The 135656-nt window shown below is 33.9% G+C and overlaps 1 protein-coding gene across 2 annotated transcripts; it reads left to right on the top strand.

Moving 5' to 3' along the window:
• The first annotated feature begins 44433 nt into the window (after nucleotides 1–44433).
• On the top strand, nucleotides 44434–135192 carry Agpat2 (1-Acylglycerol-3-phosphate O-acyltransferase 2). 2 transcript variants are annotated; one of them, XM_073968101.1, is made up of 4 exons: nucleotides 44434–45174; nucleotides 133821–134012; nucleotides 134083–134216; nucleotides 134284–135192. In XM_073968101.1, exons 2-4 carry the CDS (start codon nucleotides 133837–133839, stop codon nucleotides 134787–134789), a joined length of 816 nt encoding a protein of 271 aa, XP_073824202.1. In that variant the 5' UTR covers nucleotides 44434–45174; nucleotides 133821–133836; the 3' UTR covers nucleotides 134790–135192. The 2 variants fall into 2 exon arrangements, with proteins under 2 accessions (XP_073824202.1, XP_073824203.1); XM_073968102.1 differs by lacking the exon at nucleotides 44434–45174 and adding an exon at nucleotides 101150–101321.
• Nucleotides 135193–135656: the final 464 nt, after the last annotated feature.

Below are 135656 nucleotides of genomic sequence, written 5' to 3'. Positions count from 1 at the left end.
TTGTACCAATTGTTGCTGGAAGCCGTCTGTTAACACAAAAAAACCAGCAAAAGAGAGCGATTCGAGAGAAACATTTTGACAGTTCTTTCACTGAGAGCTTGCAAATTCTTGCTGGACAAATTTCTTCTAGCAAGCACTTGCAAGCTCTTCTTCTTCCTAAAAACAATCAATCAGCTGTTTTTAGTTTTTTGTTGATTTATGTTTGTGAACATTAAAAACAATTTTATCGTGGAAAAAACACAGTCTAATTGTATTGTTTTATGGAGAACAAATTTGTGAAGTGGAAAAAAACTTTTTGTTTCATTTTCTTTTCTATTTTTAATAAAATACAACGTGTTTGCTTCCTTTGTTGGCGGACAAATTGTTCTGTTTTGGCAAGTCAGCTGATTGCTTGCTGGTTTCTGCTGGGAAGGTGTCTGTTTACTTTTTAAAATTTTCTAGCAAAAGAGAATAAAAACCCCTTACTCTCTGAGAAAGTTCTTGCTGGACAATTCTTGCTGGGAAAGTAACCAGACAGGCTTAATGTTGACAATAACCACTAAAATAATCTATAATCTTACCATATACCACTGCCGCATCTTTTAAAATCGCTGGGATTTTCGGAATTCTCCATGACTTCACTACATATATGTATTTAAAGAATAGCTTAAATTATTTTTAAAGTTCCTTAATATAATTTTTCTCACTTACCGCTCTTTGGTTAAAGCACACTCTTTAGTATTGACGTGATTTCAGAATTTTATGGTTTTTTATTATTTTACAATTATTCCAAAATGAAAATTGTATATTTCAATCAATATGTGAACAATCATTTCATAGCACTCTTTTTTGAATATTTTTGAGTTTGTTGCCACGACAATTTGCAAGACATGGTCATGCATCGCGTCGTGCAAGTAATGATAGTATTATCATTACGAATATAATAATTATATTTATTTAATTAATAATTTCTTTTAATAATTTTAATAACAAAATATCATTCCTTCTTCCCACTTCACTTCATTTACCCCATATCTGTTTATAATATCCCAACACATATTTTTATTATAATTGATAAATTTATAGATTTTGTCCTACTCATTATGATTATACTAATACTTTGTACAATCCTCCTGTCGACATATTTGAATTTACTGTTATTTGTATTTTTCATTTCCTGTAAAACATATTTTCATATTTTGTCACTCTGAAATTGTCTTTTAAATAAATAAGTTAATTATTCTGAAAATATATTTTAAAAATATTCAATTCACATAAATTATCAAAAAACTATTTATAAATCCATTTTAATCTGGATAAATAAGCGGTTTACATTACTGGCGCAGTCGATATAGGATGAACCTTCATTTCAAGAAGCTTAAGCTGTCGTGAAAGAAACAAGAAAATATCAAATATTTCAATTTTAAGTTTTTGGAGGGAGAACGAACGAAGCAATTAAAACGGACCTTTATTCAAGAAGCTGAAGCTTTCAAGATAAAAGGAACGTATCTTTAATTAAAAAATCTAAGCTTTTGATTTATAAATCAATCTATTTTCAGTTTTCAATCATTCAATTTTTGGAGGGAAAATTAATATACATTTCAAGAAACGAATCCATTTTAAATATTTTGGAGGGAAAACGAATTTTGATAACAAAGAACGAATCAATTTAAAATTTTTCAATTCAAAACAATACATTTCGCAAATTACGATAAATTTTCAAATATTTGCAATTATCAATTTCTGAAGAAAAAATAAATTGCATACAATATATCAAGCAAAATGAAATCATCAAACAATCAAAATAGCAATAATACTCAATTATCTCTAGTTCTCTCAATAAATGATGTCCTCAAGGATGCAAATCGAATTAACGAATTTAGAGGAGATAACAGTTATGCACTCACATCTTTTATAAGAGAAGTTGACACCATTCTTGCAGTAGTTGAATCTAATGCTGACGCAAAAGATTATATATTCAAGAGAATTATTATCAACAAACTACAAGGAGATGCGCTTCACATTTTAAGAACATTGGGACCTAATCCGAATTGGAATGACATAAAAGGGGCGTTAATTACGAATTTCGGAGTAAAGGAATCCTACCATCAACTTTACCAAGAAGCATTTGGTGCTAGGAATTATGGTATTGTTAATTATTACAACCATTTATTAAATATTTTATGTAAGATAAACGAAAAATTCGAATACGATTCAGAGAAGCCTATATAATTTAGCCCAGCAAATGCAGAAAAAATAATTTTGAGAACATTTATTAACAACATTGATGTAAATTTGGCTTCCGTTATAGTTAATAGAAACATCACTAAAATAAGAGATGCTTATAATTTATTAGAACAATATGGTCTAATTAGGAATAACAGTCAGAACACATATAATAGCGATACTTATAATACATCAGAATCATATTCCAACACAAAATTCTTACGACAAATTAATACTCAAAATCGTAATAATAATTTTACAAATTCGAATTCGGGATTTAGATCCAATAACCAAAATAGAGATATGCGAAGATATTCTCAAGAATTTTCAAGCATGAATATTCACAAGAATAGAAATCATAGCCACAATTTTATTAACCAGTACCAAAATAGACCAGCAAATCCAATTTATTCGAGTAGGAATTATAGAAATTACAATAATCATGATCAACACCACAACATACAAAATCACCCCTTTCAGCCAAACTTACAAAATTGTCCAAATAATTATAATAACAATTTTAGTAGCCAAATAACAAATTTTAACAATCAAAATAGTTCTCAATACCATAATAGAAATAGTGGTCGATTTATGCAGACAGTTCCCAATGCAATGGAGATTGACCACTTGGATGCAGTAGTTCATTGTCATGAGGATGGAGAAGATCATGTGCATTTTCATTTAATGCCACAGATAAATCATCTCGATTATGTCATCAGTTCGTTGTATACAAATAATGATTATTCGCCTGAAGGGAAAGGACCTGAATTTATCGACAGCATTTCTTTATCTGAAGATAAAGTATCTGAAGTTCTTGGCAATGTTCCTTTCTCGGAAGACAAAGAATTTGAAGTTACTGACGATGTTTCTCTCTCTGAAGATGAAGAAACTGAACCTTCTTCCATTGAAGACAAAGGAAGTGAAACAGTTGACGATATTTTTATATTCTCAGAAAGCAAAAACATATATATAGAAAGTATTGATAAGAAAAATATTTCAATATATAAAGAATTTAAAAAAACTTTAACTAATGATGAAAACGACACAGCAAAACAACTTGTTGAAAACATTGTTAAATGTCCCGCCATTAAATCGATTACTTGCCAAGAAATTAAAGAAGTAAACGATATGAAACAAAACGAAAAAGAACAAGAAACTAATAATACCGAGACACATGAAGATATAGAAAGATTAAGTAATGAAGAAATAGAAATATTGCATGACACACTTTCAGAAAAAAATAAAATATTATATAAAAAAGAAAAATCAGTAGGAATTAAATGTAACAAGATTAAGGCAATCGAGTATTATAAAAATAGCTTTCCCTCAGTTACCGAAGAGAAGCCGTCTATAATAGAATTTAGAAAGTGCAACAAAACAGATATTTTTAACAAACTTCTAAAATATAAGAAACAGCATGTTGAGAAGAAAAAATTGCATAGGGAAATTTATAACGATAAAAGAGAAATAGGATTTATAAAAAATTATAAATCAGTTAGAAAAAAGGAGGACTTAAATTCAGATTTAGTAATTTAACGTGAAGCCAAATATAAAAAAAAGTAAACACCTCTCAACATGTTGAAATTTAATTTATGAAAAATAATATCAATAATTATATTATATATATTTATTTAAAAATTATATTATTGTAAATAGCTTTCTTCCTGTTGTCATATATTTTAAAAAAGCTTAACTGGATACTGCACTTAGAAAAACTACAACATTATATTATTGTTTAATGGGGGAGAAGTAATGATAGTATTATCATTACGAATATAATAATTATATTTATTTAATTAATAATTTCTTTTAATAATTTTAATAACAAAATATCATTCCTTCTTCCCACTTCACTTCATTTACCCCATATCTGTTTATAATATCCCAACACATATTTTTATTATAATTGATAAATTTATAGATTTTGTCCTACTCATTATGATTATACTAATACTTTGTACAATCCTCCTGTCGACATATTTGAATTTACTGTTATTTGTATTTTTCATTTCCTGTAAAACATATTTTCATATTTTGTCACTCTGAAATTGTCTTTTAAATAAATAAGTTAATTATTCTGAAAATATATTTTAAAAATATTCAATTCACATAAATTATCAAAAAACTATTTATAAATCCATTTTAATCTGGATAAATAAGCGGTTTACATTACTTGCATGACAATTTCGGTAATTTCGTCAACGAATCGTCGACGAAAATGTCGTCGATGACTTGATTTTCTATTGGGATGGTATGGATTTTAGTTTTGTCCATGTGAATATTTAAACCCGATAATTGTTGGAAATATGCATTTTTGTGCTTATTTTACTAAAATTAATAACTGTTATTATCTTCTAATATATAAAAGACAATGTGTGTATGTTACTATGTTTGTATGTTCCGAATAGACTCAAAAACGGCTGAACAGATTTTTTTGAAAATTTCAGATAATGTACAGGGAACACCGGTGGTGAAAATAGGCTATATATTTTCTTGAATGGTCGTCGCGGAAGTGAAATATCGCGGTCATTCCAAATTATTCAAAAACGAAAAGACTCGAAAACGGCTGAATAAATTTTTTTCGAAAATTTCCGATAATGTACTGGGAACACCGGTGGTGAAAATAGGCTATATATTTTCTTAAATGGTCGTCGCGGAAGTGAAATATCGCGGTCATCCTAAATTATTCAAAAATGTACTATTTCAGATAGTATAGCAAATTTTAGTAAGCGTGACTATAAAACCGCTATAACGCTGGATTCTATGTGTGGGATAACGCGGTCAACGCCATATTTTGGAATACAGTAGAATCCCGATAACTTGAGATGTCACGATAAAGCAATTCCGAAAAATCGATTGGGAAATCTTATAAAATTTTGTATGTGAAGTTTTTAGGTCTGAGAATAGGTCGTAATCTATTTATTTAACCCGCTAAGTGTAGTGACCGGTGGTCCTCCCCACAATTTTTTAAGAAAACCGCGAAATTCAAGATACTTTTTAATATATTGTTTACAAATTGTTTGCAATGCTATGGTAAATACTGTCTTGACCCTGAATGGTCGTCGCGGAAGTGAAATATCGCGGTCATCCCAAAATTTTCAAAAATGTATTATTTCAATTAATTAGAACGTTCGTAAGCTGTTTTTATACGACTGAGAGTAGTGACCGGTGGTCCTCCCCTACAATGTTTTTAATAAAATCTGAAATCGCGGTCATCACAAAGTTTTCAAAAATGTATTATTTCAATTAATATACATAATTTTAGTAAGCGTGACACAAAAATGATATAAACACTAGCTTGAACATGTGGTAGTGGCCGGAGGTAGTGACCGGAGGTTCTCCTTCAAAATTTCAAAAAAAAAAACTGAAGTCCATGATATTTTTGAACGTATTGTTTACAGATTGTTTGCAATACTATTGTAATACTGTCTTGACCCTGAATGGTCTTCGCGGAAGTGAAATATCATGGTAATCACAAAATGTTCAAACATTTATTATTTCAGATAATATACATAAATTTGTAAGTGTGCATAAAAAACGCTACAAACCCTGAACACTTAACAATAAGTGGGATAGCTCGATCAACTCCACATTCGGTCACTAGACCGAAATTCCAGAAAAATGATTGGACATCAGACGAAGTTATTGATATACAATACAATATCATCATTAGAATCAGAATACCGCGATAGTGTCCGATTTTTGAAAATATTACAATTACGGATAAAATCTCAAAATGTGGGAATTGAAACTTCATGAGCATTGATTTCAGTTTATAGTAGTAATTTTTTATGAATTATATAAATGGTGCCATACATATACCGAAGGAACATACATTTCGCTGAGAGGTATTTTACCATGCAATAGTGGTAAAATAGAGCGCGTAGAAAAAAGGCGTTACGTTCGATCGGGCTGAATGAGGTTAAATCCACCAAAAATAGAAAAAATTAGTCGTCACCGTTTTATGGGACCTATGTATATCAAAACGAGGACGTATACTGAAAATTTTCTGCAAGACTGTTTACGACCCCCAACAGTGGCTATATCTCCGAACTATCGAAAATCGGGAGGTACTGTTTTTTGGGAGATATATCAAAACGTGAACCTATAGCTGTTGCATACCGAGCGCAAAGAAAAAGGCGTGTCTTTCGGTCGATCCGAATATTTATGCTCTCATCTTTAAATTATATTAAAACCAGGTTACAGCCATTTTGGTGTGATAATGATGCTAAATCCTAAAAAATTAGTGAAAATCAGCCGGTACCGTTCTATAGGAGCTATGTATATCAAAACGTGGACCTATACTGTCAATTCTCTGCAGTAATATTTATGACCCCAACCGAGACCAACAAACCAATATATAGCAATGTTAATTGACCTGCACCGACCATTATATGTGGGTCACAAAGCGCTTTAAACTGTCCATTTATGGTGAAGGGTATAATAAAAGAGATTTTATATCTTAAATTTGGGAGATATCATTACATGGAATTTATGTCAAAACATTGACATCAATACTGGACAGATAACTAAAGTTTACACAGAGAACCCAAACAACGGGCCAGCAACGCGGACCGGGTCAGCTAGTGCTTATATATTTTCATATTTAAATTAATTTATCATTCTAAAATAAATTTTTACAGTTGCTTTGGATATAATAAACGTGGATTTACTTTTTATTAATTTTCTCGTTTATAGTTAGCTTGATGATCGGAAATTATTTGCAAGTGAAAAAGGAAAGCAAAGGACTCGAACTCACATAGTCACCAAATTACGTTACCTGGTTTCACTGGTGGTGAAGCAGATCTAGTGGCTTCTCTGTCCCAGAACTTTTCGTTTTTCAAATGCAAATGCGTTTTATACATTTACGCCGATATTTGGTCGCTGAAATGTATTTTCTTCACGACAAACGCTTTTTTGCTCTGCCTTTGAAGTTATGAGTTTTGGATTTGAACGCTAACACGCCGTGACAACATTATTTTTGATATGTTTTCAAGGACGTGGGTTAAAATCCCAGCCGGGGTCAGCCTGTTTTTTATTTTTGAATTTTTGCCTTTTTAGGGCGAAGATAATTTTTAATGATTTTTTATTAATTTTCTCGTTTAGATTTACTTTTGTTTAGAAGTAAATAGTGATCATTTGGTATTTACAGGTACCCAAGTCTGTAGTACTTAGTACATCTATTTTGTGTACCAAATTTTAAAATTAGTGGAGTGGAAAAATTATATAAAAGTGTATGTCGATATTATTTGCTGTTTGAGTTGTGAAAAGTGAGTACTTCAAATGTATAAAAGTGCCAGCTGCAGAGGCTTGCAGATGAACATGCTATTTCTCAATTTCAGTGACCATCTCATTATGGAGTTACTCCCTTTTTATATAAACGTTTTGAGCTGTCCACTAAAGCTCGTAAACAAATGGACCGATCATCATATATTTTTGTGGGCATATTAAGTACCAGCGGGAATCTGTGCTAAAGCCCCCCCGACAGAGACATGTGGATCGGGGGAGCTCTAGCACAGATTCCCGCTGGAAGCTGTGGGTTTACGGATGGGGCTGTGCTAGGGGGAGAACCGGACTGGGTCTTTATATAATGGAACCGGAAACGGAAATCTCCCTCCGTCTGCCGGATCATAACACGATCCTGCAGGCGGAATTCCGGGCGATAACAGAGTGTCTGTTTTGGTTTGATACTCACACAAGGCCTACCACTGTAAATATCCTTACGGATAGCAAAGCAGCCATTAGAATATTATATCAACCAAGACAGCGAAATCTAGAACTGTCTTGGAATGTATTAAATCAATAAATAATTACTCCCAACATGGTAAGGTAAACATTATATGGGTACCAGGGCATACCGGGATTAGGGGTAATGAAATGGCAAACTCCTTGGCAAAACAAGCCAAGGAGCAACCCACGGTAAGTCTAGAAAACGCTAAGCCGTTTAAAGCTACGCGACTAGAACTAAAGACATGCGCAAAAAATGCACATGTATCCCTCTGGAGTAGTGAAGAGAAGGGAAAAAACACAAAAATCCTATGGGGAAACCCAGACGAGGACAAAACAAAAGAATTACTTTTACTAACAAAAAAAGATATTAGTAGACTGACAGGAATCCTTACAGGTCACCTAGGTCTAAAAGCGCATCTGCACAAAATAGGTTGTGCAGAAAACAGTGAATGCACAGCATGCGGAGAGGACGACGAAACGTTGGAACATTACCTCTGCCATTGTCAAGCCTTCACAAATCTGAGAACCCAGTTACTAGGGAATGACATTATACCAGGACTCGACCAAATTAGGACAATCGAGTTCAAAAAGATCAGAGACTATGTAAATAGGACAGAGATCCTAGACTAAGTCAAAAAAAGATAATCCTCCATAACCCAAACAAGTAAGGACGGCGTTAAGTTCGGCCGGGCCGAACTTGTTATACCCTCCACCACAAGTTGTATTAAAATTAAATGGAATAATTAGTTTCCTTTCGTGTATGAAGAAGACTTAATACTACATTTCAGCTATTTCGGTAAAACAATGTGAGGCACCATTCTATGGGGGCTATTTCAAAACGTCGATCTATACCGACAAATTTCTGACGGAAAGTTTTTAGGTTCAAAGAAGACTAAATACCATATTTCCTATATTTCGGTAAGAGAATGTGGGTTAAACTTAAAAAATACCGAAAATCAAGACGTACGCTTCTATGGGGATATAGGAAGACGTGGGCCTATACTGATAAAACTCTTCTGGAATATTTTATAACTCTTGGAAGACGAAATAACGAATTTCAGCCATTTCGGTTGGATATTGGACAATCTTCAGTATTACGAAAATCGGAAGGTACCGTTCTATGGGGGCTATATCGAAACGTGGACCTATACCGACGAATTTTAGTCAGAAATGGGGCAATATGAAAGTGTGGACCTGTTCAGACATATTTCTGGCGAACAGTTTTATATCACATTGAAGACTAAATATCAAATTTCAGCCATTTCGGTGGAATATTGAGGCCACAACGTTCAAAATACCGAAAATCGGGAGGTACCGTTCTATGGGGGCTATATGAAGGCATGGACCGATACCGACAAAGTTCTGGGGGAAAGTTTTATACCACCAACGTAGACTAAGTACCAAATTTCAGCCATTTCAGTGTGATAATGAATCTAAAACCTTCAAAATACCGAAAATCGGGAGTTACCGTTCTATGGGGGCTATATGAAGGTGTGGACCGATACCGACAAAATTCTGGAGGAAAGTTTTATACCCCTAAAGAAGACTACTTGCCAAATTTCAGCCATTTGGGTGGGATAATGAAGCTAAAACCCTAAAAATACCGAAAATCGGGAGGTACCGTTCTATGGGGGCTATATGAAGGTGTGGACCGATACCGGCAAAATTCTGGGGGAAAGTTTTATACACCTAAAGAAGACTACGTACCAAATTTCAGCCATTTTGGTAGGATAATGATGCTAAAACCTTAAAAATACCGAAAATCGGGAGGTACCGTTCTATGGGGGCTATATCAAAACGTGGACCGATATATCCCATTTTCAATACCAACCATCCTGCAAGTAATAAAAACTTCTGTACCAAATTTTGACTCTCTATCTTTAAAATTGCGAGCTGTATCTTGATTTCAACAGACAGACGGACGGACTGACGGACGGACGGACGGACAGACGGACATGGTCAAATCGACATAGAATTTTATGCTGATCAATAATATATATACTTTATAGACAAATTTAAATGTACCCTCCATATGGTGGAGGGTATAACTAGTTTTTGGCTTCAAAATGTCAGCATCCTTTTGACGTGGTTACAGTGAAAAATCGAAAAACTGATATATTGCAAACTTAATGTATGAAGTGTATGCTTTAGCTTTCTCTTTGAGCATTAAGCTGTGCATTGCATTCTAAAGCTAATAATTGGACAATAACAAACAAAAACGTTTTTGCTTCAACACATTTTTCCCTATTTTTTAACCTAAAAGTGGCCAAAGTTTCCGTGCAAATGATTTTTTTAAAAATTCCTCTTTGAATCGTGCTAAAAATGTTCTTTTTATCAAAATGTATTTAAAGTTAGTGTTGAAAAACAACAGTTCCGGCGTTATTGTACTCCAAGCATGCGCTTCAACGTATATTAAATTCCTACGTAATTGCCCATATGTATGCAATGAATATACTCGTACATACATACATACAGCGACTGTCACTGAAAATGATAAAACATGAAATAAAAAATTTAATCGTTGATTACTTCGAAACGACTACAGATTTTTTAACAAAACATAATTTTGTAGGCTGAAAAGTCAATGCAAAATGGTATATCAGCCATGCACAGGCCTATATACTCTCTCCGTGTAATTCTCTGATCTAGATCTACATAGCCGACCCTATATAATTTGTCCATAAATCCTTTATTAAAAGAACAATGTTTTGCTCTCAGCTTCATGGTTGAAGAAGGTACAACAACTTTGCTATCTCTCAGGACATATTTATAGCTCATATATGACTAAACCAAGCAAAATAAACAAAAAACAGAGTTGAGGTCTGCCATCAAACCACTTTTGAACTCATCATACCTCTAAATTACTGTTCCGTGACATAATGCCGAAACTGAAATTTGACCTTTTGGTCATAAGTACATTTACAAATGTTGAGTAGAACTCTTAAGTCTGGGAGCTAACAATAGCTTTAGAACCAAATTCCAATTAATTGGATTAAGGTATTTATTCGCTACCTAAAATGTTTCGGGAGCAGATTAATACTTTGGAGATAATTAAAGGTGAAAATATATGTAAATACTTGAGACGGGATGGGTTTATATCATAACAATCCTAACCAATTCTAATCTCATTAGGTGACCCCAAAAATGTGAAGGGCCTACCCCCATTTTTTCGATACAATCAAAAACCTTATATATGAAATTTTATGGCGATCGGTTAACGTTAACCATGCCACCTGAGCGATCTTTGTTCTCACAGTAATTTGTACGATACCAAAGGTGAATTTTCACGAAAATGCTAAATAGGCCGCATCTATGGTCCAATCGATGAAAACATTTTACCAGTTCGTTGTTGTGGCTAAAAATCCTATACTACAAAAATTTATGAAAATCGGCTAGGATTTTAATATTAGCTACAGTGGATCCAAGCGAAAGTCGTACACCTAATGAAATTTATTTAATTGATTAATATCTCCGACACAAAAAGGGATATGAAGAAAGTATTTACGCAGCTTTTGAGTCCATTCGGTCGACAATTTAAAACACACAAACTAAGAAAATAATCAACCCCGTTTACATTGTTAAAAAATCAATTAGCCAAAATACTAAGAATTTTAGCACCAACCGAAAGTCGTGCAGCAATTATAAAGACAAAGTATTTGTTAATATGATTAATCATTGTGCATATTCCAGGCTTCACTTAAATAATGCAATCGATTTATAATATTTTTAGCCGGTTCTGTACAACTGTAACATAAAATATGTCGCCGCTCTCCTATAAAGATGTTTAGAAAAACAGATCAGCTGGAGAAGTTTTACAATCACTATAGATCATTTATTGTTTATGATTGGACTACGTTCTAGCGAACCAATGTTATTGAAAAAACAATGCTTACCTTGACCAATGCATCATTCGCCAGGTAGTAACAGCTCCATTAAACTGTAAAATTGCATAGTTCGATTCGCAATGACCTCAAAAAAACCAAAATACAAAGATTCATATCTGAAAGATAAGCCCCTCACCCTCACTGATACTCTGATGCGTTATGTTTTATTATTCGTGTATTAGACAAGAAGCGATTTGTGGGGCTTTTTCGCTATATAAGGTCTGGATCCGCACACAACTAGTTGCATCTATAAAATTGCGATCTTTTAATAAATTCATGCCTTCGTTGGTTTGGTTATTTTCTTATTTCGTGTTTTCAAATTGTCTACTAATTGGACTCAAAAGCTGCGTAAATACTTTCTTCATATCCCTTTTTGTGTCGGAGATATAGTCAACTAAATAAATTTCACTCGGTGTACGACTTTCGCTTTGGATCCACTGTATATTATAGTGCCCTAATGGGCCAAAATAGCATATTTTCATCGATTCGACAAAAAATGTGGCCTGTAGTCGATTTCATGAAAACTCACCATCGCGGCCTATCAGAGGCAACGGGTTTAGTTTAAGCGATCATCATACATTTTTGTAGGATTCGCTTTTTAGCCACATAAATGCAGCCTTTAGAGTATTTTTCGTAAATGTTCACCTTTGGTCTCATACAAATTACTATGTAAACAAAGATCGCTCAGTCACACATTCCAAATGCAAAAAAATATATAAAACCTAAATTCGTCATATTTTCCAAATTTCATCAAAATTGGACAGACATAGCATGTTTGAATCGATTTAAACATATTTTTGTTATCTCATGTTTCTAAATTTCATCAATATTAGGCAAACATAGAGTGTGTGATGCATTAAATGCATAAATATATATGAGACATATATCCAAATCTGAACTGATTTCAATATAATTTTGTTGAATTATATTTAGACCAAATTCTGTCACACATGCCAAATTTCACAGAAATTGCGTTTTTGGTGGATAAAATGCTTGAAATCAGGCGAATATATATGGGATCTAAATCCACATTTGAAGCGAAATGGTCCGAATTCTGCAACACATTTTACATTTCATGATAATTTCTCAGACATTGCGTGCGTGGTGTATCAAATACCTTAAATCGGCCGAAAATATATAATGTGTCTATATCCAAATCTGAACCGATTTCAATATAATTTAACAAACATATTTCCAGACAAAATTCTATTGGCGCATGAAAGACTTATAATCGGGCAAAAATATATATTGGAACTATATCGAAATTTGAACCGAAGAGACTTCACCAAAAATTATGGACATACGTTCACGTTTTGCTATGGCCCCCACATAACAGCTATATTGGAGTCCCATGGCCGGTTTTTTAGACGCGGTAGCCCTTTCTTAAGAAAAGAAGATCGCACAAGAACATTTTATATAGAGTTAACTCAAGAAGTTTTGAATGACTAAATGAAATGTAAAAATTTGAAAAAATTTTCCATTTTTGGAAATCTCTTTTCTTTTATCTTTACAATGATGCACAGTTTTCCCAATTTTAATGGAAAATTTCCACACTAATTATACCCTACACCACTATGTGGGGAGGGTATTATAAGTTGGTTTTGGCCAAAAAGTTTGTAACGCATCGAAATAATGGTCGTAGACCCATACTTATATATATCAAAATGAATGTCTCGACGAGCTGAGTCGATCTGGCTATGTGTGTCCGTCCGTCCGTCCGTCTGTCCGTCTGTCCATCTAAACCTTGTAATCACGCTACAGGCCGCAATTTTGATCGGATCGTCACGAAATTTTGGATGTTGATGGGGGTCCCGGAGGAGAAGAAGCCTATTGATTTTGGTGATGGTCGGACAATATTTAGGGGTCGGAAAGGGCAAAAAACTTAGGTGGATAAAAAGACAACGTTTTTTTCCAAAGCGAATATCTCAGCTTCTATATGGGGTATACCAAAAGCAAAACCTGACAATGAAACCAGAAAATATCACCTTTCTAATGATGTAAAGTAGGTGCTCGTAGGTGATCGAACAACGAAGATATCGCAATAGTAGCAAATAAAACCCCAATTTTCATTTTTGCGATTTTAATTATATTGACGAATATCACAGCTTTGGTTGAAAATTTTCCTAAAGCAAAGCCTGACTATGAAAGTAGAAGATCCTGTCTTTACACTGATGTAAACTAGTTCGGCGTAGGTAACTAAATAACGGAGATATCGCAATAGTCGGTAATACATTCCATTTTTCTATTTTTTTGGAAATCACGCTACAGGTCGGATCGGATCGTCACGAAAATTTCAGGGTTAATGGGGGTCTCACAGATGAAGAAGCATATTGATTTTGGTGATGGTCGGATAATATTTAGGGGTCGGAATGGGCAAACACTTATTTGGAGAAAAGTCAACATTTTATTTCAAAGCCAATATCTCTGTTTCTTTAAGAGGTATATCAAGCAAAACCTGGAAAGGAAAGTAGAAAATATCACCTTTACAACGGTGTAAAACATGTTGTCGTAGGTGGTCAAATAGCAAAGATATGGCAATAGCCGATAATGCATCCCATTTTCCGATTTTTTTGTAATCACGCTACAGGTCGCAATTTTGATCGGATGGTCACGAAATTTTGGGGGTTAATGGGGGTCCCAAAAAGAAAGAAGCCTATTGATTTTGATGATGGTCGGATAATATTCAGGGGTCGGAGTGGGCAAACACTTATTTGGAGAAAGGTCAACGTTTTATTTCAAAGCCAATATCTTTGTTTTTTTAAGAGGTATATCAAAAGCAGAAACTGGCAAGGAAAGTAGAAAATATCACCTTTACAACGATGTAAAATAGGTTGTCGTAGCTGCTCAAACAACAGAGATATCGCAATAGTCGGTAATGCATCCCATTTTCCGATTTGTTTGTAATCACGCTACAGGTCGCAATTTTAATCGGATCGTCACGATTTTTTTTGGAGTTGATGCGGGTCCCACATAGGAAGAAGCCTTTTGATTTTGGTGATAGCCGGATAATATTTAGGGGTCGGAATGGGGAAAAACTCATTTGAAGACAAATTCAAAGTTTTATTCTTTGTGAATATATTGGCTTCTAGTAGGGGTATTCCAACGACAAAGCCTGTCAATGGAAGAAGAAAATATTACCTTTACATTGGTGTAAAGCAGGTTGGCGAAGGTGATCAAACAAGGGAGGTATCACAATAGTCGGCTATGCATCCAATTCTTCCATTTTTTTGCAATCAAGCTACAGGTTGTAATTTTGATGGGATGGTCACGAAATTTTGGTTGCTTATGGGGGTCCCAGGTACAAAGAGGCATAATATTTTTGGTGGTAGTCGGTTTATATTCCCTAAAAGAAATGTTTACCAGTGAAAAGCTTATGCACAGGGGTAGTGGTGTAGGGTATCACATGGTCGGCCCCGTCCCGACTATAGCCTTTGCTCACTTGTTTGAAAAATATGTTGCCAAACGTTGCATTGCGTTTACAGTGATGGTCAATCTCAAGTGATCATATTTTCAAAACCTGACGGAATAACAAAATGTTAATGAAAGCCTTTGAAAAAGGAAGTCTTCTGAAATTACCAATCTTTAAATGGATCATTGGATTGGATTCGGATCTTTGAATCCACTGTTGTTATACTCTTAACCATAATAGGAAGGATATAATTAAATTTATCATTCCGTTTGTAATACCTGGAACTATTCGCTGGAGACCCTATAAAGTATATATGGGAATTTCTGAGTGAAATCGGACACTTTTTCAAAATAAGGTTTTTGATTTCCTTTGTTTTTTATTTCAACATTTTTTCTGATTTTTTTGGCTAACGGCTCCAGAAATCGCTCCTTGAAAAAGTCGAATTCTGTAAAAACTATATGCAAAGAAATACTCAAACTTCTTTAATATTGGTCCAATTTGAAAAAATCTTTTTTTGTACGTTTTGTTGTTTTATCGGCTATTTAAGAAAAAAAATAAAAAAAAAAAAATTCACAGTGGGCTTGGATGCAATTTTCGCGATTTAATATTTAAAATCAATTTTTAACAATGATTTACCCCTACGATTTTCTAGATTTTTTTGTATTAAACTGCGATCGATAACAAAAATTTTAAATCCTATTTGGTAGTGGGATTCGAATGATTACTATTCTTTCCTAATTTTTTAAAATTTGTCAATACAATTTTTCCTTTATAACAGTATGCTTGTTCCAGAACCTGCAAGAATATACAAATTTTTACTACTACTATAACAATTTGTCCTTTATGTTATCGAACAAAATAGTAAAAATTAGTAGATTTTTGCAGTACTGGAACAGACCAAGTGTGAAACATTTGGTACTTTACCAAAAAAAAAAAAATACTTTTATTTACTTTTATTTGGGAATTTTCTTAAACATCTTAGAAACTTCGTCATTTTTCGATGGTTTAGCTGTTATTGTACCGGCCGGACAATAAACTAACTAAATTGCCAATCAAAAAACTACAGCTTGGGAAATATACATATGAATGGGCATATGTATACCATACCAGAAGGTGACTATTTAAATACGTAAGAGGATTTGAATTTGTGGTATAAAATGGCCAATGTTATCGCGCGCACAAAAAACTTCAATAATTAAGACGTTTTTAAAATGTTTAAGATAAATTCCTAAATAAAACATAAATACAAATGTTTATAAATGAATCTATTTATTTTTTTAGTAAAATAACAAATGTTTTACACTGTTATAAAAGAAAAATTATATTGACAAATTTTAAAAAATTCTTGCGGGTTATGGAACAGACATATTGTATTTAAAAAAAGTAAATATTTTTATCTTACCATGTATTTCAAAATTCGAATATATAATCCAATATGACCAATAGCAATCAGATAGCATCTTCACATAAGTTGTAACAAATATTGCCAAGAGAGACACAGGCATTAACTTAGCCACTAAATTTGACATTTCATAAATGTTTTCATATCGTTTCATCCAAAGCGTTAAATCGATATAAACGAATTTCTCCATAAATTCCAATTGAACTTTTTCTGTAGCCTTAGCAAATTCTAATATCTCACTATTCAACTGCAGAAGTTCCACTCTAATAAGCTCCAAATACATAACAAATTGTAGAAGGCGGGAACGGCAGACGAACACACTTGGCGTATAAGAAGAAAAAAACACAAACCAATCACGTTTTTTTCGAATCTCGATAAAATAGTTGAGGTCAATCGATACAATAAAGGCGATAGAAAATCCCAAATAAAAAAATAATTTCCAATATGTTTTGAATTCTTTCTTCCATTGATAATATGCAGACCACCGAATATGAAGTTTACGGTAGACAAGGAAAAATGTATAAACATGCTCTCCGGTTATTAAAGTTTCAAAAAATGTCATCAGATGAGCATTAATCAAAAATAGTAATTTAAGTTGATCGTTAAATCGACCAAAGTTATCGTGATACAATGGATTATATTTATATCGTACGAGTGATGTTATTATAAGCGATATAATTATAAAATGAGTTAAATACAATAAATACAATTTTATAGGTTTAAACTTTAGACATTTCCATGAAATTTTATAAGAAGTAAATGTTGAAAGTCCCATAAAATAGAAAAATCGCAGAACTATCCATAGAGGAATTTTTATTTCTATCGAATTTCGGAAAATATGATTGTTCATTGGAAAATCAACAGGCCTGTAATAAATGTACACACGACTACTTTTGAAAGTAAACTACAGTGTAATTATAGAATGACCCTCAATACATCGCACGTTGTAATACAATTTTGAATTTGCTCAATAGTGAAACTATTAATCAAAATTTCCTCCTAGCTAAAATATCAAACATAAATAACACAAATAATAATTTATTATACGAAGTACGTACATACAGAATACAATGAATATACATATATACATATGTACAGTCAACCAAAAAAGTCTACATACACCCTATAAATCTCGGGTTTTAAGTGTAAGGAAGCATTTTTATGAAAATCAAAGTACATAGTTCTATTTCATATCCTTAATAAACAATATTAGATACAACAAAAATATATTCCATAATACGAATAACGGTAAATTCTATAAGAATTAAAAAATTAATAGGGAAAAAGTGTACATACACCCAATGAAATATGGATATTACCGTAAAATTTATGGAATAAACAATACAAATTTCACATTTTCTTGCTTTAGCGAATGCCTCTGGTTGTTCATGATATCTTTTAGGCAAAATAGGAACATATCTGTGGATTAAGGTCAGACTTCGCGTATAGCTCGTAAAAGCGGACCCTTGCAGATTTCTTTGAGTTTTTCAGTCTGGTAGTTTATGAAACCCCAGAAAATACAGTGGGACTAATAATTTTGAGATCTTAAAGCGCTTTAAAGTTGTTCTTGTGGATAATATATGCTCCTGAGCTTCGCTAAATATACGAATTCCTGAGATTTCTCATAAATTTTATAGTTTTCACAGCATTCCAAGGGAAAATTAAATGCAGAAGCCTTGGAATTACCTTGTAATAAGGTCTGATATAATTTTTGGACTTTAACTCAATCAGAAATGTACAATATTTCATATTTCATTGGGTGTATGTACACTTTTTCCCTATAAATTTTTTAGTTTTTATAGAATTTACCGTTACTCGTATTATGGAATATATTTTTGTTGTATCTAATATTATTTATTAAGGATATGAAATAGAACTCTGTATTTTGATTTTCATAAAAATGCTTCCTTACCCTTAAAACCCGAGATTTATAGGGTGTATGTAGACTTTTTTGGTTGACTGTATATACAGCTGCGAAAAAATAATAGCACCATCTCTACAAATATGTCTTGAAAACAGGCCGTTTTATGCGGTTATATATCTAAATAGGCGACTCTATAGAATTTAAAATGAAACCAAAATCATAATTATATTTGTTGTTGTAAACCAGTAATCAAAGGATCGTAGTCGGGCGGCGCCGAACAGTGTTGTCGCAGTGGACAATAATCGAAAAATGTGATGTTAAGTTTTATATAAAGTTAGACAACAAATGTATTGCAAAGGCCAACATTAATTCTGTCTGGTTACTTTCCCAGCAAAAATTTTCCAGCAAGAACTTTCTCAGAGAGTAAGGGGTTTTTATTCTCTTTTGCTAGAAAATTGTAAAAAGTAAACAGACACCTTCCCAGCAAAAACCAGAAAGCAATCAGCTGGCTTGCCAAAACAGACTATTTGTCCGCCAATAAAGGAAGCAAACACGTTGTATTTTATTAAAAATAAAAAAGAAAATGAAGCAAAAAAGTATTTTTCCACTTTACAAATTTGTTTTTCCATAAAACAATACAATTAGACTATGTTATTTCCACAATAAAATGGTTTTGAATTTTCACAAACATAGATCAACAACAAATTAAAAACAGATGATTGATTGTTTTCAGGAAGAAGAAGAGCTTGCAAGTGCTTGCTAGAAGAAATTTGTCCAGCAAGAATTTGCAAGCTCTCAGTGAAAGAACTGTCAAAATGTCTCTCTCGAATCGCTCTCTTTTGCTGGTTTTTTGTGTTAACAGACGACTTCCAGCAACAATTGGTACAAATTGTTACAAATTTTAGGGTAACCAGACACAGCTATTGTAAATAATTTCATATTAATTGTTCGTTTATGGCAACAAATTACACTTAAATGGAACTCAAAGTCTGGGGGGTGGAAAATTTCTTTTGGATATGAAAGCCCATGATGAGTATACTAAGAACCCAAACGGAAATTTTCGCCATAGATCAAGTTTCTGAGATATCGCACGATGAAGTTTTTGATTTTTTTCCTATAATACTTGGTAAAAGAGAGAGAAGTCTCCCCTGTCCCGCCTGGGATGTTTGTAGAGCAATTATTATATTATTATACTTGGTAAAATAGCTCCATATCGATTGGCGAATCTTTTTGTAGAACATTTCATTCTTCTAACTCAATGCCTTTCATGTCCTTTTCGTCCTTTATTTCTTGAACCGTAGTGAAAGTACCACAAGATGAGATTTTTCAGCATCCAAATATTCTACAAAAATGTTACTCAGAAGATTTTAGGTACGGTTCTTTTTGACAACTAATCGATTTTGTCCCGTTTTCATTGTCCTTTTTGACATTTAATCGGTTTTGGTTCAGAACATGGCACAATTACCCAGGTAGTGGCATCGTGAAATTTTGAATATGTTATGTCAAAACTTTCTTTATGTTGTTGGGTAAATTACAACAAAAATATTTTTTATAAAGGGATTTGACTTTTCATATTCGATCAGCTGGTGTGATACCACTACCTGGTAGTTCTGCCATGGTTCAGAAATAAACTATGTTTTGTTTTTCTGTATATTCGTCATTGGTTATTTATTGGTATGTAGACAAAACAATTGGTTATTGCTTATGTAGACATCTGGGGTGCTTCTGAAATATTTACCACAAATAGCTCTTGTAATGATGAACACGTTAATAACAAATTTTCTTGGAGGATAGATCCGGTTATCTCAATTTTTGAACCGGATATTCCGACATTAAAACGGATTTTTGGACCGGTTTTAAGTAACCGTTTAAACTTATATGTATACCGTTATAAGCTTATGAAAACTTTGCTAGTTGCAGTTCTAGAACAAAAAACCGTTTTAAGGAAAAATATCAGTACGCTCAAATATGGAGATCACAGGCTGGGGGGTGAAAAATTCTTTTTGGCGCTGAATGTCGATGAAGATAATATGATGAACCCGAAAGGACAGTTTTGCGATATGTCAAACTTCTGAGTTATAGCGAAATGAATTCTTTCTTGACAAACTATACATACCTACATGACACCTAACCTAACGAAATTTGATCTCGCCATAACTCAGAAGTTTGACCTATGGCAAAACTGTCCTTTAGGGTTCATCATACTATCTTCATCGACACTCATCGCCAAAAAGAATTTTTCGCCCCCAGCCTTTGATCTCCATATATGCGCGTACTGATATTTTTCCTTAAGAAAACGGTTTTTTTGTTCTTGGACTACAACTAGCAAAGTTTTCATAATCGAATTAATTTAATTTGATTGACAACTCTATAAGCTTTTTAATGGTATACATATAAGTATTATCGGTTACTTAAAACCGGTTCAAAAATCGGTCTTAATGTCAGAATATCCGGTTCAAAAACTGAGATAACCGGATCTATCCTCCAAGAAAATTTTTTATTAACGTGTTCATCATTACAAATGCTATTTGTGGTAAATATTTCAGAAACACCTCAGATGTCTACATAAGCAATAACCAATTGTTATGTCTACATACCTATACACAACCAATAGGGTTTTGGGTTTTCCCGGTTTTTATCATTCCCGGGAAACGGGAATCATAAAATCGTCATTCCCGGGAATCCGGGATTTCCCGGGAAATTTGAAATACGAGAGTGGATCAACATTTCCGTGATTTTTTTTATCTTCCCATGGTAGCTTATATGAAATACAATATTTTCAGAGAGTTGCGGGCTCAAAAATGGATTACACGTTTTCGCTCTATCGATTAAAAATGAAAAAAATGGAAAAATGCAACATGTTGACCATTTCCATTATTCAAAGCTAAGGAGATCGCTAGATGGGAAGTGATTTAGCTCAAACAATGAAGTTATGATCAGAAATTCCAATTTTAGGGGCTTTTTGAGTTTTTGAACCAACCGCACACAAAACATGTTGCCAAACATTTAAAAGTGGGAAGTTATCTTACGTACTACCCAATGTAGTTGAGATTTTGGGCCTTTACCTCGGGAAGAGTGGACTTACCCTTCCAAAAAAAGTTGCGCCCTCGTAGCAGTGCCTTCAAGTAGAACTTTTTGGAAAGAATTTCAAAACGATTCGAGATGAGCTGCACGTTTCCTAAATTTTGTGTTGGAAGGGTTGGACCGATATAGTCCATATTCCAATCTGATACATGACTAGATGATGATGGAACAGAATAAAAATCCGTCGTTTTAGATCATGTTTTTGGTACTGCTCTTATAACTTTTCCCTGAAAACACTTTTATAGATTAAAGTTATTGCCAAATCTTTTGTAATGTGTTCTTCTATTCTGTAAAGTCTAATCGAATTCTGATTCTATGGTATAAAAGTGACGGGTATAGTTTATTCATTCATTCAATCTTAGTTGTGATAAAGGTAAAAATATATTTCCCGATTTCCCGGGAAATATGATTTTGTTTCCCGGGAAAATCTCGTAACCAAAAAACCGAGAATTCCCGGGAATTCCCGGAGCGGGATTTCCCTACCCAAAACCCTAACAACCAATAACGAATATACAGAAAAACAAAACATAGTTTAATTCTGAACCAAGTCGAATTAATGTCAAAAATGACAATGAAAACGTGACAAAATCGATTAGTTGTCAAAGAGAACCGTACCTAAAATCTTCTGGGCAACATTTTTGTAGAATATTTGGATGCTGAAAAATCACATCTTGTGGTACTTTCACTACGGTTCAAGAAATAAAGGACGAAAAGGACATGAAAGGCATTGAGTTAGAAGAATCAAATGTTCTACAAATAAATTCGCCAATCGATTTGACTGAAAACATGTCACCTCAAAATGAAGCTACAACAACGCCAAACAGAGATATTATAGGGAAAAAAATCAAAAACTTCATCGCGCGATATCTCAGAAACTTGACCTATGGCGAAAATGTCCTTTCGGGTTCTTAGTATACTCACCAAGGGTTTTCATCTCCAAAACAAAATTTCCACCCCCAAAGATGCTGCTGCACAGTGTTATGTAAAACCTATACGTCTTTTTTTTTGTGCAAATCTCTTGCTATTTGTCCCCAAAACAATATTTCGTCAAAATATGCAAAGTTTATTTGCGATTTATAAAAATACGGTCAAAAATAAGAATTAACTATTAGTTGGAGGTGACAATAAATGTATTGCAAAAATTACCAAATCTACGGTTTTTTGGAGAATTACCATAGTTATGTTACTTAATGAGTTGTATATCCATTTTGGACATTCATTGGAGCAGTAATGAGCGTAGTTAAATCAAAATTTAAGGACCGGCATGTTACTCTCTAAGTTACTACTTCCCCAATTTTTATTAAATCTTGCTCTTTCGTTGGAGGACTTTTTTCGAGTTTTTTTTCTCAATCTGGACCCAAAAAAATTATAAGGGTTGATATCAGGAGTTTGTCCCGAGGTATTTATCAATTTAGTTTTGTTATATTACATCAGCAACTTACACAAATAATATCAATATATCATGATCTGGCCTTTGGAATGGTGGTATTTGAACATGTTTGAGCTTTTTGGACCCGTTTTACCGACTTTCAGGATAATGACTATTAAATATTTCCTAATGATGTCAGTGGGGATGTCTTCCCAATCATTATTATGTCCGTGAACCTGATTTTGCATACTTTTTTGCTTCGTAATATAGTACCCAAAAATTCGGTATTCCAGCTTTTCTAAAAGTTGTATAATTTCCATATTTGATCGGTTTTATTAGATTTGACGCACTTTTTGGGATTTATTATGAAAGCAGAGTTTAATATATATCCATTTAGTAAAAATGAAGTCATTCCAATACTATTGAAAGAGAAAATAGAGCTCTGTTGTACGTCGTTCCAAATACAACAATGAGGGTCTAGTTTCCCCTATAGTTTCTAGAAGTATTTTGATGTTGACAAAGGGAAATATATACATACGTATTGAGTCGAATATTCATTCTTTGCCTAGCAAAATGTTCGATGACAAATCATGTGTTGGATCATGGGTGCAAGTGATTTGGCATGCCATCTTTTTGTCATTTTCACTCATGAATTTTATATGAGCCTGACCCCCAAAATATGACGTTCTTTTTTGGATCCTAAGCATATCATTTTAACCAATGCGTTAACATGTCATATTAACCAATCCGTTAACATGTCATTTTAACCAATGCATTGACATGTCATTTTCAGCAATGCTTTGGCATGAAAATTTCAAGTCTTGTTTGGAAAATGAAAAATGCTGTATTTAAATATGATTTTCATGACAAACAAAACTCTTTATTAATTCAAACGAATACATGAAATAATTACAACTAATGTATCAGCAAAAAACTTATATAAAAATTACAATTTATCACCGTCACTATACCCAACACCAGTTCAGATTTCGACATGGACTCCATCTGCACTCCTTCACGAATTTCTTGTTCGTGAATTACTTTCAATTTTATAACAAAAGTTTGGAAATGTATACTCTTTCATTTCGGGAAGAAATGATATCGCTACGTATGGATCTACAAATCGATTTGCTTTTTAGGGATCTCTAGAGAATCATATGTAACAAAATGAGAGGAGGGAATTTTTCAGAAAAATATCATTTATGCGTTAAGGTCTGAGTACAGGTGCTGCCTCGCCTGCTTGCCTTGTTTGCTTCTGATAAAAGAATAAAAAAGAATAGGGCAACCTTGTTCGAAATTGGTTCGGCCTTCTTTATTCTTCTATTTTTGTTATGTCACAAATGAAGCAGGCAACAAGGCAAGCAGTCGAGGCAGCGTATGTACCCATGCCTTTATTAATTGATTTTTAAGTTAAAACATTTTCTTTCCAAAAGTCGTTACTTCTTTCTTTTCAGATGCTTGTTCCTTTTCTTTTTGGACTTTTTGTTCAAATTTTGAGAAGCGAGATTTGATTGATTTCATTCTATGCCAGATTTAGAACAGATAAGGGAATTTTTATAATACCAAAGTGTGCAGCCCGATTCTATTGTTATTGCAGTGTCTGAACGACGTTTCGAGCTAGGTACAACACCAATTGTTTAGAAGTCGTACTTGTATGATAAACATGAATTGTAAGACAACATCAAGACGAGAATTTTAACAACTTTGGTCGTGATTTCGAGTCTCCGACAACATCAAGTCCATTGTAAATAATAAACCTTATATAGCTTAAAACATATTTAGATAAAAAAAAAGAAAATATAATAGTGTGTAAATAAAAAAACACAAACATTATCTTTATTGGATCGAAGGAATGGGTTCAAATGCTGATGAAAAGATCGGATCTTTCACGACTTCGTTTAACCAATGCAAAATATGACATGAAATCACGTCATCGCATAGAACCCCCACCTTCAAATTTTGCTGGGTACATACTTGTCTGCGGCCGATTCTTCATTGTTTATTGTAAATATGGTCTCATACTTTTTCACCTGTCTGAAGACCCTCCACGACGGTTTTTATTATCACTGAACTTTATCACATTCAATACTGTTAGTCCATTATTAGCCTCAAAAGTCATAAAAATGCATAATGACTACAAACATTTTTTAGTCCGTTTTATTTTAGTCCGTACTTGTTATAAATTACAAATAAACTTTGTATATTTCGACGGAATATTGTTTAGAGGACAAGCAACAAGAGTTGTGAACAAAAAACCGTATAGTTTTTACATAATTTGCTGTCATAAGCGAACAATTAATATAATTTTTTTTATAATTTTGGCCTTAGCAATACATTTGTTGTCAAACGGTACATATGTTTACGCTTCTTTCTTACAGTAAACACATCAGATACCTCGAATCTGAAAGAATTTTGTCGATATGTGCATCCATAATTAAGTTATAGGGTCTTTCAATTTGAAAAATATCTCCTAAGGTAATCTAAAGCGATTGTCATATGAAAATGAGACGACCTTTAAAATAACTAATTCTGAAAATTTTGTTGATAATATTAAAATATAATATTTGATGGGGAGGGATATGATGGGTGGGATATAAATATACAATTTTAGTACAATAAGTTGATATCGACTGGACATAGGCAAAGTACCGTTATCAAGAATTAAAAATTTAAATTTGATCAAAAATATGAATTCTTAAAGTTTCGTAGAGTAGATCTTTTGATTACCGCCTTGGCTCTTGGCCAATTTGATATTAATGAAAACTATACCTTTTCTTTTACTTTACAGGAATGAAAAATTAAATTTTTTGTTCATATCAATTCAGATTTGGATATAACCTCCATATATTTATTTCACCAATGTTGCTATAACTCGGAAAACTGACCAGGGGGGCTAAGAAAATATCACATATTAAATTTGAAGGCTATCCAATTAAAATTTACCGAGTTATACCAAAATCGAGGAAAGGAGGTTTGGCGTTTTTTTGTTTGGGTGACGACTTCTATTTTGTTTTTCAAAATAGTCAGGCTTAATCCCATAGTCGTTGTTTAAATATTTTATTAAAACAACTTTAATTTATTAGTGGGAAAAATTGGCGATGTTTACCAAGGGGTAAGGCAGGAAATACTATAGTTTCAGATCTCGCCACAGATCTTCATCAGTTCCCTTGTTTCTTGTTTTTCAACAAGAAACTTTTTATACCCAAATGTCAATTGCTAGCTCAAATAGATACGTGCGCAAAGAAACACTCTGATCGAGAATTTCTTTGGCACTACCTAAACTCTAGCAACTTCACTTGCAAACAAAACCAAATCTTTCCCACTGCTATGCGTTCGTCGATTCTCAATGAAAAAACACATAACTAATTTGTTGGTATTGCATACTACAGCAATAAACAACATTTCGACGGTGCCCGGTCTCACAATTAGGAGGGTTGGCGTTTTTTTGTTTGGGATGACAACTTCTATTTTGTTTTTCAAAATAGTCAGGCTTAATCCCATAGTCGTTGTTTTAATATTTTATTAAAACAACTTTAATTTATTAGTGGGAAAGATATATATGGGGGCTATAAACATCATACATAAGTACTTGTGCAAAAATTTATCAACCTAGATCAACTCCTTCTATTTTTGTCCACTTTTGTATGGAAGCGGCAACACATTGCAACGCACAGTGGTTCAGAATCGTTTTTTTTTTCTGGTCAAAATGCTGCAACTTTTGAACAGATAGATTTATTTTCATCTTTTTCCAGTGAACCAAAAACGGTCAAATTTGGCGTAGTAGTTGTAGAGGAATTTAGGGTCAAAGTTAAACTTTCGAGTTTTTTATATTTTTCAACAAAATATGAGTGTTTTTTATATCTTTCTATATATTAGAAACGTTCAAACCCCAAAAAATAAACTATAGAAGTGCAAAATACTAAAAAAACTCGTATCACAACTCGTTTGTTTCAAAAAATATTCATTAGTGCAAAAAGCTATTGAGTACAGTCTCCATAGTCCTGGCACTCGTTTATCCGGGGTAAAATATGTACACTGTAGACTCTATTATCCGGACACCCATAATTTTTTTTAACTCAATAATCCGGGCACTCATATATTTTTACCTCTAAAATGTGCACTTTGCTCCATTTGACCATTCTAATACGAATTATGTGCAACAACTTCATACCCTCATACCAAGTTAAATATCTAACACAGTCTTTGGAAAAAACATAAGAAATTTGTTTTATATATAACCAGCTACTAATAATTATAAATTTTGAGATATTTTATAACATGATTTTTTTCAATTGAAATGCTTGATGACGGACAAAGCACTTAAAAGTCCATTGTTAAAGAAAACACTTTCAATATTCATTAGAAGTCCTAAGAGGAATATACATACAGCTATTTACACAAAGAGTGGCGTAACTTTTTTTATAAATTAGATTTAATCTTGTTTCAAATTTTCATTTTGATATTTCTAGCACTCAATGAGTTACAGCATAGACTAATGAAAATAGACTGAGAAATTGTAATGTGCTTGTTTTTTCTATGGGTCGCTCCGATTTTCACAAATTTTTTAGGTTTCGTTTTTTAGACACTAAAATGAACTGGTAAAGTTCTTTCATCGATTGGACCACAATTGCGGTCTTTAGAGAATTTTCGTGAAATGCTATATACGCCATATCGGCGAAATATACATATTGAAGCAATATCAAAATCCGATCCGATTTTCACGAATTTTTATAGGTTTCATTTTTTTAGCGACTAAAATGAAGTGGTAAGGTTCTTTTATCGATTGGACCACAATTGTGAATTTTAGAGAATTTTCGTGAAATGCACCTTTGGTCTCAAAGAAATTACTATGGAAACAAAGACCGCTAGTTTGGAATGGGTTAACGTTAACCGATCGCCATAAAGGTTCATATATAAGGTATTGGGATCAAATGGAAAACAAATAGAGGACAGGAGCTCCAAAAAATATTTTGGGTGACCATCATGTAAATGTTGGTTTGTTAGTAGTTTCTACCAAAAATACTGTATAAACCCATAACTCCATTATAGGATAATGTGCAAAAATTATTACAAAATCTACAATTTTAATATATAATGTGTAATCTTACCATCAATTTCAAATTTTGCATAAATCACCCAATATGACCAATAACAATCTGATAGGATCTTTATATAGGCTGCAACAAATACTGCCAGCGTAGAAATGGGCATTGATTTTGTGATCAAACTGCTCAGTTCGTAAATGTCTTCAAATCGTTTCATCCACTGTGTCAAATCTTTGTAAATAATTTTTTCGTAAAATTCCAGCTGCACCTTCTCCGTAGCTTTTCCGGACTGTGAAAGTTCACTATTCAATTTTTGCAATTCCACCGTGATAAGTTCCAAATACATTATAAATTGCAAAAAGCGACAACGACAAATGAATAAACTTGGTGTATAGGAAGAAAAATACACCAACCAATGATGCTTATCGAGAACCTGTATTAAGTATGTGATTTCCACTGTTAAAATTAAGACAATGGAAAATCCTACATAGGAAAATAATTTCCAAAATATTCTCACTTGAGTTAACCATTTATGTGGTGTAAATGTTTTTGAATGGATCTTCAAGTACAATTTGAAGAATTTATTAACATGTCGACGTGTTATTAAGGTTTCACATAATATCACCAGATGGGTTAATAGTACTACACCCAATTTAAGTTTATCATTAAATTTTCCAAAATTATCACCATACGGTGGATTGTGTTTATGTACAGAAATTGCTATTATTACAACAATTAGTATGGTTATATTAAAGATGCAAACTCTTTTTCTTTTCCAATTTGTTAATATACAATGATGTTTACGTCCATCAAATATCGAAAGTCCCATGAAGAAAAACATTTGCAATGGAATTCGTAGGGGCAATTTTACTGTCACGTTTTTTGAAAACTCTGGTTTATTAATGCTCATTATTTATTTATAAATCTAAATACAAACTATTTCAACCTTACAACTACTCAGAAAGTACTAAATTAAATTAACAAAAACAAAAAGCAACTATGGATGTTAAAATACAGTCTTACAAGACTTCCTTAATTAATTGATTCGCATTTATTTTTACTGAAGAACCATGAGATTTAACTGATTGCAAAATAAGGGACGTACAAAACAGGCGTGAGACTTAATATTGAAAGTGCCCTTGTATGCTTGGAAATTTACTTTTACCGCTTGTAATTGAATTACATATGTACATTAGGGTTATAACTTTTCTGGATTTTTTGCAAATATCAAAAATACCACCACGTATTGAGCTTGGAAAAATATTAAGAAATGCATTATCACTTTTCTCCTATCGTCAAAAAAGTTTCCACACCGATTGTATACAAGTTTTACATTGCAGTTTTTATACCCTACACCACTATGTGGAAAGGGTATTATAAGTTTGTTTTGGGAAAAATTCATGTAACACCGTGAAATATTCGTCGGAGACCCCCAATGTGGTATACCAATCGAGATAAAGCGATTTTGAGATGTGTGTCCGTCCGTCCGTGTGTCCGTCTGTCCATTATAAATTGTAATCAAGGCCGCAATTATGGACCGATCGTCATGAAATTTTGTATGGAGGTCGGTTTCACATCAGAATAGATCGTTATTTTAATTGGTGATGATCGTGAAATATTTAGTGGGTGAAATGAACCAAAAACATAATTTTTATCCGATTTTGTAGCTGCTCTGTAGGTCGCAATAATAGTCCGATCGCCTCGAAATTTTAAATAAGGTAAGAGTATACGGCAAAGAAGAAGTTTGCAATTTGAGATGGCGATCAGATAATATTTAGAGGGTTAAATGGACCACAACTTTTGTGTGAAAATTGTGAAAATTTTTAATAAACAGCTTATATCTTTGTTCCTGAAAGACACATTCCCCACTCGTGAGTTATATTTGGAAGACGATCTCTTGACCTTTCAATTGATGTCAATTATGTTGATGTACGTGATCAGATAACAGAGTTACAGCCTAATATATCCAGTTTTTTGTTGTTAGTGTAATCATAAACCCGCTAGAGGTCGCAATTTATTTATTTAGTCTATGGAATTCATACATTTCCTTTCAGACAATAATTAACTTATAACTAAAAATAAATTAAATCTAAACTACTAATAAATTTGTGTATTGGGTCACAAAAATCTAAGCCATGGACACATATGTTATTAAATTCATTTAAAGATCGTGACAGAGGTTCATTGCATGCGTAATTAGTTCTGTGGACAGGTGTGCGAAAAATGTCATTGTGGCGCAGACATCTTGCGGGAACATTAAAATTAACTTTCTCAAGTAAACTACTGCAGTCAATGAGGCCATTAACCAGTTTATATAAAAATACTTGGCTTGGAAATTATAGCTCAATAGTCACGAAATTTTGCACGAGGTAAGAGTTTAGGTTGAAGAAAATGCCTATAATTTTGCATGATGATCTGATATTATTTAGCGGTTGATAAAAAATATACAAATTGTATTTCTGGTCCATATTTTCATTCCTGGAGGGCATATACCGGTAATATGGAATAATAACTACTGATCTTTCCCCTGATGCAAATTGCAATGATGTGTCTGCTAGATAACGTACCTACTGCCTGATATATAATGTGTTTTGTGTAGAGGACCACAATTTCCTCCCATGCTACAAATTGTCTCTATCATGACAAAGAAATTTTCAGTTCAGTTGCCTCACCACATATTTTATACCTCAGGATTTAGGGTAAAGGGGATACAAACAAAATACGACCAAAGATGTGTCTCATCGAAATATTGGTTTTAGACCCCAAGTATATTTGGACGAAATTCGTTTCAGACAATTTGGAGTCTATTTAGCGCTGTCCGTTCATCTGTCTCTCTTAATGTCTAACGGGTGGTGCGCACAAAAACTCTCGAACGGATCTACCGATTAGAACCAAATTTTATAAAACGTAATATTTTGCCCAAACTTTGTTTCAGTTCGAATGTAGGCTATGTCGGTCCACACCTCCCCCAAAAAAGTTTAAAATTGTTTTCGAAAAATTGTGTGAACGATAACTGCCTCCAAACTTTCCATATATTATCCCAGCAAAATTTATTTGAAGTTGTTCTATGTGAAGTAGTAATTGAATAGCTTTTTTAGAAGCAGTCAACGCAGAGTCATGAAAAATGCATTCCGTTCTTCACATTTTGACAATGTCCGATTTGAATCCATTTCACAAAATTTTCACATATTAGCAATGTTTACATTTATAATAACTTTTTGCAAATAAAATGCTCAAGAACACAAGAAACAATTTATTTTATGGTATTTTAATTACTCAGCAAAATGTTTGTATCCAAAAAGATAGTCATAGGTGCAAGAAATGTCAGACTGCACATTTGTTTGTAGCCAAAAAAGTAGTTGAATCATGATTGCAAGTGACTATTGGAGTTATTATGAACGGCAATTCCCCGTGAATTTTTTCAATTTCTCCCTTAAGCAGGGTACACACGATCAGTTTTGACTGTCAGTTTTGCCCAAATAATCGGTTGCTTGCCAGTGTGGCCGCTCACTTTTGTCAGTCATCAGGCAACTACAAAATATTTTGTGGTTGCTGGACTGTTTGACAGTAATCGATAATTTCGAAAAATCGACAGTCAAAACTGATCGTGTGTACCCCCTTTTAAGTTGCAACGGCGGAAGGACGAAATTCACGGGGAAATTTCATTCATGATAACCCCCCATGTCTTTTTTACGTGAAAGAAGTCAGCAATCAATTTTAGATATTTATCACCTATACCTATTGGCATGACTCTATGCAAGAAGCGTTTTAAGATGTTTTTGGGTATTTTTGAGTAATAAAAGCTAACTTTCTAGAATAAAAGTATTTGATTTGATTCGCTTTTTAAAATGATTTATTTGAGATATTCCATTGTTTTATATTCATTATATTTCAATTTCATTAAGACTATCGAACTATTATCAAGCTACTGTTTTTTCAAACAATGTTCTACAAAAACATGAGTTTGGTAGTAATTTCAACGAAACTAGAAAAAGAGGCCATAAATATTTATTAGAAGTTCCCACAACTCTTTTAAATACCTTTTCCAAATGGCCCTGAGGTCTCAAATCAGTGAAAATCCTCGCTTAATAGATGTTAACTTCTCCCATATCCTCAAATTGCATGCTTGCGAATCAATTTTTAAATGAATCGAAAAATTAATTCTAAATACTTTCCATGGAATGTATATTTATTCACTACAAAGAACTAATGCAAAAAGTGTGCTTAAGAAGCAAATTAGACAGTATCCTCACTGCACCATGCCCTAGTAAAAATCATGACTTCTTTCACGTAAAAAGATGTAGTCCGAAATCACTTGCACTCATGATTCAACTACTTCTTTGGCTACAAACATTTTGCTGGGATTATTCCTTCCAGATATAGATCGGATAAGACTATATCGGTCCTTAGGGTACCTCCCACACAAAATTCGGAAAAGGGAAATTTAAGAGTCCTCTCGAATCGTTTTGCATTTTTTTCAGCAGATTGATTGGTCGAAACTTTACATATCGTATTATTTCATCCAGTCATGTGTCAGGTGGGAATATGGACTATATCGGTCCGTCCTTCGAGTACGTCCCACACAAAATTTGAGAAAAGTGCAGTTTGAGGACCCGTATCGGATCCATTTGATTGTTATTTTATTTTTTTAAGAAGGTCCTTTTTCTGTCCCTATTCTGGTTCCTTTCCCGGAGTAAGTCATTCTTCCTGAGATAATAGTCCAGAAGTTCCAAAACCCCCTGCCGGCTCCAACTAAAATTACAAATCTGATAAAATAATTCTCAAATATTTCCAAAACTCAGAATTTACCGCCTGTTCATGTATGTCGCACGGAAACATGTACGAAAGGAAAGCAGTCACTCGCTTCCGTCTAAAAATGCGTTCATGTATTTCGCAAACTATCGTGCGACTGCCGTTACGTATCCTATGCGAAATACTACTAATTTGAATGTACATTTGTACAACTATGTTCCATAAATGAGAGCCAAATGAGAAATGAAAACAAAATCCACATACAAATATTGGAATATGTGTGATTTGTTTTGTTTGAAAAATAAAATGTGTCGGTATTTTGAATTGTTTTATTTAATTGATTTCTTCAAAATAATGAATGAAAGCGCCATTGAAACGTATCTGTAAAATTTTTATTTTGTTTCAAGAATGTGTTGCATAAATTTGTTTTAAGATTTTCGGTGTTATTCGCGAGTTTACATTCTGCTCGGCAGCTACAAACCAAGTGAGTGATTTTGACATTCTCTTTCTATAAGCACTGATGGGCAAATTGCGAGAGACTCATGTATTTTTTACACTTTTGTGTGTGAGGCAGAGCATTTCTGCCCATCAGTGCTATAAGAGACAGTCCTTTCGAAATACATAAACCCAAATTTAATAGAAAAGTGTACGTTTACGTGTTATTTCGTAGGGCTTGTCGTGCGCATAGATTTTCGTTTCGAAGGCGTTTACATGAACAGAAAATGATTTTTTTTACTTCCAAAGCGCAAGAAACCTTTCGGTCGACATACATGAACAGGCTGTTAGTATTTTGAAGCAAACTCCTGTTGCAAAAAAATATATTTTTAGAGGCTGAAGGTATATCACCGTTAGCGCAGCTGACTTATACTATCTTCTTTGCTGTATAATTGAATATGAATAATTTTGGGATTTATAAATTTGTTTGCGTGCAAAATTTTTGAATTTCTATTCATAGTTAGTTATTTCTACCGGTATAAAATATATTTTTGATGTCACAATATATGCCCACAATGAACTATTTTCGAAGCATATGTGAGGTACAAGTGCAAAATTTGTGTACGATAGATCTTCAATAATCTCGCAATTTTCCCAAATATCAAATATACAAAATTGCATGGTATATATATTTATTTAGTATTCCAAAAAGGAACCTGATATTCAAAGACAATTTGAAGATGTAGCAGGAGGGGCTAATCATTGTGAAATTTCCAATTTTCGAATATTTTTTAGAAATGTATAATTTATATATTTTTCCACAAACATCCCAGTAAAGACAAGGGAGGCTTCTCTTATATCAATGGATTCTTATTATGTTATTGATATGTGACCTAGTTTTTATCGCCGAGTCCGAACGGCGTGTCCTAAGTTGGAAATATCGCCAACATTACTAAGGGGTATTTTGCCACCGTAGACAATTTGATGGGAATCGAACCCGGACATTCAGCGTGCAAGGCGGTTTCACATAGCTAATTCCTACAGGTTGTGGTGTAGGGTATCACGTGGTCGGCCCCGTCCGACTATAGCCTTTGCTTACTTGTTTTCTTATACTTTTCCATTATAATAGTATATCGCTATAAGCTGTTTATTATTAAAATTGAATATAATCTTCAAATCGCGATATTTTAAGCCTTTATTTTTCAATTTCAATTCAGTTCTTTTTTATGTGTAATATGAATATGACTTAGAATATAATAATATAGGTATATAGACAAGAGGTTAGGAAATTATAAAGCGTTTATTTTAACACAAATAACACTTACATATGTATACAAAAGAAATGGGCGATAAAAAAAAACTAAGATCAAAATTTTTCTTTATAAAAATGCTTAAATGTACATGAATGCTCCCAACCAAAAGATTAGTAACAACATCTATATCTGAAAATGAAATATCACTCAAATCAGGCATAGAGTGTCATGAAGAATATGATTCCTTACACAACTGTGAATAAGTAAAATATATGTGAGAGCTATATCTAAATATCGATCGAATTCGATATACTCGTAACTTAAGACATTTAATTCTAGATCAAATTGCGTCACATATTGGACAGATACAGAGTTTCTGGCATGTCTGGTGTATGACTGAAAATATATATATGGGAGCTATATTCACATCAGAACCGATTTCGATATAATTTGGCACATTTATTTCTAGACCGTCACACATATCAAATTTCATTGAAATTGGACATACATAGCGTGACTGGTGCACTAAATACCCAAAAATCGGGCGAAAATATATTTGGGAGATATATCCAAATCTGAACCGATTTCAATATAATTTTGTTCAACATTTTTTCTAGACCTAATTCCGTTACACGCTTCAAATTTCATCAAAATTGGACATATATAGCGTGATTGGTGCACCAAATACCAAAAATCGGACGAAAAAAATATATGGGAGCTATCAAAATCTGAGGGTGCCACCGTGGTGCTATGGTATGCACACCCGCTTGCACACTGAAGTTCGTGTGTTCGATTCTTCGGCCAGGCACGGCGATAAACTGTAGGTCCTATATCATTGGGCCAATATGAATCGGGGTACACTCATAGATATGAGAGAAGTCTGGGATGTCTGTGAAACAATTATATATCCAAATCTGAACCGATTTTTACCAAAATAGCTTTCGTCCATTGGCCAAAAAAAAATTATCTTGTCCAATTTGTACAAATCGGACAATAAATGTGACCTGTACTTTGATTACACTGTGCAACATTTTCAAGGTGATCTTATGCAAACAATTTGGACTGAGGATTTCTTGAAAGTATAGACACAAACGACAAAAAACCCTTGTTTGGTTTTGGTGTATCAGATACAGCTTTTATAGCCCCATCTAAACATGGTTTAATATTCACTTTTTAAAGCAATTCGGTGCTACATCTCTGAAACCAATGCGAATCTTCTTCTGACCTCTGAAGCAAATTTGTAGATAAAAGTAAGAATAACATATTTGGAGAAATAATAAACTCGGAAAACTTCTTGTATTACTTCAAATTTTATAACTAGACATCGGATTTTGCATATTTGCATATTTTTTATTAATAAAGATACGAAAATTCTGATTGGACCGAAATTCGTTTTGAAGAAAACTGAATGCAACGACAGGCTCATATTTTTTTATTCTTTTGCATATTTGCATATTTTGCATATGCACAAAATATGCAAAAATATGCAAAATATGTAAAAAATATGCAAGTTATTTTTTTTACGAAAATCATCAAATTAATTTTGAAAATCATCAAACAGTGTTCTAAATAAAGTTTATTGCCGTTAAACGTCGATTTCTTAGCAGATTATTATGTTATTAATTATTATTCCGCCATAGCAATAAATGTGGACTAAAAAACTTAGATAATTTCCTATAACCCAGCCTTCTTATTACAACATAAGTTGCTTTCTAATACAAATTTGTTCAAAAACTCATCAAATGTCAAAATGAAAGTATCCAAATATGTTGATAGTCCCAATTTACATTGGGCGAGTTTACTTGCGGCAATTGTCATTTTGTAGAAGAGAGAGGTGAGGCATATGGTAACCAGGGATGCCAACTGTTCCGAGGTAAAAATCGCTACAGCCACATACGCACCATAGGTCTGTAGCGATTTTTACCTTAAAACAGTTGAAATTCATGCTTAAACAGTGGTTTTTGTACGTCAAAAATCACCACAAGTAGCGGGAAAACCACCAAGTTGGCACCCCTGATGGTAACCCTTTGCCTCTCAGCACCCTCTCTCACCTACAAACTGACAATTGCCGCAAGTAAACTCGCCTAATGTAAATTGGGACATAATTCCTGCTCGGCTAAAATTGTCTGACAGAATAACAAATGAGCTAGAAAATAAGACTATGAAAATAGTGAATCTATATATATAAAAATGGTGTAAAAAATGTATAGTAATTCATAAAATGAGAACGGCTAGGCCGATTTCTGTAAAATTTTTTGTCAGTTATTCGTATTTTCGAGGAGAAGGTCTTTACGGAAGAAAATTTTGGAAAATCTCTCTGGAAAAGTAGGAAAATTGGAAAAATCGAAAATTGAGTTTTGGTATGAAATTTTATTCCTTAATAGCGAGACGAAGTTCGCCGGGTCCGCTAGTATTACATAAAATCTTTCATATTTTGCTAAAAACATATAACATATAAATAACATATACAGGGCAATCATGAATATTTCCCTCTGAATTTTCCGCACGGAAAATAATAATAAAAAAGTGAAATTCTTTTAAAATCAATATTTGTTAGAAGTTGAAAACTACTACATTCGCTTAATTACACTGTGACACAAAATGGAACTCAAAGTCTGGGGGGTGGAAAATTTCTTTTGAATATGAAAGCCCTTGATGAGTATACTAAGAACCCAAAAGGAAATTTTCGCCATAGGTCAAGTTTCTGAGATATCGCGCGATGAAGTTTTTGATTTTTTCCCTATATTACTTGGGAAAATAGCTCCATATCTCTGTTTGGCGTTGTTGAAGCTTCGTTTTGAGGTGACATGTCTTCAGTCAAATCGATTGGCGAATCTTTTTGTAGAACATTTCATTCTTCTAACTCAATGCCTTTCATGTCCTTTATTTCTTGAACCGTATTGAAAGTACCACAAAATGAGATTTTTCAGCATCCAAATATTCTACAAAAATGTTGCTCAGAAGATTTTAGGTACGTTTCTCTTTGACAACTAATCGATTTTGTCCCATTTTCATTGTCTTTTTTTGACATTTAATCGGTTTTGGTTCAGAAATAAACTATGTTTTGTTTTTCTGTATATTCGTCATTGGTTATTTATTGGTATGTAGACATAACCATTGGTTATTGCTTATGTAGACATCTGGGGTGCTTCTGAAATATTTACCACAAATAGCTACTGTAATGATGAACACGTTAAAAACAAATTTTCTTGGAGGATAGATCCGGTTATCTCAATTTTGGAACCGGATATTCCGACATTAAAACCGATTTTTGAACCGGTTTTAAGTAACCGATTAAACTTATATGTATACCAATAAAAAGCTTATAGAGTTGTCAATCAAATTAAATTATTTCGCCTCTGAAAACTTTGTTAGTTGCAGTTCTAGAATAAAAAAAAACCGTTTTCTTTAACCGTTTTTAAAGAAAAATATCAATACGCGCAAATATGGAGATCAAAGGCTGGGGGGCGAACAATTCTTTTTGGCGATGAAAGTCGATGAAGATAATATTACGAACCCGGAAGGACAGTTATGCCGTTGGTCAAACTTCTGTGTTATAGCGAAATGAATTCTTTCTTGACAAACTATACATACCTACATGACAAAAAACCTAACGAAATTTGATCGCGCCACAACTCAGAAGTTTGACCTACGGCATAACTGTCCTTCCGGGTTCGTAATACTATCTTCATCGACTTTCATCGCCAACAAGAATTGTTCGCCCCCCAGCCTTTGATCTCCATATTTGTGCGTATTGATATTTTTCTTTAAAAACGGTTAAAGAAAACGGTTTTTTTATTCTAGATCTGCAACTAACAAAGTTTTCAGAAGCGAAATAATTTAATTTGATTGACAACTCTATAAGCTTTTTATTGGTATACATATAAGTTTAATCGGTTACTTAAAACCGGTTCAAAAATCGGTTTTAATGTCGGAATATCCGGTTCCAAAATTGAGATAACCGGATCTATCCTCCAAGAAAATTTGTTATTAACGTGTTCATCACTACAGTAGCTATTTCTGGTAAATATTTCAGAAGCACCCCAGATGTCTACATAAGCAATAACCAATGGTTATGTCTACATACCAATAAATAACCAATGACGAATATACAGAAAAACAAAACATAGTTTATTTCTGAACCAAAACCGATTAAATGTCAAAAAAGACAATGAAAATGGGACAAAATCGATTAGTTGTCAAAGAGAACCGTACCTAAAATCTTCTGAGCAACATTTTTGTAGAATATTTGGATGCTGAAAAATCTCATTTTGTGGTACTTTCAATACGGTTCAAGAAATAAAGGACGAAAAGGACATGAAAGGCATTGAGTTAGAAGAATGAAATGTTCTACAAAAAGATTCGCCAATCGATTTGACTGAAGACATGTCACCTCAAAACGAAGCTTCAACAACGCCAAACAGAGATATGGAGCTATTTTCCCAAGTATTATAGGGAAAAAATCAAAAACTTCATCGCGCGATATCTCAGAAACTTGACCTATGGCGAAAATTTCCTTTTGGGTTCTTAGTATACTCATCAAGGGCTTTCATATTCAAAAGAAATTTTCCACCCCCCAAAAATGCAGCTGCACAGTGTTATGGGCATACATATTTAAATAAAAAATTGTGGAATTGGGGAAAGGAAACAAATTCCGCACGGAATTTTTATTCATGATTGCACTGATAACTATATTTTAATACCCTAAGAGTATTATGTCTTAGTGAATGAGTTTGTAACATGAAAAAGGAAAAGAAATAGACCCACAGTTCCTTTTGATGATCTGCATAGATTCGCACTTATCCATCTGGCCATGTCTTTTCGAAAACAAAGTACAGGTCACATTTATAGACCAATTCGCATTAAAATTGGAGATTTTTTGGCCCTATGGCGATCCCTATTTATTTTGGTAAGCATCGATTCAGATTTGAATATTGCTCCCATATATACAGTATAATCTTCATAATCCCTGCACCACAGGTTTCGGCAGTATCCGAATTATCCAATTGTCCGGATTAACGAATAGTAAAGATAATAAATTATTTTCTATGATTAAATCACTTGTGGTAGTTATATTATAATACTTTTTTAAATTGTAATTGCTAATACCGAACCTTTAAATAAAATAAAGAAAGTGTAAAAAATAGTGAGATTTTTTTAAACGACAATCCGCACATTTTTGTTGGCATTGCCCGTATTTGTTCCTTTCCTTACGTTTTACCAATTTACCATGCAACAAGTCTTAATTTTCCCAAATTACAAAAAAAGCCAATCAGATTGTGAAAGTACTCGTAGAACTAGAAATATAACGTTTTTAAAGTTTACATCAGGATGTAAGCAAAACACGGGACAGATGTGAAATTTAACTTTTTGTAAATTAAGATTCCTTGAAATCTTCGCCTTTTTGGTGTATAGTGCCTTTGGCAACTTTAATGACAATATTGCAGAGAATATTTTTCTTAATATATGTATTTATATCCAATACAACAATACTAATTTGTTATAAAAGGTGTTAAATCCTTGTACTCGATAATCTTTACTAAATGTTGCTGAAAAAATGTTTACAGCAACTTCTCCATTAAACAACTGCCAAAATTCGAAGCATTTGTAATAATTAGTACAAATTATCGAGTACACGGCCAGGTATAAGTTAATTGATTGTGTATACAAAAGGATTATGACTTTGCGACAGTGTTATCAAAATTTCTTTCCTGTAGCAAGAATGAAAGAACTATATTTTTTAGCATTCCAAATGCTTTTCTATCAGAAATATGTGAGTGGTTTTGCCATGTTAAAGAAAATTCCAAGGTTTTGACTTATTTTACCACTACCACGCTGTTTTGTGGTTTTTATAAGTGATGTCATTTTGCACTAATCATTGGGTGTTCTTCATTTTGCTTATTATTCATCGTGGATGGGTATAATAATAATCCATTACTTTTCGCCGAGGAGTGAACATTTCCCAATTCTGCATTAAGCGGTTGTATGGCTACAATATAGAACAATATTATAAAACAAGTAAAAAAGTATCAGTCGGCTTTGCCGACAGAGATATACCCTCAGCATGAATATATTGAAACTTTTTTCCCAAAAAACGTATGTATTTAGGGGGTTTTAAAAATGTTGGGCGTTTGAACCGACAAAAATGTTGATTATGATTAAAGATGCGGAGGAGATAAAAAAAGGAATGGATCGACATTAACCATTATGGAAGTGGATCTCCAGTCACTACATATGGTGCCATAGGTGGTTTTTACACCCTTCGGGCTGTTTGCTCAAGAAGTATGGACTTGCCCCTGAAACAACTTTTACCATCGCAATTGAGGCAGCGAATGCAAGTTGCTTCAACAAAAATCAAAGTGATTCGGAAGCAGGTCTTAAAGTGAACATGTATCCGAAATTTTGTGTGGGAGGTACCGGATGGAGTGGACAAATATAGTCCATATTTGAACCTGATCTATATCTGGTAGATATATTAGGATGTGTAAAGTATAGTCCAATTCGGCCACTGTCTTCAAGAGTTATCGTACGCACAATTTTTCCGAACATTTTTGAACTTTTGTGGGGGAGGTACCTGAAGGAGTGGACCGATATGGCTTATCTTCGAAATTAAACTATGTTTGGACAAAATATTACTAAGGCTAAACTTTGGACCGAATCGGCAGACCTGTTCGAGAGTTATTTTGCCCTCCAACCTCCTCACACGGTGTCATAGGGGTTTTTTTGGAACTTTCAGGCTATTTTCTCAGGAAGTATGTACTTGCCCCTGATAAAACTTATACCGTCGTATGGATGGCAGTGAATACAAGTAGCTAAAGCAAAAATCAAAGCGATTCGAGAGATGGTCCTAAACTGAACTTTTCCAAATTTTTGTGTGGGAAGTACCCGACGGAGTGGACCGATTGAGTCCATATTAAAAGCTGATCTAAGTCTGGTACACGCTCCACGATGGGCAAAGTATGGACCAAATCGGTTACTCCCTTCAAGAGTTATCGTGCGCACAAATTTTCCGAACATTTCCGAACTTTTGTGGGTGAGGTACCGGAAAGAGTGGACCGATATAGCTCATCTTCGAACTTAAACTAAGTTTGGGCAAAATATTACGAAAGCCAAAATTTGAACCGAATCGGTTCATCCGTTCGAGAGTTATCGTGCGCTCCAGCCAGCCAGACAGACAGACAGACGGACGGACATTGCTCAATCGACTCCAAATTGTCTGAAACACATTTCGTCCAAACATACTTGGGGTCTAAAACCATTATTTCGATGAGGCACATTTTGCCCGTATGAAAGTGTATATACCCTTCATAGCCTAAAGGCTGAGGGTATAATTATGTATTTTCAGTGCATTAAACTAAAACCATGTCATCAATATTAAAGCGGCAGTTAGAGCATTTTTTTCAATTTATGTCTGTATATACTCAATAAAGGACTAAAGACAATATATTCAAATTTATATTCCAGAACCTGGTATCGTAAATGGTACACCATTTTCACATGTAATTCGAATAATTTCAGTTGTAATTCGAAAAATTTCACTTGTAATTTGAAAATTCCATTTGAATGTCGAATTATTTCATTTGTAATTTGAGAATCTCATTTGAAATTCGAATTATGTCATTTGTAATTTGAATCGAGTCATACACCCGAAGACCGCCGAGCCGACAGCCACCCGAAAGCATTACCGAACCACATCCGACAACTGCAGAGCTGACAGCTGCCCGATTGCCCGGAGCCGAGTCGTGTAGAGCCGAGTCCACCCGACAACTGCAGAGCCGAAAGCTACCGATTGCCCCGAGCCGACAGCAACCCGAGTCTTGTAGAACCAAACCACATCCGACAACTGCCAAGCCGAAAGCTACCCGATTGCCCCGAGCCGACAGCAAACCGATTAGTGTGGAGCCACATCAGACGATTACCGAGCCACTGCCGGTCCGACAGACGCCGAATAACACAGAAACGATCTCAACTTATAACTAATATTGCATCCACATACATATATTATTATTCATCAAACACCAAGAGTTCACAATAAAGATTAAACTTTTAAACACTCGTGTTTTACTTAAGGTTTATGGGTCCTTAGGCCGACCCTGGAAGCGACTCAGCCTACCTCAGCCCTAGATAAAACCACTCGTTATAGGGTACGAAACTTTCCGCCAGAAATTTGTCGGTATAGGTCCACGTTTCGATATAGCTCCCATAGAACGGTACCTCCCGAACGGTACCTCAATATTCCAATGAAACGACTGAAATTTGTTTGGTTATAAAATGTTCCAGAAAAAATTATCAGTATAGTTCCACATCTTCCTATATCCCCCATAGAAGCGTACCTCTTGATTTACGGTATTTTTTAGGTTTTTAACCACATTATCATACTGAAATATCGACAATTTGCTATTTAGCCTACTTTCTTTTTTTCTTTACGCCAGGAATTTGTTGGTGTAGATCGACGTTTTGATATAGCCCCCATAGAACGGTACCGTCCGAATTTCAGTATTTTGAAGGTTTGCGACATTGTTTTACCGAAATTGTTGAAAAAATGGTATTTCGTCTTCTTCATAAATGAAAGAAAACTAATTGTTCCATTTTACTTCAATACCACTCGTGGTGGAGGGTATAAAAAGTTCGGCCCGGCCGAACTTAAAGCCGTTCTTACTTGCTTATTTTTAACTTTTTAGTAAATAAAATTTTTTTGGCTGCTGAGAACCCCATAAAGAAATTACAGCCAATGTTGGCCGAAAATGTTGATAAAAACTTTAAAATGTCTGAAATCGGTTAGTACCGTTATATGGGGGCTATACCAAAACCTGAACCTATATCCACAATTTTTGGTGGGGAAGGGTCTTTACCATTGTGAACTCCAAATGTCAAGTTACAGCCAATTCGGGCTAAGAATGAAGGTAAAATTCTCAAAATACCTGAAATCGCGTGATACCATTATATGGGCTATGGAAAAAATGGACCCATATTGCTTTTGGTTTTATATTCATGTATTGTCATCCAAATCTGAAAAGTGTGCAAAGTAAACATAAAACACTGTAAAAATAGTAATAATTCGAATCCCACTACCAAATAGAACTTCAAATTTGTTTAATTGATCGTTGTTTATTTAATTCAGACAAATTCAAGAAAATCGGAGAGTACAGTCATTGTTAAAAATTGATTTTAAATATTAAATCGCGAAGATTGCATCCAATCCCACTCTAAAATTAAATATTAAAGAAGTTATGAGTATTTCTTTGCATATGGTTTTTATAGAATTCGACTTACTCAAGACGCAGTATATGTAGAACCGTTAGTCAACAAAAAAATTCTGAAAAATCCTCCCGATGTTCGGTTTATTAAAGGTTTTAGCCTCAATATCCCACTGAAATGGCTGAAATCGAAGCGAATCGGATAACAGCTGAAACTCTAAAAGACAAGTTCTAAATTCGCTTTATTGCCACAAAATACGTGAAAAACTTGTTTTGGTAGCTAAGTCAAAATTCTGTAATATTTTTAGGGCTGATAGGCGAATCAGATAACTGTCACATTTTGACAGCTAAAAACACTAAAGACAAGTTCGAAATTCGTTTTGCTCGCACAAAGTTCGGGCAAAACTTGTCTTGGCATCCGTTCGTCCTATATATAAATTTAAAAATTAAGAAACTATTATAATTCGTTATTTTTGAATAATGTTTCTGTTAAAAAGTAGTTCCCTTTAGATTTTTTACATATGGCAACGATAGACCAATGTGAGTAAAAAAAGGAACTTAATTTTAAGTAATTGTAATGGTGGTTGATGGTTGACAAGGGCTACGTCTGCATAGTTGGGGGTTGGGGTGAACATGTGGAACTTTATATTTTAGTTTGTGTGTATATATGTACATTGTATATAATAGACGTTCTCAGGCACTGATTGAGAGACAACATCAATTACAAACCTGCAGTGTCACTGTTCCACGCTATAATACAGGGAGCAGAACTCTCTTTAAGCTCTCTGATTATAAGTTTAATTCAATTGAATTCAGTTTCACACTGACATTTGGTCCAAACACTCACTACTTTCTCGTTGAACGGTGGCGTTTTTTTATTTCTAACATTATTATTTATTTACAAATTTTTGGCGTTGTTGTTATTATAAATATTGTTGATATTTTCTTGCGGAAATAGAGGTCGAACAACGATGATGATGAGAACCCATTGGAAACAAAAGCTGAAAAGCAAAATCGGTATACGACACGCGATAAGTGCGCTCTAATGCAGTCTTTAAACAAAAATAAACAAAAATAAAATACGTACAAACCTATGTATGTATGTAATGTGCACTCCAATTTTATTAGGAAGGTGAAAAAACTAAGGAATAAAACAACTATCGCAACGTTAAGGAGAAAAAAGTGGCTAGACGACGGTTGTTCAATATGTAATTTGTAGAAGTGAAAATAGCACTGTAATCATTATCGTGAATAAAAATCTTTTCATATTTTTCATGAATAAAAAATGGAAGTAAAGTAATTCTTCATTTCATCGAACATTCGCACAAATGTTTTTTGATATTTTTTATAAACGAAACATACACATAATTTTACAGTTATTAATTAAAAAAAGAAAAAGTAATAATTTGTCAAGCAAAAAAAAGACAAGGAGTTATATCAAAAAGGAGTGTTAAAGTCAAGCAGACAACAACAAAACAAGCAGAGGAAGTCTTTGGAAGAGTCACTTAGTATACGAATTTAAATATTTTTACATCGAAAATTCAGGTAAATTCTAATGAATAAAAACAAAAAAGACATTACATTTGTTTATCTTTTTATTACTAATAATCCATGCCGTAGCCAGAAATTGATATCAACACCATTTGGAAGGGTGTGGGAGGGCAATGGACAAAAATTGAGTAAAATATACAAAAAGTGAATACGTTGTGCACTACATATCGCTCATTTACACAAAGAGTGACATATCTCAAAAAATCGAGTTTCGAGAAAAACGCGTTATAAGTTAGCGATTGAAATTTGACTTCTCAACTTAAAACGATCATTACACAAAATTTATAATAACTACTTGGACCATATTTTGCAAACAGCTAGCCAGATATCTGTGTTAAATTCCTGTGCAAGACCCAGCATGATTCGAAGTGTTTTAGTGCTTCATAATCTCAAAAAACTTTTGTGTTGAATTATGCGAAACTCGTTGTAAATGAGCTGTAACTCGTCGAGTTTAAGAAATATCAACACGAAAATTTGACACAAGATAAAGCAGAAGTCGTGAAAAAAATAGAAATTGCTAACTCAGAAACTGCATTTTTTGATTTATGCCACTCTTTGAGTAAATGAGCGATATGTACTTGTAGATGTAAATATTACATCGTTTCTGTTTTAGTCGCATTTTCTTCTTAATGTCCCTAACAACAAAATGAAATTTTCTAACTTCTGTCAAAATGGTTAAATACAGATCACGCTGGAACCCCATAATAACTTTAATAAGTTTACTCAAGCCACAAATTCAGGCCTTATATTTTCTTAACGTCAAAAGGTTTCTGTGAAATTCTTTCAAAATAAACAACAAAGTTCGCAAAAAAATAAATTCCTTATATTCATAACTAGCAAATGTCACATACTATTCCAGAAATTGGCATTACGATATTTTTATTTATTTATTTTTTTTTTTTTTCAAAAGTGTACTGATACTATCACTTAGGTCTTTTATAGTTTTCTATAAGCCGTATCTTTGACCATATGTGGGGGCTATTCCAAAAAATGGACCTATTTCCAAACTTTCTGGTAGTTACCTTTTTGACCACTAGGAACTGAAAATGGACTGAAAATGTGACCAAAACCGTCAAAAATGCCTCAAATCGGGCGGTACCTAACACCACCAAAACATGGAGCTACATATGTCCATAATTTTTGATAGATTTTTAGATTTAGATTTATTGAGACTTTTTGTTTTCAGTAATAAAGTATATAAAACAATTATTGATGAGAATACCTAAAACTATATTGTATTATTTTAATGTCATGGCTAAAAGATTTTGCAGCTTGCTTACACATTTAAATGATGATCATTAACAAGTTTATAAAAATAACTTCTTTAAGTGTACAATGCTTGCTCCCGGCACTAAGCATTGGTTTACATTACGAAATCCACTAGATTTCAACTATCAATTCCTTTGCGTATACGTCAAATGAAAACTCGTCTGAAATCGACTGGATTTCTTTTGACGTTTAAGCAAAGCAATTGACAGTTGAAATCGAGTGGATTTCGTAAATGTAAACTTACTATTACAGAAACTTATAGAGTTGTATCTATGTGTGAATAAAAAAACTTAAAATAATTTTTGATAGATACCCTAAATGCCAAATTATAGATAACTCGGTCTGAAAATGTGGCTAATAACGTCAAAATACTGTAAAAAACGAGGACCTACACTCATACATATGTGTATAAATAACTTGTTCTGTTCTGTTCTGTCTGTTCTTGTACCGTTATATGGGGGCATTTTCAAATTAGTCTTGCCTGACCACCACAGATCTTTACCCTGATCATACATATTTTATAGTATCGCAAATAATTATTTCATGGAGTTACAAACGGAAAAACAAACTTGATACTTTTGTCTCAATGTTTATATCATGGTTGGTCAAAACTTTTTTATATTTGAAGAATGTACGATGTGCATTAGGGACATATATTTTTTGAGAAAAAAAAATATATCATTCGGAAAAAAACCATTTCCCAGAAAGACTTCTTCATATCAGTGATAAGTAACCTCCTCCAAGTTCGAACGATAAGCCGCGCAGTAAATCCCCACTTGTAGAGGCGATACAACGTTTGTTAATATGTGAGGTATTTTGTTAAAATTTACAAAAAATAAAGCCCTAATAAACATGTGCTTCTTTGATTTCTAAAACAAAACATTGAAACAGTTTCTCCTTTTTCTATGAATTTCCAGCGACCCCAAACTTTTCTGCAAGAATTCTACTTTCTGCGAGAATTTATGCATTTAGTGGAATGATGTGGAAACATAAAAATTGAAAATGTAACGAATTTTCATTCATGTTTTCCAAAATATTCAACCAAATGTGAAAAATTATTAGTTTTTTAAATTCCAATAATTTATAGACATTTCCTTGTTTTGTTTACAAATACAACTGGCAGTAACGTTACAAACAAAAACAAATTCCTTTGTGGTTGTTGTTCGAGTTGTATTTGTTGTAGTATTAACTTTACCTTATATTTGTTCAACCATGTAAACTTACTATTACAGAAACTTATAGAGTTGTATCTATGTGTGAATAAAAAAACTTAAAATAATTTTTGATAGATACCCTAAATGCCAAATTATAGATAACTCGGTCTGAAAATGTGGCTAATAACGTCAAAATACTGTAAAAAACGAGGACCTACACTCATACATATGTGTATAAATAACTTGTTCTGTTCTGTTCTGTCTGTTCTTGTACCGTTATATGGGGGCATTTTCAAATTAGTCTTGCCTGACCACCACAGATCTTTACCCTGATCATACATATTTTATAGTATCGCAAATAATTATTTCATGGAGTTACAAACGGAAAAACAAACTTGATATACACTCCATACTATGGTGGAGCGGGGTATAAAAGGAACTAATTCGAAACGTATTTACCAAAGTTTGTACTTAACAGCATATCACATCCTATCTACCTACCAAAAGGGACTCGAACACAATTTTTCAAATTCTGGCTCTATTCGTTCACTCCAACTAATTTTTTAGAACAGTTTTTCAAAAACATCGGTATTCACTCATGGTGGTAGATTTACAACTCTAGTATATGTACTAGGGTTTTTTACAACGAACAAATCAAAACTTCTTAACATCATCGTCAGACTATCTTTTGGTTTCAGTTTTATTACACTTTTTTTCATAAAAATTTGTTTTTTTTTTTGCCTTTTATTCTTATTATTTTTCTACCACAAAACATGGTAGAATAAGAAAAGGTAGCCGCAATACACAGCTGACTAAACTGGGTTGTAACGTTAGTGTCAAATTTCATATGACATTTTATACATTTATTTCTATTTCGATGTACATTCTTCTTCATTATTTGCAAATTCGCTATTCGAATATAAGCGACCATACAATTATTGTAGCATATTTCATTGCAATTACATAGATTACAAATGTGATATTTTTTTCATGACATTTATAAATTATTGATAATTCTTTCAAAACTGCTTCTATTTCTTGATATACTGAGAAGATTAGCCGTGTTGTTGATATTTGTCCAGTCTTCTATGTTTTTTATCCAAGTCATCTCTTTTCTGCCTCTGGTACGGCGTCCTTCAATGATCATTTTAAGTATTGCCTGCAGGAGCTTATACTTTCCATGTCGCATGATGTGTCCTAAGTATGCCGTTTTTCGTTTTTTGATGACAGATACAAGTTCTCTCCGTTGGTTCATTTTTGTCAGTACTTCGAGATTTGTGACGTGTGCAGTCCAAGGTATTTTTAATACTCTTCGATAAATCCACATTTCGAAGGCTTCTAGTCTTTTTATGTCAGCAGCTTTAATGGTCCAGACTTCTGCAGCGTATAATAAGACTGACCATACATAACATTTAATAAATCGTACTTTTGTCTCAATGTTTATATCATGGTTGGTCAAAACTTTTTTATATTTGAAGAATGTACGATGTGCATTAGGGACATATATTTTTTGAGAAAAAAAAATATATCATTCGGAAAAAAACCATTTCCCAGAAAGACTTCTTCATATCAGTGATAAGTAACCTCCTCCAAGTTCGAACGATAAGCCGCGCAGTAAATCCCCACTTGTAGAGGCGATACAACGTTTGTTAATATGTGAGGTATTTTGTTAAAATTTACAAAAAATAAAGCCCTAATAAACATGTGCTTCTTTGATTTCTAAAACAAAACATTGAAACAGTTTCTCCTTTTTCTATGAATTTCCAGCGACCCCAAACTTTTCTGCAAGAATTCTACTTTCTGCGAGAATTTATGCATTTAGTGGAATGATGTGGAAACATAAAAATTGAAAATGTAACGAATTTTCATTCATGTTTTCCAAAATATTCAACCAAATGTGAAAAATTATTAGTTTTTTAAATTCCAATAATTTATAGACATTTCCTTGTTTTGTTTACAAATACAACTGGCAGTAACGTTACAAACAAAAACAAATTCCTTTGTGGTTGTTGTTCGAGTTGTATTTGTTGTAGTATTAACTTTACCTTATATTTGTTCAACCATGACCACAAAACAAAACTCCGACATAAAATAAAACTCACAACAAAGTGTTGTTATGGTATTATTGTAGATCTACAATAGGTGTGTCTTTTTACGTGATAATTTGTAATAATTATTACGAAATGTTACTAAATACTGTCTTTTTACACAAAAGTTCAGTAAAAGAGAGCGATGTGAGAGAACAATTTTGACAGGTGTTTGCTGAGAAATTGCTAAAAATTGCTGAAAGAATTTTTCCCAGCAACATTTAGCAAGTTCGGTCAGCTGTTTTTTAATCATTGCGAATGGTGAGCTGCTCAATGTTTATCTTATTTTTGTGGAAAAATACTGTAAATATTACGGTTCAGGTTTATTTATTGATTTTTATGAAAATATTAATTATTTTTTATTTATTTTACTTAAAATTGAAGAACTATTTCATTGCTTTGGAGTTATTTTTTCGTTCATGCATTGGCGCCAATGTTTTTGTTTTGGTTATCAACTGTTATCTTGCTAAAGTTTACTAAATGCTGTCTTTTTACTTTTTTTCTCTATTTTCGTATCAAAGAGTAAAATCTCTCTTACTCTCTGAAAAGAAGTTACTGAATAATTATTACTGAAAAAGTAAGAAGACATAACTAATATTAACAACATGTCATAGCACAATAATACAGGTATAACGGCACAAACAGCTGATTATCGCACTAGTTGTCCAAATGCATTATTGTGAATAAAATTACATACTATTTTGCTTTTCAAAGTAGTCAGGCCAACCCTCCTAAAATTACATACAAAAGGTAAAAAAGCAATTCACAATAATGCGTTATTATGAACAAATTTTGACGCTTCTTGTGGTAAATGGCCTGATTATTCCGCCATGCAACATGTACAAGATCTACAATGCCACTTTACCACCATGAGTGAATACTGCTAGTATGTCAAAGAAAGGATGAAACGAAATATTATGATAATGCATTCAGAACTGTCGTAGGTCATTTTTTATTAAACGTTTAGGATAAAACGGAGCCTATTAGGAAATCTAATTTCTAAATATCACGAGTAGACCCTAATAATTTCTAGAAGGTTTATATTCATAATTTTGCAACTGGCTTTGCAGTTGTCGGTACGTATATGTCACACAGGCAAGTTTTGGGTTTTTGGAAACCAATACATGAACTCAACTGCCCTGTCATGTGCATGATGGTCTGTCGGAAATTATAAGTGCTTAATCCAATTTTTTGTTCAATCATTTCAGTTATTAAAAAAAAAATAAAATATTAATAAAAATGCGTTGAAATTTACAAAAAAGTTACGTATGCTCTTCAATAACAAAGACAATTGAAAACAAGTAAGCAAAGGATATAGTCGGACGGGACCGACCATGTGATACCCTACACCACAACCTGTAGGAATTAGTTATGTGCAACCACCTTGCACGCTGAATGTTCGGGTTCGATTCCTATCAAATTGTCTACGGTGGCAAAATACCCAAAATACCCCTGAGTATTTCAGCCATGAAAAACGTCTCTACAAGTGGCAACTTAGGACACGCCGTTCGGACTCGGCGATAAAAACTAGGTCCACATATCAATAACATAATACGAATCCATTGATATAAGAGAAACCTCCCTTGTCTTTACTGGGATGTTTGTGGAAAAATATATATGTAAATTATACATTTCTAAAAAATATTCGAAAATTGGAAAATTCACATGGATTAGCCCCTCCTGCTACATCTTCAAATTGTCTTTGAAAATCAGGTTCCTTTTTGGAATATATAACAAATAAATATATATACCATGCAATTTGGTATAATTGATAATTGGGAAAATTGCGAGTTTATTGAAGATCTATCGTCCAAAAATTGTGCACTTGTACCTCACATATGCTTCGAAAATAGTTCATTGTGTAGTAAATTGTGATATCAAAAATATATTTTATACCGGTAGAAATAACTAAAAAAAAATTCAAAAATTTTGCATGCAAACAAATTTATAAATCCCAAAAGTATTCATATTCAATTATACAGCAAAGAAGATAGTATAAGTCAGCTCCTCTAACGGTGATATACCTTCAGCCTCTAAAAATATATTTATTTTGTAACACGAGTTTGCTTCAAAATACGTGGAATCTGAAGGTATCGTAATATGGGGCTATACCAAATCAATTTTAGTAAGCTAAATTCTGAGTTTTGGAAATATTTAAGAATTATTTTTTCAGATTTGTAATTTTAGTTGGAGCCGGCAGGGGTTTTTGGAACTTCTGGACTATTATTTCAGGAAGTATGACTTACCCCGGGAAAGGGACCAGAATAGGGACCGATGTAGTCTATATTCAGACCTGACACATGACTGGATGAAATAATACGATGTGTAAAGTTTCGACCAATCAGAAAATCCCCTTGAGAGTTAACTTGCGGATTTGTGGCGCAAGTACAATCTTCTGAAAAAAATCAAAACGGTTCGAGAGGACTCTTAAAATACCCTAAGGACCGATATAGCCTTATCCGATCTATATCTGGAAGGAACAATAATATATGGAAAGTTTGGAGCAAATCGATTGCTCACTTCGCCAGTTATCGTTCACACAATTTTTCGACAACAATTTTGAACTTTTTTGGGGTAGGTGTGGACCGACATAGCCTACATTCGAACAAAGTTTGGGCAAAATATTACGTTGTATAACATTTGGTTCTAATCGGTAGATCCATTCGAGAGTTATCGTGCGCACCAGCCAGCTAGACATTACGAGAGACATATGAACGAACAGGGCTAAATCGACTCCAAATTGTCTGAAACGAATTTCGTCCAAATATATTTGGGGTCTAAAACCAATATTTCGATGGTCGTATTTTGTTTGTATCCCCTTTACCCTAAATCTTGAGGTATAAAATAGGTGGCGATGTGACCCCATGTTGTAATATTTGTATAAAAATCCAATTTGACAACTGAACTGAAAATTTCTCTGTCATGATAGAGACAATTTGTAGCATGGGAGGAAATTGTGGTTCTCTACACAAAACACATTATATTAGGCAGTAGGCCCATTATTTAGCAGACACATTATTGCAATTTGCATCAGGGGAAATATCAGTATTTATTTTTCCATATTTTGCCGGTATATACCCTCCAGGAATGAAAAAATGGACCAAAAATAAAATTTGTATATTTTTTATACAAAAGTAATGGTCTCTATCAACCGCTAAATAATATCAGTTCATCATACAAATTTATAGTCGTTTTCTTCAACTTAAACTCTTACCTTGTGCAACATTTCCTGCCTATTGAGCTATAATTGCGACCTCTAGCGGGTTTATGATCACACTACAAACAAAAAACTGGATATATTAGGCTGTAACTCTGTTATCTGATCACGTACATCAACATAATTGACATCATTTGAAAGGTCAAGAGATCGTCTTCCAAATATAACTCACGAGTGGGGAATGTGTCTTACAGGAACAAAGATATAAGCTGTTTATTAAAATTTTTTTACAATTTTCACACAAATGTTGTGGTCCATTTAACCCTCTAAATATTATCTGATCGCCATCTTAAATTGCAAGATTCTTCTTTGTCATACACTCTTACCTTATTTAAAATTTCGAGGCGATCGGACTATTATTGCGACCTACAGATCATCTACAAAATCGGATGAAAATTATGTTTTTGGTCCATTTCACCCGCTAAATATTTCACGATCATCACCAATTAAAATAGCGATCTATTCTGATGTGAAACCGACCTCCATACCAAATTTCCAAATTTTTGATTACAATCTATAATGGACAGACGGACACACGGACGGACGGACACACATCTCAAAATCGTTTTATCTCGCCGAGATATGAAGATTAGTATACCACATTGGGGGTCTCCTACGAATATTTCGCGGTGTTACATGAATTTTTCCCAAAACAAACTTATAATACCCTTTCCACATAGTGGTGTAGGGTATAAATATGATTGGTAACATACATTTTTGAGGTTTATGATATTTACTACTTGTTATACGTTTTCTACGGTTATATGACGTTTTCGACGTTTACAACATTCTGACCGTCGAAACCCTAAAAAATCATCATACAGACCATCTCTGGCCATGTGTATTGTCATTTCTAGTTGTATTCCTTTACAGCTATACCTAACTCTCAGCGCGACGTACAAAAATTATTCACCAACCTACCACAACAACGCTCTCTGAGCGTCCGTACTACCCAAATACGTTGGGTCCAAAATCACATTTAAAACACAAAATCCGCGACCGAAACCTACTTAAATGTTTTCATTCGTAAAACAAATAATTTTCCTTTGCAATCAATTGTATTTCATGTTTTGTTGGACTTTTGTTTTTAAAATACAAAACACACACACATGCAAAAAATAACGTTCTGTCAAAGTTAAATTTTTTCAACTCACAAAAAGTATACGCACGACGTTTATTCTACTTTTTTCACCACACACGCCCTGAGTATACGGACGTATATAGGTATGGGCCTTACTTGCCTGAGGTTAAATTTTTTCCATTTCTTACTATGTTTAACCTGCAAAGCGTTCCTTAACCCCAAAAAAAGCTTAAAACTGGAGGCAATTTTTAAGAGAGAGAGATCGTTCCTTTACTTTTCTGGTAAAACTGGCCATGAGAGAGCAATTTTGACAGGTTTCTCTTTTACCTCTTTTACCAAAGCTTCTATACTCTTTAGTCCACATTTACATAAGGCAATTTTCCTTGCGGCAATTACCGGTATGTCGGTGAGAAAGGATGTTGAGATACAGAGGGTTGCCACACGCCTCACCTCTCTCTCCTTCAAACTGATAATCGCCTAATATAAATATGGACTTAATGTGGCTTGAGTAGGTCTGTCTCGTGTCCTTATGCAAGTTACATACAAATCCCCTTTACTACATTGTGGCGTAGGGTATACAAATATAAATGGGTTGTTAAGAGTTATATTTTAAACGTATGTACATTATGGGTACAATTTTTTGCATTTTTTGTAAATATAAAAAATATCACCACATAGTCGCCTAGAGCATGACAAATACAGTTGAACCTCGATTATCCGTGAATCGATTATCCGCGAACCTCCATTATCCGGGATAGAAAAAAAAATTTTGGTATTTTTCCCATTTCCTCTATTTTTCGTTATAAACTTCATTATCCCGGAGTAAAAGCACGCCTTCCAATTAATTTGATTAACAAACAAAAGGTAAATTGGAAATTCTCCCATATTACACAATTTGTGTATTAATGGTGTGACAAACGACAAAGTCAATTCAGATGAATCTGATGATGATGATATTATGTATCCTTCTAAAATTTGGTGGATTACATTAACAAATATTATAAAAATTGCATAATTTATTATTATTGTACAATACTATGCAATTTTTACTTAAAAATGTGTTCAAAAACTGCATAAAAACACTGCCTCCATTATCCGGGAAAATCGATTATCCGTAATGTCTCCGGTCCCGACCATGACGGATAATCGAGGTTCGACTGTATTAAAAATTTCGTTGTCAATTTCCCTTACCGTTAAAAAAGTTCTCGCACCAAGTAAGTTTTCCATTGCAGATATACAGTCAACCAAAAAAGTCTACATACACCCTATAAATCTCGAGTTTTAAGGGTAAGGAAGCATTTTTATGAAAATCCAAGTACATAGTTCTATTTCATATCCCTAATAAACAATATTACATACAACAAAAATATATTCCATAATACGAATAACGGTAAATTCTACAAAAATTAAAAAATTAATAGGGAAAAAGTGTACATACACCCAATGAAATATCAAGATTACCGTAAAATTTGTGGAATAAGCAATACAAATTTTACATTTTATTGCTTTATCGAATGTCTCTGGTTGTCTATGATATATTTTAGACAAAATAGGAACATATTTGTGGATTAATTACCGTTATTTAAGGTCAGACGTCGCGTATAGCTCGTTAAAGCGGACCCTTGCAGATATCTTTGAGTTTTTCAGTCTGGTAGTTTATGAAACCCCAGGAAATACAGTGGGACTAACTATTTTGAGATCCTAGAGTGCTTTGAAGTTGTTCTTATGGATAATATATGCTCCTGAGCTTCGCTAAATATGCGAATTCCTGATTTTTTCATAAATTTTATAGTTTATACAGCATTCCAAGGGTCAAATTACAAGCAAGAACCTTGGAATTACCTTGTAATACATTTTTGGACCTTAACTCAATCAGAAATGTACAACATTATTATACAAACCCGCTCCTAAAGTTTCTAAAGTATAAAAATAAAACCACCACAAAAGAATGCATGCGATTTGTATGGAATTTACACTGTTAACTAGTATGCTCTCGTATTATGATCGTTAGGGTCACTTGAAGCGCTATAAATGTCGGATACTTTTACATTGCTTATTCAATGGATGCCCGAGGATTGTACCAGACCTTATTACAAGGTAATTCGAAGGCTTCTGCATGTAATTTGCCCCTTGGAATGTTGTGAAAACAATAAAATTTATGAGAAATCTCAGTAATTTGTATATTTAGCGAAGCTCAGGAGCATATATTATCCACAAGAAAAACTTCATAGCGCTCTTGGATCCCAAAATTGTTAGTCCCACTGTATTTTCTGCGGTTTCATAAACTACTAGACTGAAAAACTCAAAGAAATCTGCAAGGGTCCGCCCTAACGAGCTATACGCGAAGTCTGACATTAAGTAACGGTAATTAATCCACAAATATGTTCCTATTTTGTCTAAAATATATCATAGACAACCAGAGACATTTGATAAAGCAATAAAATGTAAAATTTGTATTGCTTATTCCATAAATTTTACGGTAATCTTAATATTTCATTGGGTGTATGTACACTTTTTCCCTATTATTTTTTTAATTTTTATAGAATTTACCGTTATTCGTATTATGGAATATATTTCTGTTGTATGTAATATTGTTTATTAGGGATATGAGATAGAACTATGTACTTGGATTTTCATAAAAATGCTTCCTTACCCTTAAACCCGAGATTATTAGGGTTTATGTAGACTTTTTTGGTTGACTGTATATGTTTTATACCCTCCACAATATAATGTAGTGTATATTAAGTTTGTGATTGCGTTTGTAACTTCACGAAACAATCATTTTAAATCTGAGTGAAATCGGACACTTTTGCAAAGAGTGGTTTTTTGATTTCTTTTATTTTTAGCTGTGTTGATGCTGCTCCTCACCAAAACATTTCAGTATATTTCAGGTTTTTTGAAGAAGTCAAATTCTATTAAAACTATATGCTAACTATAATATTAGCCGAAATATACAATAATCTTTTTTATTTCTTTTTTTTATACCCTCCACCATAAGATGGGGGGTATATTAGGTTTGTCATTCCGTTTGTAGCTACTCGAAATAATCATTGTAGACCCCACAAACTATATATATTCTTGATCAGCGTGCAATTCTATATCGATATAGCCATGTCCGTCCGTCTGTCCATAAAATGTTTACATAGGTCCACGTTTTGATATAGTCCCCATAGGACGATACCTCCCGATTTTCGGTATTTTGAAGGTTTTAGCCTCATTATCACACCGAAATGGCTGAAATTTGGTATTTAGTCTTTGTTGGGGGTACAAAACTTTCCCCCCGAAATTTGTAGGTATAGGTCCACGCCCTCATAGAGCCCCCATAGAACGGTTCCTCCAGATTTTCGGTATTTTGAAGGTTGTGGCCACATAAATCCACCGAAATGGCTGAAATTTGGTATTTGGTCTTCATTTGGGGTATTAAACGTTCCATATGAAGTTTGTTGGTATAGGTCCACGCCTGTATATAGCCCCCATAGAACTTACCTCCCGATTTTCGGTGTTTTGAAGGTTGTAGTCTCAATATTCCCCAGAAATGGCTGACAACTTTCCACCTGAAATTTATCGGTATAGGTCCGCGTCTTCATATAGCTCCCATAGAACGATACCAATATCCCACCGAAATGACTGAAATTTGGTAGTTAGTCTTCGTTAAGGGTATACAACTTTACACCTGAAATTTGTAGGTATAGGTCGACGCCATCATATAGCCCTCATAGGATGATATCTCCCAATTTTCGGAATTTTTATACCCTCAGCATTTATGCCAACGAGGGTATATACACTTTCATACGGGCAAAATGTGCCTCATCGAAATAATGGTTTTAGACCCCAAGTATGTTTGGACGAAATGTGTTTCAGACAATTTGGAGTCGGTTTAGCAATGTCCGTCCGTCTGTCTGTCCGTCTGTCTGGCTGGCTGGTGCGCACGATAACTCTCGAACGGATGAACCGAGTTGGTCCAAAACTTGGCTTTCGCAATATTTTGTCCAAACTTAGTTTAAGTTCGAAGATGGGTTATATCGGTCTACTCCTTCCGGTACCTCCCCCACAAAAGTTCGAAAATGTTCGGAAAATTTGTGCGCACGATAACTCTTGAAGGGAGTAACCGATTTGGTCCATACTTTGCCCACCGTAAAGTGTGCACCAGACTTAGATAATGTTTTAATATGGACTCAATCGGCCCACTCCTTCGGGTACCTCCCACACAAAATTTGGGAAAAGTTCAGTTTAGGGCCATCTCTCGAATCGCTCTGATTTTTGTTTTAGTAACTTGTATTCACAGCCCTCCATACGACGGTTCAAGTTTCATTAGGGGCATGTCCATACTTCCCGTATGACACCGTGTGAGGCGGTTGGAGCGCAAGATAACTCTAGAACGGATCTGCCGATTCGGTCCAAAATTTGGCGTTAGTAACATTTTGTCCAAACATAGTTTACGTTTGAAGATAAGCCATATCGGTCCACTCCTTCAGGTACCTCCCCCACAAAAGTTCAAAAATGTTTGTAAAATTTGTTCATACGGTAACTCTTGAAGGGAGTGGCCGAATTGGTCCATACTTTACACATTCTAATATATCTACTAGATATAGATCAAGTTCAAATATGAACTATATTTGTCCACTCCATCCGGTACCTCAAACACAAAATTTCGGATAAGTTCACTTTAAGACCTGCTATCGAATCACTTTGATTTTTGTTGAAGCAATTTGCATTCACTGCCTCAATTACGATCGTAAACGTTTTTTCAGGGGCAAGTCCATACTTATTGAGCAAACATCCCGAAGGTTGTAAAAGCTCCCTATGGCACCATATGTAGTGGCTGGAAATCCACTTCCATAATGGTCAATGTAGATCCATTCCTCCGCAAAACTTTTGATCTCTAATCCTAATGAAAATTTTTGTCGGTTCAAATTCCCAATATTTTTAAAAACCCCCAAATACATACGTTTTTTGGGAAAAATTATTTCAATATATACACGCTGAGGGTATATCTCTGTCGGCAAAGCCGACTGACACTTTTTTACTTGTTGGAATTCACTTCACATACAGTTCGTGTGGAGGGTATAAAAAATCGGCAAGGCCGAACTTAACGCTTTTCTTACTTGTTTGTTTTTTTTTTTTTTGTAATTTATCTACTAAAAAATAGAAAAATAAAATGCAAATTGCGCTAGGATAAAATTCTCTCGATTTAATATTTAAAATCAATTTTATCAATGAAAATTGTATTGACAAATTTTTAAAAAAAAAAAAAATTAAGAAAAATAATTTTCTTTCGAATCCCACTACCAAATACGACTTAACATTGTTGTAATTGATCGTAGTTTAATACAAAAAAATTCAAGAAAATGAAAAAGCACAATCATTGATAAAAATTGATTTTAAATATTAAATCGCGAAAATTGCACAAAAAAACCACTGTGCAAAATTGTTTCTCCATTTCTGTTAAATAGCTGATAAAGAAAACAAACCGATTTTTTCTATTTGGACCAATATTAAAAAAGTTATGAGTATTTCTTTGCATATAGTTTTTACAGAATTCGACTTTTTAAAGGCGCTATATCTCTGGAATCGTTCGTAAAAAAATCGGAAAATATACTGAAATTTTTTTTGATGATGAGCAGCATCACTGCGGCATAAAATCAAAGAAAGTAAAAACCATTTTTTTAAGGTTTTAGTCGAAATGGCTGGAATTTCGTATTTAGTCTTCGTTGGGAGTATAAAACGCAATTTAAATTGTATAATTTAACGCATAATAGGACGAGTTTTAAAACTCTAACCCCCATTATTACAAGTTTTCTTTTGTTATATTTTGGATTTACCGAGCAGATTTTGAGCGTTCCGCTTAACTTTAAGTTAAAAGTGATGATTGAATTTCAAGGAGGAGCTTCTTGGCATTAACTTTCAATGTAAAAATTATATTTTTAATGCCTCCAAATTGGTTTATTTTGCGTTTTCAAATCCATCAGATAGCAAAAGAACACATGTAATAATGACCCTTAGTTTTTAATTAAAAAGCTTGCAGTTTATTGCCATTTAGAGGGGAGATCTCTATTTCTAGTTTTCAGTGCATTTATATATGTAACTTATTTTTATACCCTCCACCATATGAAGGGTATAATTAAATTTGTCATTCCGTTTGTAACACATCGAAATATTCGTCGGAGACCCTATAAAATATATATATTGTTGATCAGCATAAAATTCTATTTCGATTTGACCATGTCCGTCTGTCCGTCCGTCCGTCTGTCTGTCTGTTGAAATCAAGATACAGCTCGCAATTTTAAAGATAGAGAGTCAAAATTTGGTATAGAAGTTTTTATTACTTGCAGGATGGTTGGTATTGAAAATGGGATATATCGGTCCACGTTTTGATATAGCCCCCATAGATCGGTACCTCCCGATTTTCGGTATTTTTAAGGTTTTAGCTTCATTATCCTACCAAAATGGCTGAAATTTGGTACGTAGTCTTCTTTAGGGGTATAAAACTTTCCCCAGAATTTTGTCGGTATCGGTCCACACCTTGTCGGTATCGGTCCACACCCCCATAGAACGGTACCTCCGGATTTTGGGTATTTTTAAGGTTTTAGCTTCATTATCCTATCAAAATGGCTGAAATTTGGTACGCAGTCTTCTCTAGGGGTACAAAACTTTCCCCCAGAATTTTGTCGGTATCGGTCCACACCTTCATATAGCCCCCATATAACGGTACCTCCCTATTTTCGGTATTTTGAAGGTTTTAGCTTCATTATCCTACCAAAATGGCTGAAATTTGGTACGTAGTGTTCTTTAGGGGTATAAAACTTTCCCCCAGAATTTTGTCGGTATCGGTCCACACCTTCATATAGCCCCCATAGAACGGTTCCTCCCGATTTTCGATATTTTGAAGGTTTTAGCTTCTACGTTGGTGGTATAAAACTTTCCCCCAGAACTTTGTCGGTATCGGTCCATGCCTTCATATAGCCCCCATAGAACGGTACCTCCCGATTTTCGGTATTTTGAACGTTGTGGCCTCAATATTCCACCGACATGGCTGAAATTTGGTATTTAGACTTCATTGGGGGTACTCAAATTTCCCCTTTTAAATTTGTCGGTATAGGTCCACGTCTTCATATAGCCCCCATGGAAAGGTACCTCCCGATTTTTCGTATTTTGAAGGTTGTGTCTTCAATATTCCACCAAAATGGCTGAAATTTGGTATTTAGTCTTCAATGTGATATAAAACTGTTCGCCAGAAATATGTCTGTACAGGTCCACGCTTTCATATTGTCCCATTTCTGACTAAAATTCGTCGGTACAGATCCACGTTTCGATATAGCCCGCATAGAACGGTACCTCCGGATTTTCGTAATACTGAAGATTGTGACGTCAATATCCAACCGAAATGGCTGAAATTCGTTATTTCGTCTTCCAAGAGTTATAAAATATTCCAGAAGAGTATTATCAGTATAGGTCCACGTCTGCCTATATCCCCATAGAAGCTTACTTCTTTATTTTCGGTATTTTTTTTAGTTTTAGCCACATTCTCTTACCGATACAGGAAATTTGGTATTTAGTCTCCTTTGAGCCGAAAAATGGTGCCTCACATTGTTTTACCGAAATTGCTGAAATTTAGTATTAAGTCTTCTTCATACACGAAAGGAAACTAATTATTCCATTTTACGTCAATAAACTTGTGGTGGAGGGTATAACAAGTTCGGCCCGGCCGAACTTAACGCCGTTCTTACTTGTTTTTATTACTTTTTATACCATCAGCATTTATGCTAACGTATATATACCCTACACCTTCGTACGGTCAAAATGTGCCTCATCGATATAATGGTTTTAGACCCCAAGCATGTTTGGACGAAATCCGTTTCAGATAATTTGGAGTTGATTTAGCCATGCCCGTCTGGCTGGCTGAAGCGCACGATAACTCTCGAACGGATCAACCGATTTGGTCCAAAATTTGGCTTTCGTAATATTTTCACTCCTTCCGGTACCTCCTCCACAAAAGTTCGGAAAATTTGTGCGCATGATAACTCTTGAAGGGAGTAACCAATTTTGGTTCATACTTTGCACATAATGAAATTTTTAGCAGCATTACATGAGGTCCAGATATGGACTCAATCGATCTCGCCTTCGGGCACCTTCCACACAAAAGTTCGCAAAAGTTCAGTTTAGGACCTGCTCTCGAATCGCCTTGATTTTTATTGTAACAACTTGTTTCACTGCCCCCCATACGACGGTATAAGTGTCATCGGGGGCAAGTCCATACATTCTGAGAAAATAGCCTGAAAGGTGCAGAAAACCCCTACGACACCGAGTGTAGTGGTTGGAGCGCATGATACCTCTCGAAGGGATCTGCAGATTCGGTGTAAATGTTTGCCTTCGTAATATTTTGTCCAAACTTAGTTTAAGTAAGAAGATAAGCCATATCGGCCCACTCCTTCAGGTACCTCCTAGGACGCACGTTAACTCTTGATGGAAGAGACCGATTAAGTCCATAGACATATTAGGATGTATAAAGCTTAATATATTTATCAGATCTATCTATCAGATATAGATCAGGTTCGAATATGGACTATATTTGTCCACTCTTACCTCCGGGTACCTGCCACACAAAATGTGCGATAAGTACAATTTAAGACCTGCTCTCGAATCGCTTTGATTTTTATTGAAGCAACTTCCATTTGCTGCCTCAATTACGACGGTAAACGTTTTTAGAACAAGTCCATACTTCTTGAGAAAACAATCCGAAAGGTGCACCATATGTAGTAGCTGAAGAGTATGATAACTCTCGAACTGATCAACCGATTTGGTCCAAAATTTGACTTTCGTCATATTTTGTCCAAACTTAGTTTCAGTTCAAAGATGGGCGAATACCGGTACTTCCCCCAGTATTTAAAAAATTTCACTAAAATGGTATGCACGATATTCCTTGAACGGGGCAACTAATTTGGTCCAAACCTTGGATCTCCTAATATTTGTCCAAATTTAGTTTAACTTCTAAAATGAGCCATATCGATCCTCTCCTTAAGTTACCTTACTATTGGAAATGTATACCGATGTTGTTCGTTGTGGTCCTGTTTATAGCGATATTATGTTTTCCGTGGACAAGTCCATGCTCCCTGGCATACTGGTCCATAAGTTATACGATGACCCACTGAAATGACTAGTGGGCGCGATATCTATCGAAAAGATACGACTCCCAAAATAAGATCCACTCCCATAATGGACCAAGTCGGTCCATTCGTTTAAGTACCTCCTCCGCAACACTTTTGAACTTTAATCCTAATGCACATTTTTGTCAGTAAGTTCAAATGTCCATAAAGGGCCACAAAATTCTGAAAAGACCCTAAATACATTCGATCTGTCCCTAGATGAAAGTTTCAGTTTACATAGGCTGAGGGTATATCTATGTCGGCAAAGCCGACTGATACCTTTTTACTTGTTTATTTTTAATTTTTTAATAAATAAATTTTTTTACCGCTGAGAACCCCATAACCGAATTACAGCTAATTTAGGCCGAAAATGTAGATAACAACTTCAAAATAACTGAATTCGTTTGGTACCGTTTATATGGAGGCTATACCAAAACCTGGATTTATGTCGACAATTTTTGGGGCAGAAGATTTCCCGACTGGTGGGAACTCCAAATGCCAAATTATTGTCAATTTCAGGTGAAAATGTAGATAAAAACTTTAAAATGTCTGAAATCGGATAGTACCGACCCGATCACAAATTTAGTGGGGAAGTTTCTGGACCATTGGTAACTCCAAATCCCATGTTACATCCAATTCGGGTTAAAAATGTAGATAAAAACATCGAAATAGGTCCATACTGGTTTTTGTTCCATATTCATGAGTTGTCATCCCAATCTGAAAATTGTGCAAAGTTTTAGTGCGACTGATCAACTGCAATTTAAAAAAAAAACTGGGTTACTAGATTTGAGCAATACAGGAAGATAACAAAGCAGATTAAATAAAACACTGTAATAAAAGGACAATATGCTTTCTTTCTATGATTTCAACACTCGAATTTAAATTTCTTTAAGAAATGTTCCGATTTACTTAATTTTGCTCTATTATTTCTCACACCTTTTGCATACCCAGTCATATCTCTGCATCATACGGCGTCAATCCCAAAATTGGACAAATATTGACGGAATTTATGGGATAAAAATGCAAATTCCACAGAAGTGTTTTAGAAAGGTTTAAATAGGTTATAACGTCTGTGGCTCTATTTTCTCGGACATCAGTGTATATATTAATTGCTTTTAACAGTGTTTTACAACGAAAATTGAAGAAAAAATTAACAAATAAACATATTTCACTATATTTCAATAATAATTCCACCAAATAGTAGTAAATGGGGATTGCTCTGAGGCTTAACGAATAATTTTGGGAATTTTTGAGGACGACCGTTAAAGGTTTTAGGAACAAGTCAAAGAAAATTACTGGCAACACTGAGTATAAATGTACCTTTACACATACTCTCCCTCTCTCTATTATTATTTAATTTTCGTCCTAGTTTAAGGATTCATGCGCAGTAAAACGTACACAATTGAGAGAGGGAGAAATATTCAAAATAATATAAATACGGACATACATACATAGTATGTATGTATTTAACCGGCAAACAATTGTGATTTTCTTGAACTTTCTCTTATATTTAAATTTACGTAGTATAAGGTACTCCAAAGAAAGAGAAGACAAATAAAACTTCAGGAGCGTCACAAAACCGGAGACACAGAATGTCATTTTTTGGTTCTTTGCTGCACCAAAAATTAAATTTGTTGTAGTAATCTAGTAATTAATTTATAAAACCTTTTTACAAAGAAAGTATATTTTTACAGTTTGAGATAAGTATTTTGACAGATAGTTTGCCTTTTTGATGCCATTTAAGAGTCTACATCTCAAGGATCTGTTAATTTCCAAGCAGTGTAACATTCAACAACATTATCGGTGGGTTCTTCACTCGACCGACACTGTGCTCTTGAACCAACTTTAAATGAAAGGAGCTAACACCTGTGAAGTTTTTGCGGATTCTGAAACTACAATGTTCATAGATGAGAAAAATCAAAAAACTAAAAAACCGCTGGAGCGCTTTTTAAATAAATCGCGGTCATGGTTCACATTTTTAGGGTTTTCAGATTAATACGATTTTGCTTGGAAACCGCAAGTCCTATCGAAATTGGATTGGAGAAAGGATTGTGCTGCGAAAATTCTCTAAAAAATTGACATTTATGATATTTTCGTAGGTTTTACCATTTTTGAGATATAGAAGTCAAAATTGGGACAGTACACTGACTGTATCGCCTCCTTATAAAACAATGCCATGACTGTAATTTCCTAACTTAAACTTATATATCTCAAAAATGGTACAACCAGCAACGGACTTCTTATTCAACAAAGTATTTGTTGAAGTAGGAGTGTGTTGAAGGTCTGTGTGTAGTACACTTTAAATGAAAACCGCTTACACCTGGGAAGTGTTTGCGGATTCTGAAATTCTGATTTTAAGTAATAGGAATTCAGGAAAAAACAGGGCTATACAGATTGTTTTCATTTAAATCTACCTCTTTACTTATACCATGGCTACAACATTTTCTTTAGTCCCGTTTCGGTAGGACTTGTCGTTTCCAAGTAAAAATGTGAACTTTGATCGCCATTTATTTATTCGGCGATTTTTTCTTAGTTTTTTTTATTTTTCTCATCTATGAACATTGTAGTTTCAGAATCCCCAAAAACTTCGCAGGTGTAAGCACCTTCCACGTAAAGTTGGTTCAGGCGCACTCTACGGGTGAAAAAAATAAGACTTCTTGTTATTTTTATCTTAAATTGATTATTTAAATTATATGGGTGTGCGATTTATTTTGTTGGAAACACTACTTTACTTGACATAAGTTGTGGTTTTGGGTAAAAATCTGAAAATTAAATAAAACATACAACATATTTCAAGTACATAATTCGAAGGATTTTTGCTATGAAAAGTTCTTGGAGAATTAATAAGAATTTCCACATTGAACATTCATTGGAGCTTCAATGAGCTTAGTTAACCCAAATTAAGACGAGACATCTTAAACCCTAATCTTTAGTTGGAGAATCTTTTTCAGGATTTTGGCCCGAAGTATTTATCGGTTTAGTGTTGTTATATTACATACGCAATTTACACAAATAAGATTAATATGTCATGATCTACCTTTGGATTACTGGTAGTTGAACTTGTTGGATCCCTTTTACAGACTTTCAGAATTATGACTATTAAATATTTCCTAATGATTAAAAATTTTCTAATGATGATAATGATGTCAGCGGGGATCATTATTATGTCCGTAAGCACGATTTTGCATACTATTTAGCTTGGTACAGATGATCGTACCCAAACATATGGTATTCCAGCTTCTTCAGCAGGTGTTTATTTTCCAAACCTGAACCGATTTAAATATAATTTGGCAAATTTATTTGTAGTTTGAGTTCAGTGACATTATACCAATTTCATCAAAATTAAACAGAATTTGCGTTAAAAATGCATTAAATCGGTCGAACATATATATGGGAGCTATATCCAAATCTGAACCGATTCTAATATAATTTTAAAGACTTTCTTCTACACCCAATTTGGTGGCACATTGGTAATTTGTCAAATTCCATCACACATTCCTAATTTTATTGAAATTGGATATACATATACATATACATTTGGTGCATGAAATACATAAAATCGACAGAAAATATATGTACAGTCAGAGTCAAAAGAAAGTTTACACCTCACAAAAAGTTGTTAATAGCATAATTACACCGGTATAGGGATATAATAAATATGAAATATAAATGCAGTTTTTTTTAAGTGTTTAGTGGTGAATTAAAATCCGCAAAATATTAGGCCTTGCATAATCTTAATTATGAAATAAATGAAGATTGATAAAATAACCCAACATTTCAAGAGTCAAAAGAAAGTTTACACTCTTGCCAAAAGTAAGAATTTTTTTTAATTCTTTAGCTTAACATGCCATTATTTAGGAGTTTTAACTTATTTTGATCATATTTGAGTGCCTAAATAGTAAATCCACCAGTATTTTAAGGAAATCCGGTGGTAATACCCCATTGGACCCGTAGTACGGTTTTCGGGCAATTTTCACACAAAATAGGGCTTTATTTAACTTTCTTTCGAATTTTTTTCGGTAAGTATTCAGTGGATTTGAGGTCTAGAGACTACAATGAGTGATCCTAGATGCATGGGAGTAAAATATAGCAATTTGTTATTCATGAATATGGGCTAAGCCTTCAAAGCCCTGCCCAAATGTCAGATCCCCCTTTGATATAGGCCCCATTTCAGTTCACTAGGATCAGTAATCTCGTGTCAATACGAGTATCTGATATTGTCCTTGTATCCTTGAACCCATACAAACTATTTCTTTGAACACCGCTTCTGTCAGGTACCCGATGAACATATATAAGACACTCTGTCAAGTTTGATTCTGTATACAACATTTTCACCGTTAAAAGCTTCGTTTATAATTTTCCACAGGTTTGATATTTTTCACCAAATATAGTTAAAAAAATTTATTTTTCTATTTTCATAACCATTTCCACATATTTTGTCGCAAAATATGCCACAACTGTCGAAAAACATTAACGAAGCTTTTAACGATGAAAATGTTGTATACAGAATCAAACTTGATGGAGTGTCTTATACATGTTCATCGGGTACCAGAAAGAAGCGGGGTTCAAAGAAATAGTTTGTATGGGTTCAAGGATACAAGAACAATATCCGATACACGTATTGACACGAGATTACTGATCCCAGTGAACTGAAATGGGGCCTATATCAAAGGGGGATCTGACATTTGGGCAGGGCTTTGAAGGCTTAGCCCATATTCATGAATAACAAATTGCTATATTTTACTCCCATGCATCTAGGATCACTCATTGTAGTCTCTAGACCTCAAATCCACTGAGTACTTACCGAAAAAATTCGAAAGAAAGTTAAATAAAGCCCTATTTTGTGTCAAAATTGCCCGAAAACCGTACTACGGGTCCAATGGGGTATTACCACCGGTTTTCCCTAAAATACTGGTGGATTTACTATTTAGACACTCGAATAGGATCAAAATAAGTTAAAAAGCCTAAATAAAGGCATGTCAAGCTAAAGGATTAAAAAATGTCTTACTTTTGGCAAGAGTGTAAACTTTCTTTTGACTCTTGAAATGTTGGGTTATTTTATCAATCTTCATTTATTTCATAATTAAGATTATGCAAGGCCTAATATTTTGCGGATTTTAATTCACCACTAAACACTTAAAAAACTGCATTTATATTTCATATTTATTATATCCCTATACCGGTGTAATTATGCTATTAACAACTTTTTGTGAGGTGTAAACTTTCTTTTGACTCTGACTGTATATGGGAGCTACATATATCCAAATCTGAACCGATTTTCTACAAAAGATATGATATTTCCCGATTTTCAGCTGAATTGCACAATAAATGCGACATGTACAGTGCGAACGGACGGACATGCATAAATCGACTCAGAAAGTGATTCTATGTACATATATACCAAAAAGGAACTGTGGGTCCATCTCGTATCCTTTTGCATGTTACATAAAAATGCACAATGACATAATACCCCACACCACAATGTGGTGTAGGGTATAATAATTTATTATGCAAGTCGATGTTTAGACGTTCAAAGTTAATGGGAAAGAAAATTGAGTTTATGGGCGAGGGAGTAGAGAGGAATAAGAGGGGATACACACACCCTGTACTCGCAAATTCTGTTTTATTTATTTATTCTTGCAGATTTTTTTTTATACCCTCCACCATAGGGTGGGGGTGTATTAAGTTTGTCACTACGTTTGTAACTACTCGAAATAATCATTGTAGACACCACAAACTATATATATTCTTGATCAGCGTGCAATTCTACATCGATATAGCCATGTCCGTCCGTCTGTCCATCTGTGGAAATCATTCTAGCGTCCGAACGGATTGACGTAGGTGGATGAAATTTTGGGAAAATCTATAATTTGTACGTAGGACTTTTGGTATTGAAAGCGGGCTATGTAGGTCCACGCTTTCGTATAGCCCCCATTACAAAATGACGCGTGACGCGTCGTCGTTTTAAGGAATTTTTAAGATATTTGTCCCATTTTACCACCGAATTGGTTGTAATTTGGTATTTTGTGTCTCCAGAGGCCAAAAAACATTCCTACCAAAGTTGGTTTATATAGGTCCACGTTTTGGTATAGCCCCCATCAGGGACGTACGCAGGGGGGGGGGGGCACTGGGGGCCCGGCCACCCGAAATGGTTTCCTCCGACAAAATTTTTTGAGCTACTTTAACAAATTATTACTATTTTGTCCTTAAAATAACACTGTGCAACACTGGAAATGCAAACAACTTCTAATGGGCATTTTCTGAAAGTACATATTGAGACTACAAAAACCTTAATTGGGTTTTGTGTTCTTAGATCGGGTTTAGATTTTATGGCCTCATCTAAACCGACCTAAAATTAGCCTTTTTTCCAGTGATCGGACCTTTACCTCCGAAACTAATAAGAATTTTGCTTTGTAGTCTTCAGCAATATTGTAGCCCTAAAGTAGTAGAACTTATGTGTCACACAGATGAACTAGGAAAAGCTGCATCTAGCGCATCAAACTCGTTAAAATATAGAAAAGTTTACATAATTTCTGAAATTCAGGTCAGTAACAACTAAACTATTGGAAGTTGAAACAAGTAACCATTCTAAAAACTTTCCAAATAATGTGACCATCAATTCTTCAGAACATTCTGAAACTCTAAAATTACTATTTCACGTTGTTCAAGGGGTATTTCATAACATACCTTTTACAAAACTTATTTCAAACAATGTTCACACAGGCTGTTTATTCTCATGTTGGGGATTTCAATGCATTATTGAAATATTTACCAAATTGTTGTTGAAATTTTTGCTATAAACAAGGCGATGGAGGCATTTTACAACAATATAATGTTCTGAAGAGTTGTGTATTACATTCTAGAGAATATTTTCCAAAAGGTAACATTAAGAAGAATTCAACATTTTGGGAGATACGCTGCGAAATATACACAAATTATAGAATTTTTAGATATATTATAAAATTTGAGGCAATAAATGCAGTTTTTCGAGTTCGCTATTCCTCCAAATATTTTCTTTCTGCTCTTATCTACAAGTTTGCTGCAGATGTCAAAACACGATTCGTATTGGTTTCAGAGATACAGCCCCGATTTGTTTTAAAAATTCCATCTTTAACCATGTTTAGATGAGGCCATAAAAACCGAACCCGATCTAAGAAAACAAAACCCAAATATGGTTTTTGCCTATTGGTCCTCTACTTTCATAAAATTCTGGACAGAAGTTGTTTGCACGCGATTAGCTCAAAAATGTTGCACAGTGTAATTTTTGTTTTGGAAATTTGAAATGAAAACTGATATTGTTCTGAAGGTTCTGTACTGAAAATGTACTTTATCGACAAGTTGTCTGAAGAAATATTTAAAATTTTTTTTTGTTTGAATACCCTTTTTGAGAGAAACTTCCAGTAAAACTGAATTCCTTCTTTATGCCAATGCCAGTGTTTTGGAATTCTGTAATAAAGGTCTTGAGACTTTAAAATCATTTTGTTCTCAAAACGATTACAAATTCTCTATTGTGCGGATTAGAAGTACATAAAATTAAGTGGCTATTGGCAATATGTACAAGGACTTTCCGTGGAGTATAACTCGAAAACCAATTAGAAAATTGCTTTACTGCCTTAATAAACATTTTGTATTTCTATTTTATATCAACTTGTTGCTAAATAGTGGGCGAAAATTTTATTGTTGTGCATCATAAAGTGATAATATCAGCTATAAATAGCTTGCCCATCTGAATTTTTTCTTTTCAGTAACAAATTTGTAGCTAAAAACAACCGTAAACGAAATTAATGCTCAAACTTTGGTTATTTGGTATTGTATTAAAATCTGCTGTTATTTGTAAAAGAAAGAAGCTTACACCCTAGATGAAAAAAATAAAAAAAATCGCATTTATAGGGTTTTTTAGGTTTTGACGGTTTTGCTAAGGAAAAAGTTGTAGCAGTGAAAATTCTTGTTCTCCTATGATATTTTCGTAGGTTTTAAAATTTTTGAGATATAGAAATTCAAATTGGGACAATTCACAGACTGTATCGCCTCCTTATAAACCAATGTCATGACTGCAATTTCCCAACTTAAATTTATATATCTCAAAAATGGTACAACCGAGGAAAAAATTACGAATCCCAATCTTGTAGAGAATTTCCTGTAGTCCCATTTCGAAAAGACTTACTGTTTTGAAGAAAATCGCGAAAACCTAACAAAAAACCTAAAAATGTGACCTGAACTTCTATATCTCAAAAATCGTAAATCCTAGGAACAAATTTTCAAAGCTACAACATTTTCTTTAGCCCCATTTCGATAGGACTTGCGGCTTCCAAGCAAAATCGCGAAAACCTAAAAATGTGCACTTTGACCGCGATTTATTTAAAAAATTTTCTCATCTATGAAGATTGCTGTTTCAGAATCCGCAAGATCTTCCCAGTTGTAAGCTCCTTTCATTTAACGTTGGTTCAACAGCACCGTGATATTGTACCCTCAGCCGTTCGGCTAATGATAAAAATTTAACACGCGTCAAACAATTTGGAGTCGATTTATCCTAGTTGTTCCGTCCGTCTGTCTGGCTCGACCCCATTTTAACTTTTGAACAGATCAACAGATTTTGTCCAAATTTTGGATCTCGCAATATTTTGCTCAAACTTCCTTTGGACACTTCCCCAGTCAGACTTCAAAATGCTTCCCTAAAATCTGGAGCAAAGTCTAATTCGATTTGTTCGAGACCTAGAGTAGGTTCGAATATGGATAGATTCACTCCTTCAGGTACCCGCAACACAAGTTTTCAATTATCCGATTTGACCGAAACTTTAAGCATCCTTAAATTACTTCCAAACGTACATATATCATGTACCAAGAGGGTCTATTTGGGACAACATATTCGGATACATCCCTCACAAAAGTCAACCTCAGTGTAGTAGTATAAGGGCTGTTCGAGGAGCCATTGCACATTTTGATCAATGTTGCTTCTTGACGTCACGTTTACAGCGATATTGTATTTTTCGTGGGTGAGTCCACGGTTTTGTCAGGATTGGTCCAAAAGCTCTAAATCTTACGCCCACCAACTAAATTAACTACCAAAATTAGGTCCAGGTCCATTCAGGTATAGTCTGTACAAAAGTGCAAAACTTTTGCGCTTTCATCGAAGTCACATTTTTTAGCATAACGCCAACAATCGAAATTATTGTCGGAAAGTTTATACGTCCAAAAAGGAAGACTAAATTCTTCCTGGCTACAATTTACAGAAAAAAAATTGGATATGCGATCTGTCTATATATAAAAGTCTCAACTAACACAGGCTGAGGGTATATCTCTGTAGGCAAACCCGACTGTTACTTTTTTGTTTTCCAGAAAACAAACGTTATGAATTTTCATAAGTTTGCCTCCGCTGTGCCGTAGGTACAGAAGGTATTGGTAATTGAAAACCATTGATGTGTCAGATAGAGTTTTTCGACTTAACCAATTTTTCAGGATTTAGCTAAAATGTTGCCGAGCTTTTTTAGAGATATTTTTCCGATCATGTTTTTTGCGAACTGCGAGTAGGATTCGGAGTCTATGAGTCGTAGATTGATTGCATCGCCCGGCTCTTGTTTTTTTTTTCTTTTTTTAATATACTTTTCAGAATTTTTAGTTGGCTTTCACTGACTCTATCACTTCTGGTAAAATAGTAAAGTTTTGGTGTTTTTTATGTATTTAAGGGCCATTATTATATGTTTTCTTTTACTATCGGATGGATTTGAAAACACAAAAAAAAACAATTTGGAGGCATTAAAAATACAATTTGTACATTAAAAGTTAATGCCAAAAAGCTACTCCTTGAAATTTAATCATCACTTTTAACTTTAAGTTATCCGGAACGCTATAAATCTGTTCGGTAAATCCAAACTATAACAAAAGAAGACTTATAAAAATTGGGGTAAGAATATTATTTTCTTACAATAATACAAACTGTTTTAATGGCACTGAAGTTAGTGTGTAATATATGTACTTTAAAGAAGAAACGGCGTTATCTTCGATTCGAACTGTTTATATCCTCCAAACACTGTATACATCTATCAAACATATTCGCACTTTTTGTATGGAAGTTCTTCCACCAAAAGGATTTCCAAAATCCATATTTTCAAAAATTATGCTAATAGCCTCGAATTATAGAAAATCTTTCGAAAGCTTTCGCTGTAGGATTTAGAACCTAGAACCATTCTGGGCAGTATGCATTTGAAATTCTCATTGGAGAATTTGGTTAAAAACTTTTGTATGGGGACTATAACGAACGTGGTCTGATATGGTTCATTTTCAATTATAACTTTGTGACAATATTGAATATACATAACATCGTCAAAAAAAAACTTTAAAATAGCTTTACGTAACGTTTCACAACATTTGTAAGTTTCATGATTTTTGGTTATGTTGGGCCCCCCCGAAATGAAATCCTGCGTACGTCCCTGGCCCCCATATAACGCCCCATATAAAGTACGCGTCATTTTAATATATTTTGAATGTATTAGTCCCATTTGACAACAGAATCGGTTGCAACTTTGTATTTTGTGTTTCCAGAGGCTAAGAAACATGTCTACCATAAAATGTTTATATAGTTACACGTTTTGATATAGCCCTCATAGAACGGTAACTTCCGATTTTCGGTATTTTGAAGGTTGTGACCACATTAATCTACCGAAATGGCTGAAATTTGTGGTGGAGGGTATAAAAAGTTCGGCCCGACCGAACTTAACGCTTTTCCCACTTGTTTTTTTTTTTAATTTTCTTTCATTTAATTTTATCCGCCGGCAAAAAAACTACAACGCATACATTTGAATTGAACAATTTTGTGATGAAAATTAAATGGAACAAAAAATTATCTGTAAAAATTAATAGTAAACATATACATATGTGCTTATTTAATTTTTTATGACATTTAATTTAATTTCTATAAGCATTATCGCCTTAGTATTGCCTTTGAATGATCAAACGAGAAAATAAGTGTGAAGAAGAATCAGATCAGAAGACACAAACATTATTTGCTTGTCTAAACTGCAAGGAATTTTTAAAAGAAATTGGGAAGAAAATTTGCAATTCCAGTTTGAACGTCTCAACACGGACTAAATACATATCAGTCTGTATTAATTATTTAGAATGAACGTCTATGCAGTAAAATATTTTAATTATATACATATGTATGTATAGCCGAACACTGTATACACTAAAAGAAATATAATCCTTAACCTCGTTGCCAATGACCCCCATCATAAATAAAAATGCAAGTGTTAATTCATTAATATGCTTACTTGTTGTTTTAATCTAGGCGATATAAAATTTAATTTGACATAATTCGTAAACACAACGTATAAGGTCGATTAAGTACAAATTTCGACACCTTTTTAATTTTATTTATTGACAAAAGCTACGCAAAAGTTCAATAGCCTGATAGTTACAGTGGAGGCTTAAAACACACATATATCTATTATATATCCTTGGATCATTAATATACATACACCTATATATTTCTAATGTACGCACATCTGTGTCAATTTTGGTAGCCATTTCATCATCAGATATGTAGTTTCAAATCGTTTAGTCTGCTATAATCGCTCGTTTCTGGGGCTTCCAATTGACTACGATTCAAGTTGCTGCGCCCTTTATTTCCTATACATATCGTGGCTAGAACCGTGCAATCACATAAAATCGGGATGTGTCCTTATATAGTGGCTACATCAAATGTGGATCTGTGAACCTACATACATATATCAACAAACTTTGGTAATTTGATTCGTTTTGAAAATAGGTCTGTACGATAACTTTAGCAATAATTACTCAGCAAGTTCCAGCAACTTCTCTCAGTCAATTTTATTCTCTCAAGCAAGAAAAATTGAAGAAAGTTACGGAACAACATGTGTGTCTGGTTCATAGATGAACAAGATGAGCACTTGCCTTTACGTTTTCGTACGATTCGCCATACAAATGCTCTCTTCGTGTTCATCATTGTGGTTAGCAAGTTTTTGCTAGAAGAATTTTCTCCAGCAAAAACTTGCAAGTTCTGGGTGAATAACAGAGAGGTAACAGAGACAACGTAAGTTAACAGACAACTTTCTGTAACAATTTGTACAAATTGTTGTAAACTTTTGAGTAGAGCTGGCAAACTATCAATAGTCGAACTATCGTTTAGTTTATTGTGCTAACGCAAACTTTAAGTCAGCTACCAAAACAGTCTTTTTGGGTTATGTGTGGGGCTTGCTAGATCCTCCATCGGGACCCTCCCATTGGCGAATTGGGGACGTTCGGTGTGTCTCAACAACATACAGGACACCGGGGAAATAAAATACCCGGGGGTGACCAAAATCTAGCCTAAGGGACGGCAGCTGGTCCCTTAGTATCACTGGCGGGCAGATGTCGAGTCGACTAATATGGTCGCCTTTGGAGAGTGGGTGGCGTAGCAGAAACTGCGAAAGCGGCACACACACAGAGAAATGTGAATATCGGTTTGGAGCAAGCCAAGCACATTCCATTTTCATCGGTAGCGTCTGACCCATATTGGGCGGCTACAAACAGCGTCTGTATTCCAGAGGAACGGCTGAATAAAAAAGACGGAAAACTATAAACCCTTCAGAAGGCAACGGGAAACCACTGAAGTATAATCCCTTGAAAACCATACAATTACAATGAATACAGGAAATAACAAACGGCCCTCAGTCTCCGGCAATTCGAGGGTGCTAAGAATCCCCGGAGGTAAAACCAAACTAAACATAGGAACGTGGAATGTCAGAAGTCTTTACGAACTTGGGAAATTGGACAATACCATAAACGAGATGAAAAGGTTACAAATAGATGTGTTGGGCATTAGTGAAACTTGGTGGACCGAATATGGAGAATTTGTATCTCATGATATAAAAGTTTATCACTCCGGAAACCCGGAAGGAATTCATAGAAGAGGTGTCGCAATTCTGATCAAGAACAAAATAGCTGCCAGCGTCGCTGGATGGGTTCCAATATCAGATAGGGTCATGATGGTGAAAATATCTGGAAAACCAATTAATATAAACATAATACAAGTTTATGCACCCACCTCTGATAGCAATAACGACGAAATAGAACAGTTCTACAACGACTTGGAAAAATTGTTGAAAATGACAAAACCGCACGACATCACAATAATCCAAGGGGATTTTAATGCCAAAGTCGGGCAAGAAGTAACAGCTGAAGTTACAGGCAAATTCGGACTGGGAAAACGGAATGAAAGAGGAGAGAAATTGATTCAGTTTTGCCAAGAATATAAATACAAAATCACCAACACATTATTTTGTCTTCACCCTAGGCGACTTTATACGTGGAAATCACCTCAGGATAATAATGGCAACATAGTAAGAAACCAAATAGACTACATATTGATAAATTAGAGGTACTGTACGTGTGTGTCAAAATGTTCTACCTATCCTGGTGCTGATGTCCCCTCAGGCCATAACCTTTTAATGTGCAATTTAAGAATTAAACTTGCTACCACTCGTAAGAAAAAGCCGGAACCAAGAATCAATATTGAAAAACTGAATGACCCATTAACGAAACAAACGATAAAGGAACAATTAAATGCCGATCTCACTGAAATAAATGCAACAATATGTAATGTCGAAAACCTATGGAACCAAGTGAAAAAATCCATAAAAGATGTCACAAAAAATATAATCGGAACCAACATGCGCAAAAAAGAAGGTCCATGGATAACGGATGAAATTCGAGCACTTCGGAAAGAAAGAAGTAAACACAAAAATGTAAACTATGACAGATATTGGGAGATAAACCAAGAAATTAAAATCGCAACACGTGCTGCATAAAATGAGCAAATAAATAAGCAATGTCAGGAAATTGAACGACTTAAAATACTTCATGATGACTTCAATCTCCACAAAAAATTAAAAGAAGCATCTGGTATTTATCCAAAGAGATCGTCAACATTTATCTACAATGATAATAAAGTAGCAATTTATGAAACTGCAGAAAAGAAAAAACTATGGGAAGAATATATTAAGCAATTATTTATCGATCACCAACGAACATCCTTATCCAACTCTGGGGATGAAATTAATTTTACAGGGACACCCATTACTGAGAATGAATTACAACTAGCTATAATGTCAATGAAGGATAAAAAGGCAATGGGTCCAGACGAAATACCTGCCGAGGTACTTAAGTTAATAGAGGGAAATAACACCAAGCTTCTTTTAAAATTATTCAACAATATATATAAAACAGGACAATATCCCCAAGATTGGCTCAAATCAACATTTATTACAATACCCAAGAAAAATAATGCGAAGACCTGCAGCGACTATAGACTAATAAGTCTAATGAGCCACGCTCTTAAAATATTTTTAAAAATAATACATAGACGAATCTATTCGATCTGCGAAGCACACATGGGACAAACACAATTTGGATTCAAGGAAGGCATGGGGACACGAGAAGCGTTACTAGCTGTACAAGTATTAATACAAAATTGTCGAGAGATACAAAAAGATGTATTTTTATGTTTCGTAGACTACGAAAAAGCGTTCGATACGGTAAATCATGATAAATTGATAGAGATCCTACTTTCAATCGGATTGGAAGACAGTGACATAAACTGCATTAAAAACCTATACTGGAAACAGATAGCAAACATTCAAGTAGATAATGAATTAACTGACGATGTTCCAATTTCAAGAGGCGTAAGACAAGGTTGCATATTGTCCCCTCTTTTATTTAACATATATTCTGAGAAAATATTCGAAGAATCTATACGTGGAAAGAATATTGGTATCCAACTAAACAACACCTTAATAAATAACATACGCTATGCTGATGACACCGTATTAGTAGCAAGCAGCATAGCTGGACTACAAAAATTAATAGACGCAGTAACACAAAATAGCGAAATATACGGATTAAAAATCAACGTTAAGAAGACAAAATATATGGTAGTAAGCAGGAAACATGCCGACAATAATACGCCACTAAAGATAAATAACGATGAAATAGAGCGAGTGACAACCTACAAATACCTCGGTATTCAAATCAACGATAAATGGGACATATCAAGAGAAATTAAATGCCGAATAGAAATGGCAAGAAACAATTTTTTCAAACATAACAAAGTTTTACTTAGCCACGACATAAGTCTTACTACAAAAATACGATTTGTAAAATGTTACATATGGTCCGTTTTATTGTACTCTGCGGAAACATGGACTTTGAAAGCTGTAGATGAAAAAAGACTGAACTCGTTTGAAATATGGATATATCGTCGAATTTTAAAGATCCCATGGACCGAGCGCATTACAAACGACGAAGTGTTAGAACGCATGCAAGTCGAACGCCAATTAATAAAAAATATAAAAACACAAAAAACCGCATATCTTGGTCACATTATGAGGCATGAAAAATATAAGCTTCTGCAAACAATTATCCAAACAAAAATCGATGGGAGAAGACCGAGAGGGCGACGGGAAACATCATGACTCAAAAACATTCAAGACTGGACTGGACACCATAATGAAAGAACTCTTCTGAATGCCGCCAAAAACAGAAACCTATATATAAATTAATAAACTGATTTGTTAAATATACCAAATTATCATTATGTAATTGTATGATCGCTAAAACCCGAATACGTAATGGCAAATAAAGAAGAAGAAGAAGAAGATGTCAATTATTTAAACTAAAGAGGATTTGAAGATCGGTATATATAGCTTAGCGACAGCGATCGAAACGATAGTTCGACTATCGATAGTTTGCCAGCTCTACTTTCGAGTAACCAGACAGACCTATTATTTTGTAAGAACTTGCAAGAAAGTCAGCTGTATGACAATTGTTTTTGTTACTTTTGTCCCGTTCCACACTAGTTTGATTTCATTGAAAAAATTTCATGAAATTAGGCGTTCTTAGATCGAGTTCCCCACTACAGCAATTTTAAGGCCTAGGTACATAAGCTGCCTTGCCTGCTTACTTTGCCTGCTTCTGATAAAAGAATAAAAAAGAAGAGGACAACCCAGTTCGAAATTTGTTCGGCCTTCTTTATTCTTTTATTTTTATTATGTCAGAAATGAAGCAGAAAAGCAAGGCAACCGGGCGAGGCAGCTTATGTACCCAGGCCTTTAGGATATTACTCTACTATGGAACTCGATCTAGGAATTTCATGAAACTTTTTCAATGAAGTCACTCTAGTATGGACCGGGACTTTGATATTTTAAACCAAATGGAACAAAAACAACGCTTTAGAATCTAAAAATTGTGAAATTTTCTTGATCATAAATGTTAACATTTCAAGTTGTTTACATTGAACAGCTGATTAAAAGTCAGCTGGCTAAACTTATAAATTTTTACGGGACAAATTTTCCCAGGAAAACTTTGTATGTTCGCAGTCACAGAACTGTCAAAAATCTCTCTCAACTCGTTCTCTTTTACTGGACAATTTTGTTATCGAACAGCATTTAGTAACAATAGTTTTGTTCCTTTACTTTTTTAATGGTAAAAGTGGTCAAAGAGAAAACTGTCAAAATTGCTCTCTCATAAACAGTTTTACCAGAAAAGTAAAGGAACGAAAAAATGGTAGATCTGGTAGCATCGTCAAAAAAACATAAAAATTCACTCTTCTTCATGTATTTCACAGTTTTTGATTTGGTTTGTCAGCGTTCACTTTTTTCTTCTGTTTTTGTTCATTTTTTTTCATCATTGTCAAATAATCGTAAAACAAATGTCGAAAAATCAGTTCTACCATTTTTTACCCGAAGAAATTTATTTGGTAGCCTGTGGTAGAAGAGAAAGGCATTTTGGCTCTCTATCTCTTAAAAATTGCTTTCAGTTTTACCTCTTTTTGAGATTAAGGAACAAGTTGCAGGTTAAAAATGGTAACCCCAGGTAAGTAAAGGAACACATATAATTTGTACGAATTTTTACAAATTTTTGGGTTATCGTACAGACCTAATGTAGCTAAAACCGTACAAATGCGTGTCCTATGTCGAAAACTTTTGGTAAAAGATTATCTGGTCGCTAAGAAACGTAAATGCCAAATTACGTTTAATTCGTTTTGAAAATGTGGCTTAATACGCCGAAATACTTGAAACCAGGAGATGTATTGAACATTTTGTTAACAGGTTTTTTATCCATTGGCAAATTATATACAATTTAGATTTAGATTTAAATTGTTGTATTAACTCTATTCCAATACTTTTTTAATGCTAAAAGTGCTAAAAGAGCAAACTATCGAAAATGAGTTTCACATACACATTTTTTGAAAATGTAAGGGAACAGAAAATGGCAGGAACGTCAATAAAACTGGAACAAATGTCAAAGTCGGTGTGCTTGCCAATCAGAAGCCGGCAAACATGTCACACATATTTGATCGCCCAAATTTCTCGTGTAAAAAATTTCTAACGAGAAATCGATTCAGCGCCATTTTTGTTCAAAGTAAACATTATGCAACTTTTTGGGTTACGTGAACGCGTTTTTTGGGAAAAATGTGCAAAAGTGGTTAAACGTGTAAAAACTTTTTAGTTATGGAACACAACTATTATGAACAATAAACTGTAAAATTGTCATCTACTTCCATGTCACTGAGTTGTTTCTGCAGGATATCGAAATTAGAGAAAAAAAAGAAAAAACAAAGCAATACCATTTTCCAAAAATAAATGCGTTCCCATACTTTTTTATTGCTCCATTAGTCCCAATTTACATTAGGCGAGTTTACTTGCGGCAATTGTCAGTTTGTTGGTGAGAGAGGGTGCTGAGAGGCAAAGGGTTACCATATGCCTCACCTCTCTCTCCTACAAAATGACAATTGCCGCAAGTAAACTCGCCCAATGTAAATTGGGACTTATTGTTTAAAGAGAAGTGAAAATTTTGCAACTTATAGAAGAACTGTAAAGTGTTTTTTTTTTTTTTTTTGAATAACTGTGCAAAAATGCTGAACATTTTAAAAACTTTATAGTTCTGGAACACAACTGATGTGAGAAAATCCGTTCCAAATGCTTGCAGCGTTATTGTATAATCCATGGTGTAAGAAGTAAGGTGTTTGAATTACAACAACTAACAATTTTACAATAACAACATGGTTTAATGGGAACTAAATGTCAATGACAATATTTGAATACTAGGGTCTTTCCAAAATAGTTCAGAAAAATTTACAGGAAATAAATGAAAAGATTTAAAATTTAATTTTAATTGGCATCGAAATTACTCTATACACAATGTGATACATTCTACACTTCATATATTTAATATGCGGCACTGAATAGAACAGACGATTGTCACCTACACTTATTACACCATGGTATAACCATGCAATTTTATTTTATTATTAAGGGGTTACCGGTACATATAATTTTCAACAAATCGAAAAAAGAATTACTGGCTTATTTTGAAGTACAGTATAAAGTAGGCAGCAAAAAATTTCAAGACAATCGGAGCAATATTGTGTGAGATATGACCGTCCAAAATGAAGAACCCATCGTGTTTTGTGTGTAGAGGCGCAGTTTATTGATTTATTATATCACTTCTTTTTCAATTATTTTATTTTACTGCTTGAGTTGGAGTATTCCCCCAATGGCTCAACTTCACTTATTACCCTCTATTACAGAGAGTAATGTTTTTCAAAACGAACTGACAGTGTTGCAAAATTTTACTGATCGCTACCAATATCATGATTTCATCCCGGCGAAGGGAATTATCAATTGGCTTCTCAGTTTTTGAAATGATGCCTTTTTAGCGACAAATTTATTTTATTTTATTTATTTTTATTTTATTTTACCTAACAACGGAATTCTCTGGAAAATTAAAATGTGTAATCAGTACTATAAAATAATATTCGTTTCGTGTTTTCTTCATGTGAACTGAAATAAAAAGTTCAAGCACGTTTTTCTCAAAAGACGGTGCCAACGATATTTCGAAAACAAATGGACCGATTAAAATTTTTTGTGTTTTCCTTTCCCCATTAATGAAGGTTTACGGATATCCGATTCCCGCAAATCGAAGTTCGCCTGTATATGTAAGTATACCGGTGCATATGTATATTTGTGTTCAAATGTTAGTGCATAGTTCAATGAACTAACAAACAAAAACAACACCGTTTCAGTGCATACACTTTGGTCATATTTTTTTTTTTTTTTTTTTTTTTTTGCAAAGCTTTTTGTACTTTAAACAACAAATTCACAATTTTTAACTCAATTATTTATTATTCGTTGACAACCAAACAAACATTCAGTCAAAAATCATACGATACGACAAAAATTACATTCTATTCGATGATTGCATTTTGAAGCAAAGTTCAAGATCTGAAAAAATAGTAAATAATAATGCAGTTATATGATATTTTGAAAATAGAATGTGTATGCAAATAATTGTAATTTGTTTGCCATATAAGTGCTGTGTAAACATTAGAATTGAAAATGACTATTTTTGTGGTTGATAGACAGACAACTACATTTAGTTTTAGGCAATAAATAAATCACTTAATATGTACATATATGTATGTATGAATAGTATTTAATAGTATGTTAAATATTTTGCGCAGACTAATTGTGTGGCGCCTTCCACCTTTACGAAAACTGTGGAAACTCTGCAATATTTAAATTACTAACGTGTTATTTATTATATACGTATATACTAGGGTGTCTCAAGAAAGCAAAAATGTTTTTATTGAAAGGCACATCCGCCATTTTTTATTTTTAATTATAAGGCTCTTTATCTTATACATATATAAAAGACAATGTGTGTGTACGTATGTTTGTATGTTCCGTATAGACTCAAAAACTACTGAACCAATTTTCCTGAAAATTTCAGAGAATGTACAGGGAGGACCCTGTTTTGTTGAGTTTCAGAGGGGCGAGGTACATCCCCTGTGCCCGATTTTCTAAACACGTTATTTTAGCAAATCTGGATTGAATTAATTCTTCCGAACTTCAACCCTCCAAAGCAACCCCCTCCGAACCACCCCGCTCGTTCCACCCTCCGAGCCACGCTGCTCCGAACTTCCACCCTCCGAACCACCCCGCTCCAAACTTCCAACCTCCGAACCACACCATTCCGAACTTCCACCCTACAAATCAATATTACTCGATTTTACTCTTAGACTAAACTCTATTTGAGAGTTCAATAAAATTCAGAGCTGCGAATACTCGCTCAAATTCGCTCGGATTCCACTCGCGAGTGAAACTCTTCTCGAAATCCAGCAGGCTGAGGTGGGGGGGACATCTTTCCCCCTCTCCACCACCAAACAAAAACTTACCCCATCCCCAAATAAGCTCGCCCATCCCCCACCAGCATAATTACACCCAACAAAAATTACCACCTCCCCCACATTACCACTCGCGAGTAAATCGGAGTTCTAATAAAATTACATCTTATATATAAAAGATAATGTGTGTATGTTAGTATGTTCCGTATAGACTCAAAAACGGCTGTACCGATTTTCTTGAAAATTTCAGAGAATGTACAGGGAACACCCTGTACAGATTTTCCTGAAAATTTCATATATTTTCCGATGATGGCCCTTGGTAAAAATATGCTATATATTTTGTTGAATTTCGGAGGAGCGGATTATCCCCTGTACCCTATTTTTTAAATGCGCTATATATGTAAAAGTTAAAAACGTGTCCGTTTCCCCAACCCTGGGTATGAATATTAACATAGACCCTACCACTCCCACATTCTTAAATATGTTACAAACAAGGGCGTAGCCAGGATCAAATCTAGGGGGGGGCAGTCAACTTCTTTTTTTTGTGATGTGTATAATTTTTACATACAAAATTTTAAAACCTTTATTTAGGTACTTACCTAATGAAAAACAAGTAAAAAACGTCCACCATGAAGTATTCTGAATTAATATGGAATAGATAGTTTTCTTTCCGTTTCGAAAGTACCATTGCCCACAATTTTAGGCGAATTTGTTTAACCACTTCATAAACCAATTACCTACTACCTAACCTTATCTGGTCAGCTAAAATTTTCTACAATACTTGAAAATGGGCGGTATTGTTGTTTAGGGGCTATACCAAAACGTGGACCTATGTCCACAACTATTGGCGGTGAAGTATTTTGATCACTATGAACCCTTAAATTGCACCCAATTTATAGAGAAAATGTAAATAAAAACAAAAATTTTGAATGGGGGGTACCCGAAAAACGTGATTGATATCGACTATATCCGACTTGATACATGACTGGATGAAATAATACGATGTGCAAATTTTGGACCAAATCGATTGCTCCCATCGAGAGTTATCGTTCACACCTTTTTACAGAATATATTCCGAAACAAGCGAAATATACACCTAATGACATTGGATGCACATTCTCTTGTGGTTCGAGCATAGTAATTTCTTAACATATACATATAGCATACATAGTTAATGTTAATATATGTATGTCTCTGTTTACCTGTTTAACCCATTTCGTACTTTGTGTTCGATTTTTTGAACAGTAAATAAATTTTAAACAAGTTTTAGTATGTATTCATCTGTCAGCAAATAAAAAAATTCTTCTCTTGAAAACTACCCCTTCACCTAGATGATAGGGGTACATTTTGGAAACCTATATTTTTGGATACTTTTTAAATTAATTTAAAAAATTAAAAGAAAATGAAATTTAAAAAGTAATCATGGTGAATTATTGTCAATATATGGAACCGTTTCACAAAATATAAAGAAGATGATTTAGAAGCTCAAGCACGACTTTACATATGTGCAAAGTTGACTGATCGAAATTTCGAACACTGGTACCTTTCATAAATGTCAGTGGCTATATTACAACATGGAAATGTACTGACAAATAAGTGGGAAAAGTTATAGCCCCATAGAAGACTAAATACTAAATATCAGTCATTTATGTAGGAGAGTACGGCTAAAATCCTGAAAACTCCTAAAATCGCTATAGGCTATATAAAAAACATGGACCAGTGCTGACAAATTTCTGAAGGGAAGTTAAGTAGCCCCAAAGAAGACAAAATATGTATTAAATTACAACAATTTCTATAGGGTAAAGAATATATAAATATATAAAGAATATGTTGTTGCTGTAGAAACTCCCTACAAGATTGGCTTTCGTAATTTTTTCCTAGGTTGTACCGTTTTTGAGATATATTAAGTTTAAGTTGGGGAATGCAGTTATGACATTGTTTTATAAGGAGGCGATAAAGTCAATCCATTGTCCTAATTTGAACTTCTATACCTCAATAACGGTAAAAACTATGAAGATATCATAAAAATCAATCTTGTACAGAATTTTTATAGCTACAACATATTTTTTAGTCCCACTTCAATAGGACTTGCGGTTTCGAAGCAAAATCGTGAAAACCTAAAAAACCCTTGAAAATGTCAACTTGAATCGCGATTTATTTAAGAAAACGTACCGGCGATTTTTTTAGTTTTTTGATTTTTCTCATCTATGAACATTGTAGTTTCAGAATCCGCAAAAACTTCCCAGGTGTAAGCACCTTCCACTTAATTTGATTCAAGAGCGCCGTGAAATGATAAAATAAATCAATAAAACAGTATATAAGCTAATTTTTACTTCAATATCGAATACCAATTTCCATTTTACTATGGTAAAATTGATCATCCACAAAAATTGAGATAGGACACTGAAGTTTTGGAAAGACAGAATTAGCTATTATTTGGCATTTAGGGTGATCAAATCTGCACCAAAAATTATGGACATACATAGGTATAGCCCCCCATATATCGGTACCGCCTAATTTCAGGTATTTTCAAGATTTTATCTACAAATATATTTGCTTTAATTTGGAATAAGGGTTTAGGTATTTGGAAGTTATTAAATTGGCTGAAATTTTACTTTCTAAGTTCAAGGTTGTCAAAAAGTTTATCCACCGAAAAGACAATATCCCCCTCAAAATTGCGAACATACATAGGTCCACGTTTTGAAATGGCATTTTTATGCCGTCAGCCTGTAGGCTAACGAGGTTATATACACTTTCATACGAATACTTATGTCTTATCGACATAATTATTTTAGACCCCAATTGAGGCACTCAGCGCCAAAACGGCCTAACCCACATGCCCAAAAACTCAAACAGACTGTAAAGATTTAACTGAAATCTTTTGAAATAAATTCTAAAAAATTCCATATTGTATTATTTTAGAACGTAGCATTACCTAGTGTTAATCAATGCGATATGGAATTGTTTTAAGAGTTATTTCAAATGGTTCTGATTAGATCTTTATAGTCTGTTTGATTTTTGTGGACATGTGGGTTAGGCCGTTTTGGCGCTGAGCGAAATCTCTTTCAGACAATTTGGAGTCGTTTTACAATAACACAATAACTCTGGAAGGGATCAACCGATTCGGTCCAAAATTTGGCCTTCGTAATATTTTATTCATACTTAGTTTATGTTCGAAGATGAGCCATATCGGTCCACTTCTTCAGGTACATCCCCATAAACATTCGAAACTTTTCGCTAAAATGGCTCGCACGCAACTCTGGTCCATACTTCGCACATCATAAAATTTCTACGAGACACTGATCGTCCAAACATACTTTAAAGAATTTCATCTATTCTTTCTTAAATAAAACCGTTTTCAATGATTAAACAAAAATATCTATTTAACACATTTTGACATCACAAATAATTAAAAGGTGGACTGATATGGCCCTCTTCGAAGTTAAACTAAGTTTGGACCGATATTATAATTTGGACCGATTTTAATTTCTACAGACTGACTGACATGACTATATCGACTCAGAATTTTATTCTGATCAAAAATATGTATACTTTATAGGGTTGCAAATAAGTATTTCAATGCGTCACAAACGGAAAACCCAACTTTATATCTCCTCCATACTATGGTGGTGTGTATAAAAATTACATATCTCATATATTTTTCAACCGAATTCATTGGTTTTCAATTTTCGAAAGCGTACTTGCAAATAATAAATTAAATATTATAAAATAAGAAATAAATTATACTGTTTGGTATCTTCTAAGTAGCCTAGAGCTCGATGAAAAGCAGTTTCCTGTTTTTATGCGTTTTTTACACTTCAATCACCATAACTATATACCATAAGCTATATTTTTTTTAAAAATGGCTAACAAATGGTTAGGTTAACCACTTTTAAAATAATATAGCTTATTCGAAAGATATTAGTTACGCATTTCCTGTTATAAGAAATAGTTCATAAAAATCTGCAATTTTTGCAACTTTTGTATAACAGTATAATTGTTCAAAACTCTTTTGAAGGTTCTAGGGGGGGGGGGGGGGGCAGCTGCCCCCACCTGCCCATAACTGGCTACGCCCATGGTTACAAATCAATGGAAATAGCAGATGCTATGCCTAACGAAGCTTTGGTCTTATTATAAAGCACGTGTTTAGATTAGAAGCCAACTTATAGATAGCATAACTTCATCAGGTATATAAGATACATTATAAGAAGGTGGAAGGACAACACAGTCGGTCTTAAAGTTGCCACTGGACATTCATTTGAATGAAGGGCACACATGCAATAGTACGATGGTACATACAAATTCCCTAGAAGCTTTAAATCGATTCTTGAAGAATTTAGGAAGCAATTCACGTTTAGATTTCAGACAAACACTTCCGGTTATACTATTCCAGCAAATGAAATAAATGCAGTCTCAAGCCATCAGTTCTTTGGCGGTATTTCAATATATATACAGTATAATTTCGAAAATCTGGACACCAAATGTTTCGGCGGTGTCCGGATTATCGAAATGTCCGGATAGTTAATTCCATATTGACTGTATGTATAACTGAGTTGATAGTGGATTTCGAGTAAGTCGAGATTTGGAACTGAAAACTTTGAAAAACTTAAATTTTCTTATTTATACACCAATTGTTTAGATGAGGGAGGGGAAATCTATAGGCATTTCTTCAACAATAGCTCAGTAAACGAATAATGAGCAATGTAAGGAGAAACGAACAAAAAATAAAACAACAGCAAACCTCTTGTTGTACACTTTAAACGTCAAAATTTGTTATGGTTTTGTATGAAGATTTGTTGTTGTATGTTGTTTACAACAATTGTTTGACATTTTATGTTCAAACATATGTTTGGGTCCTGTAAAGAAAATTTATGTTTGGGTGCAAACAAATGTTTGTTTAGATTTAATATTAATACAAACCGAAAAGACACAAAAAAACAAATACATACACCAGTTGGCGCTTACTGAGAGCAAGGGAGCGTAAATTTCAATGTAAAACCTTACTTGCTCTCAATAAGCGCTCACTGGCTATCTCTAACATATACACGCATTTATAAATGGTGGTGGTTTATTGAAATGCTTAGAAATACCAAACACAAAAGCAACAACAGACACATAGAGACATACAAAATTCTAAAGAAATAAATAACAGACTTTTAAAAAGAAAGAAATATACAGTATAGTCTCGATAATCCGGACACCACATGTTTCGGCGATGTCCGGATTATCGAATTGTCCGGATTACCGAGTAGTCACAAAAACACATAATTTTGTAAGTTAAAATCATTAATATGGGAGGTCAAATAGATAATAACCTGACATCTAATATGACCGAATTCATATTAAGCAAATATCACGGGTTGCAACCATTTTAAGCAGCTTTGCTGGCTACCAAATTTACCTATTAATTTTACTCCTCCAGCGTAATTTAGGTGACATTTCCTGTGTACTTTTGTTGTCTAGAACTTCTTTACAATTGATGTATATTTATTCATAGTTTTATTCAAGGATATAAACTTCGTAGCCCATTATATTGATTTTCAGTGTCCATGGGACATGAGTCTCTTACGACTTGAGATATAACTTCAGAATTCAAATGCACTCATCTCATTATGGTGAATATATTTTAACCATTTCTATGAACATCAGCAACTGGCTTTACCTTGCCGTCGAAACTAAAAAAGGCATTGTTTTATATACATGTTATATTAATGTTGGAATATGACAACGGAATTTAAATCTATTGGTTTTACTAGCAGACCCCGGGCCGCGTTGCTGGCCCGTCGTAATGAGTTTTAATTCAAAAGTAGGTATTTTCTACCTCACTTATTCGGTCCATTGTAAAACCGAGAAGGATTTTAAATTTATCAACAGATTTTGTTTGTAACCTTTCTTTTCTCTTACTGACTTTGTCGGATTTTTCGCCAATTTGTGCCTTTTAGGATTTATTATCGCCCATGTCACTGTCTTTATCCTAAAGCGATCATGGCTGATGGACCGTTGAACCTCACCATTTAGGTACATTTGGAAATATATGGTTTTTCTTGATCGGGGGACAACCACCGTTGTCTCGAAAACTAATTTGCAACCTGATGCACTCATAAGTTTAACAAATACACCGATTATAAAATAATAGGCCCCGAAATTCGTCTACAAATATATAGCATTTTGGACCACGGGACATTCCTGAATATTTTCTGAAAATTAGGTTCAGTAGTTTTGGAAAAATAATGTTTTGAAAAGAGTGTGCGTGGTCATCAGTTTTCAAGATATAACATATTAAAAAAAGTGGGCCAATTTCAGGAAAATCGGTTCAGTAGTTTTTGTAGAAATTATAAAAATAGAAAATTGAAAAATGTGGGCGTAAAAGTGGGAATGGTCAAATTTTCTTTGCATAAAAACCCAAGTCGAAAATCGGTCCAGCCGTTCTCAAGTGATGCCATTACCAACGAACGATATTTGATTTTTATTTATAAAGATTTAAAAGTTTAGACAAATCGCGATTTTCTTGAAAATCCCCTGTAGATATAACCTAATTAGAAAGTGAGCGTGGTCGGATCTTAAGTCACGAAATAAGTACGTAAGGTTGGAGACACAATCGCCATTGACTCTCAAATAAATTCCCAAACCGATACATTCGTATTTGTTGCAAATATTGCATTTTTACAAAAATAGGGCATAGGGGAGGTTCCTGCCCGATCCGAAATTAAAAAAATATGTAGCCTTTTTTTATCGGGGACCAACCCTGTACATTCGCTAAAAGTTTAAGGAAAATCGATTTAGTAGTTTCGTAGATATAACATATTTAAAAAAGTGGGCGTTGTCCAGTCTTAATGCCCCAAATAAGCACGTAAGGTCGGAGACACAATCGCCATTGACTCGGAAATTAATTTTCAAGGCGATACATTTGTAATTGTTGCAAATATTGCATTTTTACAAAAATAGGGCATAGGGGAGGTACCCCGCCCGATCCGAAATTCAACCAAATATGTAGCCTATTTCAACCGGGGGCCATCACTCTACGTTCCCTGCAAATTTCAGGAAAATCTATTGAGTAGTTCCGTAGATATAACATATTTATAAAAGTGGGCGTAAAAGTGGGCGTGGCCAATTTCTCTTTGCATAAAAACCTAAACTGGACTATGACTAACATTTCCACAAAAAATTATCCAAATCGCTCTAGCCGTTTTCAACTGATTCAATTACCAACAAACGACAATTGAGTTTTATATATAATGATAATTACGAGAATACAATACAGCAATCCGTAGTTGCCGGTGATTTTGTATATCAAAAAATGAAAATAAAAGGAGTCATGCGTTTTTAAATAATTTATTGCAATTTCAATACAAGAAGTGCGATTCTCCAACACATTTTTTGCGTTACCGAAAAAATCCGCAAAATTAAATTGTTTATAATTTCGGTAACTAACGATATTTTTTTATTTAAACTTTTCATTCAGAATTTTGCGTTTTTATTTTACCGATTTTTATCGGTAACTCAAAATATGAGTTTGAGACTCTAAAAAGTCTAAAAACTAAGCTATTAGTTCCAACACTTTAAATGTTTTAAACATTTTCAGATAAAATATCATTGGGATACATTACACAGTTCCAAGGAACTTTCTCACTAATCGGAGGCCTAAAGAACTAATTCCTTTAGGGGAAAGGAACACCCAACATCGATTTTTATGGAAACTAGGCTACCCAACACTAGGTTGAAAATACTGTTGCTTATCATAGTTAGACATCGATCGTTGAAGGGAAAAATAAACGTCATTCGACAAATTCAAATAGTTAATTCCATATTAACTGTATAACTGTGTCAACAGTGGCTATCCAGAAAGATGAGATGTGGTTCGAAAAGTTTGAAAAACTTAATTTTTCTTGTTTATACACCAATTGCTATTGCTAAGGACGAAAACGTCAATGAAATAAATAAGAATCTAATGCTAAAGATAGGAAAAATATTAATGTACGGATTATCGAGGTATGAAAAATGTGAGATGTCCGGATTACCGAGTCTACAATGTAAAAAATTCTAGTGTCCGGATTACCGCGTTGTCCGGATTATCGAGACTATACTGTTTAGATACAAATATACATATGTATGAAAAATGTATTGATGTAATTACCAATATTAAATGCGATTTCTTCCTTATTCAATAAAATATTTCCATTCACCTTTTTGATTCAATTATAAAATTTCCAATTATAAAATGTATAGGGCATTTAATTTACTAAAAAGCACCACTTCTTTAGAAAAACAAAAAAACACTGATTTATTCACACACTTTACCGTCTTTACTCAACGATTGTATTTAGAAAAAATGAAGAAAAAAATGGCAAAAATAATTCATACCATTTTTTTCTTTTCTTCTTCGCTAGGTTGGTTAACATCAACAAAGCAGGAAACACACGTGTTTGGCCACATGCACACCACCAAAAAACAAACTTTTTTACTCACCCGTCTTCGCTTCTGCGTCTTCTATTACACCATACATACAGCTCTTTATTACAAAACAACATTCCGCAGCAGCGAGAGCCCTGCTGTTACTCTCTCTCTCCACCCATAAAAAATATGTTCTAACATAAAAAATATGTTGGTACCCAAACAAATAAAATTGAGATATGTTACAAACTGTTGCAAACGTATATTTGTGTGCACACAAACAAATTATGTTTGGAACCGTAAATATATTTGGTTGCAACCTAATATTTGTTTGGATCCAAACATATCTGTAACATATAGTTTTCTGCGTGTACAAATCTAATGCTCAAGACATGAAAAGAATATTGATGTCCGGATTATCGAGATAAGAAAAATACAATGTAAATGTGTCCGGATTACCGCGTTGTCCGGATTAACATATGAATAAAAAATCGGAAGAACATAAGAAAAATGTGATAGATATAATTAAACTATGGCAATTTATTGTCGCATTTTTAACGAAAATAGCAAATAGCAGTTCTTCTACACCAATATTTTAGGTCTCAAGACATGAAAAGAATATTGATGTCCGGATTATCGAGATAAGAAAAATACAATGTAAATGTGTCCGGATTACCGCGTTGTCCGGATTAACATATGAATAAAAAATCGGAAGAACATAAGAAAAATGTGATAGATATAATTAAACTATGGCAATTTATTGTCGCATTTTTAACGAAAATAGCAAATAGCAGTTCTTCTACACCAATATTTTAGGTCTCAAGACATGAAAAGAATATTGATGTCCGGATTATCGAGATAAGAAAAATACAATGTAAATGTGTCCGGATTACCGCGTTGTCCGGATTAACATATGAATAAAAAATCGGAAGAACATAAGAAAAATGTGATAGATATAATTAAACTATGGCAATTTATTGTCGCATTTTTAACGAAAATAGCAAATAGCAGTTCTTCTACACCAATATTTTAGGTCTCAAGACATGAAAAGAATATTGATGTCCGGATTATCGAGATAAGAAAAATACAATGTAAATGTGTCCGGATTACCGCGTTGTCCGGATTAACATATGAATAAAAAATCGGAAGAACATAAGAAAAATGTGATAGATATAATTAAACTATGGCAATTTATTGTCGCATTTTTAACGAAAATAGCAAATAGCAGTTCTTCTACACCAATATTTTAGGTCTCAAGACATGAAAAGAATATTGATGTCCGGATTATCGAGATAAGAAAAATACAATGTAAATGTGTCCGGATTACCGCGTTGTCCGGATTAACATATGAATAAAAAATCGGAAGAACATAAGAAAAATGTGATAGATATAATTAAACTATGGCAATTTATTGTCGCATTTTTAACGAAAATAGCAAATAGCAGTTCTTCTACACCAATATTTGAGGTCTGACATGAAAAGAAATGTTGCCAGTGTTTGGAAATGCAACGAAATAGGATCAGTGATTTGGGATGCCACCGTGGTGCAATGGTATGCACGCCCGCCTTGCACGCAGAAGCTCGGGGGTTCGATTCTCCGGCCAAGCAACATCAAACATTTTTCAACGGTGGGAAAATACCCCTCAGTAATGTTGGCGACATTTCCTGAGTATTTCAGCCTTGAAAAACTTCTCCATAAGTGGTGTCTTCAGACACGCCGTTCGGACTCGGCGATAAACAGTAGGTCCCATATCATTGAGCTAAATATGAATCGGGGTGCACTCATTGATATGAGAGAAGTCTCCCTTGTCCCGTATGGGATGTTGTGGAACAATGTTTTTTTTTTTTTTTTTTTGATTACGTCTTAAATTCGCATATTTCATTTTATATTTGACATAAAATATATTGATTTTGTAGATTACGCTTTCGAAAATCATTTTATGTCGACAACTGTGAGAAATTATGAGTAAGTCTTCATACTGTCTGCACAGTGGTTCAGAATCGAAGTAAAACTTTTGTAACTTTTAAACGGACAGCGATATTTTCAAATTTAAATTCGGTCTAGTAGTTGCAGAGGAATTCAAGGTCAAGGTTTAACTTTTGATGTTTTTACTATTTTTCATAAAAAAATTAGTGTTTTTATATATATATAAAATAAGAAACGCCAATAAAAAACTTTAAAAACACAAAACCTACATACATTTTTTTAATATATTGTTCAAAATATTTAAATGTTGTTCAAAAATTAAACAAATAATCCTTGGGTTATCATAAAAATCATACAAAAACTAATATATTTTTGAAATAAAAAAAATTTTGTGTAAAAAAACCTTCTCAAATGAACGAGTCCGCGAAAACAACGAACGGATCCGCATCCATCTCATTCGTTTAGTCCCGGTCCACACTAGAATGATTTCATTGATAAAATTGCATGAAATTATGCGTCTCTAGATCGACCTCCATAGTAGAGTAAAAATTGCTGTAGTGAGGAATTCGATTTAAGAAATTCACGCTAGTGTGGACTGGGACCTATATCGTTCATTTAGATCACTGAAGGCCAAGACATTGTCATGTTGCTGCAGCAGACAGAAAACCACCCTCATTAGCTTTGCACACGAAGAAGCAAGCAACACAAATTCTTAGGGTTGCTGAGTTGTGTCGTATTTTTTAGATTTGTTTTTTTTTATTTTCTCCACTTCATTTAACAAAAAATACTTAATAGCTAAAGTATATTTTGGTATACTAAGTAAATATTCTCATAAATACACAGATTTCTTAGAGACCACTATTTTAATATTATTGTGCTGCAGTTATGTGTTAGTAATCATTCAATTTATTAAGTGTTTTGTTTTGAAATCAGTTAAATAATTCAAGAACTGGCCTTTTCAAAGGTTTTATAAAGTAAAACTTATATACTAATAATAATAGAAATGTACATACTAATAATTATATAAAACTTACATGCTAGAAATTCTACTGAATATATACAATATATACAATGATTGGATTCACTGATCTGTACAGTATACAGGATCAGTGTTCCAGTCATACCTTCGGTACCTTCTGTGGTAATACATCAGACGGTCTTCATCAAATAGCAGTCCCTCATCTCGTAGCTTAATTAAAGCTGCAGGAGGCAGGAGCTTCCTGGAGAGTAGGATTGTTATGTCTTCATCAATGTTGAAAATATCTTTTGGGATATTTCAAGGAATTTTAATGCATTTTTCACAATAAACTTGTCAATCCTATCAAAGTTTCCAGGAAGCCTGCTACCATTCTGTATGTTTGGGCATCTAGACCGTATGTCTAGAGCTTATACAAATGCCTTTGTGCCATACAGCATGGAATTTTTTGTAGCCATTTGTGACATAGTTGGTAAATGTGGTCAAAGCATGGGTTCTGGAATGGTTTAGTTTGAAACCGAACTGATAATCCTCAATAATTCGTTTGTCTTCTATGAAGACTTTTAATCTTTTATAGATTAGACTTTCTAATATTTTCCCGAATGGGGAAAGAAGGGAAATTGGCCTATAATTGGCGCATCTTGTGTTATCGGAATTAGGTTTATTAATTGGTATAATCAAAGCCTCTTTCCATTTAGATGGAAAATAGCCCAGATTTAGCCCATCCGATGGAAGATCATCGTTGAACTCCACCAGAGGAGTCGACATAAGGCTCCCCCTAACAACCTCTGTTACAAGGTTAAAGAAGGAACCATCCTTCAAATTCTCCTCTATATGGTGAGAAGTCTTCATATGATCTGCGAATAATTCTGCTTTTTGCGGATCATCGGTTATGGGTGAATCAGTATCATCTATAATGGTATCAGTTGGATTTCTAAATGACAGTCCTGCTGCCCGTTTGACTTTCCCATAAGTTTTGGGGCCAACTTCAATTGGACACTTGTTCTCTTATTATTGTAGTTAGAATTGTGATGTCAGCTTTAAGCTCATCATATCTACCAGGATCTGCTGATCTTCGTACAGTTTACCGTAGTCTTTTACGATGTTTCATGAATCTAACGATTCTAGGAGGCAATTCTCCCAGTATGGGACCTCTACACCTCATTTTTTGGTACTGTGAATTCTATTGCATCTTGGAAGGCAGTATTTAGTCCGTCATTGGTTGTTGGTAATATATAACTGCTAATACCCTCTTAAATTTCCTATTGAACCTTCTTATATTAACCCTATCAAAGTTATAGAAAATTTGTTCTTCATTAGATTGTATGTTGCCAATACAGATATTTATTTCCATCGTCCTATGGTCGGATTCAAAATAATGTGTTGGCAATAAATCATCTATTTCCAGGGCTATACCTGGCGTTTTTAAGAAATAGTCTATATATGAGCCGAGTGGGCTCTGCTTCTTTTATCGTTAGTGTTCTGCAATAAGCAGAACATCAGGCTTATGTTGCTTTAGGAATAATTTTAAGTAGTAAATTTTTTCTAAAGACACCAACGAATTCACATTAACGAATATACACTTAATCATTATAATGCTTAATATGCATTAAGAGCCCTATTATAACGTCTGGCGCCCCAAGAGACCCTCTAATTTTACGATATTCTTCTCGGTAATCGTCTAAATCTTTAAGAATTTGTGTCAACCCTTTGCCGAAATAAGTTTGACAGTCTTCATTTATTTTTGTGGCCACATTTTAAGGTCCCTGTTACGATTTGGAAGGGTTTACTTCCGGAGTCAGGATTACCTTTTTGCTGACTGCTTACATTTCTTGTTGAGACTGTGTCTGCTGCTGATGTTGTTGCTGCTGCAGATGTTGTTCCCGCTGTTGTTGTTGCTGGTGTGGATGCTGTTGCTGATGTTGTTACTTTTTCTGTTGTTGGTTTCGGCTTCTTGGGTTTTGATTTTCCCTTTTTAAAGGGCACTGTTTGCCACATCTACATAAGCTTATTAGGCTGAGCTTCTTCTTCTTCATTCATCATCGCAGTGTCGGGGTTTTCGGCTACCCCGACCGACTCATTTTCATTAAGTGTTTGTTGTACCTTGTTGATGGTGTTGTCAGGCAAAAAAAAGGTTTTACATGCTTTGTATAATTATTTTTGCTTTGAGCCAATTCATTTTCCAGGTTGTTCGTTGATAGATGCGATCTTTAGTGTAGAAATTAGCTACTTGCTTGCGCGTTTCTTCGTGCAATTTTCTCAGTTCCGTTAGTTCTTGCAACAGAGCCCTGTTACTCATGGTTCACACATACGCAACAGTTGCTGCAATTTTACAATTCCGTTTTGACCTTCATTTTCACATACTGCAGGGTATGAAAAAAGTAGCAAACATGGGTAGAAAACGTACAATGAAATTATGGTAATTCTGCATCACGCAGGTGGAATTTTTACCTGTATGGTTGATTTACATCCGAATTCATCTATTTTTAAAATTCCACACACATAGTTTTGAGCTTTTTTTTTTCATAAAAACACACAAATTTATTTTTTATTACAGGCAATTCAATTTGTATTGGTACATGAATAGCACATTTTTGTTCACAAAGTACGTTTGTTACAAAAATTCTTAAAAATTTAACCCTTCTGTTAAACATAAGAAAAAACGTCAAAACAGAATTGAAAAATTGCAGCAACTGTTGCGTATGTGTGCACCATGAGTTACTATCTTCCATATTCATAAGGGAAGCTTGTAGCGTTGATATCATAGCTTCCATCTTTAGGTTTTCATAAATCGTTTCATCGTCATCTGATTTATGTCTCCTTTTAGTTTTGCATCTCTTTTTGGATTTATTAGTGGGGGTAATAAAGTCCTCACTTCTTTTTGCTTCAGCTGCAATGTATGCTGATGTATCAGACACTACATCATCCGCTACTTCTCCTTCGTCTGCTAAAATGTGGACGGCAAATTACCGAGCCGCCGACACTTAAACAAACGCCGCAATGTCTTCTTCTACCTTACACCACAAAAGCGTAAAATATGTCTCACACTTGAAACAAAATTTGGTTTATCTTTTCCGCTAACTTGTGGTTTAATTCACTATTAACTAGAGTTGGGCAATCTCGTTCCTTTTGCGGTTCGATCTTTTCCGTTCCGTTCCGCAAAAGGAACTAGGTCGTTCAGTTAGTTCCATAGTTCCTTTTAGTACCAACCTTTATTTGTATAACCACACTCATACACGTTCACTCTGTTCATATCGTTCGTGCTTCTTCTTCATCAAAACAAAAGACAAATAAACTGTTTTCGGCTTTTTTCATGGAAGATTACAAATATTTGAAAAAAAAAAAAATACATTCGTTTTGCTAATTAAAAATACTTTAATTGCCTTTTTTTAATTCGTCAAAGATCAGTTTATTAAGAAATGAAAAACGAAATGACACTATTAGATTTCTTATTCAGTAATAAAAGACAGGGTATATTTAGCTATTTAACTGATGTTAAATGAACTGATGGAACTAACTGAAAGAGAAGAGCAAAAAGAATGGGAGAAAAACGAACGAGGGAGCAAAAGGAACTAGCTGAACCGCATAGTCGGACCTAGTACCGGTCATTCCTTTTGTGGAGTAGTTCCTTTGAACTAGTTCGTTCCGGAACGACACAACTCTACTATTAACTTTTTCACTTTTTATTTTTGAATCACACAAATGCAATCGGTGCTGAGGAAACTGTTCTAACGGAAGGAACTAATTGATAATGCATTTGTTTATATTTTTCCATGCTCTACACAGCTATGTCGTGGTATTTTTGATATTTGCAAAAAATCGAAAAAGTTATAACCCTAATGCAGACATTTTGAAGCCTAATTTTAGGTGTTTATTGTATTTGACATCTAGCAAATCATACCCAGCAAAAATTTGGATCCGTTAGTCATATGTAACCCACTACAAAGACTACTAATCCTAGGGTTGTGTGTTCAACGCTCACGCCAGTTTATTGTATAGAAAACAAAGAAACCAGATGGTGGTGCGCATGTAAGCGTTTAAACAGCCCTAAATGATAGTATGCATGGCAGAGTGTGTTCGGCTACAAATCAAAAGTTCGCAAGATCAAATCCAGCAGAGAGCGAAATAAAATAAAACAAGTAAGAACGGCGTTTAGTTGGGCCGGGCCGAACTTGTTATACCCTCCACCACAAGTTGTATTGAAGTAAAATGAAATAATTAGTTTCCTTTCGTGTATGAAGACGACTTAATACTACATTTCAGCAATTCCGGTAAAACAATCTGAGGCACCATTCTATAGGGGCTATTTCAAAACATAAATCTATACCGACAAATTTCTGAGGCTCAAAGAAGACTAGATACCAAATTTTCTATATTTCGGTAAGAGAATGTGGCTAAAACTTAAAAAAAGACTGAAAATCAAGAAGTACGCTTCTATGGGGATATAGCAAGACGTGGACCTATACTGATAATACTCTTCTGGAATATTTTATAACTCTTCGAAGACGAAATAACGAATTTCAGCAATTGCGGTTGGATATTGACGTCACAATCTTCAGTATTACGAAAATCGGGAGGTACCGTTCTATGGGGGCTATATCGAAACGTGGACTTATATCGACAAATTTAAAGGAGAAGTTTGAGTACCCCCAATGAAGTCTAAATACCAAATTTCAGCCGATTCGGTGGAATATTGAGGCCACAATGTTCAAAATACCTAAAATCGGAAGGTACCGTTCTATGGGGGCTATATGAAGGCATGGACCGATACCGACAAAATTCTGGGGGAAAGTTTTATACTCCTGAGGAAGACTACGTACCAAATTTCAGCCATCTTGGTAGGATAATGAAGCTAAAACCTTTAAAATACCGAAAATCGGGAGGTACCGTTCTATGAAGGTGTGGACCGATACCGACAAAATTCTGGGGGAAGTTTTATACCCCTAAAGAAGACTACGTACCAAATTTCAGTCATTTTGGTAGGATAATAACGCTAAAACCTTAAAAATGCCGTAAATCGGGAGGTTCTATGGGGGCTATATCAAAACGTGGATCGATATATCCCATTTTCAATACCAACCATTCTGCAAGTAATAAAAGTTCTGTAACAAATTTTGACTCTCTATCTTTAAAATTGCGAGCTGTATCTTGATTTCAACAGACGGACGGACAGACGGACATGGTCTAATCGACATAGAATTTCATGCTGATCAATAATATATATACTTTATAGGCGAATATTTCGATGTGTTACAATGGTGGAGGGTATAAATATGAAGTGTGTAGAAATTGAAAACAAATTCCACCTCAAATGTTCTAAAAATAGAAAGGATGTTTTAGCGTTTATTTTTCAACTTCTAGTGGCCATAGAAATACCAGTTATTCTTGTGGTTATAAATTAAATTGCTATTAAGAGCGACATGCCCTTTTTTTTAAAAATAATGGGTTAGTAGGTGTTTTTGTAAGTAGCTGCGACTACCAAAAAGGACTATAAAAACTCATTACTTAGTAAGGATTTTTTGTTGTTGTATTCCACTCAACAGCAATCTACTTTCAAAGGGCAACATTTTAAAGAAATCATTTCGCTATAAATGTGTCTTACCACTGGGAACCCTAAACGTCAAATTATACGTAATTCGGCCAGGATATGTAGCTAAAAACTTGAAAATACTTGAAATTGGACCGTACAGTTAAATGGGGACTATTCCAAAAAGTGGTAATGACGATTTTAGGTATTTTGAAGATGTTAGCTAAATTTTCTGACCAAATGGCTATAATTTGACATATAGGGTTCTAATGGTTTGACAACTTTTCCACTAAAAATTGTGGACATAGGTCCGCCCCATTTCAATTATTTTAAAGATTTTATCGACGTTATCGTCTCAGATTAGATGAAATTTGACATTTCAGAGTGGTTAATTTTCTCCACTAGAAATTGTGGACATACGCCCCATTAATAAGTCTTATACCTATAGTGTATGTAACATATAGACAGGGATTTGCAGCGTTCGCACATATTTATGAGCAATATGTTCCTATATTTTACTCCTATACATAAAAGAACACTTTGTAGTCTCTAGATAAAAACTCATTAGGTACATACCCGAAAAATTTAGAAAGATAAATTGGGGTCAATTTCATACCAAGATTACCCGAAGAAACAAAAAAGCCTTACGTTTTGCTAGGGTGTAAACTTTCTTTTGACTCGACAAATTGTGATTTATTTTGATAAATCCTAATTTATTTTCTAATGAAGCTTTTGAAAGTCCTAATATTTTCTGTATTTTAATTCACCACTAAATGCCTAAAAATTGCATTTATATTTTATATGTTTAATATCCTTAGTATCACAATGTCCAGGAGATCATGATGTACTTATATCAAAAAGGTCTGGCGTATATATACGTAGATAAATACAAATTGAACCAACTGTAAGAATACTTGTAAAACTTGAACTTGTACTTGAATTTCTTCCCATAAATGCATTAAACTTTTTTTTTTAATTTATAAAATGGGAAACTTCAATCGTCAACCCTAATCACTACCAATGCAATTTAATATCAGCGATAATAAAATACTGTTCTTTACACGCACACGATTGGATTTGGTCTACCCCAAACCAAAACAATCGACAACAGGTGAAGTTTAGTGTTGTTTGGGCTGACCACCGATAAACAGTCGTCCCTACAATAAGCGAAAGATTGTCTTACGTTCAATAGTAAGTTAAAACAAGTGAAAGTGATAAATAGAAATAATAATAACAAAAAGTTATTCATTTGTAATAAATTAAATGCATTCGATTTCGTATTATTCCCGGGGTGATTAAAAAGTACTAATAAATTAAAAAATGTGTGACAATCTTATAAAAGGAAAAATTCATAGCACTATGCAATAAAGTCATTTAAACTTCTTCGTGCTACTAAAAACAACGAACGTCAACAAGTGTTCCATTTCCACTTTTCGGCTTAACTATAGTTAAGTAAAAATTCCGCATTTTTCATTGTTTCCAGATGTAGATATTGTTACGCTGATCACGGGAATGTATAATTTTCTCGAGGGACGGACCCGGTTACGCGATTATTTGACCGGAAAATCCGGGTACAACACCCCGGTTAGACCCGCTTCTACTGAACCGATTGCTACAGAGTTGTTACGCAAAACTTCTAAATTCTTCTTATAAGAATCAAAATGCATTGTTGAGAAAACTTTACTTAAACCCAAAAGCACTGTCATTGTTTCAGTAAAATGTTTTGTTAAGTTAAGTTACGCGATTATTTGACCGGAAAATCCGGGTACAACACCCCGGTTAGACCCGCTTCTACTGAACCGATTGCTACAGAGTTGTTACGCAAAACTTCTAAATTCTTCTTATAAGAATCAAAATGCATTGTTGAGAAAACTTTACTTAAACCCAAAAGCACTGTCATTGTTTCAGTAAAATGTTTTGTTAAGTTTTCTGTTGTTGGTGAAGCATGTTTTTAAAGACACTAGGGAGCATTATTATATGTTTCTTTTTTACTTTTTGATTGTTTTAAAGTCGCAAAATAAACCCTTTTGGAGGACTTTAAAATATACTTTCCTCATGCTAAGAAGCTCTTGTTTGAACTTTAATCATCAATTTTAACTTTAAGTTAACCGGAAACCCCCCCCCCCCCCCCCCCCCCTAGAACCTACAAAACGGTTCATTTGTGTGCAAAAAATTATAAATATTACGAAAAAACAAGCATTTGAACACCCCCACTTCCCTCCCTAGAAAGACCAAAAAGCATTCCTGGCTACGCACATGATGGGGGTAGCTGTTGTTGTAGCACTACTACGAGGGTATTTATTATTATAAATTAAATCTCTTGTAACTCCAAGTATAAAAATTATGCCACCTTGGTAGGATCATTCCATAGCGATATTGGGATAGTTTAGTTAGTTTGGCTGGGCTGTTAAATTGTATGTGTAACGTCTCATGCGCACCATTAATGCATGCCAGCAATATGTTTGTATATTCTGCGCTGCCATACCAGATCATAAACGCATTTTACATTTAGCATGTTTTATATAACATGTATCATTTAAGTTGTCAATTCCATGCAATATCTGTCAAATAACCTGTTTTTAGTGCAAGTGTAAAATGCGTTTTTGTTGTTCTAAATGACTCTCAAGATAGCCGTCTGTTCTCTTGCTACCCCGGTTAGTAGATGATCTCCGGGAACGGTACTCACACTATATAATTCACTTGATTCTGGGACTGCATCCGTATGAATACTATTCAATCCTGATTAATAGACCTGTTTATCTATGTACCTTTGGTCCTCTCTCTCCTTCTATATCCATATCGACCTGCACATTCAGTGGAAGCTTCTTCTCCGCCGTACATGGGGCGAATAATGTGGCTGTTGACTTAGAGGCAAATATTTTCTTATTACTCACTTGGAAAAACAATGTAAAATTAATGAGATAGGCATTCAGCCTATTACAAATGTTATTAACGGTGGGATTTGATGCCATGAGTGTATGATTATTCGAATACGCAATTATTCTAATGCCGTCGGGATGGCGCGGTTATTATCTTTCGGTGGCCATATTCACTATGGTTCCTAATTCGGATTCTTTGGCCATAAGTCCATTTTTTGACATTCTCCTTCGATTGCAATTTCTTTGCAATATGAAAGTAAACACTCCAAATTAAAGAAAACCGTATTTATTTGTTCATTGACCGTTAAAAGGTCGGTTCTTAAGTGCAAGAATCTTCCAGTTTTACCACCTTTTCCTCGAAAAGTGTTCCCTTGCTTTTAAATACATACAATTCATATGAGAGCACAACTTTTAGTACTTTACCATTTTTAAAAGTAATGACCATGGTGCAAGAAATTTTGCTGTCAAAACATATTTTTAATCAAAAAATAACAGTAACAACTATTTCGCTTCTATAAAGAATACATTTGTACAACATCTTTATTTAAGCTTCGCGAAGAATATTTTACGTTTTCTTCTATCTTTTGTGTATTTTTCGCGCAAATGCTTTTGACAGCAAATGAAGACTACGGCCCACTATGTCGCGAGTTTATATAAACGGCGGCCAAAAATAGAAGGAGTTGACGTAGGTGGATGAATTTTGGTACAACAACATATTGTTGCTAACAATGTCGGTGGCAGAAATATGGAAGGTCGCTGCTCGTTTTGGTATAGTCCCCACATAACGATACTTCCGAATTCTTAATATTTTTAATACAGTCGAAATCGCTTATAACGTCGTCGTTTATAACGTCATATCGCTTATAGCGACGAAAAACAAAAATCCCGAATTTCTGCCCCTTATATTCCACACAAATAAATATCGCTTATAACGTCATCGCGTATACCGTCATATCGGTTGTAACGTCGGTTTTTGGTGAAATATTTGAATTTTGCTATCGGTTATAAAGTCGAACCATACGAAGAAGAACATTTTTCAAACTCAAACACAAAAACACCACAGATGTTTCGAAAACGTTCATTAGTGATCGTGATCTTATGGCAAAAAAGCGTGTTTAGCAGTAGATAATTGCCCGGAACACCCTAATGTAGGCGGTCTCAAGTCAATTAAGCTTGAATTTTTGCCACCGAATGTCACATCTGTTTTACAACCCATGGACCAAGGAGTAATAAAATCATTATAAATCACATTACCGGAATCGGCTAATATTCGCTATCCTGGCAAATATAGAAAAGGATCAAAGTACGAAATTAAATGTTTTGAATGTGTCTTCTGTCATTGCTAATTGTTTTTATCATGCGGGATTTGTTAATGATGACGACATAATATTGGAAGTTTTAGACGAAGGCAATTCTAACGAAGAAATTGAGGATACTACAGAACCAGCATTTCAATCACCGTCAGTGTCAGAGACGTGTCCAGCTGTAGAAACTCTTCAAAACTCAGATCTGAGTTAAATTTAAAACTTATGAATTCCAAAAAAAGCCGAAACAAAAATAACAGACTATTTTAAATAGAACCATATCCTGCGTTAAGGTAATATGTATATCTGCTGAAGAATGAATTTAATATCGTTATCATTTTTTATATATATCGAATGAAAAAAGAAAAATTTAATTGAATTTATTGATTTATGTATTTAATAAAACAAAGTATTTATACACAAAAATCACTATACATAATATAATTCCACCTCTATTATCAATATCGTTTATAACGACTATCGCTTATAGCGTCCGAATTTGGTCGGTCCCTTGACCGACGTTATAAGCGATTTCGACTGTATTTTAACTAGATTTATATACCAAACCGTCTGAATTTTTGAGTTGCAGGGTTTCTAGTTGACAAAAAACTTTCCCGATAAAAATTATAGACATAGGTCCCCGTTTTGATATAGACCCCATATCTCCCGATTTTCGGTATATGAAGATTTTACCTAAGTTTCTCAACTAAACTGAGTGTTCTAATAAAAATTATTTTTATATTTTGATATATCTCCCATAGAACGGTACCGCCAGATTTTCGGTAAATTGAAGGGTTTAGCCACATTATCCAATCTGGGTAACTGTAAACACCATATGATAACTATTTACTTCCAAACAAATGTGAAGCCAAGTTTATTACATCCAAGGCAACTTAAAAAGTCAGTTATATAACGACCGTTATTTAAATATTTGAAGACAATAAATATTAGGTTTGTCTGGTTACCCTAAAATTTTTAACAATTTGTACCAATTGTTGCTGGAAGTCGTCTGTTAACACAAAAGTCCAGCAAAAGAGAGCGATGCGAGAGACATTTTGACATTTCTTTTACTGAGAGTTTGCAAATTTCTTCCAGCAAGCACTTGCAACTCTTTTTCTTGCTGCAAACAAAAAATCAGCTGTTGTTAATTATTCGGTGATCTGTGTTTGCGCAAATTGGAAACTATTTTATTGTGGAAATAAGCAATTCAATTGTTTTGTTTTTTGGAGAACCAAGTCGCAAAATGCAAAATTTTATTTCGGGTTATTTTCTTTTTTTTATAAAATACAGAAATGTTGCTTGTTTTTTTCCTTTATTGCCATACAAATTGTTCTGTTTTGGGAAGTCAGCTGATTACTTGCTGGGAAGGTGTCTGTTTACTTTTTACAAATTTCTTGCAAAAGAGAATACAAACTCCTTACTCTCTGAGGACGTTCTTGCTGGGAAAGTATTGTTAATTTTGGGAAAATATGGAGAAAATTTCACACTGACAACAATTATCGGATTTGAAGCCTCATATAGGCAAAACTACTTGACGTATAATGCCAAAATTTGAAATCATTTTAATTGAAATGTTGTCTCCTATCAATATATTTATACTCCGAAGTACTTGGTTTTGACCATTTTTGGCGGCTGTCGTGACACTGTGAGGCCTAAATTCACCTTCCCGAATTCGCAATGGAACAGACCAGTTGTCAAAATTGAAGTTTGTTTACTGTCTTGTCAATAGAGTGGCAAAGCAAAATTTTTCTTTATGTTCTTGGGGAAATTACAAGAATAACATTTTACTTAATTAATTCTCATTCGAAGCGTCAATATAAGTTCGTATATTGGTATATATCCCATATGAAAGTACCTCCTAATTTTACTTATTTTAAAAGTTGTACACACATCGTCCATGTGGAATGACTGTAGCATGACATTTCGGATTTAGAATGGGTAGAAAACATCGATGTCTCATTCGAATTAAACCTTGTTTAAAAGAAAGTAATATTCTTCTGTTAGCTTCTAGTACTAGCTTTTTATATGTATATATATTAATCCCACAAAACATATGAAGATCGGATTACCCGTTTTCGAGCTACAGTGGACACTACGGTTATGGCTTTTTACAACCTCATATTACATAAAATCTCATTACATAAAATCTTAATTATAAAGTGATTCAGTAAAAAAAGCTTCCGCACAAAAAGTTTTTATAGTTTTTATTTTTTCAGAACTTTGAACAATTTTTTGAAGACATTGTAAGCAGATATTATGACATAACCGTTTGTTTCTCACTAATTTTATCATCGTATTATTACATATATCATTTTATATTATATATAACTTTATTTCATATACACGCAGAAAAACACACATCTCTAACATATGTATGTCCCAAACATATTTTGCAGCAAACATATATTTGTTTGCAATCAGTCCCAAACATAACATATGTTTGGGTTCTGCAAACAAATATATGTTTGGGTGCAAACAAATTATATGTTTGGGTGCAAACTAATTATATGTTTGAGTGCAAACAATTACAAACCCAAACGCCACAAAAAAAAAACAAACACATGCACCAGTGGGTGCTTTCTGAGAGCAAGGGAGCGTAAATTTCAATGTCAAACACATTGAAATATATGTTCAATTGATCTCAGTAAGCGCTCACTGGATATCCCTATCATATACACACATTTATAAATTGTGGTGGTTTATTGAAAAGCAACAACAAACACATAGGTACATTAAAAATTATAAAGAAATACATAACAGACTTTAATAAAGAAAAACTGAATGAAATAATTTATAAAAAGTCGCACTTTTAAAAAGAAAAAAAAAATATATATATATATATATACATATATACATATATATATATATATATATATATATATAGAAACATTGTTGAACGGTTCTCCTTAGTTGTGAAATAAAACATATTTTCCTCAAAGTTGAAATCATCAGCGGGAAATCGGCATCTGGAATCAAATATACATATGTATGTATCTGAAAAATGTATTGTTGTAATTACCAATATTAAATGCGATTTCTTCCTTGTCCAATAAAATACTTCCATTCACCCTTTTGATTTAATTATAAAATGTATTGGACATTTAATTTACTAAAAAGCACAAATTCTTTAAGAAAAGACAAAACACTGATTTATTCACTCACTTTACCGTCCTTACCCAGCGATTGTATTTAGGCAACTGAAGAAAAATAACAAAATAATTAATACCATTTTTTCTTTTCCTCTTCGCTTGCTACGTTGCTTAACAACAACAAAGCACGAAACGCACGTGTTTTACCACATACACACTACCAAAGCTTCTGTGTCTCCTATTGCACCACACACACAGCTCTTTATTATAAACCTGCATTCCGCAGCCGCGAGAACCCTGTTGTTACTCTCTTTGACAAAAATCCTCTCTCCACCCATAAAAAATATGTTCAAACATAAAAAATATGTGGGTACCCAAACAAATGAAATTGAGATATGGTACAAAATGTTGCAAACATATATTTGTTTGGACACAAACAAATTATGTTTGAATCCAAACATATATTTATTTGCAATCAGTTCCAAACAAATATTTGTTTGGATCCAAACATATTTAAAATATATATTTTTCTGCGTGTATTATAAAAATTAAAAGTGGTTTGTGCGGTACCTCCTTATACCCTCCACCATAGTATGCAGGGTATATTAGGTTTGTTTTTTCCGTTTGTAACGCATTGAAATAATGATTTGCGACCCTATAAAGTATATATATTCTTGTCCGTCCGTCCGTCTGTTGTAATCACTCTAGTATCCACAAAAATGGAGATAGGATGCTGAAATTTTGGGAAGATGCGTCTTTTGTTCGATGATGGGCTATATTGGTCCACGTTTTGGTATAGCCCCCATATAACGGTACCACCCGATTTTCGCTATTTTGAGCATTTTAGCTACAATTTTTAACCGAACTAGCTGTAATTTGACATTTGGGGTTCTCAGTAACCTCGAAACTTCTCCACCAAAAATCGTCAACATAGGTCCATGTTTTGGTACAGCCCCCATATAACGGTACCTCCCGATTTTCGGTATTTTAGCTACATTTTTTAACCGATTTGATATTAGAGGTTCTCGGTGGTCGAAACTTCTCCATCAAAAATCGAACTAGCTGTAATTTGACATTTGAATTTTCAGTGGTCACGAACCTTCTTCACTAAAAATCGTCAACATAGATCGATATTTTGGTATATCTCCCATAGAATGGTACCTCCCAATTTTCGGTATTTTGAGGGTCTTATTTACATTGTTTGACGGAACTACTCGTAATTTGACTTTTGAAGTTCCCTGCAGTAATAAAACTTTCTCACCAAAAATTGTAAAGGTAAGTAGACACTTTGATATAGCCCCGTAGGTGGTACCTTTCACCTGGCTGAACACATTTTTTAGATTAGACAATTTAGGCATTTGGTATTAATGGTCGAAAAATGTTTCCACCTAAAATTGTGAAAGGAAACTAATTATTAATTAAGATTAGTTAATGGTGGAGGATATAAAAGTTCGGCCCGGCCGAACTTAACTTTTTTTACTTGTTCAATATTTAAATGGAATACAAGTTATTTTAGTCATTAATAGGCAAATGGTCATTCATTCGTGCAACAGGAAATAATTTTTTGAGATTTTTTTTCTCATTCCACATGGTGTGCCTTAACAAATTTAAATGGAAGGTGCTTACACCTCGGAAGTTTTTGCTGATTCTGAAACTACAATGCTCATAGATGAGAAATATCAAGAAACAAAAAAATCGCCGGAGGGATTTTGAAATAAATCGCGATTTAAGTTCACATTTTTAGGGGTTCTTCAGGTTTTCACGATTTAGCTTGGAAACCGCGAGTTCGATGTAAATGGGTCTAAAGAAAATGTTGTAGCAGAGAAAATTCTCCACAAGATTGGCCCCTATGATATTTTCGTAGGTTTTACCGTTTTTGAGATATAGAATTTCTAATTGAGACAATGCACTGACTGTATCGCCTCCTTATAAAACAATGTCATTACTGCAATTTCCCAAATTAAACTTATATATCTTGAAAATGGTACAACCTAGAAAAAAATAAATCATCCAATCTTGTAGAGAATTTTCACAGCTTCACTATTTTCTTTAGTCCCATTTTGATATGACTTGCGGTTTCCAAGCAAAATCTTGAAGACTTAAGATAAAAACCTAAAAATTTGAACTGACGAAAAAACCTAAAGGTCAGTCGTATAGAGAATTTTCACAGCTACAACCCCTTAAAATGTGAACTGAAATCGCGATTTATTTGAAAATCCCTCCGGCGATTTTTTTTGTTTCTTGATATTTCTCATCTATGAGCATTGTAGTTTCAGAATCAGCAAAAACTTCCGAGGTGTAAGCACCCTCCATTTAAATTTGTTAAGGCACACCGTGTCCATAGTATTTTTTCAAAAAAAAAAAAAATCAAAGTGGTGTGTGAGGAATCTTTTATATAATAAAAGGGAATGAATGTTATTTTAGGCATTAATGGAGCAAAAGATCTTTCGTTCTCACTAGAATGTCAAAAAAGTAATAACCCTAGCGGGCACCGCATTCAAAAATGCCATTTCGAGAAAACCGCGTTTAAAACTTCAATGTTACACGCAAATCGTAATTAATTTTCTCCTTCTAACGCTCATATCTCAGCTAATTTTTATCCGATCGACTCGAATTTTGCAACATATTCTATTCTACCTGTACTTTAAAATGAGCCAATAAAAACTTTTTCGATTTTGTAAAATTTGCAAGTGGCCATAACCCCTTAATATAGCACATACTTCAGACCACACTTAATTTTTGCGTAGAAATCTGGGAAGTCAAAATTCAATAACCAACTTAAAATTGACTTTTTGTTTTATGATTTCGTTTTGTGCCAAATCGAGTCGAAATGGTTCCCATCACATACCAGATAATGAAATTAGGTGTAGAATAATTATTATGCACCTAATAAAACGGTTTTCTTCCCTCTAAATGGCAGAAAATGTAAAATAAATACATATTGCCTCCTCTATGCGTAATCATCGCATGATTATGAGAGTAATCTGATCTAATACGAGAATGATTCTCGATGTACATACATACAGTTTGACAAGTAATTGTTTTCAAACTGAGAAAACGAACACTTTTCATGCATTAATTACTAAAAAATTACAAATAGTTGTGATAAAAATGTCGGGTTTTTTGCAAAAATTAGTTGGTTGGCTTACTTAAGACCAAATTGAATGGATAAATAAAAAATTAACCCGCTTAGTTCAACAATAATAACCAAAAGAATAATTAACATGTAATGCAAGGTGCCAAGAAAATGTTTTCAAAATGTAATTAAGGTTCCAAAATACCCCATGTTTTCGGTAAATGCTTAAAAATCATAACATTTTATGAATTTCATTCTTAACAAGGATTAGTTGCTAACAAGTATCAGCAATATTAGGCATGGGATATCCTCACTAAGAGGGTTACCATATGGACCAAGGGGGTATCAGATCATATTGCATGTAAACAATTTCCTATAGGTCTCAAGCCGAGAATATCTAAAAACTAAGACGGTTTATGAGTATTTTGGTTTACAAAGATGGTATAACATCAATTACAATGAATATTACCTACAGCAGAACTCGATCAGGAGGGTTGCCAGATCGACTAAAAATGTACCAGGTCTTAATAACAGTAAACTGGACCTCCTTGGCCCACAATTAGATCTTAAAAGTGGTTTATTTAGCTGAAGTTTAATTTAGGGATAAGTATATTCACTAAAACAAACCAAAATATAACCATGAAGTACAAAAATCGGTTAGAAATGCATATGGAAGATATTGCTAAATTATACTGAGCTTGCTATAGACATCCAATTTTATCTATTAACAGCCAGATTGAGGAATTCCCGTAAGTTTTTTGGCTTTGATGGTATACCATGGTAACACTGTAGCATTATTTCCCCGTCACTTAGAAATTTTTGTCGCAGTATTACTACACAGTACACGAAATGGCTCCAGCAGGTCATAGTAAGCATTTACGCAAATTGTAGAAATCTGTACCCCACAAATTTCTAAGGAATATTAGTCTCCAAATGTGCTATTTTCGACTGTTTCATGAAATATTCTTATCTATTAATAAATTTTGAGTTTAATGAACCACTTGTAGGCCGTGGTTGTGGGCCTAGTTGGTCCCTTTTACTGTTAATAAGACCTGGTACTTTTTTAGTCGATCTGGCAATCCTCCTGATCGAGCTATTCTGTAGGCAATATTTATTGTAATTGATGGAAGTCCATCCTGGTGAACTACAAATACTTATAAAATGTCTTAGTTTTCAGATATTCCCGGTTTGAGACCCCCTTGGTCCATATGGTAACCCTCTTAATGGGGATATTCCATGCCTGATTTTGTTGATACTTGTTAGCAACTAATCCTTGTTAAGAATAAAATTCATAAAATGTCATGATTTTTAAGTATTTACCGAAAACATGGGGTATTTTGGAACCTCAATTACATTTTGAAAACATTTTCTTGGCACCTTGCATTAAATGTTAATTATTCTTTTGGTTATTATTGTTGAACTAAGCGGTATAATTTTTTATTTATCCATTCATTTTGGTCTTAAATAAGTCGACCAACTAATTTTTGCAAAAAACCCGACATTTTTATCACAACTATTTGTCATTTTTTAGTAATTAATGCATGAAAAGTGTTCGTTTTCTCAGTTTGAAAACAATTACTTGTCAAACTGTATGTACATTGTACGTACATATATACATACGTATGAGTCACATGTTTTTGTTACTATCGCGTGATTTGGAAATATTAACAGTTGTCATATGTTGTTCTGAGTTGAGAACTATCTGATACGTTACGTAGGATGACTTTAAATATCTCATGCCATACTTAATCAGATTATGGCACATTAAAACAATTGGTAAGTGTGCCCCTCATTGTATAAGTGAGAATTTAAAATAAACAGCAGACGTTTTGTATTTTTTTTATGGAAAACATGACAATGCATTAGAATAGCTTACAGTTTCTCAATTGAGCTGAGTATGTTCGGCGAAAAGTTAGAAAATTCATTCATGTTTTGAAAAAGCTTATTTTCTTTGAAATTATTTAATTTATAATTTCCATTTGAAATTCGAATTATTTAATTTTTATTTTATTTTTGCCTTATTAAGGCGAAGGTCATTTATAGTGAATATTTATTTTAATTAATTCTCTTTCGAGTTGAGCATTCATTTTTAGTTCAAGTTATTCTATTTATATACGAAGCATTTTTATTCGAGAATGAAAAACAACTAATGGAATGTTTAATATTAAAAATTTAATAATTTGAATTACAAATTAAATAATTCGAATTTGAATTGAAAAAGTTTGATACGCAATTGAAAAATGAATTCTAGAAAAAAGCGTATAATACATTTTATATTTTACCATATGTGCGATGTTATTTTAGGTTTGCAAAAAGTAATAGCACTAATTAAACAAAAATATGTTGTTTTTAAAATTCAAAACAACAAAACAGAGATTAAGCTAAATCACTTCACAAATATGTAATAAGTAATACACATCTCGACAAAACTGGCAAATCATAAATTTATAAAATAATGTTATAGAATAAAAATGCGAACATTTTTGCGGTAGTTCACGAGACGGAAATTGCGGGAAGTTGGAAACTATATAAAAATCTGAACTGATTATGGGAAGACAATATAAAAAACCCTTTTGGATGATGAAGCGAAATCAGTTGCTGTTGAATTTAAAGAAGACATTTTATAACTTGTGTTAATGCAATAAAGCTCTTAAAGTTCTTGATCAACACAAATTATAAATTTATTCTGTGATATTTTGAAAGCATTTTTTGCATTTTTTAGATTTATTAAAACCAAATTCCAAAATATGTCTTCAAAAGTACTCCATCAAAGGACATGCTTTGGATGCAAAATGGGCTGCATCCAAGCCATGCGCTCTTTTGTCAAAATCATTTGTGAATTCATAGAAAAAGATGTAGTGCAACGGCACTTCTACTAGTAATTAAACTGCATTTTTGGATGTAAACTTTTTGCTGAGATCTTCTCTGCCCCAGCAAATAAATTTTAACTACCTTCAACTTAAAAAAAAAAATTAATCTAAAACAACAATATTACCTTACAACTATTTCAGGTATATCAGTATATTTTTTATAGCCTCAGCTTTAGGGTAACTAGGGCATATCCACTTTCATACGACCAAAATGTGCCTCATCGAAATAGTGGTTATTGACCCCCAAGTATGTTTGGACGAAATCCGTTTCAGGCAATTTGGAGTCGATTTAATGTACGACCGTCTGTCTGGCAGATCAACGTTTCGTTCCAAAATTTGGCTTTTGTAATATGTTGTCCAAACTTAGTTTAATTTCGATCCACCCTTCGGTTACCTCCCCCATTCGGTTACCTCCCCCATAAAAGTTCAAAACTTTTCGCTAAAATGGTGCACACTATAACTCTCGAAAGCAGTAACCGATTTGGTCCATGCTTTGCACATCGTAATATTTCTATGAGACATAGATCAGGTTCGAATATAGACTTTATCGGTCCACTCCTTCGGGTACCTGCCACATAACATTTCCGAATATTGTAAGACCTGCTCTCGAACCGCTTTGGTTTTTTATATTCGCTGCCCCCATTACCACGGTACAGTTTTTTCAGGAGTAAGTCCATACTACATTAGAAAATGGTCCGAAAGCTGTAAAACATGGTACGCGCTATATCTCATAACGGGCTGCTCCGTTTAGTCCAAACTTTGGATCTCGCAATATTTTACCCAGACATAGTTTAAGTTCGAAAATGGGCTATATCGGTCCGCTCATTAGGCTACCTCCCTCACAAAGCTGAAAATTTTTGTAAATTTGTTGTTAAAGGTCTGTTCGAGGATCCTTTAGAAATTTTTACCGAAGGTACTCCTTTCGTGTGCCAATCCATGCTTCCTAATATAAAGGTCTAACAGCTCTAATTTATACCGTGGGCGCGATATCTATCGAATGAAATCCCTCCCAACATAAGATCTACATCCACAACGGACTATGTTCGTTCATACCTTCAGGTACCTCCTCCGCAACACTTTTAAGCTTCAATTCAAATATATTTTTTGTCGACAAGTTCCAACATTTTGAAAACCCGCTCAAAATATTTTGTGGTTGCTGGACGGTTGGACAGTTATCGATAATTCCGAAAAAGTCGACAGTCAAAACTGATCGTGTGTACCCCGCTTAAGGGTATATCTATGTCGGCAAAGCCGACTAATACTTTTTACTTGGTTTAATTGAAAACAAAACTTCCATTACATCCAAGGCATATTGAATAGGTGTCACGCCAGCTGTTCGAATATGAACTGCAAATTCCCTTTATAATAAAATTATTTTTGTTGTAATTTCGCCAACAACATAACTTTGACATAACTTATTCCATAAATGTCAATGCCACTCACTACCTGTTCAATATGCCATGATTACATCGCACAGTGTTGCCTCAGTGGACAAAAATCAAAAAATGTGTTCTTGACTTTTTTATAATTTTATGGTTTTTTTTATTGAGAACACTTCAAATAGGACAAACCTCAAAGATGTTGTCGATATTTGGTGTTACTATAAAGTTATAGCTCGTTAAACATAGAACATTTTTCATATGTGACATTTACTATAATGTATTTAAAAAATAAACCCATGTTCATGGAAATTTTATAAAGAAGTTATTGACATAATCCACATCTTTTGAATAGGGAATTAAAGAGTGGTCTATAGTCTTGCAATTTATAAAAAAAGTTTACATATAATGTGTATACATAAGGTACCGTTATGTTGATTGAAACAGTAACGTGTTATACAAAACTCACGAATTTCGCTTCTTTCAGGAGTGTATCTAAAAATTGCAGCAAATTGCAGTTTCGACCATTTGGTACATGAAACAGACATCCCTTTCGAATTAAAAAATGCAATGTTTATATCCTATAAAGTCCGATTCTCGGAGCCACAACCATATCATCATAAACAATTTGTAAAAAAATAGCAAGAATCCTTGTTTTGCCTCAGTGGATAAATTCACTTTATTTGACTGCATCGTTTTATATATCCAAATATGAACCGGTAAAACTGATCAGAGGCCCAAGCAAATAATAATTGTTCCACAAACATCCCAGAAGGGACAAGGGATACTTCTCTCATATCAATGAGTGCACCCCAATTCATATTAGCTCAATGATATGGGACCTACTGTTCATCCGCGAGTCCGAACGGCGTGTCTAAGACACCACTTGTAGAGAAGTTTTACAAGGCTGAAATACTCAGGAAATGTCGCCAACATTACTGAGGGGTATTTTGCCACCGTTGAAAAAAGTTTGATGTCGACTGGCCGGGGAATCGAACCCCGAAATCGACCTTCAGCGTGCAAGGCGGGTGTGCATACCATTGCACCACGGTTGCACCCTCAAGCAAATATCGCATATTAAATTTGAAGGCGGTTCAATTAAAATTGGCTGAGTTATAGCAAAATCGGGGAAATATATATATGTGGGGGCTATATCGAAATCTGATCCGATTTTTAATAAAATCGGTAAAACTGATCAGAGGCCCAAGCAAATATCGCATATTAAATTTGAAGGCGGTTCAATTAAAATTGGCTGAGTTATAGAAAAATCGGGGAAATATATATATGTGGGGGCTATATCGAAATCTGATCCGATTTTTAATAAAATCGGTAAAACTGATCAGAGGAACAAGCAAATATATCATATTAAATTTGAAGGCGGTTCAATTAAAATTGGCTGAGTTATAAAAAAATCGGGGAAATATATATATGTGGGGGCTATATCGAAATCTGATCCGATTTTTAACAAAATCGGTAAAACTGATCAGAGGCCCAAGCAAATATCGCATATTAAATTTGAAGGCGGTTCAATTAAAATTGGCTGAGTGATAGCAAAATCGGGGAAATATATATATGTGGGGGCTATATCGAAATCTGATCCGATTTTTAACAAAATCGGTAAAACTGATCAGAGGCCCAAGCAAATATCGCATATTAAATTTGAAGGCGGTTCAACTAAAATTGGCTGAGTTATAGCAGAATCGGAGAAATATATATATGGGGGATATATCCAAATCTGAACCGATATGGACCAAAATGGGAATTTTTCATTCCTATGCCCACATAAGTACTTGTATAAAAATTCATCGACCTAGATCAACTCCTTCTATTTTTGTCCACGTTTACAAGGAAGCGGCAACACTGTGCATCGTACTGTACGTCACCTCATAACTTTTTAAGGATTGCATTTGCAAGAATTGCTTTACCATTTAATAAGAATATTTTTCATATATTTATCAATTAAATCCAAAATTGTCTGCAAACTACATATTATCAAAATCAAATTCTCACATCAATTATCATAAAGTTCGAAGGTATCTCTATGCATGACACATACCACAATAATTTTATTACATGATTTAATTCAAATATTGAATATACATTTTCCCTTAACCAATAAACTTTGAACAAAATAAAGCGAATATGTCGTGTATTCCAGATTTGCTAACGACATATGGGAGTAAACAAGTGATTTTTATTATTGTAAGGTAATGCAGCTCAGATTTTTGTTGTTTTTAAATTTAAAAAAGAGCAAGTTTTTTTAAAAGTTGGATGCAGTTAACATTGATTTATTTTCGGGGAAGGCAGAGAATACCAGTTTCGTCCAACGCCACTTGGACTCATCAGTTCTCTTAGCGAATAGGTCGTGTATTCCAGACATATGGGAGTAAACAAGTGATTTTTATTATTGTAAGGTAATGCAGCTCAGGTTTTTGTTGTTTTTAAATTTTAAAAAGGGCAAGGTTTTTTTATAAGTGAGGTGCAGTTAGCATTGAATTATTTTCGGGGAAGGCAGATAATACTAGTTTCGTCCAACGCCACTTGGACTCATCAGTTCTCTTAGTTCCTTGTATTGAAACAAAGAACTCTTCCCCAATTTTATGACGACACGAGCTCAAGAATCTGGTTTTTAACATTTAAAAACACAAAAAACTGAAATTAAGCAGCATTACCTTACAATAATAAAGTAATACACATCTCAACAAAACTGCCAAAGTGAATCTAAAAAGGTGATTTTTAAATAAAGAGAAAACCTAGTTAATAGGCCACAGATCCGAATTCGGATTAGATTGTCATATAATAAATACAAATTCAATGTAGAAACCTATTATTTAATTTATCAAACAATGATGTAGAGCCATGTTAATTACACTGTGCTACACCCAAAAATGCAGGATTCGGTTTTGTTGGAGTCCATTGAAGAAGAAAATACCTATGGTAATGATTTCCATGGATTTCCAACTTTAATCGGGCATAACTTATATGTTTCACCACGGATTTCTATTGTAGCTAATTCGGTCTGAAATTGTAGCTAAAAGCGTCAAATCGGTCATTACCGTTATGTGGGGGCTATACCAAGACGTGGATCGATATAGTTCATCATCGAAATTGACCTGCCTGCAAAAAAAGGTACATCTTTCCAAAATTTCAGCGTCCTATCTCAATTATTGTTGCCGCTAGAGTGAATAACACAGACGGACGGAGGGACGGATATGCACAAAAGACCAAAAAAGTTAAAACACAACAAATTGTGTAACTCATTCCGATTTCGTTTCGTTTCGGTTTGGAAAACAAAACAAATAATTATACTGTTTGGTGTATTCTATGCAGCATAGAGCCCGAGGAAAATATTTTTATGCGTGTTTTCACACTTCAGCTACTGCAACTTAGTCATTTCCTAATCCTTAAGGTAACATTCAACCCTTCCAACGAAAGAACATATTATAGAAATCTGTGGTGAAATGTACATGTTATGAGCGATTAAAGTTAATGGTAAATTTTCTCTATAGATACCGTTACAAAATCACTTTACGAAGTGATCGGAAAAAACCATAATTATTTTCTTCTTCCATGGGTTCCAACAAAACCGAATTGATGCATCAGAACTAGAGTTGTGCCAAAGGAACTATATGGAACTATCTCGTTCACTGCGCAGTGCCAAAGGCCCACATTTTTCTTTGAACAAACTGCGTATACTTATTATCACACGTTGTATTTCATGATGTTACTCATACGATTTGGTACTAGTACAAGGAACTAGGAACTAGAATACCCAACTCTAATCAGAACCCATGCATTTTTATTCGTCGACTTTTGTAGCACAGTGTTATTTGACCATAATTTATACGTAAAAAATACAACTAACTGAAATCATTGCAATAACGTAATATTGTTTATCGATCTTTCCAATTTACGGAATCAAACTCTGTCACTTTTGAACGGATAGACATGTGTTCGACAGATGACAAAATCAGCTTTCCGAGGCATAAACATTCGAAGTCGGTCTAGTAGTTGCAGACCCAGCAAAAACATCCTTACTAAATAATGGGTTTTTGTAGTACTTATTGGTAACTACTTACAAAACCCCCTATTAGCCCATTATTTAAAAAGGGCATGTCGCACTGAATTTCTAGTTATTCTACGACCAAATAGAAAAATAAGCCAAAAACATATGTATGTTTTTCTTTTTTTAGAACTGGTATGGTGAGAATTTGTTTGAGAATTTCTGTAAACTTCATATTCATAGTGGGCATTCTTGTGCATTTGTATGTAACATACAAAAGGAAACGAAATAGACCCGTAGTTCCTATTGGGGATATACATATAATCACTTTCTGAGTCGATTTATACATGTCCGTCCGTCTGTCCATGTATTTTTGTTCACAACGTACAGTTCGCATTTTTTGTCCGATTCAGCTGAAAATTGCAGAATATAATTTTTTAGCTTTTGATGAAAATCGGTTCAGATTTGGATATAGCTCCCATATACATTTTCGCCCAATTTGGAGTATTTGATGCACCAAACACGTCCGATACGTCCGATTTTGATGAAATTGGGAATGTGTGACTAAATTCGGTCAAAAATAAATGTGCCAAATTATATCGAAATAGGTTTAGATTTGGATATAGCTCCCAAATATATTTTCGGCCGATTTGACGTATATGCTGCACCAAACACGCTATATACGTCCGATTTTGATGAATTTAGATTTGGATATAGCTCCCATATATGTATATTTTCGCCCGATTACACGTATTTGCTGCACCAAACACGCTATATATGTTTGATTTCGATGAAATGTGGAATGTGTGACTGATTTCGGTCTTAAAATAAATGTGCCAAATTACATCGAAATCGGTTCAGATTTGGATATAGCTCCCATATATACCTTCGGCCGATTTGACGTATTTGCTGTACCAAACACGCAATGTACGTGCGATTTTGAATTTGGAATGTGTGACTAAATTTGCCCTAGAAATAAGTGTGCAAATTTATATCGAAATCGGTTCAGATTTGGATATATCTCCCATATATATTTTCGCCCGATTTCACGTATTTGCTGCATCAAACGCACTATATCTGTTCAATTTTGATGAAATTTGGAATGTGTGACGGAATTTTGTCTAGTAATAAGTGTACCATATTATATAGAAATCAGTTCAAATCGATATATATCTCCTACATATATATATTTTACATAGTCACAGTGGTGTAGGGTATCATATAGTCGGCCCCACCTGACTGTGATCCTTTCCTTACTGGTTTTATTATATACTAGCAGACCCCGGGCCGCGTTGCTTGCCCGTCGTAATGAGTTTTAATTCAAAAGTAGGTATTTTCTACCTCACTTATTCGGTCCATTGTCAAACCGAGAAGGATTTTAAATTTATCAACAGATTTTGTTTGTAACATTTCTTTTCTCTTACTGACTTTGTCGGATTTTTCGCCAATTTGTGCCTTTTAGGATATATTATCGCCCATGTCACTGTCTTTATCCTAAAGCGATCATGGCTGATGGACCTTTGAACCTCACCATTTAGGTACATTTGTAAATATATGGTTTTTCTTGATCGGGGGACAACCACAGTTGTCTCGAAAACTAATTTGCAACCTGATGCACTCATAAGTTTAACAAATACACCGATTATAAAATAATAGGCCCCGAAATTCGTCTACAAATATATAGCATTTTGGACCACGGGACATTCCTGAATATTTTCTGAAAATTAGGGTCAGTAGTTTTGGAAAAATAATGTTTTGAAAAGAGTGTGCGTGGTCATCAGTTTTCAAGATATAACATATTAAAAAGAGTGGGCCTGGTCCGGTCCTAGTTTGCACACAACTTTTTTGCCTACCAAAATGTATGCTGAAACCGATATAATCATAAGTTTGGCTTATACATATAGCGTTTAACAGAAAGGCATGGGGAAGGTACCCCACATAACAACGGCAAACATTGAGCTTTTGCTGCAAATTTTATAGAAATCTCTTCAGTAGCATTGGAGTTATGACATACTAAAAACAGGCTTGGTCGGGCCTATAGGCCCCAAAGAAGTACCTAGATTGTAGATTAATCCGTTAATTTTTATTCCGATACATACATAATTTTTGCAAATATAACGTTTTTTTTTTAAAATCGCATAGGGGAGGTACCCCGCCCCCTTTGGAATTCAATAAAATATGTAACCTGTTTTCGGGGGCGTGGTAAACTATTCTTTCCAAAAAACCCAAGTTGGGTTATGACAGCATTTGATTTTGATTCATAAAGGTAATGCGTTTTTTTTAAATATGCCCTCTTCAAAATTCAAGAAAATATGCCTGTACATTCCCTGACATTTTCAGGAATATCGGTTCAGTAGTTTTGTAGATGTAACATATTTTAAAAAGTGGGTATGGTCAAGTCTGTGGTTCCTAAAAAAGTGGGTAAGGTCGGAGACACAACCACAATTGTCTCGCAAATTAACTTCCAAATAGATACATTCGTAATTATTGTAAATATAACATTTTTTAAAAAGAAGGGTATAGGGGAAGTTCCCCGCCCTTTCCGAAATTCAACTGAATTTGTAGCCTATTTTAAGCGGGGATCATCTCTGTACATTCCCTGGCAATTTCAGGAAAATCGGTTCAGAAGTTTTTGTAGAAATTATAAAAATAGAAAATTGAAAAATGTGGGCGTAAAAGTGGGAATGGTCAAATTTTCTTTGCATAAAAACCCAAGTCGAAAATCGGTCCAGCCGTTCTCAAGTGATGCCATTACCAACGAACGATATTTGATTTTTATTTATAAAGATTTAAAAGTTTAGACAAATCGCGATTTTCTTGAAAATCCCCTGTAGATATAACCTAATTAGAAAGTGAGCGTGGTCGGATCTTAAGTCACGAAATAAGTACGTAAGGTTGGAGACACAATCGCCATTGACTCTCAAATAAATTCCCAAACCGATACATTCGTATTTGTTGCAAATATTGCATTTTTACAACAATAGGGCATAGGGGAGGTTCCTGCACGATCCGAAAGTCAAAAAATATGTAGCCTATTTTTATCGGGGACCAACCCTGTACATTCGCTGAAAGTTTAAGGAAAATCGATTTAGTAGTTTCGTAGATATAACCTATTTAAAAAAGTGGGCGTTGTCCAGTCTTAATGCCCCAAATAAGCACGTAAGGTCGGAGACACAATCGCCATTGACTCGGAAATTAATTTTCAAGGCGATACATTTGTAATTGTTGCAAATATTGCATTTTTACAAAAACAGAGCATAGGGGAGGTACCCCACCCGATCCGAAATTCAACCAAATATGTAGCCTATTTCAACCAGGGGCCATCACTCTACGTTCCCTGCAAATTTCAGGAAAATCTATTGAGTAGTTCCGTAGATATAACATATTTATAAAAGTGGGCGTAAAAGTGGGCGTGGCCAATTTCTCTTTGCATAAAAACCTAAACTGGACTATGACTAACATTTCCTCAAAAAATTATCCAAATCGCTCCAGCCGTTTTCAACTGATTCAATTACCAACAAACGACAATTGAGTTTTATATATAAAGATTTTTCTTTTTCGAAAAATTTAATTTATTTTTTTTTTCCAAAAGTACTCCTTAGGTTTTCATATAACTCTTATAAACACTGATGTATTAAAAAAATATCCATTTGTGTAAAAAAGCTATAATTTATATGTGAAACAGTATGGAAAAAACACACATTTTTACTCATGTAATTTCAAAAAATTAAAAAAAAAATGTTAAACGGACGGAGCGGGATGGGTGCAAAAGTATATATGGGCTAAAAGGGAGCACTCTCGATGATCTTTCGTCGAATAAGAAACTATGTTCCAAGTTGTTCCCTAAAAGTTCTAGTGCGCTAAAGTTAGAATCCTAAACCAAAACCAATTAACATAATATCTGTTATAGTTTGCAAGAAATAGCAAAAATTTTTTGTAGTTTTGGTAAAAGCTTATTAAAATATAGAACAGGGATATTGAGTTGTAAAAAAGTCCTAACCCTAATATATACATATCTGTGTCACTGTATATGCAATGAAATTGAATAATTGAATATATAGGATACGGACTTACTTACTTACTTACTTACTCCAAAAAATATATTTTTTATTTCATTATTTCACCTAGAAAATTAACAGGTGACTGGTACAAAATAGCTAGCTATTGCCTTATAAACAGATTAAATTTATTATTATTTTATAATCTTTTGCCGCCCCTTTATCCAGTAGTAAAACACAATACTGATATGACATTTAATTCATAATACAGAACATAAATGAACGGTTAATTGTCCATAAATTAGCCTGATTAAATCAGTAGATTGAAGCACAATAATTGGTTCGGCACAATAGTAATAATAAATACATACTAATGGTGCGATTAGCAAATTTAAACTATTTTATCAATAAAATGTTGTGAGTAACAAATACTGTAAAAATACATATATATGTATGTATGTGAATACAAACGTTCATGTTACTAACAGAATCATCGGTTTGATAACACTGTGCTACACGAAAAATATGCAGGGGTTCTAATTAATTAATTCGGTTTGAAAATGCCTCTGCTTTCTTTGGGTCGCTTCAATTTATATACCCTCCACCATAGGATGAGGGTATATTAAGTTTGTAATTCCGTTTGTAACTACTCGAAATAATCATTGTAGACCCCACAAACTATATATATTCTAGATCAGCGTGCAATTCTACGTCGATATAGCCACGTCGCACACTGGTCGAAACCACTGATCTAGCGGCGCGAAAGCCAAAAAATTGAACTATAAAATTGCGAAATATTTTCCATTGTATCGATCCACACACTTTGCAGACAAAGATTTTGCTTTTTCATTTTTGTTGTTGTAAATATTCGCTCAGTTATTCACTATCAAATACAACAGTTTTTGTTGCATCAGATTTTAAAAAAATTGTTGCAGAAAAATTAACTTCATATTTGATTAAATGTTAAACAAATTCGTAATGAAAATGGACAACACTTATTTTCAATTAATAGCAGAGGGTGTGATTTAAATTATAAAAATTAGTTTGTGGTCTGGAGGTACTTAGTTATATAGCAATAAATTTTCAAAAAATTCAATTTTTTAGTGTTTTTATGGGTTGTACGCGCTTGTTCCATAGAGTACATCTTGTAAACTTAGCCGAACTTAGGTCCGATTATTTTTTGGGGAATGAAATTGGACTCTCTGGATACTGAATAACCACATTCTGGCTGCAAATACTTGCAAATCTGTTGATGACTGCACTTTTAAAGTAATGGATTTTGCATGAAATGCATACAAATTTAGCTGTGCATTTGTATGGAAGCTAAATCAAAATATGTAACTATCTTGAGAAATGTTTGCAAGGAGGAGTTCTACCCCCGGAGACACTATAATACCATATTATAGCTAAATATGTAATTAAATATTGGATAACAAATAAACATTCAACGAATCGGGGGTACCATAAAAGGCTCTACATCGAAACATAAATCCGTATTGAAAATGTTTTGCAAGAAGATTTTATACGCAGTGAGAACACGGAATGCAAAATTATAGCCAAGTTGAATTAAAAATGTGATCATGATATTCAAAATACCTTAAATTGGGAGGTACGGTTACATGGGGGCTATATCAAAACGTGGACCTATATTCATAATTTTTGGTGGAAATATTTTGTGACTACTAGGAACCCTAAGTACCAAATTACAGCTATTTTGCTACGAAATTGTGGCTTAAATCCTCAAAATACCGAAAATCGGAAGGTACCGTTATATGGGGGCTATACCAAAACATTAGCCGATATTGTTCATATTTGGCCCATTATTACCCACAGGTACAAGCTGAGTTTGTACAAAATTTCAGTGATGTATCTCAATTCGTTTGCAAGTTATGAATTTCGCCCCGCTAGATCAGGGGTTTCGACCACCGTGCGTCGGTCCGTCTGTGGAAATCACTCTAGCGTCCAAACGGATTGAAGTAGGTGGATGAAATTTTAGTAAAATCTATTATACGTAGGTAGGACTTTTGGTATTGAAAGCGGGCTATGTAGGTCCACTTTTTCGTATAGCCCCCATACAAAGTGACGTGTGACGCGTCGTCGTTTTAAGGAATTTTTAAGATATTTGTCCCATTTCATCCCCGAATCGATTGTAATTTGGTATTTTGTGTTTTCAGAGGCTACAAAATATTTCTACCAAAGTTTGTTTATATAGGTCCGCGTTTTGGTATAGCCACCATATAACGCCCCATATAAAGTACGCGTAACTTTAATATATTTTGAATGTATTAGTCCCATTTGACCACAGAATCGGTTGTATCTTTGTATTTTGTGTTTCCAGAGGCTAAGAAACATTTTTACCATAAAATGTTTATATGGGTCCACGTCTTGATATAGCCCCCATAGGACGATATCTCCCGATTTTCGGTATTTTGAAGGTTTTAGCGTCATTATCACACCAAAATGGCTGAAATTTGGTATTTAGAGTTCGTTGGGGGTATAAAACTTTCCCCCAGAAATTTGTAGGTATAGGTCCATCATATAGCCCCCATAGAACGGTACCTTCCGATTTTCGCTATTTTGAAGGTTGTGGCCACATTAATCCACCGAAATGGCTGAAATTTCAGGTGGAGGGTATAAAAAGTTCGGCCCGACCGAACTTAACGCTTTTTTTTACTTGTTGATTTTATAACGGCAAATGCTTTGAAAACAGGATTTCTTAGATTATCAACTTTAAATGGGCATAACTTATTTTTTTCACAATGGATTTATATTATTCTTTATCCACCTATCTATGCATGTATGTCCGTCTGTTGTAATCGCTCTAGCATCTACAAAAATGGAGATAGGACACTGACATTTTTGTTTACAGACAAGTCAAGTTCGATGATGGGCTATATCGGTTTACGTTTTGGTATAGCCCCCCATATAACGGTACCGCCCGATTTCAGGTATTTTGATGTTTTTAGTCACATTTTCAGACCGAATTAGCTATAATTTGACATTTAGGGTTCCAAACAACTTACAGTATGCAAAGTTCATATTCGTACTATCTTCAAAAATGAATAAAACCGTTATTAATTCCATATTTTATATGCATCTATGAAACAATTGATGTGAATTACTATAACGAGGAAATATTTGAAAATAACAAAACAAATTTTTAATTTATTCCGTCATTTAGGTATAGACGGCAATAAGAAGGTAGCACCAAGTGCCGTTTTTGGTAACATAAGATGTCAAAATTTGACATAAATTCAATGCAATTGACACATTATGTTACCATCAGCTGGGCTTCAGATGGGCTGATAATGCTACCTTCTTATTGTATCATGTTCTAGAAGAATGGCATCCAGAACTATCCCAGAAAATAGTATGTAAATTTTGGTTCAAATCGGTTCAGATTTATATAGTTATATATCCTTTCGATTTTTTATTTCTAAATTATTCCACTTTTATATGAGAAAACAAGGGAGCAAAGGCTATAGTCGGGACGGGGCCGACCATGTGATACCCTACACCACAACCCCTGTGCATAAGCTTTTCACTGCTAAACATTTATTTTAGGGAAGATAATCCATCTTCCTCTGTGGGACCCGCATAAAATTCCAAAAAAAAAAAAATCCGATCAAAATTGCGACCTGTAGCGTGGTTACAAAAAATCGGAAAATGGCATGCATTAACGACTATTGCGATATCTCTGTTGTTTGAGCAGCTACAACAACCTACTTTACATCATTGTAAAAGTGATATTTTCTACTTTCCTTGCCAGGTTTTGCTTTTGATACACCTCTTAAATAAACAGAGATATTGGCTTTGAAATAAAACGTTGACCATTCTCCAAATAAGTTTTTGCCCATTCCGACCCCTTAATATTATCCGACCATTATTAAAATCAGTAGGGTTCTTCCTCTGTGGGACCCCCATTAACCCCCAAAACTTCGTGACGATCCGATCAAAATTGCGACCTGTGGCGTGATTACAAAAAAAAATCGGAAAATGGGATGCATTATCGGCTGTTGCCATATCTCTGCTATTTTACCACCTACGACAACCTACTTTACATCGTTGTAAAGGTGATATTTTCTACTTTCCTTGCCAGGTTTGCTTTTGATATACCTCTTAAAGAAACAGAGATATTGGCTTTGAAATAAAACGTTGACCTTTCTCCAAATAAGTGTTTGCCCATTCCAACCCCTGAACATTATCCGACCATCATCAAAATCAATAGGCTTCTTTCCCCTTGGGACCCCCATTAACCACCAAAATTTCGTGACGATCCGATCAAAATTGCGACCTGTAGCGTGATTACAAAAATATCGGAAAATGGGATGCATTATCGACTATTGCCATATCTCTGCTATTTGACCACCTACGACAACCTACTTTACATCGTTGTAAAGGTGATATTTTCTACTTTCTTTGCCAGGTTTTGCTTTTGATATACCTCTTAAAGAAACAGAGATATTGGCTTTGAAATAAAATGTTGACTTTTTTCCAAAAAAGTTTTTTGCCCATTCCGACCCCTAAATATTATCCGACCATCGCCAAAATCAATAGGCTTCTTCCCCTCCGGGACCCCCATCAACAACCAACATTTCGTGACGATCAAAATTGGGACCTGTAGCGTGATTTCCAAAAAATGGATAAATGGGATGTATTACCGACTATGGCGATATCTCCGTTATTTGGTTACCTACCCCGACCTAGTTTACGTCATTGTAAAGACGGGATCTTCTACTTTCATAGTCAGGCTTTGCTTTTGGAAAGTTTCCTACCAAAGCTGTGATATTCGTCAATATAATTAAATCGCAAAAATGAAAATTGGGGTTTTATTTGCAACTATTGTGATATCTTCTTTGTTTGATCACCTACGAGCACCTACTTTACATCAGTAGAAAAGTGATATTTTCTACTTTGATTGTCAGGTTTTGCTTTTGGTATACCTCATGTAGAAGCTGAGATATTCGCTTTGGAAAAAACGTTGTCTTTTATCCACCTAAGTTGTTTGCCCTTTCCGACCCCTAAATATTATCCGACCATCACCAAAATCAATAGGCTTCTTCCCCTCCGGGACCCCCATCAACATCCAAAATTTCGTGACGATCCGATCAAATTTGCGACCTGTAGCGTGATTGCAAGGTTTAGATGGACAGACGGACAGACGGACGGACTGACGGACGGACACACATAGCCAGATCGACTCAGCTCGTCGAGACATTCATTTTGGTATACATATGTATGGGTCTACGACCATTATTTCGTTGCGTTACAAACTTTTTGGCCAAAACCAACTTATAATACCCTCCCCACATAGTGGTGTAGGGTATAAACAGTATGTAAATGTTGGTTCAAATCGGTTCAGATTTATATAGTTATATATCCATTCGATTTTTTATTTCTAAATTATTCCACTTTTATATGAGAAAAAAACGTGATTTTTCGGAATGGCGCAAACTTATATCAAAAGTTATGATGCATTCTGATAAATAAGAGTCCCGTTTATAAGATAGACCAAAAATTAGTGTTGGCAAACGTTACCAAAATATTTTTTTATTTTTTAATTGTTTTACATAAATTATTCCAATTTTACTTCAGAAAAAAAACGTGATTTTTCGGAATGGCGCAAACTTATATCAAAAGTTATGATACAATACGATAAATAAGAGCCCCGCTTATAACACAGACCAAAAATTAGTGTTGGCAAACGTTGCCAAATATTTTTTTAATTGTTTTACATAAACTATTTCAATTTTACTTCGGAAAAAACTTGATTTTTAGAATGGCCCAAACTTATAAAAGAAATTATGATACACTCTGATAAAAAAGATCTCCGCATATAAGACAGACAGAAACTTGGTGTTGGAAAACGTTGCCAAAATATTTTTTTAAATTTTTGTTAAAATTGTTTTACATAAATTATTCCAATTTTATTTCAGATAAACGCGTGATTTTTCCGAATGGCGCAAACATTTATCAAAAGTTTTGATTTGGTCTGATAAAAAGAGTCCCGGTTATAAGAAAGATCAAAAAATTAGTGTTGGTAAACGTTGTCAAAATATTTTTTTTAATTTTTTTAAATTGTTTTTCATAAATTATTCCAATTTTACTTCAGAAAAACACGTGATTTTTCCGAATGGCGCAAACATTTATCAAAAGTTTTGATTTGTTCTGATAAATACGAGTCCCGGCTATAAGAAAGATCGAAAATTAGTGTTGGCAAACGTCGCCAAAATATTTTTTTATTTTTTTTTAAATTGTTTTACATAAATTATTCCAATTTTACTGCAGAAACAAATTTAAATGTGTTAATGATTTCAGTTGAGAAAAATTTGATTATTTCAGATTGGCACAACTATGCGTAGAGTATCATGTTTGAATCTGATATTCGAGATTAAACCGCATAAAACATCAAAAGTAACTATGGTCCGCAAATGTTCGCATCATGTAGTTTTTCACAATTGAAATTTAAGTTGTCATAAAATACATCTATGAAAGACGAGATGTATCACAATAAACTAAGAGTGAAGATGCAAAAACAAATATCTTTAGCGATTTTTATGAGCTCTAATGCACATGAGTACAAATAAGATAAGTCGATTTGGCGAACGCTGGAACCAAAATATATTTATATTTTGTAAATGTCTTTCTTAAATACTTCCATATTTAAATATTTCTATGATTTTAGTTGATAAAAATGAGACTTTTTCGGATTGGCGCAAATATGCGCAATATATTATGATTGGATCTGATGTTGGAGACTTCAGTGCATAAATCATCAAAAGTAATTATGGTTCGCATCATGCCCTTCTTCACTTTTGAAATTTGAGTTATCTTAAAAATTATCATAAAAAATATGCATGAAAGAAGAGACGTACCACCATTATTAAAGAATGAAGAGGCAAAAGCAATTTTTGAATTTCTATAAGCTTATCTTGTTCAGGGAATATACAAAAACAATAAACGTTAAAAAATATTTTTATTTTTTTTATTATTTTATTTTAATTTTATAGCATTCGAACATGTACTTTTTTCCTTTCATTATGGCTAACTCAATCGACTGCTGTGTTGGATTGGTTAACCGCAGAATGTTGCGGATGGTCATAACGACATCAAAACTCTAAATTTTACCTAAATACCAGGAAGTTATCCTATACTATATTCTGACATTCTGAATCAACGAAAATATGTATATATCTGCAAGACAAAGTATCACAAAAAAGTGCAAATATGTGCAGGATGTTTCGATGGAAATTGGTAAACAACTCTTCCCTTTTTATAAAATCATAAGGTACACAGCCCAACTCGATCGATTGTGAAAATGGACCTTTAAAAAATCAGCAAGTACGGACATAAATTTTTAAAGAACGCATACTTCATTGTCGAAACTGAACACCATAAATACGTTTAAAATACCTTTCATTATTGTTTGTTGTTTATTTTGGATATTATCAAAGTTTAATAAACAACTTAAATATTGAGACAAAGAAAAAATGCCAAATAGGGTCGCATTGACCTGTTTTTATACCCACATATTAAACAGGAAACGTATATATTTTTGCATAACTACATGCAGTGGGACCTATAAATAATATTTGAAAATTGGACACTGTGCAGGGGCACAAAACATTATAACAGGTACAAAGCATTTCTTCCAAAAAATCAGACAGCAAACTTTCACGTTTTTCCAAAGGCCCCATATTAAGGGTACCACTCAATTTAAGATTTTTTGAAAGATTTTAGTCACATTTTCATATCGAATTGGTTGTTAATTGGAATTTTTTGTTCCAATATTCATTTGGGTGGTTTCTATGGAAACTTCGAGGCACCAGGGGTACTAGCATGGTGGAATAAGAAGCTGTAGCGCCAACTTAGCAGCAGAAGAAGAAAAGAAGATATGATATGAATTATATTTTTTTTTCTTTCTTCAGTGTTTTAGATGCCTTTGTAGAGTCAAGACGGTAAAGTGAGTGAATAAATCAGTGTTTTGTGTTTTCTTAAAGAAATTGTGCATTTTATTAAATTAAATGCCCAATACATTTTATAATTGAATCGGAAATTTGAATGGAATTATTTTATTGGACAAGGAAGAAATCGCATTTAATATTGGTAATTACATACATACTTATGTATATTTGAAATATGGCTTATCCATATTTATTTAATACATTACATAATCATTTGATTCTAGATGCCGATTCCGATTCTAGATGATGATTTCAACTATGAGGACAATTTGTTTTATTTCACAATTATGGAGAAGCGTTCAACTACGTTTCTATATATTTTTCCTTTTTAAAAGTGTGACTATTTACAAATTATTTCAATCAGTTTTTCTTTTATTAAAGTGTGTCATGTATTTCTTTGGAATTTTGTATGTACCTATGTGTTTGTTGTTCTTTTGCCTTTCAGTAAACAACCTCAACATTTGTGTGTATACTATAGAGATAGCCACTGAGTTCTTACTGAGAGCAAGTGAGCACACATTTCAAAGTGTTTTACATTGAATTTTACGCTCCCTTGCTCTCAGTAAGCGCCCACTGGTGCATGTGTTTGTTTTTTTTTTTTTTTTTTGTGCCTTTTGGGTTTGTACTTTTTTGCACCCAAACATATAACATGTTTGCACCCAAACATAAAATTGTTTCCACCCAAACATATCTTTGTTTGCACCCAAACATATATATCTTTGCAACTAAACATAAATATCTTTGCACCCAAACATATATATGTTTGCACCCAAACATATATTTGTTTGCAGACCCAAACATATATTATGTTTGGGACTGTTGCAAACATATATATGTTTTCTGCAAAATATGTTTGGGACATATGTTAGAGAGGCCGTTTTTTTGCGTGCAGCAATGCATTATTATGACCAAATTTTACGTTTGGTATGATTTGATGTAACACCTTCTTATTCCACCATGGGTACTAGTTAACATATTACGATTGTGCTCAAACTTTGGAAATCTCAAAATCTAACAAAACTAAATACTTTTGAGATGCCGCCTAAAAAAATTGACATCTAGTTTTTCCTTTGAGTTAAAACCACCTATATATTAATATATATGTATATTAGTGTAACCCCCGTATTTTCCAATTTTATGTATTTCGATGGTCTTTGTCAAATTTTCGAACCGAGATTGCTGTAATTTGGTATTGTTTTTATGCAGATGATAGAAAGAAAGATGCGATCTTTTAAAGAGTGTTGCAACATTTTCCTTCAGAACTAAACTGGGATTTAGGAATCTCAATGGGTAGAAAACCTCCGCACAGAAAATTGTCAGTATAAAGTGATTATCGCCTCCAACGAAGTATACTTAACGTAGAGAAAGAGTATAGTAGTTACCAATTTTTCATATTTAGAGAGTATAAAAAGTTCGGCTCGGTCGAACTTAGCGCCGTTCTTACTTGTTTAGATTACATTAAATAATGTAGGCACTTGGGCATCCGTTGTCGAAAAAATTTTGCAATTAAAATTTGGACAGAAAAGGAAATAATTTTTCCCTTTTCGATTAAGAATATTTTATTGTGGAAACTATAAAAATTTCGACCCGGCCGAATTTAACAACTTTTACTTGTTTAATAATGAATAATATTTTTCGAACAAGCCAACATTTTTCGGTTAAAAATTGGTTAAGTTATACAGTAGTTTTGACTTAGCTGCCAAAACAAGTTTTGCACGCATTTTGTGGCAGCAAAGCGAATTTCGCACATATCTTTAATATTTTTAGCTGCCAAAAAGTGGCAGTTATCCGATTCGCTCACCTGCCAAAGAATTGGCTCTTCATGTAATGTTCAGCTTCTTGATATCCGAAAATTAATTGGAGAGCAATAGCGAAAAAATGAAAACATATAATCAAAAAGCTTATTTAGCATCAGCTGAAATAATCAAAATGGAATTAAATAACAATTATTATCGTAATATTTGTTTCCACATCTGTCATTCAATTTCTGTTTCAAAGAAAGTGATGTTAACTCTTTGTATTATTGCAACAACCTGCAGGTGACACAATCAGTGTGTTCGTTTACTCAAAATTTGTACAAATTGTTACTGGATGTTGTTCGTTTACTCCTCAGTACAATGCAAAAGACCTTAGCCGATTGCAAGAAGTTACTGAACTTATACAAATTTGTACGAATTGTTGAGTAAACGAACACACCTAATAAATATGCCTTGAACCAGCAGATGCGATATGAGAGAAGTCTCCCTTATCCCTTCTGGGATGTTTGTGGAATAATTAATAATTATTATAAGTTCGTAGAAAGAGTTCCCACGACTAAAAAGCCTAACTAATTTTTTCCATAATATCATAGGTTGTCTACAGTAAAACAGTTTTCTTCTGTACAAAAGACCCTGTGCATGAGTTAGCAACTGTCGCATGACGTGATTTTAGTTTTGGCTAGTAAATATAAATTTCTTAGTGAAAATGCATTAATTTTTCCAAATATTATTGGTAGTTAAATAAAATTCGCACTTAGAAGATTAGCAGTTAAAAGTATAATTTGCATTGAAAATTTGACAAAAATGCAAATATTTTAGTTTTTTGGCAGGAAAATCAAATTCGCACTAAAACGATTGGCAGCAAAATCAAAACTACTGTAGTACTTTGGTGCCATTTTCGAAAGCTGACTTAATGTTTGTACAAATAAATAATTATACTGTTGTGTATCTTCTAAGCAGACTAGAGAGCTCGAGCAAAATCATTTTGAATACGCTTTTTCACACTTAAACCACGATAACCGATTTAAAAAATGGTTTGTTCGAAAGATATTATTCGCCCTATAAGGGAAAAGGGGACTGTTTAAAGTTGAAAATCTAAGAAAAAATGCATTAGTTTTGATCGATTTTGTCAAGTCTGTACACTGCGCCCCGAGAAAATTTATAGCGTTGATTTTTAGACGATATAATATTTGCAATATAAGCAGCGTGATATATTAAAGATCGTGTATTCGAAAAATTAAACATCTAAGTCAACTAGTGGCTTTGCTTTTAATTCCTAAATTATTACGTAAATTAGGAATACAGAATACATGCAGAGAATAATTTCATAAAATTAATGTACATTTATGTATTTTCTATTCTTTTTTTCAGATTTCTGCTCGAAACAATGGCCTGCGTTTGTGAAATGATAGGCCTAGCCTGTTTAGTGGCTCTCTTTATGAGTTTTTCAAATAAAGCTCCATATCAATTAAAGATGGCCATATTTCTAATCGGTAATGGTATTATCGTACTTATGTGCATACCATTTATGATTATTAGACCAAGAGATTACAGAAATGCATTGTAAGTAATGGAAATCTAATAATTTATTAAATCAAAGAAACTAACAAAATATGCCCTTTCTACTTCACAGCGGACCTGCTTGGGGATGCAGGCAACTTTGTAAAGCTTTAGGTGTTACAATGGAAATACGTGGCTTGGAAAATATCCGAAAAGGCCATGGTAGCGTTGTTTTAATGAACCACCAAAGTGCTTTGGATTTGTGTGGTATGTAATGCGAATGCAGCTTGGAAAACAATAATATGATGAACATAATTTTACCTTTCGCTTATAGTTCTAGCTTATCTTTGGCCTGTTATCGGTCGTGCTACAGTTGTTTCCAAAAAGGAGGTTTTGTATCTTCCATTTTTCGGAATTGGATCCTGGTTATGGGGTACCCTGTTTATAAATAGATCTCGCAAAACTGATTCCATTAATACCTTGCAAAAGGAATCAAAAGCCATTAACGAAAGGAACTGTAAACTTTTGTTATTCCCCGAGGGAACGCGTAATTCTAAGGAAACTTTGCTGCCTTTCAAAAAAGGATCCTTCCACATTGCACTACAAAGTCAATGCCCCATTCAGCCAGTAGTCATATCTAAGTACTGGTTCTTGAATGGTGAAAAGAAAATCTTCCGGCCAGGTCATGCCATTATCCATATTTTGCCAGAAATTCCTACGGCTGGATCCAAAAAGGAAGACATGGACACGATCATAGAAAAAACGCACAACATCATGCAATCCGAGTATACAAAACTAAGTCAAGAAGCAAAGGCTCTCAATACAAAGAAACATATTTAATTTATATGTGTGAGTGAATATGTGTCCAGAAGAACCTCTCGAGCTCTGTAGTTGTAACTCAGGTATTGCACTATATTCCTAAAGATGTGTGGAAATTTTTAGTATTTATGGAAACTGATAATACATAAGCAATTAGAATTTTTTAAAATACATTGTTATTTTGTTTTTGTTTTTTTTTCGGACTTTAATCCTACTGCTTGAAGATCAATAGGTTACACAAATAAAAACCAACACTTGTGTGTAGAAACCTTATTTTTCTTATAAGATTACTACCTAGATATTGTACTTTCGTAATGTATGAAATTTACATATACCGTATATAGTAAAATTAACAAATTGTATAATAAAAATGCGTTAAAAACATAAAATGAAATAAAATTAAAACGTGCTGAAAATACTATAATCGATTTTTTTGTTCTTCGCATGGTATAATAAACGGTAAAGTAGGGTACTCTACTGATTACTATTTTTCGGAGTTTGACCGACTTCTGTCACTGTCCAGAACTTGCAAGAATCTTAAGAATGTTTTCATATCGACACCGTTAAAGTTTTGTTAAATATTATTTTTGGAAAAATATAAGCATACCTTGACTATAAATTTTTGCTATATAAATGGTTATAGTTTTGTTCTTAAAATACTATTTTGAGAATTTACAAAATGTCTAAAAAGTGGCGAAGTCTCCCCCACCCATGGAGCAGCTTCGCCATCGATATGGGACATTCACCAACGGACTCTAAAATTGTAATTTACCATACTTTTTAATTTTAGTAGGTACCTTAAATTTACTTACAACAATTATAATATTCCTTAAATTAAATACGTTTAGCATAAAATTCCATTTTAAATTCACATTATAGTGTGGTGTA

This window comes from Musca autumnalis, unplaced genomic scaffold (assembly GCF_047663935.1).
Source record: "Musca autumnalis isolate F117 unplaced genomic scaffold, ASM4766393v1 scaffold_2, whole genome shotgun sequence".
In the NCBI taxonomy this organism is placed as follows: domain Eukaryota; kingdom Metazoa; phylum Arthropoda; class Insecta; order Diptera; family Muscidae; genus Musca; species Musca autumnalis.
Note: the sequence above shows the minus strand (reverse complement) of the source record. Positions and strands in the feature narration are given on the sequence as shown.

What these genes read in the sequence shown, in the direction of transcription:
- Agpat2 (XM_073968101.1), top strand. Translation starts at nt 133,837, where the DNA reads ATGGCCTGCGTTTGTGAAATGATAGGCCTAGCCTGTTTAGTGGCTCTC. An exon ending in AGAGATTACAGAAATGCATT is followed by an intron (nt 134,013 to 134,082) that starts GTAAGTAATGGA and finishes TCTACTTCACAG; the next exon opens with CGGACCTGCTTGGGGATGCA. An exon ending in AAGTGCTTTGGATTTGTGTG is followed by an intron (nt 134,217 to 134,283) that starts GTATGTAATGCG and finishes TTTCGCTTATAG; the next exon opens with TTCTAGCTTATCTTTGGCCT.